This window comes from Mytilus edulis, chromosome 6, assembly GCF_963676685.1.
Source record: "Mytilus edulis chromosome 6, xbMytEdul2.2, whole genome shotgun sequence".
Lineage (NCBI taxonomy): Eukaryota > Metazoa > Mollusca > Bivalvia > Mytilida > Mytilidae > Mytilus > Mytilus edulis.
Genome location: NC_092349.1, coordinates 12,930,075 through 13,074,253, shown reverse-complemented (window position 1 = coordinate 13,074,253; position 144,179 = coordinate 12,930,075). Strand labels below are relative to the sequence as shown.

Sequence of the window (144,179 nt, the reverse complement as noted above, 5' to 3'; positions counted from 1 at the left end):
CGATTTGAAATCCCTTGAGGCCCGTGTAGTAATACGATATGTAGTAATCACACATTCAGCAGAAGACGGGTTCGCAAAAAAAAAGAATCTCGAATGGTCAACAATAATACATCGCTCAAGGTGAATAATTATTTATTTTAACATAACAACTAATTTCAACAGTAAAAACAAATAACAAAACATTGTTCAATTTGAGACAGGAGTGTACGAGTTGTCCTACGCTTCAAACTCGACATTCACTAAAAATGCATGCTGAAATTGACATGGTTGTTTTTGTTACACAATCATACACATTCAAGTTTTGAAATCGGTAGTTGTCATCGTAGAAAACTCAAAAGACTGCTGTTCATGTGTGTATGTTATCAGAAAATTGGTGTGATTCTTATTGATCTAAAGAAATGTTTGAAAACAAACAGAACGTATAAAAGTAATCGTTAATTCGCAATTGATACGTCATTGGAATGCGACTCCAATACACATTCTGAGGTCACGTAGGTTCATACAATACTCAGTCCGGCAGTGGGCGGAGCTTTTAAGCGATATCTGTATAGTATACAGATACAGCATAGCGATATCTGTAGGGCTGTATCTGTATAGTAGAACACCCAATTGCAGGATAAATTATAATATATATTACTAGTATAATACACAATTCAATCATTCAAATATACAAATGGTAATAAATGGCAATATTTGATAAAGTTTTGTTAAACATGTTAAAGGAAAACAAATTATTTGACTTGCATATAATTTTCAAGTAAATGATTATAACAATGTTTCTTGAATAATTCCACATTACGACATTTTTTTTATTTCGAGTGGTAAATTATTCCATACTTTGGTTGCAGAATAATGAAAAGATTTTTTATAAAAATTTGTCACGATTTCGTCTTGGAACAAAAAGATCATTATTAGAGACCGATCGTAAGTTGTGGTGTTGCAAATCATCTCATCAATATTTAGCATTGCTAAGTAATCAAGTGTTTTATACATTACAATTGATTGTTGGTATTTTATTCTTTTGGTAAAAGATAGCCATTTTAAAGATGAAAACATGAAATTAGATGGAATAGAAATATCGCATTCCAGTATAATGCTTGCTACTCTTTTTTTGAAGTTTTATGATTCTATCTGAATCTTTTTGTAATAAATTTACCCAAACTGAACTACAATAGTTTATATATATATGACGCCCGACAAGCAAAAACGACCCTTATGGCAAACATTATGAGTTATCAGATTTTTTATTAATTAAACAGAAAATACTTATGCCAACCCAATGTAAAAAGTTTGAAAACGATCGGTGAAAAATTAGTTGAGAAATTTCAATTTTGGTAACACATGGAATGTGTTCTAACGTAAAATTCAACGTAACGTTGGAATCATACACTTTGACGTCGATTTAAGTTTGCAAATTGCAGCAATTTACTACTTTACTCTTCTCCTGGTACTTGACAAAATGTAGCCTGATATTCGTTCCTAACATATGGACGATTTTTTTAATATAGATGTTCCTACCTAACATGTGCAATTCTGGCTGCAGGAATAACTACAGGACGAGCCAACTTATCGAACTATTATAAAGGACGATGAAGAGTATCTATTTCTTTTTATTTTGTTCATTTTTTTTTGTAAAATTAATTTCTGATTTATCATGAGCAACGATGAAATAATGGTACTTTCTGATACCATAGAATAGGTTTAATCAAAACAGATAAAATTAGTTTCTAATCTCTCCATTTTCTAAGTAGTTTCATCGTTCTCTTGCTTACAATGTTAACCGACTTATCTTATTGATGATGATTTTTGGAAGAATTCTGCCACATGCGATACAGGTTTGATCGTCAATATTTTTTTTAGCTTGACAAAATCTACCAAACGTTTAGTATGACCAAAGGCTTATTTTTCTAATATCGTCCAGTTACATGTAGACACTCCGAAAGGATGGTCGTATACCTTAGCTAACCAAATATATTACCTTTGCCTACACACTCAATGGAATCGGCTGTAATTAATTTAATTGTTTCATACTTTTCATATCGGGGTCTTTTATAGCCGACGATACGGTATGTTTTATTTCCATGTTGAAGGCCTATAACTACGACCTGGGACTAGTATACTAGTATAAGAGTCCCATCTACGACACACATCAGAATATATAGATGCAAATATTATGTGCGGACAGCAAGGCGACCAGACATTTGTCCATTCTGTTCAGTGGACATATCTAGTCTATAGATGCTCCGTGTTGAAGACCGAACTTTGACCTATAAGGGTTTACTTTTTTAAATTATGACATGGATGGTGAGTTTTTTCATTGGCACTCATACTCATCTTCTTATATCTACATCCAGTTCCATTTGTCTGAAATGCTGATACATATGTGTCAAAACCCGACTATTTTTATTCACAAGAAGATAACACAATCTGAGGTTCAGAGTCATGTCTGTTGTGAGCTCGAGGTACTGTTTGTGGTAAACCATGCAGACTAGCATAATTTTTCAAATATTGTACCAATGAAAATGTATTTTTTGGACGTCTATTAAAATTTTGATATTTTCTTGGTATTTCTTTTACTGTTGATGTGTTTAATCAAAGATTTTAAACGGGACTCTCGAATACTATAGGTAACAGAAATGTATCTCGACAAACTTACCTGTCGTCAAAAGTTTATGTAAAATTTTGTTCGCTTTCGCTCTCCGTATCTAGAACGGGATTTATCTACGCCGTTTTATTTTAATTTACCCAATAAATACATATCTTTGCCTTCTTTGAATAGTTCATTTCTACATGTATTATCTTCAATGTTATCGTTAAATGAGAACTGCAGCTGCGAGTGCAATTTCATCCGTTTCAGATATATTTCTTGCAATAAATATATACGCATGTTAATGTTTACAAAACAAACTAAAATGCACGTTAAACTAAAAGTGATTTAAACGAAAAATAACATTTGAAAACTTTATTAAATAACATTAAAAATATATCTCAAGTGCAAAATTTCAATCTGTCCGTGTTCGTAATGAATATCAACTATTTTTATGTATTACTATAATTATAATAAGTTTCGCCTGGATACCCCTTATCAGAGAAATTTGATTCGAAGTGAACTTGAAAATTTCAATATTATGCAAAAGTAAAATAGATTCTTTTTTAACATCTAAATTATGACATTTCAAGATTGAAAAAAATATGAAGGACAACAAGTTTATTTGATGTGATCTAATTATATGTTTTTTTCAGCTTGTACTGCCTCCATTAGTCCTTGCCTCATGTTTACAGATCATTGCAATATGTCCAGCATCATCTTTTTTGAAAATTAACGCAACATTGCAAAATTGCATTTGTCTCTGTTTCTGATTTTACATGGCGTTTAAAAATACCATTGAAAGTTTATTATCGGATTGTTAACCTTATCTATCCGTGAATTTAGAGATTTACACGACGGCTGATACAGTCAGTGACTCCTGATCATCAATTTAAAAAATGTCGTCTCGTCGTTGTATAACCTTTCGTACTAGAGTTGCATATTTATTTCAATCAAGTTAACAACTCAATTTAAGTCAAACAATATCCCGCATCTCATTTTATTCACAATCAAAGAAAATTAATGCAACGAAATTGAACTGTGACCATTAAATAGTATACATATATTTGACAACATTGTAACAATGATTAACCAGCTTAAACAATCTCGTGTATGCATCCAAAATTGTTAATCATTTTTCGAATTAGCTCAAGCCTCTAGCGATTTTTATTTTATAATGATCAATGATGATTTTTCTTCCTTTCTTTGTTGTTTTGTTTCTTCATGGCCTACCACACAGACCATTTAAGAAAAAAAGATTAAAAGATTTGTTTTCGAATGGATGCAGAACACCTATATTTTGTTTACTTTTAGAAAATGTGAAACCAGAATTAAGATAAAACTTGTCCTGAATAAAATTGAGAAAGGTAATGCAGAATCTGTCAAAAAGACAACATCCTGGCCAAAGAACCGAATTTTAGGTTTATTATAGTTTTTGTGCCGTATGAGCCGAGTTAATTCCATCCCCTTTCCACTTAGAAGATGAGTGGCCGGGATCTCTAAAGCCGATTTTGGCGATTTTTGTAGGAGATTTAAGTAAACTTCTAAAGCATTTATAAAACAAGTGAAAGATTGATTTACTGCTTACTGATGATACCCCCGCCGAAATATTTCGGTAAACAGGAAGTTGTTGAGTGAAGAATCTGAAAACGCATCGCACGATATAACTGAATTATATAAACCCTGAAACCAAATTTCAGAAATCCTTGTAATGTAGTTCCTAAGAGATATGCGACGAATATATTCATGGGACGAACGGACGGACTGACGGATGGATTGACTAACGGACAGACAGAGGTTAAACAGTATACCCCCACTTTTTTTTAAAGTGAGTGATATAATTATGAACTGATATTTGTTTCATACTAACAGTTTTAAACGCATTGCAAATTGTTATGCCCCACCTACGATAGTAGAGGGCATTATGGTTTCTTGTCTGTGGGTCCGTTCGTTCGTCGTACCGTTCGTTCGTCCGTTCGTTCGTCCCAGTTCAGGTTAAAGTTTTTGGTCAAGGTAGTTTTTGATGAAGTTGAAGTCCAATCAACTTGAAACTTAGTACACATGTTCCTTAAAGCGTGGCCAAATAAAAGACGAAAAATTTCAGACAGACTTTCTTCTCTTTCGTACTTAATTTCTTGTAAGCAAACTCTCTCGTGTGATTAACCATGCAAGATTTTCCGCATTTGGCATGCATAATGTTGCGCCAAATGTTAAATTATTTTCTTAGGTTATTCATACAATAACTTGCCGTATTAAAAGTATAAAAGAAATCCAGCTGCTGAAAAAAACTTTTAGAAAATATTTAAGTGGTTTTTTTTTTACACAACATTGGTATTGTTCATATATTGTAGAAGGTTAATACGTGTATCATCACATATCGTGGTACTATGTCATAATGAGACATGGTGATGTGTGGGATTTTATTATTTTGTTTATAAATCATTCCTCTCAAGACAATAAGAATATACAGCGTATGTCAAAACAAGCATTTGAAAAGTTTGAATAGAAATTTATCACAAAATTAAATTTTAAATCGTAAATACGGCATTATTTTACAGAAGTATTTATATGTAATATAAGAATATACTATTCAGTTCGCATGGATAACGCTATGTTTAGAAAAAATATCTCAATTTCAACGTGCAATTTAACGGTTTGTTCTACGTTACATTCTAGCGTTGACTACCGATAACGACGTCAAATGCGATAAGGGTGGTTTTTGTCGAACTCCGGAACAGCAGTTACGTCCTCTTTACTACGCTACGTTCACTTTAAAGTTCGGCAAAAACCACCCTTATCGCATTTGACGTCGTTTGGGTTTCTTAAATGGAAATTCTCAATACATGTTTCGTTGACGGTAATACATAATTCTGATAGTTGTGTAAGTTTTTGTTTTGAACCCAATTTCATACACTTAGTTTTTTTGTGCAATTGATTTTCATACTGTTATACTTACACCAAGATTGTATATAGCATTGAAATCATTTTGCAATATGCTGTTTATTTTTTTTAATGTTTTTATCATGAAAATGCAATATTGAATCATCAGCATAAAAATCCATGTTGGATTGTTTAACATGAAGTGGTAAATCATTATTCTAATGCAATTATTTTGTAACAATTGTTTTGATTGGATTACAGCAAGCGTAAAATTCTCTATCTCCTTGTCTGTAACTAAGGAAGCCGACATTTTGAATTTCGGAATGTATTGACATGTTATTTCTATAATAATAAACAAAAAACTCACTTGTTGCGCCTAAAAATCTTCTTTTTATCAAATTTTATTACATTTTTAAGCGACACAGAAGCCAGAAAAAGCCCGGTGTTTATGTTTGACGGCGGAAGCATACCTATGACGTCATGTAGTGTAGGGACCAAAGAAGATAACATCTTTTCGCGGAATTTTCTTTAATGAAGATTTTACACTGAAATTATGATTGAAATTTAATTATGAACTTGTTTTGCATTAGAATAGAGATAACTGTATTGTATTTGAAGCTTTTCGGACGTCCATCGGTAGTTTTACTGTCGCAAATACCCGTTTACCTGTCTCCGCTCCGCGTCGCCAGGTAAACTAAATTTGCGACAGTAAAACTACCGATGGACGTCCTTAAAGCTTCAAATACAATACAGTTATCTCTTAAATATATTAAAAATAATAGCGGACCTAAAATAGAACCTTGAGGCACTCCATACTTTACAAACGATTTATCAGATTTAATGTTAGCGTATTGGACTTCTTGTTGTCTTTCACATCACTGAGACTATGCCCTTTTATCCTGGGTTGGGACCCCCTATTTAAAATGGCTGGATCCGCCCCTGGGTGACACCTATTTAACGGCCTAGCCAAGATCAGATGTGCATTTCATATTGGGTCTATGTTATAGGCTTGTAAAGACAAGAAGATAAACTTTACATAAGTAATACATCTTTGAACTGAAGAAGAGAATGTAGGGTTTCACAATGAATATCAAATATCGTGTATAGGTGTTACCGTTTTGAAAAAAACCACTAAAATACACGCTGAAAATGTGCAAAATTTCACGTTATGTTGTTTCATTTAAAATTTCGCTGTTTTTATCAATTGATAGTTAATAAGTGAACTTAATTTGAACTACATTATTGGTTCACTGTTATAGACAATTTATTCATCTTTCTTTTACTGGTTGTTGCAACAAAAAATCTTCAGTAGTTACAAAGTTATGATAAAAAGTTGAATACTATATAGATGCGCTTGTTATGAAATTTTGTACTTTTGTTTTTAGCTTGCTCAGTGTTGTGATAAAAGAGAAAAATAAATCAAATTTATGCTATTATGAGTTTTGTTTTCTCTTCTAGTACATACATTATAAGAAAATACCTCATTTATCAAAATTGCAGTACCCTAGCTGGAGATTTATGCCATCAAAGTTGGATATACAAATAAAGTGAAAATATGTCTTGTCCGTAGACATGCATTCCCTAGTAAACTGGAAGCATAATTACATTAATGTTGCATTGCTAAATTCCTGTTCTTTTGTAGATATGAAAACACTACTAACATTTTTTTCTACCATCTATTAATAGAGGAAAAAATTCAAAAATATGTCAGAATGTCTTGTCCGTAGACATGTCTTTTTATCAACATTGCTTGGCTTTATGGGTTTTCATTAGTCCTATGTGTTGTTTAAACTTAGAAATATCTTATTTTTAATAAATAAAATGGTGCGGTCGTGGCCAAATCAGGTCGTAGTAGAAGCGTAGTGAGAGCGCACTAAGATCGTAGTAAGATCGCAAAGGTCGCTGTACCATCGTAGTGAGAGCGTAGCGAAATCGTGATTCTATTCGGAAAAACTGCGCTACGATCTCATTGCGACGTTATTACGACCTCACTACGATCATCACGTTCTCACCGCGACCAAACTACGCTTCCACTACGACTATACCACGCTGTTCACGTCCATAGTACGATTCTAGCACGCTCTTGCCGTCCTCATCACGCTCTTCTTACGACCTGACTACGTTCATACTACGACCATCATTCTCATTGTAATTTTCACATAAAATATATAAAAAAGCTCCCTAGATTTTGTTTGTCTAAATGTAATAAACCATTTGCTCTAACGGCTCAACCATGCTTCTATTTTTTATATAGATTAGACCGTTAGTTTTTTCGTTTAAATGTGTTTCCACTAGTAATATTTTGGGCCCTTTATAGCGTTCTGTTCGGTGTAAGCCAAGGTCCATATCGTCATTTGAGCTTTATGGACCAGCAATTTAGGTTGGATTGGTCGGTCCGACCTCTCTGCTTGATCAGGAATCGTTACTTTGCTCCCTCCGCCTCTACACCAACCCCTACCACCACGCCCACGTGTTCTAGTAGATTTTGGTGGCATGACTGTATTGTTTCCGAGAAATCTACATATTAATCAGAAATAGAAGGAATGGAACTGTATTGATATGGAACACGATGTTGACGTTATTGCTGAGAACATAGTAAGATCGCAGTATGAACGTATTATAATCGTGGTAAGAACGTGCTATAATCGCAGTAAGATCGTGTTGCAATCGGATAACTCGTGGTATGGTCGTAGTGAGAACGTGAAGAGCGTAGAAAGCTCTTGATAAGCGTGGTGAGGTCGCAGAATAAGCGCGGTGTGAACGTGGTCTAATCGTGGCGGGATCGTTGTAGAAGCGTAATGGGAACGTAGTAGCATCGTGAAAGCAACCAAAATTTACATTTTCACGCCGCTCATACCGCGACCTCACCACGATCTAAATTTATTTTAGATCGCGGTGAGCGTGGTGCGATCGTGGTCTAGTGGGACTGGGGCTTTAAAGATTAACTAAATCAAATGAAGAAAAAGTATTTCTCTCTCTCTAACTTTATCTTTTGCATTTCAGTATTAACAGCAGATGAGGAAGTGTCTACGGACAAGACACTTGTACATAACAAGTATTAAATTCAATTATTTGTCTGCTATGGAACTTAAATCTTATTTATAGGTGATGAAAGTTATCTATTCAAATAAACGTATTTACACTTTTGGTATTTACATGTAGCTGAATCATGCCTCCGAATGACCTTAGATCTACTCCGAATGACCTTTTGACGTCAAGCAACAATCACTTTTAAATTGTGACGTCAAATAATTTAAATTATGATGTAAAAGTTTACGGGAACCTGTGTGATTTTACGTAATGGCGGACAAATTTGCATAAAAGTGTAAATACGTCTATTAAAACTCAGTATTTTCAACATAAATATAGTCACAATTAATTCGAACAGATTTTTTTTTTAACTGAAATTGTCTTGTCCGTAGACATTACCACAATATATTTGTATCCAATTTCCTTGAGTTCAGCCTAATTTGATAGGTAAAATGTATCATGTTATTTTTTCAAGAGAACACATTCAACTATGTCAAAATTGAGTTTTAATAATAGTTTGATTGTTTTAAACAGTCAGATATATGGATTTCAGTTAAAGGAATGTGTCTTCATTTTGGCTTAATCAATAAATTATTGAGATATGTAAAGAATTATGGATACATTTTTATATTTTCCAAAATTTAAAAAACAAAGCTTAAAATTTAATTGGTAACTGTTAATCTTAACCTCAACAATCATCTTTGAAAGCATTTAATTGAATATCAATAAAATGTCTTGTCCGTAGACATTATCAAAATATATTTGTTTCCATTTTCCTCGAAGTTAAGCATCATTTGATAGATAAACCTGATAAAATGTATGTTTTTTTTCTCAAGAGAACACTTTCAGCTATATCAAAATTAGGTTTTAATAATGCATTTCATTAAATATGAATACAATGTCTTGTCCGTAGACAAAACATATAAATTGTATTGCTAAGTTTGATTGTTTATTGTAAGAATATGCATCAAGTTATTTTAATGTTCTATACACCAAAAGAAAGGGTTTTTTTTAAGTTTTGTTATTTATAGATAAGTTTAGATACAGTTTTATCAGATAAGATTAATGATCAAAGAAAGCTACAGTTGTTTGAAATAACTGTGAGTTAAATATGTTCTTGTCATTTTTTTTAATTAAAATGTTTGATATTCGAAAATTCTAAACATATTTTGTTGTCTTTGTCATTGACCAAAAATCTGACACTGGTGACCATGTCTTGTAGGCAACCATTAAAGAAAATTATACAGTTTTTAAACACCATTTATTTAATAAAAATATTAAATATTTCTTCCAAAAACTGCATGTAATTATATAAATACTTCCAGTGTTAGCCTAACGATGACAATTTTTCATAATTTAAACCATTTTTGAACCAAAATATCAAAAGAGTTTTTCCCTGAGGTGATACTCATTTTTGACTTCATGTGAAACACAAAATGCACATCTGATTGTGGCTAGGCCGAAAGTATATCAACTTCTGTTTTCTTTTACTTATCCGGATTCTTCAAGTTAACCGAGACCGATTTCTTTGATAAAAATTTGATATCTTTGTTAACTTCCTGTTTTGAAAATCCAACACAAATTCATCATTCTAAAACCTGGTTTCCACAATTAACTTAATATTGTGAGTTTACAAACCCTACGCCAAAGTAGCTATGGAAAGGATATCTTTTGGGTGCTACTGAGTTGGAGTATCCTGAGTAACCCCCATACAAAACTCTTTATAACGTATCAGTCGAACGGCAAAAATCTCAAATGTTGTTTCAGTAAACTTAATCATATATATATATATATATATATATATATAATACTGGTGAAAACAATATAGATAAATGTTTAAAAAAAAAACCAGGAAAAATATAGCTACATAGAGGGGGTGCTCCCACTCACAAGAACCCAACGGGTATCCTGCCTACAAATACAGATCTATGATCCAGATTCCTGTTAGAAAAAGGTGCATGAAGCCGAACAGCTTGAACTTAAAGAGTGGTATCAGGTCTATTTGCACCAAATAAACTTGAGCACCCTACATGTTCTCCCAAGAAGTCTGTTTGCACCCTACACGTTTGCGCCCAATTTTGTTTAACTTTCAGTTGAATTATTAGACATAATATACATGTAATACATGTAGTATAATTAAAACTGTTTTTTTTTTAAGTAATATTTAATTTCAAAGCGAAAATATTAACTCAACTATTGCATCAAACTAATTACTCATTGCATTTTCCTATATTTTTAATTTGTATATACAAATTGAATGTATATATATATATATCATGTATATATCTAGTCCAAATAATTATGACGTCTTGAAAGGCTATTATAATTTTTTTCTTTGACGCCTTACTTCAGCCTTTCAAGACGTCATAATTGTTTGGACTAGTATATATCAATATATGTCTTGTTGTACATGTTGTTAGTGTCTTCTGTGACATAATTTTCAATTTGTCACTAACATGACTAAATGGCATAAATGGTAGAAGTAGAAGTCATTTCTGGTTGGAATTCAATCACGTGAGTACCATAAGCAGAATTGTCACAAAAGGTATACATTTTTGTAACTACTTTTTGTAATCTTTTGTAATGGAAGGACATGTTGTGCCCTATATCATGTATATCATGTATATAGTTATAAAAAATACAATGACATTTGAAGGAAATGTTGTGCCCTATATCATGTATATCATGTATATAGTTATAAAAAATACTATGACATAAAAACACATTATTGTTAAAAATCTCATTCCTCATTTCCTTCTTGTTTATGTGATTTTGAAAAAGTACATTTAAAAAAAGATAATTTAGATTTATTTTTCTGATTTCAGTTATGTAAACTACACAATCATTGCCTGTACAGAATTTGAACATCTTTAAAAGATTACTCAGCTTAGTCTCAGTGATGTGAAGTATTTAACAATGACAAGCCAGATGTATGGTTTGGTATAGATACATGTAGCTGCCAGTCAGCCTAACAACTGAAACAACAGAGATGTAAATCCTTAAATGCAAGACTTATGTGAATGAAGGTTATTGGAGGTTTATAGTACAATGTAGTACTAGTACTTTATTTTATTTAGTCAAATGCTAACACATGAAGCCAGTCAAGATTTCAGCCTGTTAAAATTCAATGTCAATTTAGCTACCTCATTTTAAATATTATATGTGCCATATGGACTTAGCATAATCTTCTCAAAGAGTAGACATTCTAATATACATACTGGTCTTTTATTTTTGTAGTTTTATAAAGCTTTTAATATGAATGTGAGGCCCATTGTGTTTATTGTTGTCGTTGTATGCTGTACGGTTGCAGGATGGATTATTGGACACCATACACTTATTCGAGTGAATAATGAAAATGGTCAATCCGAAAATGGACAAGTGACGGAAAAGACCAGCTCTGTTGAACAAAAGAAAATGTTGAAACAGGGAGATAACTCTATACAAAATCAAACATCTACCATAATGGGAGGTAACTTAAATGAAAATCAAATATCTACTTTAAAGGGAGGTAACTTAAATCAAAATCAACAGATCTCTGTAAAACAAAATAAAAAATCTTCTGGAAATAATGGAAATTCCTTGATGAACACTGTTGTAAATAATGATAAGATTATTAACAGTATTAAAAACAGTGAGGGAAGAAAAACAAATAAAAAGCCTTTTTTTATATCAGCTGTAAAAGCTAAAATGCAGCCTAATGCCAAAAACATTCAACAAGCAATAAGAAAAGCTAAGCCTGTTGTCACAGATGTAAATGTAAACAATGGTTTAAAAGTGTACTCTCATAATGGAAATGATTGGACTCCTGATAATGGCATTTGTCAAACAAAAGATCACTTCATAAAAGCTTCATTGATAAATTCCTGGGGTAATACACCAATTTATATTCATAGTCCACTTGATGACAAATGGGTCAGTGGGGACCTGATGAAAAGTGGACATTGGGAAGGAGAATTAGTGAATCTAGTGTCGCGACTTCTCCAACAAGATAATGATTTACAGTTTGTAGACTTGGGAGCTAACATTGGAGTGTTTGCGTTGTCTATAGCAAAACTGGGAAGGAGTGTGATAGCAGTTGAACCATTGTCGATTAATTTACAGAGATTATGTAAGTCTGTGGAATCTGGTGTTTCATCGGATGGCAAGCCATTTTCTGATAAAATCACTATTATACACAATGCTTTATCAGATACTCGTGAAAAAGTTGAGCTTGGTAAAGATTTTCAAAATGTAGGCGGAACATACGTCTTGAAAGATAGTAATGAGAGAAAAGTTCAGGGTAGTACAATTACTGGAAAATACAAAGATGTTGTTATGACAGCCAAATTGGATGACATCCTTCAACTTCCAAATTTCGATTTTAAAAAAGTAATTCTAAAAATTGACGTTGAAGGATATGAAACAAAAGTTTTTAATGGTGGAAACAAATTTTTCGATACTGTAGATGTTAAAGCTGTTCTTATGGAATGGCGCTGGCACGAAGGAGCTCAAGATTTACAACAGCTGTTGGATTTCTTTTTGAAACGGAATTATAAAGCATACAATCCCAAAGCTAATCCACTAATTCAACTTAAACCAGAAAATGCTCAGAGATGGCCAGGAGATGTTTTGTGGAAAAAGTAAATTGTACGATGGGGAGGCATGTTGTATTTTGATGGCATTATTTGTGTGCAGCATATATATATACTGAAATCTTATTAATTCATCTAGCTTGTTTTGTTCATTGTTCAACATTCTAGTCGTAAATGCACACTTACTCTTAAACTGACAAGTTTATTCTAATGAAGGGAATTTCAAAAAGCCTTGACAATTTATATACATTCCAGTTCCAAATGAAAGCTTCAAAGCCTATTGATTTTTTTGGACTATTCAGTTTTGAAAAAGAGAAATTCAGTAAAAAAGTTTAATTTAATATGGGGTAGGGATATATTCTCCATGTAGCTTATATTATATGACATTTTTTTTCCTAATCTTATTTATTTTCCAAAATTCCAAATACTACCATGACTACTGCAGCAGTTTTATTTTATTTTTATAAAAACATGCTGTAACTTTTTCTTTCTCTCTACAATTTAATCATAATTACTTTATATAATATTTTCAACTTTCCTATGCAAAATACCTTTCCAGAAGAGAGACAACTCTTGCACTTAAAAGACATAGAGGACATGTAGGAGGCAAGATTTGCCAATAATGAAGATAGAAAATGATTTATTATAGAAATATAAGAGTTTTACCTTGCAATGACTGTATTTCAGGTTAAAAAAAACCAAAGTACACCAAACATTGCCAAATCATTTCAACAATTTTAAAGCTATTACTTTCCTTAAAATATGTCATTGTGTATTGGCATTGTTCATTTTTTTATGTATTAAATAATTGTTGTTCATTGCTGTTGATCAACATCATTAGATGACAATTTGTTTACACACAAAAAGTATTGATGTTTGGAAAGAGAGCATACATCTTTATATTAGACATGTTAGAAGAATTAGCATGGTTGATCATGATTAGGAAGTTATTTATTTTCTATGTTGATTTTTAACATGCAGTTTACACAAATTTACTTATTGAAATAATTCTGTAAGCTCAGGTTGTATGTATTATTTTTGAAATAATGTTAAATTTAATGTTAAATGATGTACAAATGTACTGTTTTTGTTTAGTACATTCTTGGATATTTATTTTGTACACTTGACATGTTTGATTGATGAGTTGTTTTTTGCTACTAGTCTAGATTTTGTACTGTTGATTCAGCACAAATATGAATTGAATTTTAAGACTTCTATTATTTTCAATTTTGATTTTTGTCCTCAAGTGCCCTTTGTCTACATTATGTACATGTTCATTTGTATGAATTGGAAGTAGTTGTATTAATTATTGTCTGTTTATATTGAAAAGTATTAACTTTTGCAATACTGTTTTATGCTAAGCTTGTGTCTGGCCAAAGTTTTCTGGATGTGCTTATATTTTCATTTAACATGTTTAACAAGATAATGTTTAAGGTATACATGTAACCCACTGTACACCAAATTGCTGTACTTGTACATGTAAAAAAAGCTTTAAAAATTTTGTACTTAAAATTATTTTGACATAACTCTCTTTTGCTATACATGTACATACATACATGAAATTCATACATTGACATATATATGTCTAGCTTTTACCTATTATTCAAGAATTACGTCATTTTCATATACAAAATCAAATCAAATATATATTTTATTGATATACAATCAAAAGTCCTTCCTATTTGGAATGCCAACATATTCTGTGTTGTTCAGATAATAAGACCCTCAAAATGTTGAAGTTTTTAAGTTGGATTTTATTAGCGTCATAACTAATTCAAAATAGAGGGCATGGCTCCCAACAGTCATTTTAGTGCATACACCTGCTCTTATAGTTCTTTTGTAAGCGATAAATTTGTCCTTGTAAAATATGTCCGGGCGGACCCAAATTCCTAGTATAAAATGTCCATGGTTACAAATTTTACTAGTAAATATAGTCTGATGTTAGTAAATTTTGTCCCCAGACTAATTTACCTAGGAATATAGGTCCATGTCATTAATAATCCTAGGTAAAAATGTCCATGTTGATAAAATGTAAGTAACCAGACTAACTTTCCTAGGAAATCATGTCCGTGTTATTAATATTAATAGGGCAAAATGTTCATGATTTTTATAATTTTAATTAAGGTTTAAAACTTAATTTTAACCAAACTAACTTTTTCCAGTACCTTTCATGTTTGATTTTGTTAAAGAGTTATGTAATAATATATGAAAAAAATACGTACCCAGACAAATTTTCCTAGGAAATCATGTCCATGATTTTTATAATTTTAATTAAGGTTTAAAACTTATTTTTAACCAAACTAACTTTTTCCAGTACCTTTCATGTTTGATTTTGTTAAAGAGTTATGTAATATTATATGAAAAAAATATGTACCCAGACAAATTTTCCTAGGAAATCATGTCCATGATTTTATAATTTTAATTAAGGTTTAAAACTTATTTTTAACCAAACTAACTTTTTCCAGTACCTTTCATGTTTGATTTTGTTAAAGAGTTATGTAATATTATATGAAAAAAATATGTACCCAGACAAATTTTCCTAGGAAATCATGTCCATGTTATAATTATTCCTAGATAAAAACATCCATATCATTTAATTTCAAAGGTTTATTTACATAAATGGTTTTAATATTGTTTTAGAGTTATGTATTAATATTTTTTAAAGTTATATCCCCAGACTAATTTTCCTAGGAAATCATGTTAATGTCATTATTATTCCTCGATAAAGACACCCATAATAATTATGTTTAAAGGTTAATTAACATGGCTTGTCTTGTTTTAATATTGTTTTAGAATTGTGTATTGATATTATGAAGAAAAAAAAATTTCCCCAGACTAATATTTCTAGGAAATCATGTCCATGTTCTTATTATTCCTAGGTAGAAACGTCCATGTTTGTTATTTTTAAGTGTTGTTTTGATATTGTTATAGAGTTATGTATTTAGATTTAAAATAAAATATTTCCTAAGACTAATTTTCCTAGGAAATTTGGTCCACTTTCTTTATGTTAATTGGAAATTATTATCAAAACTTTCAATTCTTAACTAAGATGGGGTTGTTTATTCAATATTTTCATCATAACATTGTTTCTAGCAGAGATTTTTGTTTTTAAGATAATCAATATTTAAATCACCAGTCATGATTCTATTATAGTTTTATATAGAACTGAAGCTCACTTAGTACCCTTCACATTGCATGATAATGAACTCATACAAGAAAATTTCAAAAATTATGTGAACTCTTTTAACAAGTTCAATATAAATAATACACTTGTTTCAAAGTAAATCATTCAACAAAATGGAACAAGATGAATTCGACGACATCTTTCTGTACCTCAAAGAGAACAAGTACGTTGATGGTAAAAATGATAGTGAAAAACGGATTTTAAGAAGAAAAACAAAGAACTTTTTGTTAGGAAGCCATGACAATTTATATTACACCAAAGACAGTAGAAAGAAGCAAGTTGTTACCAAAGAAAGATTAAAATCTGTATTGAGATTATGCCATGTAGATTGTGGTTCACACTTAGGACGTGACAAAACATACCATAAAGTGAAAGAAAGGTAAGAATAAATAATATGTATCAGTATATTTTACGATTACAGCTAATTTCCTAATGCATGTAGAACAAAACTTTGGTTACCTTGCTTGCTTTGTATATTGTACAATCATTATGATAACACCCAATGAAATTCAAATATGATATATACAGGTTAAATTATGCCTATATGAGTCAATCTTATTTACAAAGCTTGTATAAACAATTATATTAACAAAGCAAGCAAGCCAACCAAAGTTTTACATTGCAAGCATTAGGAAATCAGCTGTAATTGAATAGAAAATAATTATTGTACATCTTGCAAAATATGTTGTCTGCCAAAATATTCAATTAGACTTATTAACGTTATTGATGCAGCAATCAAACAACATTTTTCAAAATCAAAATCACATTATTATCTTGAATACAACGCTAGAGCCAACAAATAGAATCTATGGATAGATAAATAGATAATCAATATTAAAATAACCACGATCACGTCCTCATTTTGTTGATTCACTAACGAATTTATATGACCTTCATCCTAGTTGGTCTCTCGTCCAGAACATGCATGCAATATTTGCCACTGGACATTAAGCAACCAACAATCAATCATTTATAGTTGATCTCTATTACAAGACGTTCATAGTTTATTCGTTATCAATTTGTTGTTATTATGGATACAAGTATATGCATGAAATATTTGCCACTGGATAATATGCATCCAATACCTCACTATATTATAGTTATTCATCTTGTTCATAATGAAAGTTTTATTTACTATAAATGGTATAATTTTTGTAGGTATTTCTGGAATACAATAACTAAGGATGTCGGAGATTATTTAAAGTGCTGTGAGGAGTGTCAAAGGAACAACAAGAAAACAAAGACATCTGTCTCAGAAATGACACCAGTACCAGTACCAGAAAGAGTTTGGGAGAAAATAGGAATTGACCTTATTGGGCCGTTTCTCAACTCTAAGAAAAAACCATTATCAGCCAATGGTTATCGGTAAGTTATTATTAATATTTAAAAATTGTGTATTTATCGTAAAATGTTGTGTATAAAAAAACTTAAGGTCTGATTACGTACGCATTTGAACCCAACTGGTTGCTAAATTTGAATTATTATGGGACTATCTCATTTTCATTATTGATTAACCCGTCCAAAAAAAAAATCACACTCATGTTTTTCTATGGTACATATTGACTCTTTAAGACACAAAATAAACGTAGAAAAATAAATTATTATTTTGGAATTAAACCTCTACATGTGACTATGGTCCAATATCTTGAATATTATAAATACATTGATAGATTCAATATCTATAATTATAAAACAATGTTCAAAAAAATTAACGGTACCAATTTTCTTGCACCAGATGCGCATTTCGACAATACATGTTAACAATATAAATAAGTTTCATTTATTATACGTTGGACCTCAATAAGGACCAATTTTAGAAAGGTGCACAAAATACCTAATCTAACTACATTGTTAAATTAAGGATGTACTTAGGAGACCTAAGGTTAAATTAAGTAAATCAGGAATTCAAAATTGATACTTTAAGCTGGAAGATCATTAGTTATAGATCAAAATAAGCTAAATAATATTTATAGGTCATGAAGCACCTTTTCGAGATAAAAATTTATGAAATATGGCGGGATTGGGCTGACTTGAACTTTTACCTTATATTTGAATTGGTATTATTAATTTGAGTCTTAAATCAAATATAGAAAATAAATAATTTGCTTAAATTTTGTCAGATGACCTTTTATGAGATATAAAGTTTTATGTTAAAAGATAAATAGGTGTAATGGGAAAACCATTTTGCCTTGTATCGTATGGAAAACCACTGAGGACATTTGCCACTTATTCCAAAACCTCTCCGCCAAAGTACATAAAATTAAGAATGGAAATGGGGATTGTGTCAAAGAGACAACAACCCAACCGTAAAAAAAAACAACAGCAGAAGGTCACCAACAGGTCTTCAATGTAGCGAGAAATTCCCGCACCCGGAGGCGTCCTTCAGCTGGCCCCTAAACAAATATATACCAGTTAAGTGATAATGAACGCCATACTAATTTCCAAATTGTACACAAGAAACTAAAATTAAAATAATACAAGACTAACAAAGGCCAGAGGCTCTTGACTTGGGACAGGCGCAAAAATGCGGCGGGGTTAAACATGTTTGTGAGATCTCAACCCTCCCCCTATACCTCTGGCCAATGTAGAAAAGTAAACGCATAACAATACGCACATTAAAATTCAGTTCAAGAGAAGTCCTAGTACATACATTAGTACATGAAAGAAATTCAAGAACATAAGACTTTAAAGTGTACTCTTTGAAATTGATCACAAAATAAATAATTTATAATCCTTGTAAAAGACTTTCTCGTTTCGCAAACGGTTTGAAACGTAATTATTCTTTAGAATTAAATCAGAAGTTTGGTTGTCTTTGATGTTCATATTGTTATTACTGAATTATTCTTCCTCTTTTTCTTCTTTTTTTGTCGTTTTAAAGACGAACATGAAGAAAGGCTCTCCCAAACCTTCTTAGATTTACTTTGGGTTTCAGAAAATATTAAACTGTAATGTGTTTGGGAGCTATTAATCTTTCCTTTGTGTATTGGGGTTTACTTTCATGTATTTTGAGGGGACTCAAGAAGGTAGGGGTTTTCTATAGAAAAATATAGATTTTTTTTTAAAGTTCAAGAGACTCCCCATCCCCTTCTTTTTACAAATTTTTAAACGCTAGGGATACCCAACCGCAACCATATACATATTAATGCATTGGTCAATTAAACAAATAAAAAGAAATATAGGGGAAGTCCCGGAGGGTCAACATCGTCTCCTCCTGACAAAATATGAATTCTTTATTAAACAATCAAATCCCCATTAAGTTTTCTGGTATTTGCGTCCGTTCGATCGTCCGTTTGTTTGTCCCTTTTCTGGTGCAATTTTTTGGTCGAGGTAGTTATTGATGATGTTGAAGTCCAATCAAGTTGAAACTAAAATACATGTTACCTATCTTATGATCTTTCTTATTTTGATTCCAAATTAGAGATTTTACCCAATTGTCACGGTCCAAAGAACATAGATAATAATATTGCGGATGGGGCATCCTTGTACTGTGAGAGGCATTATTGTTAGTATTTTTCTCTTTTAAATTCCATTACATTTTTCATTGTGCATGGGGCCTATTATAGCTTACTATGCGATATGGCCTTTTTCTCATTGTTAAGGGCCGTAAGGAGACCTATAGTTGTTAATTTCTGTGATATTTTGGTCTCTTGTAGAGTTGTATTATTGGCAATCATACTGCATCTTTTTTATTTTTGCACGATGTTCGACCAACATGGGAATGACGAACTATGAGTGCTTGATTCGGTAGACTTAAAATAATTTCTTGTTTTTGATGCAACATTACCTGTGGCTAAGTATAGCTATATACTTTATATACTTAAACATATAAGTTTCCTTCAAATATGTTTTTATTGATTTTTTCTTACTTTTGTAGGTATGTATTAACCTGTGTAGACTATACATCAAAATGGCCTGAAGCTTTCCCTATATATTCAAAATCCACAGCTGAAGTTGGAAGCAAGTTATATAGTACAATTTGCAGGTTTGGGGTCATGAGAGAAATTGTATCTGACCAAGGTGGAGAATTTAATAGCAAATTAATAACATATATTTGTGATACACTAAAAATTAAGCACATTACCACCTCTCCGTACCACCCACAAGCTAACGGAATGGTGGAAAAGTTTAACCAGACCTTGAAGGGAATGATTAACAAGACAATTTTAGATAACTCCCAAGATTGGGATCAACATATTGAAAAATGTCTGTTTAATTACAGAACATCCTACCATCATTCAACCAAATTCACACCATTTTACGTCATGTATTTAAGACAGGCAGTACTGCCTAATGAGACATTAGATAATTATGTGGAAAATGTAGATGAAACTGTAGAAAATAGTGCTGAGAATATTATATCAAATCTGGAAGTTGTTCGTCAAGAGGTCGGTGAAAAATTAAAACAAAATGTAGATAAAGCTCAAAAAAGGCAGAAGGAGGCATATGACAGACGGCATAATGTTGACACTAAATCATATGAAATTGGTCAATATGTTCTGCTGAAAAATTTTCGTAGGAAAGCTGGTATGGCTACTATAGAACAGAGAAAATATATTGGTCCATACAAAATAATACAGTACAATGGCAAAGGGAATTTTGTTCTTTGGAACAATGAACAGTCCAAGACAGTCGGTCCTCACAACCAGAAGAATTTTAAACTGTGGATAAGTAATCCAGAAAGCGAAAATAATGATAACAACGGTGATGATGAACAGGATAACCAGACTGGTGATGACCAGACTGGTAACAGTACAGAACAGGATGAGGAGGATGTGGATTGTGAAGATGCCGGAGGGGAGGATAAAGATGACAGTGTGTTTCTAACCCAGAACAAATTCATGGAGGAAAATGATGAAACAACAGATGATAATGCAGTTGCAAGTAATTTTAATTTGTCACAATCCAGTATAAATTCAGAATCCGTAGCTGAACGTCAAGTAGAAAGGAAATCACGAAAAGAAAGGAAAAGAAAAAGACGTGATTCCAGTATTTATGAATACCGATAAAACATCTACATGTATTTTCTGACTTCAAATAAACATATATATGTATATAAATTTGCAGCTGATAATTAAAATGCATTTTGTTAAAAGTTGTATTTTTTCATAGTCAATCTGTTGCACTGTATTTATCCATTTATCCGGTAAAAAGTGTTCATTTTCTTTTGCTTCCAGAATGTAATTTGCTCACAGACATTTTTTTCTAGGTAAACAAGTCCATGATCATAATTTTACTAGAAAAACATGTATTAGGACAAATTTTCCTAGGAAAATAAATGCCAGACTTATTTTACTAGCTATGGACTTATTTTCCTAGGAGAATTTGTCCTAGGACTTATTTTCCTAGTAAAATTATGGCCATGGACTTGATTACCTAGGGAAAAATGTCTGGCGGACTAATTTTCCTACCGGACCAAATTTACTGTTACACTTTCGGATGCATTTTTGTTTCTGAAAGAAATAAAAAGTACTATTGAAGTCTAATAACCCCAAGATTTTCACTTGTGAACACTTAGTTTTGAAGTTTTAAGTGTGATGGTGTTATTATTGAATTTGCATCTATCATGTCTATTTTATACTTAATTATTATTAATCAATTATATTTTACTTTAAATACATGTATTAAATACATTTTACTCTAATTAAATATTTTGGTTTTAGGTAATATAATATACCAGTATTATTTATTTTTTACATCTATTTTCTCTTTATCATATACTCCATGACAAATTAGTGAAAATACTCAGTTGATCATCAGGATCATGAAATACAGAAACAACTGTTGACACTATAATCATGATAATAAGTTTGTACATAAAATAGTCAAGATTTGTTCACAGCTTTGTATTAGGTGAAATGAATTGGTGTATGTATTTGGTGCATTTTATTTTTATGCAGTTAAGCTGCATTATGCGAGCACCCTAGATTTGTGTTCTACCCAATAAATGCTGAAATACTTGCCATTGTTATTATCTAGCTTGCTACTATGTTATATATGACTAATTGAACTATTTTTTAATACTTTTTATTCTGGATTACAAAAAATATGACCAGAAAAACCTTAAATGCTCGTCGATTTATCCAAAAGTTTTGAAGTTACACATAGGAAGTAGTGCTTATTAAGAATTCTTGTGTAGTTCATTATGACTTGTGCTTTTGGCCAAGATGTCAAAGAACAATTGTATGAAATATTTAATCGCCGAAAATCTCTTAAAACAAGTAGTTTAGATTTCCCAAATGGCAAAAGTCGTAGGAATATTGTTTGTCATCAATACGTAGTACAACTACGTCAGTAGTCTATTATATAATAAGTTCAACTGTACATGCTGTTGGCGGCAATTTCAAATTAGAAAAAGAAATTTTCGTATCTTTTCAATTTGGAGGCAGGTACGTGTGCAAATTAGCGGTGGTCCGAGGTCCGCGACCTTCCACTTTTGCAAGCGGAATTTCAACTAGGATAGTTGGTTTCTAGCTACGCCCGACGTAGTCACCTTCCACTTGAAAGAAAATAAGAATTAAGGTTCATCATAAGGAATTGAAAAATATGGCCGTGTTTACACCTCAAAAATTACTATGAGTACAGACAAACTGGTACATCCAGGAAAGTTTTAAGGCATGGCAGGAACTAGATATATAAAAGTTATATGAAGTCTACGTTTCAGAAAATTAAAAACTTACCTGGATTTTGATGTCCATTTTTTTCCAGTTTGCAGAAGATAGCAAAATAAACAAACACCCGAGTTTCATTTGATACGGTCCACTCAGTTACACAGTTTAAACCTGTTAAATCACCTATTGTTTACAGGTGTCTATTGTCCATTTAAATCAATACTACTCACAACATTGATTATATGAGGGGAGCTTCTCAATCGTTTTCACGACTTAGTTAATTTTTGCACCTTCTGCAGGAACGAAAAAAAATGGATAGCAAAATCTAGAAAAGTTTATAATTTTCTGAAACATAAAATGCATTTAAAATTTATATATCTAGTTCCTGCCATCCCTTAAAACTGTTGCAGGTGTATAGGTTAGTCTGTACTCAGAGTAAAATTTGGGGTGTAAATACGGCCATTTTAGCCAAAAGGTTATGATGAACCTTAACTTTGCTAACCTTTTCACCATGTTCACCAAAGTCTCCAATTGAACGAGCTAAAAACTTATTTTATCATTATTATTCATGACAGCGATGTTCATTTTGTTCAACAGCTAGCTTTATACAGAAAATCGCCGACAAATATTGTATAAATTCGAGTAAAATCGTATCTGATTGACAAAAACAACATTGTAAACACATAACAATGGCGGCCGTGAAGACAAAATTTTACAATATCGGATCCGATTCCGGAAGCGGATAAGGGTAATTCCGGGTTTGGCGATCAATTACAAAATTAATCCAAACAGGTGAAAAAATACATCTATGCATGGCAAATCAATATAAACACCAGAATTGTAAACCAAAAGATATATGTAAAGGAAAGAAAAAGCAGAAAAATATTTAATACAGAAACTCAAATTCTTTTTGACAAATTTTAATTTAAAAATCCAATACAACGTGACAGCTGGGAATAGTGTATATCTAAGAATATACATGTTCATGGTCACAGTCTAAATTTTCTTTATCAGTGATAAATGATGATAATGCATGTGAGATGCTTTTAAAGTGTAAACATATTACTGCAATTTCGAAGGGTTATTTTTTTATCTCAATTTTGAAGGGTCAATTAAAGTAGCTGAAAGTTTCTTTCTTTCTTCTTCTTCTTCCGTTAAGGAGTTGACCTCATATTTGAGTGATTTACTAACTCCGCTCGGTAAAACAGGAGGCTTCTCCATTGATTAAAAGTAAATATTAACAAGATAATTAAAACTATATACACTGTACAATTTGGCAGGCTGATGTCTAGTTAGGCTGCATCTGGGTCCAGGGCACACTGGATAATCTGGCCCTGAACTCCTCGAGTGTTGGTGCAGCTGCTACTGTGTCTGGCAGAAGGTTCCAGTCTCTTATAGAGCGTGGGAAGAAGGAGTTGTTGTATACTTCCTTAGTAGCTCTTATCTGTCTAAGTCTATGCATGGCCACCCCTTGTTCTGTTGTCCCCAGATGTGTAGTAGATAGCTGGTTGTATCTCCACTAGTTGGTTCTGTATCTTGTAGCATAGGACGAGTCGTTGTTTAATTCGTCTATACTGTAGTGGATCCCACTGGAGTTGGTCTAATAGTCCAGTGACGCATTCTGGGGAAGTGTCTGTGTACTGGTTGTAAACAAATCGTGCTGCTTTACGCTGTACCCTGTCGATGTCTTTGATGAAGGTGGTTTGATGGGGGTCCCATACCGTGGCAGCGTACTCAATCGATGGTCTGATGAGTGCACAATAGGCTGTGTTTTTTACAGATGGTTTGCATCGGCCCAGGTTTCTGCGGAGAAAACCGAGGGTCCTGGTTGCTTTTCCTGTGGTGTTATTAATGTGCTTATTCCACTGTAGGTCTTGACTAATGGTAACTCCAAGGTACTTTCCGCTATCAACAACTTCTAGTTGGTGTCCATGCAGGGTGTATGTTGTTTGCAGGGTGTTGCGCTTGTTAGATAGCCTCATGACTGTGCACTTTTCTGGATGGAAACACATCTGCCACTTGTGTTCCCACTCTTCCAGAGCAGTGAGGTCTCTCTGTAGAGTTGCAGCATCATCAGGATTTCTAATTTTCCTGTACACCAGGCTATCGTCCGCAAACAACCTTACATCTGAAGATGTACAATCTGGCATGTCATTGATATATGTCAGGAATAGTAGAGGACCTAAGACTGTCCCTTGTGGAACTCCTGATATTACATCTTTATTTACTATATTATATATACCTGAATGTAAGTAAATCATAAGATATATAGGTGGCATCCTTTGGGCCACTCTACCCCCTCCTGTTTAATAACTTGGAAACGGTCGAGCTCCCCACCCTTAAACCATATGAGGGGCAGATCAAGGATTTTAGGTTAGGAGGGGCGCAAACTTAAATTTTCTCCGAGCAGAGTGAGGCTAATAAAAATATGAGGTAAAATTATTCTTTATTAAGAATATTCTTTTGAATAAATGAGAACAACTCATGCTTTGCAAATATAAGGGGGGGTGCACGCCCACCACCCCCGCCCCCTTCCGCCTGAATCAGCCCCTGCATATATTCAAGTATAGGACAATATAATAAATAAAATGAAATATAGGGGGAGTCCCTGGAGTTACCTCACCCCCTCCTGTTTGAGAACTTGGAAACGGTCGAGATCCACACCCCTTAACCATATATATTCATGTTTGTGACAATATGAAAAATCAATGAAATATAGGAAGAGTCGCTGGGGGTCACCCCTACCCTCCTGTTTTGGAATTTAGAAATGGTCGAGATCCCCACCCCTAAACCATATATTTATGTATGGGACAATATAACAAATCAGATGAAAAATAGGGGGAGTCCCTTGGGTCACCCCACCCCTTCCTGTTTGAGAATTTGAAACCCGTTGAGATCCCCACCCCTTTACCATATGCATGTACGGGACAATATAATAATTCAAATGAAAGATAGGGGAGTCCCTTGGGTCACTGTACACCCTAGGGCTCCTGTTTGAGAACTTGGAAATGGTCAAGATCCTCACCCCTAAACCATATATACTCATGTATGGGACAATATAACAAATCAAAAATGAAATATAGGGGAAGTCCCTGTGGTCACCCCAACCCTCCTGTTTGAGAACTTGGAAACGGTCGAGATCCTCACACCAAAACAATATATATTCATATATGGGCCAATATAACTAATCAAATGAAATATAGGGGGAGTCCTTGGGGTCACCCTAACCCTCCTATTTGAGAACTTGGAAACCAATGAGATCCCCACCCTTAAACCATATATATTTATGTATGGGACAATATAACAAATAAAATGAAATGTAGGGGAAGTCCTTAGGGTCACCCTACCCCCAGTGGGGGATCCAGAAACTTTCATAAGTGGGGGCCCACTGACTTACCTAAGAGGGGGCTAGCTCCAGATACGCTTCAGTGATTCCCTATATAAGCAACCAATTTTTTTTCCCCAAAAAAAAGGGGGGCGCCCCACCTAAATCCTCTGCCTACCGTATCTGTTTGAGAACTTGAAAACCGTTGAGATCACCACCCCTAAATTATATATATATTCATATGTATGGGACAAAATAACAAATCATTTACATTTACTATTGGCAAGTCAGTCAGACCTCACCTTTGATCCCTGTTGTAGTGAACATTTGTCTGATTTGTGTCTCATAACTTTTGTACTATAGAACACAAATTCAGTTTTCTTTCCAGGGAAACCAGTCCATTCATACTATTACATGTTCATACTAAGTCAACTTGAACTTCTAGCATTCAAATAAAACCAAGGTTAACTACCAAGTAGAACAACTGCAATCATTGGGAACTTGTACCACTGCAGACTCACCATAAAAAATATACATTGCTATATGCATTGCTTTTGAAACCTTGATAACATATAAATTATTCATCTAAATAAATAAATCATTAGATAAACATAAATGTACTATATATGAATGTTTAATGTTGAGGCAACTTTGCCACAGTTTTCATAATTACGGTTGCCTTGGTTTTTGGTTAACTGCCTTCAGCGCTTACAGCGCTTTGATTAGAATAAAACAAATGCATAACATGCCATGATTCATGTTTAATTTTGCCATAGGTAAGTCTTATATTTTCTTGATTTTCCAACTTGATACCCTTTGCTTAGCTGCTCCCTTTTGTGGGTGTGGGGTTGTTTTACCTAGATTTGGCCTACCTATGGTAAGATCTTCAATGAACCACAGGTTTTCATGTTTTTTTAGAATATTCTGTAATGGTGATGTTTTATTGAATAAATTTAAACATTATGTGTTGTAATTGAGAAAAATAAAACTAGAGGAATTGTGAAAACACTCCCAAAAAGGTTCACAAGTCTCTTCCATGCTTTTGTGATGTTGAAAATCGAAGAAAAATATTGAGATTAAAAACAAAATGAGGTGTGCAATGGCTATATATAAAGTGAAGATTTCTGAAATAAAATGTCTAACTGATCATGACTGTAAACAACCTGCAAAATGAAGAAAATGAAATAAAACTAGTATCTCAATTGTTTGTAAAACAATTGAAAGGTCTTTCCTGTAAAAGTGATGTTTTTGTATTGTACTTTGTATGACCTTTCGTTTGATATACGACAAGCATACCTTCTGAAACTTTTCGCTTTTTACACTTAATGACCTCATCCGCCTACATTTTTGAGATCGGAATTATGATATATGGAACAGAGTAGATGAGCTTTCATTTGATATGCGACAACACCATGTTCTAGAAAGTTTGATTTTTGCACTTAATAACCCTATCCAAGTAATTTTTGGAGGTCGGGGATTTGATATTTCAAATGTACACATCATGACCTTTCATTTGATATACAACAACCCTACCTTAAAAGAACATTTATTTTTTGCACTCAACGACCCCATCCAACCTAGTTTTGGGAGACGTCAATTTGAAATTTGAAATGTACGCTTTATGTTCTTTCATTTGATATGCGACAACCTTACCATCTGAGAAATTTGCATGTTTGCACTAAATGACCCCACCCGTCCCCCTGGGATGAAAAGGGGGTTTAAAATTTTCATTTTTAAGTAGAGTTTGTTAAGACCTTCAATTTGATATATCAGATGACCCCATTTGACAAAGTGCAAATAATGATGCAATATCAACTATATAAATAGAAGTTATGAAACTTACAAAGTCAATGCAAAACTTGAAAATTTCAAATTGATTTTTTTTGGTGTTTTTTTCAATGGAATGTTTTTGGTATTTAGTCAAACGTATAACTATGTTAACCTCTTCAATTTCTAAAACATTTTAAGTGGTAAGCTCTTGATGATTCAGAAATACATGCCTCTGCTCGCAAAACTTCAAACTGCATTATCTCTAAAACGACAATAGATATCTCAAATCTGTTAAATGATAAATGATCTACAGTTGAAGGACAACATTATAGAAAAAGAATTTGGACAATTTCAAAGTTCACCAAGGTCACAATTAATCATCAAATATATGATGCAATACAAAACTTGAGAACCGGAAGTCGTAGAGACATGGGACTATCACCATTCAACTCAGGACCAATTGACCTTTCAAATATCACAAGGTCAAAGTCATAGTATAATGTGAAGGTCAAGGTGAAATTTCATCATGACCTGACATTGACCTCAAATTGAAGGTCTTGAACTACTGATCATCTTTGCAGTTTATAATAGGTTGATATCTGTTACCTTTAAAAAGATATACACACAATACTATACTTTTAAGAATCATCCCGTCGTAACTTTTGAACAGACAGTCGAACTCTTTTGAGCTCAGTGTATAAAATGTAGAGCTCGTCGAGAGGAACATTTTATACGCTGTAAGTATGCAGCAAACTCTTATCGTTTTCTTAATATGCAAGCTTGAAATTGCAGCGTAATTTTTTTTTGCACTCGGTGACCTTTGACCTTGGGTGCAAATTAAAGGTCACATGAACTTAAGATTATTGGTGTAGGTCCCAAGTCTTTACGACTTCCGGTTCTCGAGATACAATTTTTCAAAAATTGTGTATATTTTTTCAAGGGAAATAACTCCTTATAAGGGTTAACAACAAAATGATTGTATATGTTTATTATCATTGCCATCTGGTCTTGTACATGTTGCCGTTTTCAAATCGATTCTATCTTGAAAACTTTTTGAGAAAAATGTAAAAGAAAGAAATTGCTTCAAGGGGACGTAACTCTCATAGGGAATGATGAAATCCTTAGCAGCCTCATATGAGAACACATCATGATGAGTTCTAACTTTTGTCCAAATAAGGTCATGATATCTTCAAAAACAACCAGGGGGGGTCATGTCGAAAAAAACCATTAAAAGGGAGATAACTTCTAAAGGGGATGATGAAATCGTACACAGCCTCATCTGGTAATACTTCATGATGAGGTCTACCGATGGTCCATATTTGGTCTTGATAACTCCAATATAAACGAGGGGAGGCCATGTCAAACAAATGCTGGATGAAAAAAACAAAAAAAAACTAGTATCTCAATTGTTTGTAAAACAATTGAAAGGTCTTTCCTGTAAAAGTGATGTTTTCGTAATGTACTTTGTATGACCTTTCGTTTTATATACGACAAGCATACCTTCTGAAACTTTTCGCTTTTAACACTTAATGAACTCATCCGCCTACATTTTTGAGATCGGAATTATGATATATGTAACATAGAGTAGATGAGCTTTCATTTGATATGCAACAACGCCATGTTCTAGAATGTTTGATTTTTGCACTTAATAACCCTATCTTACTAATTTTTGGAGGTCGACAATTTGATATTTCAAATGTACACATCATGACCTTTCATTTGATATACAACAACCCTATCTTAAAAGAACATTCATTTTTTGCACTCAATAACCCCATCCAACCCATTTTTGGGAGACGTCAATTTGAAATTTGAAATGTACGCTTTATGTTCTTTCATTTGATATGCGACAACCTTACCATCTGAGAAATTTGAATGTTTGCACTAAATGACCCCACCCGTCCCCCTGGGATGAAAAGGGGGTTTAAAATTTTCATTTTTAAGTAGAGTTTATTAAGACCTTCAATTTGATATATCAGATGACCCCATTTGACAAAGTGCAAATAATGATGCAATACCAACTATATAAATAGAAGTTATGAAACTTACAAAGTCAATGTAAAACTTGAAAATTTCAAATGGAAGTTTTGGCGTTATTTTCCATGGAATGTTTTTGGTATTTGGGCAAACATATAACTATATTAACTTCTTCAATTTCTAAAACATTTTAAGTGGTAAGCTCTTGTTGATTCAGAAATACATGCCTCCGCTCGCAAAACTTCAAACTGCATTATCTCTAAAACGACAATAGATATCTCAAATCTGTTAAATGATAAATGATCTACAGTTGAAGGACAACATTATAGAAAAAGAATTGGGACAATTTTAAAGTTCACCAAGGTCACAATTAATCATCAAATATATGATGCAATACTAAACTTAAGAACCGGAAGTCGTAGAGACATGAGACTAGCACCATTCAACTATCACAAGGTCAAGGTCATTGTATACTGGGAAGGTCAAGGTGAAATTTCATCATGACCTGACATTGACCTCAAATTGAAAGTCTTGAATTACTGATCATCTTTGCACTTTATAGTAGGTTGATATCTGTTACATTTAAAAAGATATACACACAATACTATACTTTTAAGAATTATCCCGTTGTAACTTTTGAACAGACGGTCGGACATTTTTGGGCTTATTATATAAAATGTAGAGTTCATCGAGAAGAACATTTTATACGCTGTATGTATGCAGCAAAGTCTTATCGTTTTCCTAATATGTAAGCTTGAAATTGCAGCGTAATTTTGTTTTGCACTCGGTGACCTTTGACCTTGGGTGCATATTAAAGGTCATATGAATTTAAGATTATTGGTGAAGGTTACAAGTCTCTATGACTTCCGGTTCTCGAATATAAATTTTAAAAAAAATATTTTTAATTTTTAAAGGGAAATAACTCCTTATAAGGGTTAATAACAAATTAATTGTTTATGTTTATAAACATTGCCATCTGTTCTAATACATGCTGTCATTTTCAATTAAATTCTATCTCTAATACTTTTTGAAAAAAATGCAAATAAAAGAAATTGCTTCAAGGGGATATAACTCTCAAAGTAGATGATGATATCCTATGCAGCCTCATATGGTAATACATCATGATGAGATCTACCTATTGTCCAAATAAAGTCATGATATCTTTTAACACATTTTGGGGGGACCATGTTGAAAAAAATCAATAAAAGGGAGATAACTTCTTTAGGGGAAGGTGAAATCCTACAAAAGTTCATCTGGTAAAAGTTCATGTTGAGGTCTATCGATGGTTTAATTTTGGTATTGATAACTCCAATAGAAGCGGTAGGAGGGCGAGCCAAACAAATGCTGGAAGAAAAAAAAGAAAAAAAAACATTAGAAAAACAATAAGGTCTTTCCTCGCGGAGAGGAAAGACCTTAATAAGGAGATGTGATATGATTGTCGATGAAAAATCAAATGATGAGAAGGAAGGCAATTGTTTATTAATATTTTGATAGGATATATCATTTGAACCCTTTTTTTGTCTGTCCTGCAATGGAAGTTGCAGAAAGGGAGTAATCATGGTCATAGGGATTGCTTTTCTGGGAAGGGCGTCAACAGTGTTGTCTAGTTTAACTTTTCTGCTGATTTAGATGTTTGTTTGATGATAGATCATTGATAGTTATTACTATCAGTACATGCCAGTTTGATGACTATTTTGAGGCCTTGCCCACTAAGACATGGTCCAGTGACTTTGAATTAATTGGCAATTTTCAATGTTAAGTTTTCTGCTTAATTTGGTTTTATAGGATTTATTTCAACGATATTTTGTATGAAGTTGCATTACTGTCATTACTTATCAGTTTGACCACTATTAAAGGCCCTAGCTACTCCCTAGGACATGGCCCAGTGATTTGGAATCAATCAGCAATTTTCGGTGTTAAGTTTTTAGTCGAGCCTGCGACTTTTGTGCAGAAAGCTCGGCATAGGGATAGTGAATTACTAAATCTTTACTAATATTTAAAAGGTGGAAGACCTGGATGCTTAATACTTTGTATAAAGATGCCTTATGTTACGAAGTTTCTGTCTGTCACATCTCCATTGTCCATGACCTTATTTTCATGGGTCAGCAACTAATTGAAAAAAAAGTTAAAATTTTTAGTAGTGTTTTTTTTTCTTCTGTCTTATTATGAGTAATATGATAACTATACTTGGTATGTGCGTGCCTTGCAAGGTCCTCATAACTGTCGTTCAGTTTTCACTTGACCTCGACCTCATTTCATTGATCAGTGAACAAGGTTAAGTTTTGGTGGTCAAGTCCATATCAAAGATACTATGAGAAATAGGTCTACTTTACTTGGTGTATAAAAGGATTGTAAGGTGTGCATGCCCAACTGGCAGGTGTCATCCGACCTTGACCTCATTTTCATTTGTCAGTGGTCAAAGGTAAGTTTTGAATTTTGGTCATTTTTTTTAACACTTTATGCAATAGGTCAACTACATTTGGTGTATGACAATATGGCATGATGAACATGTCAGTCTCGCAGGTTTTACTTGACCTTGACCTCATTTTCAAGGTTCATTCCTCAGTGTAAAAGTTTTTGTGTTTTTGTCTGCTTTCTTAACCTATAAGGAATAGGTAAAATATATTTGATGGATTAAATGATTGAAAAGTACATGTATTTCTCTTTTGGTTTATCTGACATTGACCTCATTTTCTTTAATCATGTTAAGGTAGTACAATACAAAGATATTCTACCTCCAATTCTCCAGCTTTAAAATGCTGTAACTTTCTTTATAATGATTGGAAATTTATAAAAGTGGTATTTACGGATAGTTAACAGATAACTCTTTCAAATTAATGCAATGTTTTTGTATTATACAACAATTATGTAATCAATTAAAATGTTAACAGTGTCTACAAAATTTTACAAGTTTCCACTATCAATTGAAATTAGCTTATTCATGGATATCCCGAGAGGTTGATGTTATTATATGTTGTTTCTAGAGTCAGTATCTACAAAAGTGTGTTTAAGATTTCGGATAGAATGTATAGATCAAATTTTCACCTAATTAAACATCTACTTTTTATGTTGTAAGGATGTTTACTAATTACTGATTTATTAGAGAATGGAATACGATACTGATAATTTGAGACACTCTTTTGTAGCTCCTGCTGTGTTGATTAAGATTTCGTTAGAATTTCCTGTATAGTTATAAGAGATGATAGAGCTTAATTCATTCAAGTGATCTGACCAAGATTTAACTTCCTAAGTGATGTTAATTTCTGTATGTTAAATGGCCGCTTTAGCGAAAATGAATTTACATGTATTTCTACAACAGGAAAATCAGTAGTAGACTACATGTGTGTTCCATACGAGGAATTAGACTATGTTAGTGACTTCAAAATTTTACCAATGACAAGTATAATAAATGGTACCGCTCACATTCCTGAAAGCATTCCGGATCATTCTCTGCTATATTGTGATTTTAAAACTTCATTGAACTTGAATATAGAGACAAATGCCAACAAAGTGTCTCCTAAATTTAACGTTAAATCAATGCCTCATGATTTTCTATCGACCGCGGAAATAAGACATGATGTTACGCAAACTATAGCTAGAATAGAAAATTATATCATAGCAGAAAATGACATTCAGCACGCTTACGATGAATTTGAATCTTTGATTAAAACTGAAATGAAAGACAAACTCTCCACGCATAAAAGCCATGTAGGCACCAAACGTAGGAAATATAAGCCCTATTGGAATGAGGAATTAGGGAGCCTTTGGAAAAAAGTATGTGAAACGGAAAAAATATGGCTGCGTTTTACTGGTCATAGCAGCAAAAAGCGAACATTAAAGGAAGATTACTGTCATAACCGAAAAACATTTGATAGACTGATTAGAAAGTATAAGCGACAGTATCAATTACAACAACAGCAAACGCTAGAAGACAAATTAAGTAACATGAATCAAAAAGATTTTTGGAAGTCGATCGGAAAAATCGGAATTGCGAACGAAAGAAAACGAGCGATTCCATTAGCGGTGGTCGATAATTGCGGGAATGTGACAAATGACAAAAGTAATGTTTTAAACATATGGAAGAATGACTTTGAAACTTTATTCAAACGTAACGAAGGTATAAATGATCATTTAGACACAACAATATGTAATACGGAAATAGATGTGTCAGCTTTAAACGAAGCAATTTCTAGAGAGGAAGTCGTAAAAGCCGTTATTCATGCTAAACTTCGTAAAGCAGCAGGAATAGATGATATTCCTGCCGAGGTCCTGAAAAATGAAGCAGCAATTGATTTACTTTTTAAAATTATAAGCGGATGCTTCAACCTAGGAAAGGTACCTTCTCAATGGAATAGTGGAATTATCAATCCGATACTTAAGCCAGGAGCAGATGATGATAGACAACCTTTGAACTATCGTGGAATAACTCTGATTTCCGTTCCGTGCAAAATATATTGCTACATATTGAATCAACGTTTAAGTGTTTGGCTTGATCAAAATGACATTGTTTGCGATGAGCAGAATGGTTTTAGAGGTGGTCGCAGCTGTGAGGAACATATACATTCGCTTCACTCCGTATTAAATGACCGAAAAATATCAAGGAAATCATCTTATGTGTGTTTCGTTGACATGCGGAAGGCGTTCGACACCGTTGAACATTATTTATTGTGGTACAAGCTACAGAGGGCTGGTGTACGAGGAAAATACTTAACCGCCGTTCAATCACTTTATAACGATTTAAGATGTACTGTTCGTGTTAATGACAACCTAACCCCGTGGTTCGAAGTAGAGGCTGGTGTGAAACAGGGCTGTATTTTGTCGCCCACACTTTTTTCTGTGTACATAAACGATTTGACTGAACGTATAAACTCTCTAAACTGTGGCGTGAATATAGATGACTTCAAATTGAGTATTCTCTTGTACGCAGACGATATCGCATTGATAGCACCAGATGAGAACAGTTTACAAAGTATGCTAAACGTGGTGACAGATTGGTGTTCAGAGTGGAAATTGTGTATCAACATTAATAAGACTAAGATTGTTCATTTTCGACCACAATCCTGTAGTAAATCAAACTTTATATTCCAATGTTCTGATAAAGTAATCGATTATAGTGACAGTTACAAGTATCTTGGAGTTTGGTTTGATGAACATTTGACTTTTTTTAAAAACGCAAAAGAATTGTCAAAGGCTGCTAGTCGTGCGTTAGGATCGTTATTTGCAAAAGTAGTAGAGACGGGAGGTATGACGCATAAAGTATATACCAAACTATACTCCTCTACAGTAGAACCGATATTGATGTACGGAAGCGGTATTTGGGGCACAAAGGAGTTCAGTTGTATCACTGCCGTCCAAAATAGAGCTTGTAAATACTTTCTTTCTGTCGGAAAGCATACATCAAATATTGCGACAAGAGGTGATATGGGATGGACATCGTGTTGGACTAAACAACGCATTAACTTTTGTCGACTTCTGTGCAGACTTTCACGTACTAATGAAACTAGAAAATCATATAAAATCTTCAAGTGGATTTCACGTCGAAAAAAAGGATGGACTTTCGAAGTTGAAAAGACCATTAATCGGTTGTATGTTAAAGATACGGTTAATGACTTATCTATATCAACAAAATGTGCCATGCGATTGGTTAGTGATAAACTTGTCGACCTTGACAATACAGAATGGTACACAGATCTTTTTAATGACAAATACAACACGCGAAATGGGAACAAACTTCGGACATTTCGTATGTACAAAAACTCTGTGAACACTGAAACATACGTTAAATTAAACATTTCTAGAATGGAGAGACGAACTATGGCCCTCTTCCGCTCAGGCTCTCTTCCTCTCGCAATTGAAGTAGGGAGATACTCCAGGCCGCCTATTCCTACAGAGGAACGATTATGTGTATTGTGTGATGCTAGAGCAATTGAAGATGAAAAACATTTCCTACTGGAATGTCCTTTGTATAGTGACCTAAGATATGACTTATTTTACGAATGTTGTAAACACATTACGAATTTTGACAATCTGAACATTAATGACAAATTTTTAAGTATTATGAATGGCACTGAAATCCAGCATTATTTTTGTAAAAGTCTACACAAATTTTTTATCCGTAGAAAATTATTTTTATAATGATTCAACGTCTTTTTTTTTTTTCTTTTTTTTTATGCCTAATTTAGACAAATTAAAGGGTTTTATTTATTTTATAAGTTTATATTCTATAAATAGTTAAATTTTTATTTTATTTATTAGACAATGTGATTCATGAACTGATATTCAATTATATATGGAAATCTTTGAGAATTTTTATCATTTTTGTGACATAAGTATATGTTTTATATAAAACTAATTATTAGAGTTTTAAGCTGAGGATTATTTATTTGGGGAAAAAAATGTATATTATTTTTAATATTTTATTTTTACGCTATTTTAATTTGTAAATATGTATTTGGTATAACAGTGTCTCGTAAGTCAGTTTTTGGCTGGATATTGGTTGTTTTATTATGGATGTATATTGTGTATGAATTATTTTATTGCAATCAATATGTGACACTTTAATAAACAAATTATTTATTTATTTATTTATTTATTATTTAACCATTAATTGCATAATAATTGATTATATAATTGTTGCATAACAAAAATATTGCATTCATTTAAAAGATTAATCATTTATCTATCCTGTACATACCTCTTTTATTAATTGATATGCCGTCTTAAGAAAGTAACCGCATTTTAAAGGTTGGAGTTTGGAAGTGTATGTGATAGTTGTAGTAAAGCTTTATATTGAGGACTGTCAACATACTATCAATGATTGGAAAAGAAGGCGAGACATAACACCGTCTGCTTAAGCCCTGCTCACTAGATTATTGTTTATTTCATATTGGTTGAGAATCAGATTCTCTTATTGGATTAAAAGGGGTCACATGACATTCATTATTTTTCAGTAATAAATTCCATCGGTCATTAACAGAAAAAAACGGACCAGAAAACCGGTCGTTAACGAACTTTTACATGAAAATGACCGGTGGGACGTGGTTTCCGTCTGATAATGACCGTTTGGGCGTGGTTTTCGTCTGATAATGACCGATGGGCGTGATTTCTCTGTTAATGACCGATGGGGTGTGGTTTCTCTGTTTAGAGAGATGTTCCTTTTATAAAACATGCTCCTGTTTTTATACGACCGCAAAAATTGAAAAAAAATTTGGTCGTATATTGGTATCACGTTGGCGTCATCGTCTGCGTTGTCGTCGTCGTCCGAATACTTTTAGTTTTCGCACTAACTTAAGTAAAGGTGAATAGAAATCTATGAAATTTTAACACAAGGTTTATGACCACAAAAGGAAGGTTGGGATTGATTTTGGGAGTTTTGGTCCCAATATTTTAGGAATTTGGGGCCAAAAAGGGCCCAAATAAGCATTTTCTTGGTTTTCGCACTATAACTTTAGTTTAAGTAAATAGAAATCTATGAAATTTTGACACAAGGTTTATGACCACAAAAGGAAGGCTGGGATTGATTTTGGGAATTCTGGTTCAAACAGTTTAGGAATAAGGGGCCAAAAAAGGGCCCAAATAAGCATTATTCTTGGTTTTCGCACAATAACTTTAGTATAAGTAAATAGAAATCAATGACATTTAAACACAAGGTTTATGACCACAAAAGGAAGGTTGGGATTGATTTTTGGAGTAGAGGTCCCAACAGTTTAGGAATTAGGGGCCAAGAAGGGGCCCAAGTAAGCATTATTCTTTGTTTTCGCACCATAACTTTAGTATAAGTAAATAGAAATCTATGAAATTTTTTTAACACAAGGTTTATGACCACTAAAGGAAGGTTGGGTTTGATTTTGGGAGTTTTGGTCCCAACAGTTTAGGAATAAGGGGCCCAAAGGGTCCAAAATTGAACTTTGTTTGATTTCATCAAAAATTGAATAATTGGGGTTCTTTGATATGCCGAATCTAAGTGTGTATGTAGATTCTTAATTTTTGGTCCCGTTTTCAAATTGGTCTACATTAAGGTCCAAAGGGTCCAAAATTAAACTTAGTATGATTTTAACAAAAATTGAATCCTTGGGGTTCTTTGATATGCTGAATCTAAAAATGTACTTAGATTTTTGATTATTGGCCCAGTTTTCAAGTTGGTCCAAATCGGGGTACAAAATTAAACTTTGTTTGATTTCATCAAAAATAGAATAATTGGAGTTCTTTGATATGCCAAATCTAACTGTGTATGTAGATTCTTAATTTTTAGTCCCGTTTTCAAATTGGTCAAAAAAGTTTGATTTTAACAAAAATTGAATTCTTGGGCTTTTTTGATATGCTGAATCTAAACATGTACTTAGATTTTTGATTATGGGCCCAGTTTTCAAGTTGGTTCAAATCAGGATCCAAAATTATTATATTAAGTATTGTGCAATAGCAAGAATTTTTCAATTGCACAGTATTCAGCAATAGAAAGAAATCTTCAATTGCACAGTATTGTGCAATAGCAAGAAATTTTCAATTGCACAGTATTGCGCAATAGCAAGAAATCTTCAATTGCACAGTATTGTGCAATAGCAAATATTTTCAATTGCACAGTATTGTGCAATAGCAAGAAATCTTCAATTGCACAGTATTGTGCAATAGCAAATATTTTCAATTGCACAGTATTGTGCAATAGCAAGAAATTTCTAATTGCACAATATTGTGCAATAGCAAGAAATTTTCAATTGATTGGAGTTATCTTTCTTTGTCCAGAATAGTAGTTGAATCATTGTTTTATACAGTATACAATGTATATTCACTTTTACTACCAACTGATAAATTAAAACAATCTTTACCATTCAGTGATAACAAGCACCTTTTGTTACATTTTGATATTTTATGATGTATTTAAATGAGTAGTTATTGTTGCAAACTCCATTAGAAATTTGAATTGAGATCAGTTTTGGAAAAAGGGAAAGGGGGATGTGAAAAAAAAATGGGGGGGGGGGGTTAAATTTTTCTCATTTCAGATTTCATAAATAAAAAGTCATTTCAGATTTCATAAATAAAAAGAAAATTTCTTAAACCATTTTTTTGAGAGGATTAATATTCAACAGCATAGTGAATTGCTCAAAGGCAAAACAAATATTTTAAGTTCATTAGACCATATGCATTCTGTGTCCGAAACCTATGCTGTGTCAACTATTTAATCACAATCCAAATTTAGAGCTGAATCCAGCTTGAATGTTTTGTCCATACTTGCCCCAACCGTTCAGGGTTCAACCTCTGCAGTCGTATAAAGCTGCGCCCTGCGGAGCATCTGGTTAATATTATATTTAAGTTGTTGAATTGTTTATTATATGTTTTCGTTAATTATAAAATTAAAGATAACTTCGGCTCAGTCATTATCACTATCTTAGTCAATACCACTGTCCTTTGGGCAGTCCATGTATCACGATAATGACCAGTTTTTCAAGAACTATTATATAAATAGTGACTGAATTGATAAGCAACGTTGCTGTCCATCAGATTGGGTTGTATTTATGAATAGTATGTCGATAGGCGAGACATATCTCTGTGTCAACAGTTTATTTCAAATATTTAAAGGTTTAATTGCATTAAAAAGAAGAAATACTAAAAAGAAATGATAGCAAGCTCTTTTTATACGACCGCAAAAATTTAAAAACATTTGGTCGTATATTGGTATTACGTCGTCGTCGGCGTCGTCCGAAGACGGATTTTTTCCGGATAACAACTTTTGAATAAGTAACAAGAAACCAATTAAATTTGAACGCAATGTTTATAACCACATAGGGAAGCTTGGGATTGATTTTGGGGGTTATGGTTATAAAGGTTTAGGAATAAGGGACCAAAACAGCATTTATCTAGTTTCAGGACAAAAAGTTGTGTATCAGTTTTTCAATTGATCTTAAATTGTACCACAATGTTTAATACCCTAAGATGAAGGTTTGGGATTTATTTTAAGGGGTTATTGGGCAAATAGTCTAGGAATTAAGGGCCAAAAAGGGGACAAAACAAGCATTTTTCTACTTTCAAGACATTAACTTGTGTGTAACTGTATGGATCTCCCTGACATTGTACCACAAGTTTCCATATAACACAGGGAAGGCTGGGATTCAGGTTGGGGTTAATTTTCCCGAATATGTAGAAATAAGGGACCAAAAAGAAGCATTTTTCTAGTTTACAGTCAATAACTAGTGTTTTAAAAGTGCATGGATCTCAATTAATTTTTACAAGAAGGTTCAATACCACTAAAGGCAATCTCTCACTCGCAGCGACCAAGCATTAAAAAATGAGTGAGTGAGAGATTTCATTTATATTAGATTGCACTAAAGGAAGGTTAGGAGAAGTTTTGGGGTTGTTGTCATAATAGTTTAGGAATTAGGGGCCGAAAAGGGGGCCCAAAATAATATTTTTTGTAGTTTTCAAACAATAACTTATGTTTAAGTGTATGAATCTCTCTGAAATTAAACCACAAGTTTTCATACCATGAAGGGATGGTTAGTTTTGACTTCAGGGGGTTATGGTTCAAAATGTTTCAGAATTAGGGGCAAACAAGGGGAAAAACTAGGTATTTCTGGTCAATGGACAATTAAGACAATTTAAAAGCAGGGTAAGGGAGGTAATTCTAAAACATTTAACATACAATGTTGGGTATGTTAGGATTTACCTCCCTTACACTACTTGTATATTATGATAAAGAAATGTCAGGTTTTGGACTAATTGCAAAAAAAGAGGGATAGTAGTTGTTTTCAATTTTTTGAAAAGTTAAAAGAAGAATTCTTTAATTGCACAATATTGCTCAATAGATTTGTAAAGATCTTGACATTTGTTTTGTGTCAGAAACTCATATTATGTCAAAATTTGATCGCAATCCAAATTCAGAGCTATATCAAGCTTGAATGTTCTGTCCATACTTGTTCCAACTGTTCGGGGTTCGAGTTCTGCGGTCGTATAAAGCTGCGCTCTGCGGAGCACCTGGTTCCATTTGATATTGGTATTTTATTTGAGTCAGAAACAAATTAGAAAATACAGAAGGAGCCCCTCAATAGTCTTTTTTAAAATAATAGTATAATATACATTTCCATAGCAATATTTGACCATATTTTTATGGAAAAAAAATCTGAGAATACCAAACGACAGCCTCGAAAAGAAAACTTGGTCAAATTATACATTTGAATTGAAAGTCAACGTGTGTGTATGTGATAGATCTATTTCGATTTTTTCCATACACATGTTTGGCAAATAAAAGATCCAATTCAATCAGTCATTCAAATACCATCTTTAAAGGTAATATCAATAGACATAATATTCTCCGTCATTTAAAAAAACAATGTTTACCTGAATCACCTGGCTACCTGAAGTAAACACAATGACTGGATAGCAGATATTTATGGAAACAGACCAAATTTTTACAAAATGATCTGAATTGACTTTTGTTATCAAATAGAAAGGTATGTCTCTTTAAAGTTGTTATTTTGGTAATATGAAAACTCACTGAATCATTGTATTGGCCAGTTACTGAGTAATTTGCACAGAAAAGACGATTTTTATGTAGCAAAAAAAAAATGCATTTTCCCATGCAGAAAAATATATCTTTTGACGTGTTTTAAACAAAATTATAAAGTAAAATAAATTATATTCATTTATTCCTTCACATGATGCTAAACATGACAGATTGACACCTCTTATTAAATATACTTGACCAAAATATTTATGCAGGCTATCTTTTATGAAGAAAAAATGGCATTTTAGAAAAAATATGAACGTCATGGCGAACCGGTTATATATCGTTCTTTATAATAATTTAATGAAGTTAATGTATCAAGTATTAGAGCAGAATATTTTCATCGTCTTTTTCAAGATGACCTAGCCCAAATGACCAACTGAGCTTGTCTTGGTGTCCGTCGTTATCTTGACAAAAATGTTCCCCTCTGAAACTTCATGGGCAAAAACGTCATTGGGGTATTTTGTTTTAAACAATGTGGCAGACGACCCCGCCTACCAAACAAGATGGCCGACATGTCTAAAAGTAGAACATATGGCAGTGGCAGATCCAGAGGGGGAAGTATCCAGATCATCCAGAGTGGGAGGCCGTAGCGGAGGGGGAATTATGTTTTATCCTTGTCCGTCTGTACGTACCAAAGTCGGTTTCCGTTCTCTAACTTTAGTTTGTCTCAACCATATATTATGAAACTCATACACAATGCTTATTATCACATAATACAGATCAAGTTCGAATTTTGGAGGCATAACTATAACTGTTTTAGAGAAATGCCCCTTTACGAAGGGGAACAAATGCTGAATTTTTCGTTTCCGTCGTCTAACTTTAGTCTCGACTTTAGTCTCAACCAAATTTTATAAAACTTATGCACAATGCTTATTACCACATAATACAGATCAGGTTTGAAATTGGATGGCGTCACTTTTACTATTCTTTAGTTATGCCCTTTTATAATCATAAAAATGCTGAGTTCTTTGTTTCTGTTCTCCACAAATATTTGTATTAATTTTTGTTTATGTTCCAATCATGGCATCTAAAACCTATACCGTATTGACTCTGTCTACAATGATAATTACATAAGTTATTTTTTGTGTTCATTTAGATTATGGCATCTAGTAATCCAATACCATGTGGACCTTGTCAAGAAATAAAAAGGAAGACTAAAGCTGACATCTGGTGTTATAACTGTGACGAAGGGTTATGCTTGAAATGTTCTGGTCTTCACAAAAAATCAAAAGGAAAACGTCATCATAAGACAATCAACATAAAAAATTATAAACCATCAATCCATCCAACTGAATGTGGTAAGCATCAACTACAGCTGAAATTGTACTGTCCTGATCATTTAATGCCATGTTGCGATAAATGTATTTCGACTAGTCATTTAAGATGTACAGGAATTGAGAGCTTAACTAGTGTTGTGGAGAAAACAAAGTTTGAAAAATCGAAAAAATCGGTAGAGAAAGTAATCACAAATGTCTTACATTTTATAGATGAAATGGTAACTAACAAATCAAAAAATATACAAACTGGAAAACAAGAATGTGAAGGCATAAAACAATCAATCCTTAAGATTAGAGAGAAAATTAATAAACACCTCGATCAACTCGAGACAAATTTATGCCTAGAAATAGATACAATTTGGGTTCAGCAAAAAACAAAAGCTTTAGATTTTATAACGGAATTTGAACGACAAAAGAAAGAGTTAAAAACAATGTCAGAAAACTTAGATACTGTCATAGCACATGACTCGAATCTCCAATCATTTCTAGGTGTACATAAGATTGAACAACGAGTACACGAATGTCAACGATATGTTGAGGATTTGGATAAAGATGATAAATCAAAAGATTTTATGATCAAAATGAAACAAAATGGTGAAATTGAAAAGTTACTAAGCAATTTAGAATCTGTCAAATCCTTAGGTGAAATAATAGTTGAGAAGACAGAAGTACCGATAACCAGAGAAACAACTGTCAGCAAAGATGCACAAGTGCATTCACGAGAAAAATGCAACATACACAACATGACAATGAATATAGAGGCAGAGGAAGAGCTCGGCTTTGGCACTAATGTAAGTGACATGATTTGTCTGATGGATGGAAGAGTTCTAATAATAGGAATTTTTAGTTCCAATTATATTCTGACTTCGGATCGAAAACATTTTAAAGAGTTACCTATATCTGAAAGCTCATTTGCTGTTACACAGATCAATCAGGATACTATTGCAATAACTTGTGCTGATGAGAAAGCCATTAAGATCTTCAATATGGAGATTGAAAAAGTTACCAAAGTTATCACTTTGATCACATTTGGCTACGGTATATCATTCTCTAACAATTCTCTGGCTGTAGCTTTGGATAATAATGAAATCCATATTATAGACTTGGAAGGCAATACCATAAAATCAATAAAAGTTCAGAGCGAAATCTTTCACCTTGTTTACTGCAATGACAGAGTTGTTTATAGTGACAGTCAAGACAAGGCCGTATACTGTTTCAATGTATCAGGTAAACAGATCTGGCAATATAAACAGGATTTATTAGGACCGCATGGACTTTGCACAGATTCTTATGGTAACGTGATTGTAGCAGACTATGAGTCTAATAGAATAATAGTAATATCAAGAGATGGACAGGATAGCAAAGTACTGTTTAAATCTGACGAAAGACTGACCTTTCCCCAGCAGCATATTTGTTTCAAACATAATGAATCTTCAGGTTTTGTTTGTGACGCAGGTGCTAGATACTCGACAAAATTTAATTTATCTTATGAATGAAGTAAACACTGAGTAATCTCAATATATATATTTCTGTAATAGACATATATCACTGAACTAGTACATATTTTTGCCTAGGGGCCAGGTGAAGCACGCCTCCGGATGCAGGATTTTCTCGCTGTATTGAAGACCCATTGATGTGCTACGGCTGTGTTCTTCTCTTTGGTCGGGTTGTTGTCTCATTGAGACATTTCTCATTTCAATTCTCAATTTTATATACACATATATACATAAAATTGGAAACATGGTGACATCACTTTAATTATTGCGAGCCAGAATGAGAATCTCACCGATTAATTACTTGAGAAATCAGACACGATCGAATAACAACCAAATTGAATGATAATTTACCTTACATGAAATTAACAAATTCAGAAAATTGTTGCGTTTGTTACTTGTTTATTTTAATCAATGACATCAATGATACTACTTATTTTAGGTTAACGGACCGAAAGTCACTGGACGTATAATAATGTCACAAATTTGATAAGACAATAAATAAAAGGTAAAAATTCACATTTAATTTGATGACAATTTTTTGAATATATAAGAGAACGATGTAATATATAGGGGGTTGAATCCGCGTTTCCGGAAATACTGTTCAGTCCGTATATGATTTTGTTATATACACGTATGTAATCGTAATCACAGGTACTGTATCTTTTCTGTTTTGCAAGCGCCATTAAAGGATGTAATTTTATGAGTTCCTAATATTTTGCCTCTAGTATCCCCACACAGGATTATTACATGGCGGAGGACCCTAAATATAATTTCAAAGGACTTTATTTGTGTAAAACTGAACTGAAACCATGTGAACTGACATTTTTTTCCCATAATTTTCACTGAAGTGGGAAAACCACGTGGGTGGTCAAATTTTTTTTCTGTGCCCGATATACTTAAAATAGAAGTTTTTCATTGACAATATGTTTGTATGTGTGTCCGAATTATTAGAAATAACATTTTCATTTAATGACAATGATTCAAATGATACAGAGAACGACACAGGAAAAATTTTGATGAATAACAATTCAAACAATGCGACAGACGAACAAACAAAAAAGTGAAAAGGGAAAAGTATTCAGTCCCTAATCCGGAAATCAACCCGATTAAAAAAGAAACCAGCTCGGTTTGAAGATGAAAGTTTCACCGATCCAGGAGACAAAACTGTTTCGAGTGATGATAATCGTTTTTACAAAGTTAAACGAAATCAATACTTGCCAGGAAAATTATGGACGGATCAATGAGTTATTTAGTTTATTTCATTGGAGAACCGGCTCAAAATCCCCGTTGGCTAAAGGAGACCGATTTTGACAAGAAAACCCGTGATTTGATAAAACGCCGACTACCTCCACAAATTCTATGAGTCGTTTTGTGTCCGTGAGGTTTTATTACCTCATGATACACCGTTTTTTAATGTTTTATTCAGTGTTTAATTTTATGGAATGCTCATATTGTACATATTAAACGAATTTTGTTGTAAAATTCAAGACAATTGCCAATTTGAACAATTTATACTTTAATGCTTGACGAGGATTTTTATTTCGAACCTTTTTGTCCTTGAGTTTTATCTCATGACAAGTTACCCGGATGTTTACAGTGATGCTTTTCTGGACCTTTTTGTCCGTGAGATTTATTTCATGACAATTTATTAATCTCTGTACAGCGATGCTTTTCTGGACCTTTTTGTCCGTGAGATTTATCTCATGACAATTAATTAATCTCTGTACAGCGATGCTTTTCTGGAACTTTTTGTCCGTGAGATTTATCTCGTGACAATTTATTAATCTGTGTACAGCGATGCTTTTCTTGAACTTATTGTCCGTGAGATTTGTCTCATGCCAATGCCCTATGATGATGGTACAACGACTTTTTCTGGCAAACTTTTCATGTTTTTGTCCGTGAGATTTATCGGACAATCCGTTACTATGATGTCAGATGAAATCCAGTACAGAGCGGAGCCCAATTCCAATGTTATTCAATGAAAACTTTTTTTATTTTTTAAATATACGGACATTAGTTTGTTTGCATATATAATATACATGTACATGGAAACTGCTTATTAACTGCTAAAGATTTTTTTATTTTGCATATGTTGATATTACTTATCTTTTTAAAATACTTGAACAATTCGTATTATGTATGTTTGCTTGATTTTTTCTATTATTCTGATGAAAATAATGAACGATTGTTGATATTGCGTATACATGACATTATACTAAACACTTGTGCATTTTTATACATGTAGATTTTTTATTTCAATTTCATTTACATAAGTATTAAGTTTGAATTAACTAGTCATTAATATTTGATTTATTTAATTTTGTAACATAATAGCAGAAAGTTGGTACTGCGTTTTCAGATTTGTAATTCAATAATTATTTTCTATGAAGAATGCTGAATTTTGTATGTTTATATTGAACATCGATCTTTACTATTTTTGAAATATGTTGATGAGATCGTATGAATATGGTTCATTTTGTATTTAGTGGATTTTTAAGGAAACATGATATAGTGATATACAGTTTCATTAGCGAGCAAATTAAGGAAAATGTAGAGAGAATGGGGTTTTTTTTGGTTGTTTTTTTTTTGCATGGTATAAAGACGGAAATCTGTAGTTAACGTCCTTTTGGAACTTTTATGAGGAGTGTATTATCTAGGATCTATGTTAGTGATATCGAGATAATTTCAAAAATAAACCCCGTGAATTATATCTTTCTGATGTGTTTTATCTGTTAGCAATTTTATATTTTTTATGAGAGTGTGTGTGCGTAAATGGGTTTGGTACCATGATTCTGTAAGAGATAGTTAATATATTTTTTTGAAACTTGCAACTTATGAAATGTGATCATTATAGGACATTTCCACAATATTGTAAGAGTTAGGGGCTCTGTTGAATTTATTACTCAATGATACATGTATCACGAAACAATTTCGGATCTGTAAAAATATATTTAACTACTAGCTATAACTTTCAAAAGTTGAGATTTCGCAACGTCAGATAATTGTAATTTTGCATGCTGTGTTTTGAGATGGTATATGAGTTGGTGCATATATATTGTAAGCTGGTGCATATATATTGTAAAGCGAATTCAACCCTTAGAAAAATTTACATTTTTCTTTTGTCGGGGGGGGGGGTTAATATATAGGGGTTTGAATCCGCGTTTCCGGAAATACTGTTCAGTCCGTATACGATTTTGTTATATACATGTATGTAATCGTAATCACAGGTACTGTCTCTTTTTTGTTTTGCAAGCGCCATTAAAGGATGCAATTTTATGAGTTCCTAATATTTTGCCTAGCGTATCCCAACACAGGATTATTACAACGATTTTGAAATATTTCATTTTATTACATATTTTTAAGTTTAGGAAATGGTTCATAAGCCTTGATAAAAGAAAATTTATTAGATTTTAATCATTCTTAGGATATGTTTCTTGGTACCATAAAGCCATGTATGTATGTATCACTTTGACATCTTGTTCTCATAATTATTTGATCATCAGTTATATGTATTGAATTACAAAGCTGTTTCGTATAAGATAGTTCAAGACAAAAACATTTCATTTTAAAAATAAGTGGTTTGTTTTGTTAAAAAAAAAAAGAATCTCAAAAGTAAATTCATTGTCTTTTTGTCTTGATATTTTTTTTTTTGGTCTGTGACGTTTTCTCTGTCTTTTTGTCTGTGAATTTTTGTATCGTGAGTTGCTGTCTATTTAAGAAATGACTGTAATATTTTTCTTTCTACGTGCTAGGATATCTTTGTTATTTGGGTGTCTCATTGACATATATGCCACATCTTCTTTTATACGTAGCATATCTTTTCTTTTCAATGTGTCGTCAAAAATATTTGAATATACACAATTCGAGTCATGAGCTCACCTATAAATGTGGACGTTTATAAAACAAACAAAAAAAACAAAAAAGCATGTATTCATTTCATTTTTGAAAAGAATGATAACGTAAATTCATAAACAATAAAGGGGTTATAATTATTCTGCTTAAATTAAAATAGAGTATGAGGAAATGTGTCTGTTAATGTGGAAAAACATTATAAAAAAATGATTACAATAAAATTGAAAATGGAAATGAGGGGGGGAGGGGGGAGTCGGAAATGGGGAAGTGTTAAAAAGACAACAACCCGACCACACAGCATATAGCAGCCGAAGGCCACCAACGAGTCTTCAACGCAACTAGAAATTCACTTGATATAATCCAGAACCGACGAACTTCATTTAATTAAAATATAGACCTCCGATTTCGTTATACTACATATGAGTAGTATAACGAAACATGTCTATATTTTAATTAGACTACACAAAATTTTGATTTTTCCCCCAACAATTACAAAATATAACTAGAGGCTCTAAAGAGCCTGTGTCGCTCACCTTGGTCAATGTGCATGTTAAACAAAGGACACAGATGGATTCATGACAAACTCGTGTTTTGGTAATAATGATGTGTTTGTAGATCTTACTTTACTGAACATTCTTGCTGCTTGCATTTTTTTCTATCTATAATGAACTTGGCCTAGTAGTAACAGTGAAAAATATATTGTAAAAATTTATAAAAATTTACAAAATTTATGAAAATTGTTAAAATTGACTATAAATGTTATTAACTCCTTAAAGGGTCGATTTAGACATGTTGACTTATTTTTAGGTCTTACTTTGCTGTACATTATTGCTGTATACAATTTATCTCTATCTATAATAACATTCAAGATAATAACCAAAAGCTGCAAATTTTCTTAAAATTACCAATTCAGGGGCAGCAACCCAACAATAGATTTCCTGATTGGTCTGAATTTTTCAGGACAAATAGATCTTGACCTACTGAACAATTTTATCCTGTCAGATTTCAGAGATATGAGCCAAAAACCGCATTTTACCCTATGTACTATGTTTACCGATGTTCACCATGTTGGTTCATGGGTGGGGTCATCGGACACATTTTTTAAACCAGATCTAGATATCCTAATGATGGTTGCGGACAAGTTTGGTTAAATTTGTCTTAGCAGTTTCAGATGAGAAGATTTTTGTAAGATTACAAAAACTAACGAAAAATTGTTATAAATTGATAAAAAAGGCCAATAACTCCTTAAGGGATCAAATGACCATTTTTGTCATTCGACTTATTTTTAGATCTTACTTTGCTGCACAGTATTGATGTCTATAGTTTATCTCTATCTATAATAATATTCAAGATAATAACCAAAAACGGCAAAATTTCCGTCAATTCAGAAGAAAGAAACCCAACAACAGGTTGTCCGTTTCATCTGAAAATTTCAGAGCTGATAGAACTTGACCTGATAAACAATTTTACCCCATGTCAGATTTACTCTCAATGCTTTGGTTTCAGAGTTATAATCCAAAAACTGCATTGTACCCCTATGTTCTATTTTTAGCAATGCCGACCATCTTGGTTGGTGGGCGGGGCCGGGGTCATCGGACAAATGTTTCAAACTAGATACTCTAATAATGTTTGTGACCAAGTATGGTTAAACTTGGCCCAGTTTTTAATGAGAAGATTTTTGTAAAAGTTAACAGACGACAACGGACGACGGACGCCAAGTGATTAGAAATGCTCACTTGGCCCTTTGGGCCAGGTGAGCTAAAAAGGATATGGTAAAAGTAAAGTCCGAAACATCCCATGAAAAAATCTTTTTAGTAGGGGACAAAATGTACAAGGACAAGTTAAACTGGAGCAAATACAAATATAAAAAACTAGAACACACCCGTGATATCGCGGGTCCGTGACTGAATTAAAGTATATAACTATGCGTATGCCTTATTTTAGTATTGGTATTGTCATCTGATAAAGTCATGCCGATTATAGTAAGATGCACAGTTTTCTCTGCTTTCAAAATCTTTCTGTTTGAACCCGTCGACTTGGAACCTATCAATTATTGTTAATATTTAATAATTTGGAAAACAAAAGGGCCTGGAATGGAGTATTTTGTACTCAACAGTATACAGCAAAATTCTAAATACACCGTTTGGTGGTGCGGCTGTCGGATGCGGAACATACAGATAAGGTAATAGGTAATAGGTGAAAAATACTATTGGTATCGGTGTCGGACTCGATCCGGAACTTCTTAATTATTGGCAATTTTAATTATGTGGAAAACAAATGGGCCTAGAGTGGTGTAATTTTTAATCAACACCATTGTACTATGTTAGTTATATATAAAGTTGAATTCTTTGATTCATCGTTAATTTTTACGTGATGACGGCTGACAATTTGGACCTCGTTATTTTAGTATTATAGATAGGTAAGTTAATGACCAATATAAATCAGTAAAGACTAGTGTACTAGTATAGTAAACATGTCTGGCTTCTAATATGACATCTTGTTTTTGTATAAAGTTGATTTGATAAAAAGTGAAATCACAAAAATACTTGGTGAACTCCGAGGAAAATGCAAAAAGATGTATCCCTTTTCAAATGGCAAAATCAAAAACTCAAACACATCAATCGAAGGGATAACACTTCATACAGGCATACTCTTATGTAGAATTTGGTTGGTTAAACCTGGTTATATAAAGCAAGCTAAACCTCTCACTAGTATGACAGTCGCATAAAATTTCATGACTTCGCATAATCATTTTTCCATCCTTTACGTTTTTTAAAAAAGGGGGGTTATGATTGCCAATGAGACAACTATTCATCAAAGGTTATCTTCATTATGAACGCTCAAATACAAAATTTTAAATGCCGGATGGATAAATACCGAACTACATCACTGAAGAGATACCCAACATAATAATGTGATTAATGTGAATTAAGCAAAATCAATATAACAGTTTGACGACCAACGGTTTAACTGCATGTACATGTAGATTTAAATATTCAAGTTGGTTACGTGACACTGAAAGGTAAGAGTTACCATTTTTTTTAAATGGATTTACCTCGTGTTTTTTTTTAGTGTTTTTTGGGGTTTTTTTTGTAACCACGTTCTAACTTATTTCTACATGAACATAAAGCAAACCGCCTAACGTATTCAGATCCTCAGAAATTAAGTTAAATGATTCTTTACATGTTTATATTAAATGCTAAAATGACGCACGAAGTGAAATCTTTTTCGGAAAGTTTGCATAAATTCATGGAAAAAAAAATTATTATTATATACTATTAGGTTTTATCATAAAAAGAGATATATCGTAATGATATAACTTTTTTTTAATTGAAAACTGTAACATAAGTGTTTGTGTAAAAGGAACTATTGTCGCTTACAAATAGCACTGCCTGGCTTAGATGAAATACTTGAATTTATCAAGGATGGTGCTGCTATATAACAAACAAACTGCCACAACAATCATTTATCAATCAATTGTTACTGGAGTTGTTCCAAATAGTATGAAATATCAGAGCCATAATTATACACATAGGTTTCTGGAAATATGCAAACTTTTATTTAAAAACAATAGTGCTCTTGATTTTTGTACTTACTAGAAAACACCTGCATGCGGATCCGTGACTAAAATAAAGTACCCAGTGGCACGCCTTAGTTTAAGCTTGGTCCTGGTTTTCTTGTTACCACCGAAAAAATCAAGTGACAAAGATTGAATTTTGTACTACTAAAATCCATGCATTATGACAAAGTTCAAGAGCTTCAAAAGGGTGGATATTCTCTGAGGGGATATTACATCTATATTATTTATGGATTATCGTTGAGATGACCAATGATAATCTGTTTATCGCTATTTTACCTATAAGCAATGATAAGCGGCCGACGTTGTCAATTTCATCATGTATTTTTGTAAATGTCGGCTGATATCATTTCTGTATAGGAATTTACGCCAATACAATTATTTGATTTGATTTGATTTGTTCATGTCAATTTCATTAGCAACGCCACGTTTCTAGCGATAATTTTCCATCTCAAGCGAGTAGCATGATATGAAAAATTATCACAATAAAAGATCAAAGGAAAAATGCACAAAATAGCGATAATAGATTTTATTAATACAAACAGCGGTACAGCTGTATACATATCATCTAATTTGAACAATGTCATTATTGTCTTTATTACTGCGTATTTTACAATAATAGTAAAACAGCTTTTTTGTGTTGTTTTTTGTTTTGGATGTACTGTTTTTTTGTCATGGATAGAAACCCCATTTATATAAATCCTTTAATTTTCTACACAGAAGAAAATACTTGGTTGTTTCCCTTTGAATACAAACAAACGTACAGGAAGAAAAATGTCAACAACACAGAAACGAGTTGGAATACTGACCGAGTTTAATTATGAAGATTTAGAGGTAAACGTGACAGAATTGTTTTCATATAAAAATTTCAAATGATGGAACGTACAAAGCAAAACAGTGTTATACACTGAATCGGCTTACATCCCATATATCTGACCGACAGAGTTCAAGATTTAGGTCGTTCGTATGTCAAAGTAGTTACTCTAAATTCAGTGGCGGATCCAGGGGGGGGGGGGGGGGGGGTCCGGGGGTTGAAACCCCCTTTTTTCGACGATCAATGCATTTGAATGGGAGCATATAGTTGTTTTACTCTGGGTTGGGAACCCCCCTTTTTAAAATGGCTTGATCCGCCACTGAAATTTGCCCCAGAACTGCATTTACCGTTTTGACAATCATGCAGTTCTGTGCTTGAACATAGACGTACCCGAGTTCCCTTGTTTATAATTTTCTGTTTCTACATAATAATTCATTTACAAATGTGGTCATTCTACCCTATTTTTTTAAGCTCAATCTGGTCACAGGACATATCATGTCTAACATGTTTATATTTGATGTGTTCAGCCTTTATCAAGCAATGATATTCATTTTGTAGATCCTCCTGGACACCCTCCCCAACCAGAAAATCGAATAGGCTAATCTATATTGATTGTGTCCATTGTTCTCTTCATGGTCTCTATTTTTATGTTTTAGCCCTCACTTATTCGATATTATATCAATATATTTATTTTGTCCATGGAACTCTATTTTTAGCTCACCTGCCCCGACGTCGTCGGCGTTAACTTTTTACATTTTGAACTTCTTCTACATGTTCTAGACTAGAGAACCACTGAATGGAATGAAACCAAACATGGCATGAATGATCCTTATATAAAGGTGCTGACCAAGTGTTGTTACTTTGTAGCCGATCCATCATCCAAAATGGCCGCCAGCGGGGGACTTAGTTTAACAAAGAACCCTATGGGAAATGCATACAAATGACTTCTTTTAGAAAATCACTGAATGGAATGAAACAAAACATGGTGTGAATGTTCCTTATTAGGTGTTGACCAAAATTTAATGTTGTTACTTTGTAGCCGATCCATCATCCAAGATGGCCGCCAGCAGGGGGACTTAGTTTAACTTAGGACCCTATGGGAAATGCATGCAAATGACTTCTTTTAGAGAACAACTGAATGGAATGAAACCAAACATGGCATGAGTGTTCCTTATGACATGCTGACCAAGTGTAGTTACTTTGCAGCCGATTCATCATCCCAGATGTCTGTCAGCTGGGGACTTAGTTTAACATAGGACCCAAGGGAAATACATACAAATGTTTTCTTTTAGAGAACCACTGAATGGAATGAAGTCAAACATTGCATGAATGTTCCTTATGACATGCTGACCAAGTGTAGTTACTTTGTAGCCGATCCATCATCCAAGATGGCGGCCAGTAGGGGACTTGGTTTAACATAGGACCCTATGGGAAATACATACAAATGTCTTCTTTTGGAGAGCCACTTAATTGAATGAAACCAAACATAGCATAAATGTTCCTTTTTTAATGTTTTGTTACTTTGTAGCCAAATTTTATCTTTTTTTATAGGATTTCAAAAAACCCAAGTAGAATCAGGTGATCGATACAGGCTCTTGAGAGCCTCTAGTTATGATATCCCTGTGAACTCATTCAATATTCTTTTTTTTTCTAGTCCAAACAAAAAAGTGTGTGTTTTCTGTACCCCTATCTACCCTAGTGTTTATCCCCTATCCTAAAGTTTTTGACCATTTTTGATTCAGCACTGAAATGACATAGACTCATTGTAAAAAATGAAGAGAAAAAAATCCCTACCTCGATGACCTACCTACTCTAATTTTTTCCAGCATGTAACAGTAAACGCACATACATTTTTTGTTTGAACCACTTATTTTCTTTTCTGTACACTTCATTCAGACCCCATGCATACACTTGATGTTCTACATTTAATAGTCAATCGTCTATGCTTGCTTGTTTGTTTCTATCTTTAGTTATGGTACCCCTACTACAGATTGAAAGAAGAGGGACATGCGACATTTACAATTGGACCTGAAAAAGGAAAGACTTACAACTCTAAACATGGCTACCCTTGTAAAGCAGAACAGGGCATTGATGATGTCAAACATGAGGTAAAAATTACTTTCAAATAATATACGCTTTATCTATGGCAGTGTGGATCCAGGGGGGAAAGATGTGGCCTGAAGGGTACAAATTCGTTTGATTTCAAAGTTAAATCATCCTTTTCACGATATATATGTTTAAATATGAAACCGAAAAAACAAACTGCTTCTTGAAAAGTTGTTCTGCTTCTGTGGTATACATTCAATTATATTAAATCTAGGAAATACGCCCCTTTCGAAAAAACTGTTTCCGCCTCTGTTTGATATATTAACAATAACAGTCAGTAGGATTGATGTTCCATACGTTCTCTTTTTTCAGTGATACCTAGTCCTCCATACCCCCCTTAATTAAATAGCTTTTTCAAAACATACCAAGATGGTTAGACAATTTGTGAAATACATGCCAATGAACATGCAAAATTACCAAAAGTGCTAGAAGTGAAATTGTTGACCAGTATATCCAACCGAACACAATTGTAGATCTTTTAAATTCTTTGGTGGACTGTCGAAAAGTTATGATGTTTCGCTTCGGTGCTCTCGCGATAGTGATAGTGTCTTCAGTGTGAGTCCGGAATATCTTTGTCTGTTCGATGACTCAAATCGGAACTTGAAAATCGGTAGTCGATGCCTGCTTCTCTACTTCACTCGTTGCATTTCGGAGTAAGTACTCGTATATTGCATATCGATCTTTCCGAATGTTTTATTCCGTCTGCGTCGGGTTTTTTTAGCATGCAAAAGATGCAAATCTGATCAAAATCGAATCGCGAACGGCTGAATCGGGACATTTCCTGAACAATACTAGTATTGCGTCCGTCTTCCGTGATGAAATAAATGATTTATAAATTTAGAAAAAAAAAAAATAGTATGAAATTCCAGCCACAATTCACTGGATCTTAAATTTTGGCAAATTTTAAGTAAGAATTGTCATATCAGGGACCACAATAAAAATCCTGAATGTGTCACTGAGGCCAATCTGAATAAAATTCAGGTTTTTAGGAACTCCCGTGCTCGTCAAAGCATATGATAATAACGAAATCAGAAATCTATATTTTAATAAGGTTTGACAATGAAAGTATTATATTGGCGTCACTTTTCTATGGTTTAACTTTAATTATTGTAATTCCTGAAAGGCAAAAGGGCCCTGTAATTAGGAAGTAAAGAATATGAATTTGAATTTGAATTATAAGGTTTAAATATTAGCAGGAAAGTCGTAAATGATTCCGTTGAGCACAAATTTTATTTATTTAATTTCTAAACTTTGCTTTCACTTTTTTCTCTTTTGAAAAAAAATAGATATCTAGTTTTACTTAACTTGTTAATTCAATAATTGATTAAACTGAATATGACCCCATTCAAGCAACAAAGATAAGAGCATTAATCGTCAAAAAGGAGGGAGCCTCAGGTTCAAACCCCGGAACACCGATGTTTATGTTAACCTGACTTAACCACGTCCATCTGATGAGTTAAGCCTTTTTCAACTGATTTTTATAGTTCGTTTTTATGTTGTACTGTTATACCACTGTCCCAGGTTAGGGGAGGGTTGAGATCCCGCAAACATGTTTAACACCGCCACATTAGGTATGTATGAGCCTGTCTCAAGTCAGGAGCCTGTAATTCAGTGGTTGTCGTTTGTTTATGTGGTACATATTTATTTTTCGTTCATTTCTTTATATAAATAGGGCCGTTTACTTAGTTCTCTCGTTTGAATTGTTTTACATTGTAATAGCTGGCTATGCGGTATGGCCTTTACTCATTGTTGAAGGCCGTACGGTGACATATAGTTAATAATTTCTGTGTCATTTTGGTCTCTTGTGGAGAGTTGTAACATTGGCAACCATACCACGTCTTCTTTTTATATTAAAATTTATAAAAAGACATTTTTTTTATTTTTTTTTTATTTTATTCTGTATCCTGTTTTTATAAATACACAGTTGTTTATTGATCAACATTATCGCAATGGTATGACAAGAGTGCATTTGAACTGCACATACACTACTAGCACATGTTGTACATGTAGTTTATGTGCATCTTAGCATTGCTAATAAGATATCTGCTACGATATGCGTTATTTTAAAACTTAGATTAATTAAAGAGTGCATTTGGGATTAATGATCATATCTTTTTAAAAATTCGATCACTTCTTAGTAATTGTCAACCGTTTGATGTAAACGGGATTGAATGCGGATCTCTTTTGCGATTTAACTAAACTGTTACATGTGTAATACCGTAACAGCTGATATTATAACCTAATGATTTAAATAATTAAAGCAAATATTTAAAAATTTGTATTTGGTTAAACTTATAAAAATATGTTAAATCGTATAAACATTTTGGAAGGAATATCCAATGTTACGTATTTTACTGTTCGAATTGCATTTTTTTTGTTTTTTCTACATTGGCTATTGGTATAGGAAGAGGGTGAAAATCTCACAAAACTTGTCTAATCCCGCTGCTTTAGTATGCCTGTCCGAAGTCAGTAATAAATGGCTTTTGTTAGTCTTGTAAGGTTTTATTATTTTTTTTTATTTTTTTTCATTTATATGTTTCGGTGTTTAGTGTGACGTCCATTCTGCTGTACTATAAAACTAAGAAGATGTGACATGATTGCCAGTGTCTCAACTCTACAAGAGACGAAATGGCTCAGAATTTAACATCTATATGTCACCGTTTGACCTTCAACAGTGAGTAAAACCCATGCCGCATAGTCAACTTTAAGAGGACTAGAAATGACAAATGTTAAATTTGTGTTTAACGGCCAGAAGAAGTCAGCGAAATTTTCTCGCTCTGTTCAAGACCAATCATTAGCCTTGGGCTGTTTTCAGCTCTTTGATCGAGTTGTTGTATCTTTGACACATTCCCCGTTTCCATTCTCAACTTTTACTTTTTAGATGCCTTCTGCATTTATTATTTTTCAGATGTTTTTTGTCTCAGAATTTCTTTTGTACTTCTGATTAGGTTGAAAAGAAGTCTCAGTGAGTTAGTGGTCTAAGTATTCAAACTACTTACATGTAATCCTTTGTCTGTCAGCAACGGAATCCTGCACGGGGCAGGTGCACTCATGTCTAATCTTATTAAATGACTAGGAAAGTCAGTTTTCCCACCGAAGGTCACTGGTTCTTGATTCGGACTCCGTCTCCCTCAATCAATAAAAACCGCAACAAAATAGCAGAATAGTGCTGAAGGTGACTCTAAAGCAAATAATCAATCAATCAATATTAGGTTGAATGGGAGAGTTTGTGTAGCTCTCATGTATAAAGACATCAATATAGGCTTTTAAAGAAGAGCAGCGTAAAAACTTATAAAATAGTATGATTGCTGTGTTTGCCTTCTGAATATAAACCTTTGAAAAGCTTGCGTTATAAGGGTATTTCTTATATTACTATTTATTTGGCAAGTTTCCCTCTACTCCCTTATGTACACATACTATTAGCTCTATCAGAGATTGGCCCCAGTAGTATGGAAACGAAAAGTATGCAAGGACAAATTCAGTTAATAATTTATAATAATTAAAAAAACATTTAAAAGACACTTACCACTGTTGCATGTTCTATGTTGCCATTTTTGACAGCCATTACATTGCAAAGCTTCTTGTCTAGGGCGCACAACTGTCCAGTCAGGATTCTACTTTGTCTAAACTATCTCCCCATTACGCCAGATAATTTTTACAATCGTAGAAATGGAAGCCAATGTAGGGATGACACGCTGCCAATTTTGCTGTTTAAAACCGATAAATTTATCCGCATAGCATATTTACGATCCTTATATGTCAGTTGTATTTTTATGAGTTTTATTAAATGATGATTATTCTTTTTGTAATGCATATTTTATATACAAATTATAATTTTTCATAATAAATTTATTTTTAAAAACGAGGTGCCGGATTGTCTTGGTCCCGAAATGTTCGGATACCGAAATGTCCAAATGGGTGCCGAAATGTCTTCGGACTTGGGTGCCGATTTGTCTGGGTGCCGATATACCTTGTTTTCTGAAGTGTCTGTTTAAGTTTTTGTCTTCACAATAACACACCATTGATATAAGAGCTTAATTACTAACTGTAACTGTATATTTCAGGACCTTGACGCACTCATAATTCCAGGAGGATTTGCTCCTGATTATTGGAGGAGGGACAAGCGTTTTCTCGATTTAGTGCGCAATGTTTATGAGTCGGGTAAGTGATGATTACTTCTATTTTCATGTATACTAGGTTGGTCTTACGATGCTATTCGGACAGAAGGGGCTTCAATAGTGTTGTTTCAATTTGGTTTATTTATTTTATATTGAATTTGTACGTAATTCATAAAGGGTAATAAACTCAAGTATATATGTACGACATTTTTGTAAACACTTTTTATCTTAAATTTCAACTTAAATTTCAACTCCGAAACGTTTTTGTTGGCGTACATTTACCATTTTGAATTTCATCATATCGGCACCTGATTTCACTCCCGGTTTTTAGTGGAGTTCGTGTTGTTTCTTATTTGTTATTTATAACTGTTGATGTAAATGGTTTTTTGAGTCTTTGTTTACTGTTTGGTTTTGATGGTTATTGTCCTTTACGTTGCGAATTATTTTATTCTTTAAAACCGCTCGCAGATGACAGCTAAAAATATCGAGTTCATTTCCTTCCACTATCAGTATCACTAGTATAGCGGACGTGTATCACGTCTATCACGTATCTTTATTTCAATGCAATGACAAAGTACAATATTAAATTTCTTTGTAACTAATAGTCGATTAACATTCATATACAATTTCTTTGTAACTAAAACGCAGGTTTGACAAATAGTCGATTAACATTCATATATATATATTAAGCTTTTTCATTTTGACTAATAGAAACGTAATATTTTATTACGTAATACTAATTTTCAGCGGGATCAAATAAACAAAGCAATGATTTTTATGGCAGGTTCACTTCTGAAAGATACGAGAATCTGCACGATTCCATGGTGTGTTTTTGACAAAAACACAACATGAAATCGTGCAAAAACTTTTTGTTGTTATTGTATATACACTAGTATTAAAAGGTTTTCTCTGGAACATGCGATAACTGTACATGTAATATAAAAAGATTTTATGAAACATGTATGGCTACAGAATTGATACATGTGTGTCGCCTGAGCTGGACACTATAAGGCGTAAAAAAATAATCACATATACCATCAATATATAACAGACTAGTTCGCCTGTGTAAAATATAAGTGTAAATCAAAGTGACGGTAGTTTACCAATGATCAAATCCCGTAATCCCATAATCCGATTAAAATGTGACACACTAAGGTGACGAACAAAAAAAATCGCATAAACCCCAAAAGGCTGGATACGTGGACCGGGTTTGCCTCTCGAGTTAGGATTGCATCGCCCGTCTTGTTTACGCCTTGTTTCCGCTCAGTCAAACTATCACAATTGGGAAATCAGACACAATTCGTTTATTTTAATATAAGACGACTAGACTGGTATCGAAGAACTAAGACCGCGAAAAAATGTCGCTTGTAAGTTGTGACTCCCAAATATCTTTTCGGTCAACCAATTTGTGATGGTAAAGTACATTGAAATGTATGAAGTGTGGACATCCTCCGCATAACTCTATTCGGGCAGTTTTTGTGTAGGAGCACACCGATGCTAATGAAATTGACTTTAAATAAAATTTGAAAACAACAAATCAGATGTTTTACTTTCAATAGTATCTTTAATCACAAGTTAACTAGGATAAATGGCATGTACGCTCTCATTGAAATTATGGTTATTTAGTGACAGGAAATCATCATTGCATTTGAACGTGAAACCAAATAACTTCACATGTTGCTTTTTTCTTTGAATTCGTATTAATTCTGCTTTATATGTATATAAAACAAGTCGCACAGTTGTGGTGCACAACTTGTACCATTGGAATACTGAAAGATCGAACCACGCCACACCTATGCAATCGATCAAAAAGTTGTGGCAACACCGTTGCTCGTTTTTCATTCAGCTGAAACAAAGAATGTGTATCAACGTTTCTTTTTTTTTCGGTGTTAAATGAGGCAATGTAGTCTTTCAATTGAGCATGGAGAATATTAGTGTAAAGCGTAAAAAAAAATTATATCAAACTATTTGAAAAAGCCCAATACGCCATCCTTCTTGTGTGTAAATTACATTAGATAAACTGCTTGATAAATGGATTAAGTATTTACAATTAACTTGGAAACTCAATATTTACCCCCACAACACTTACCAACGAGAGTATCCTGGATAATCGTATGGCTGTTTAATGTTTCATTTGAGAATTTCAAACACAGATAAAGAACTGGATATTTCACTATACGGATATTTCAACTATTTAAGTGTCCTTACAAACAACATTATATGACCGGGCTCTCCAAGTGATGTACTAAACCTCTTTCTGAATTATAAACATCAATTTTTTTAGCAATCAAAGCCGGACTTTAAAGTTATTGTGAAACAACATATTCTAGATGTGGTGTGAAACAAATCTGGATACTAGAAAAATTCCCATTATCTTTTAGAGTGCAAACAAATGCAAATGAGGGTCGGTTGAAATAACTTAACGAAAACAGAGATAATTTCTCCTTCCCAATTCATGCAATTATTAACTTCTCAAATTGCTATGCATGTCTATTTCTGCACTATTCAAGTAGCGCCTGCATACTGAGTACTAGTATATTTGTCTCCCAGTTGAGACGATTTTCCAGTGAATGTGTTTCCTATCATGATTTCCTTTATACAGGATGGCTGCTCACAAGATAGCTTTAAAATCAAGAGGTCCAAGTGGTGAAGTTGAAATTAATAATTCGTAAATTTTATAGACGCCATCTCCGTCGATCCAGTTGGTTGATCATTATAGAAAACAACCAAACCTTTTAGATGATAACCTGTTTTACAAGTCACCTCCCGCTTTTCCCGCTGTAGTTAAACCTTTGCATTTTGAACCTCAAATCAAAGGTCACATCTCTTGTAAGGTCAGTTTCCTCGGTCCGAATGAGTATTGGTTCTGCTAATTATTGAAAGCTGTATACGCTGATCAATAATTGCTAACTTAAACGTCTCATGGTATTTGGTGGGGAGTGCTTTCCCATTGGCAATCATACAACATCTTCTAATTTTAATACTTAATAATATGTTTCTGTGCATACTCAAGTGACAGCATGGAGCCTCGGTCACAGAGTGGTCTACCTAATCAATCAATGAATAAATCAAGTGACAGCGTAAGTTAAACGATGTAAGTCAGATTCAAATAAATTATTTTATTTAGTTTATGACAAATTCTGCTCTAAGTTGAAGGAATGAAAGTTGTCTGAAACATTTTTTTTTCTATTATAAACATCTTATGTCTCATGATAATTTAAAAATATGATAAAAATCAAAAAGAAATAATTATTTTGAGGACTTAAATTACAATAACAATACTATAGACATATACTGTTTAAACGGTGGTACGAAACATTTGTCATTTTGTTGGCACTATTCTAACGTGAGCTAAAATACTTTATTTTCATCAGATTATGGCATTGAAAAAAGGAGTTGTCGGGGAGGAGGCAAACAGAATAGAAAATTAACGTAAGGTCCAACGATGTATGCATTTTTTTGAATTACACAATTATGAAAATAACCATTTATGAAATTCGTGCGTTCGAATAAATGGAGGCAACAGCAGTATACCGCTGTTCAAAAGTCATTTTGTTCTAGATTTTCCTTCATTACGAATACTTAGAACCCAAACATGTGAAGAACTGGGATGTTTAAATACGTTGAAACGTAATGAACTTTTTTTTCCAAAGTGACATAAGAAATATAGCCAAATTACTCTCAAGGTCAACCTTGCATATAAACTCATCATTGATACCAGGACTAAATTTTGTATATACGCCAGATGCGCGTATACGTGATATGGATAAGCCTTTGAAATGGATTAGATTGAATGATGGCCATTATTGAGTTTGATTTCAATTTATTAACTGCGGTGTCTGTAAAGATCTAGTAACAAATGCACGAACTAATGTATTTTGATATTACCATTGATCCGGTCTAATGAATAATTAATAAATATTCGTTATATTTACATAATGAAAATGGTAATTGGGACAAAACGTCTAATATTTCAAAAATGTATAAAGTTGCGTCGCAAGTTTTACATTTTCAGTGGGATTTGAAAAAAATATTTGCAGAATGTTTTACGATATCTCACTGCTTATTTGTTTATCATATAACAAATTCTGCTACAAGTGACACAGAATTACTATTGACTGTTACAATTTTTAATATACAGGTAACGTCCAATGATAGTTCGAAATATAAAAAAATCACAGGAAAAAACTTATTTGAGGACATACATTTAACACAAAACACCATATAAATTCATACCGTTTAAATGGTGGTACGATACTTAAGTTACAAATCAGATTTTACATTTGTTCATAAATATTATGGTTTGTGTGTTATCGTTCCAACCCGTACCACACAGTTGAAGCTCTTAAAAAAATATTAAATGAGGACACATCCAAACAACATTAGCACTAAAAATTGTAAATCATGAACACAATGGCAATATTGCATACTCACAATATAACAGAATCAATTACAGGGCAATTCTGGCGCTGATATTTACATTATTATCATATGAATGATCCAAATTATAAATGCAGACGACATTGGATTATAACCCAGTAATGTAAAGTTTGGTAAAGAATTGATGTAAGAATTAGCTTTTGCTTTAAATTGTTTGAATATTTCGAAAAACATAAAAAAAGATATGGTTTTTAAGTCAAGTATTATTTTTGGCAAAATATTTTTTCAGTAATCGAAACAGATTATAATTATGACTTTTATACTTAAAGTAAGCGCTTATATCTTGTATATTATTAAAAATTGTAAACATAAACAAACTGAAATGACTGTAGAAAAGGATAATGTTAAGGTACAATAGGTGTTAAGGTAATGAAAAGAAGGACGCGGTAATGGAGAATGATTCATTCTCTTTGATAGAAAATTTTACGAATACACCTTATATTGTACTTAAAAATAGTTCTTTGAGTTTCACAAAAAGGATGTGATACATGTAACACATCATCAGAGCGTCTGGACAGTAGACAGGATACATGTCTAGTATGTTAAAATATCAGCTTCACAAATTTACTGGATTAGAGTCAATAATTTAGTTTCGGATTATTTAAAAGTGGAGGGTTATTTACAAAAATTACATATACAACTCAGTATGTATATGACCTATTATTGTACCTTTGTCGATTAAATGACAGTATGCATTACGTATAATTGAAAATGAATATGGTTTACCTATAACTTTTCAAATGGCGTAGTTAAATGAACATATTTACAAAAAATGAAATGTTTTATGATTGTTGAAATTCACAGTTTTTATAGAAAGACCCGGTTTTCCGTTTATCAACTACTAGTACTAACTACATTATTTGTCAACAAGAGCACCAATACATTTTCTTTTTCGAGTCACTGTCTGATAATTTCGTTGACATTGTTGGTACCATAAGTAATGAAGGATGTCTTTTAAGTGTTTGTAGTATATTGTCCGATAATAAGTCAAAAACTTCTCGAACATTAATGTCTTCTTCAGAGCTCACTTCGATATACGGAAGTCCGACGTGTTCCGCAAATGCTTCCGCCTTTTCTTTACCAACTTCCCGTCTCTTTGCATGACACCGGGTTCCTACGAGAATTGTAGAGATTTTTTCTGGATTCGTTGTGTATTGTCTCAAATCTGTCAGCCTTTAAAAAAACAGATCTTCAATTCAGATTTATTTCATAGATTCAATTAAAGATCATTTTCATAAAACCGTCTTTTGATTCCGGAACTAATATTATCGACAGGTTACCCATTTGTGGAAGGACATCATTGTACTTTGTCAAATAAGAGCAACGTAAAGAAGTAAAATATATCTTTAAATCGGTTCAAATTAACTGTTTTGTGTTTTCTATATATGACCAAATCCTCAGAAAACAGTAATTTTCCTAAATTCCACCAATAAGATATTTTATTTTCCTTCTTTTGGTGGATGTTACTTTAGAAATTCCAAGGATGTCTTACCGCAGATTATAGGTAACCTGTCGAACAATTAAAGAATCAGGAGTCAAAAGTCGGCAACATGAAAATATTCTATAAAACATATTTTCTCAATTATATAGAAACAAGATTACAACACTTTAACTCGTGTATTGCAATATTTCGTCACTCTCAACAGTTAAATTTTAATTATTCAAAAAGCTCGGCAAGCCTCACCCTGAGAATATTAAAATTTAACTGTCTCAAGAGGAGAAATATCGTATCACACTTGTTCCAGTGGTCGACGAATTTTTATTTCGAACTGTGTGTTGAATTACTTTCTTATTGCAACAATACCAATAAAATTGAGAATGGAAATGGGGAATGTGTCAAAGAGACAACAACCCGCCCAAATAAAAAACAACAGCAGAGGGTCACCAACAGGTCTTCAATGTAGCGAGAAATTCCCGCACCCGGAGGCGTCCTTCAGCCTTGAGTTATACTTGAGTTATACTTAGGAATGTGTTATTGTTTAATATGCAGTTAAATTTAACACTATGTTTCCCCTTCTTTTTAGTTGTTCGCTTTTTTTTGTCGTTTTTGATGGTGACCAATGTGCTGCCTGTTTTGTTTGTAAATTTAAGCAAAATTTATAAAAATCTATTGAAAGCTGATTATGTGTAATGATGCTATAATATAATAGAAAGTAACTTTAATCTACAGCTTTACTTACCAAGATGTAACATTTTCAAATGTGTGGTGCTTCGTCAGATCAAACATTATAAGACATCCATGAGCCCCACGGTAGTATGATGCAGTTAATGACCTGTACCTTTCCTGGCCTGAAATGTGAACAATGTAAACTCATGAGTGATTTTCAAATCAGTTGCATTCATTCTACTGTCTCTTAGTGTGGTTATTGACTGATGCCTCGTAATCTGTTTATTTATTTTTTTATTTATTTTCTCGTTTAATGTTGTTTAGCTTTTTTTCGAAATTAGGGCTGCTGTGTCGCCTTTTATGTCCTCAAACTTTTAAAAGAGGTGAACTTTTTCAATATTATATAATTTTTAACATAGTTATGTTAATGTTTGTTAACCCTTTTGATGTATTGCATTGATGATATTATCTGTTTCCTCGAAGTTATGGCTTCCAATTGTTGTTTTCTTATCTTTAAACTTTTAAAGGTAGAAATATTTATTCAAAATAATTTGCTTATTTGATTAACTGCTGTACAGTGTGTTCCATAAAAAATCATGTTCTTGAAAAACATATGTTCTTGAAAAACATATGTTCTTCAACTTTTAAATTTTGAAATATTACAGTTTCACAAAGACCAACATATTGTTTGAAATCCTAAACACATATATGTATACAAGGTTCCTTTATTATGCATACATATACAAAAGCATGCAAATTGTATAATTCACAAGTGCAATATTTTGATTGTTCTACATTCACGGAAAACTAAAGATTGGGCAACACTTTCCTTAATCCAAATTCTGGGATAATCGCATGCAGACCGGAAGGTAAAAAGCAGTTCCTGTTCTACTTGTTAGAACATGACCTCCTGCTTACACGTCGGTTTATTAACTTCTTAGCAGTGGCATAGCATGGCAGTTATTACAAATTGAATTTAGAACACTAGACACTAGTGTAGCAGAAATCACCATCTTGAATACACTTTCGAATTGAATTAACGTAGATAACAATACAAATACAATATACTTTATATTTCAAAGTTTAATTTAGAAATCTTATAATATCATATATAAATATCGTTAATTATAATCAAAGACGATTTTATGTAAATCATCATTAAAAGTTGTAAAAAAAATCTAAATATTACCTCCCGTATCAAATATGTGCATTTGAATTTTACATTCCTGTTTATTTATTTCCTTTTTGCAACAGTTGTTTAGCTTTGGTAATTTAGTAGTACCATGCGAGATTCCATGGCACAAACTAGAAACAAACGATGTCTTTCCGACTGCAATGTCACCAAGTACTAATATTTTAGCATAATATGTTGGCTTTAATTCAACTGGTTTTAAATTTGTAATGAATAAAATAGGCGGCATGTCTAGCAAAATGTCACTTAGGTTTAATAGTATTGTTTTGAACAAAAAGGAAATATGAAACCTTCTAAATAAAATGGCACTTATCACAAATATAGTCTATGCGAATCAGATTGTATTGACGCAATTAACAAATTCACAAGATGAGAAATTAATTACTCCTCTTCGCTGATATTTTTTTTCGAAGCAGTATAGTTGTAGTTGCAATATAAAGTTCCATCAAGATTACACATTTGTCTAGAATTCGCAATATCAAATGTTGTATTCAATTTATTAGTACTAAGCGCTAATAGTCTCTTTTCAGTTTATCAATTATCAAATATCTGACTAGATGTTACCGGTAAATAGCCATATTAAAATGAACAGCAATCGAGATTCGTATTGAATTTACATGTACATGCATGTAGTATAATTTCAAAAGTCCCAATCAAAATAAAATAACCCGTAAGTAACGTGCAAACACATGTGGAGTTTAGTTACATCTGGTTTTATGCAAATATGAACTGTTACTCTGTTTATATGCAGCTGTCCCTTTTCAACGATTAAATCATGTTCGCTGTATGGGTAACAGTCGATTTATAATCATGTTTCATACGGTGGTCAGTGCCCAATGACCATGATCAAAGTTCAGTCAATAACTGAACATTGATTAGTAATGTCAATAACATCAAATGTCACGTACACCATTTCCTTTTGTCTCAAGTAGTAATATACAATATACATGTTTAATTGCTAATTATATCAGTTTATAATAAGAAAATATTAAATTTCAAAATATTTATGCTTTCTATGTCTTATTCTGAAACAGCTGTGTTACAACCATAATTTTAAAAAATCTAGAAAAAGGATGCCTTAATACATTTAAATTATCATTCGTTTGATACCATACCAATAAGGGTCACAACTCACGCCCATGTGACCTCGGAATGTAAAACTATTATTTGTATATTCATTCTTTACTGATAAATATTGTATAACCTTTTATTTTCAGTGTTTATTTTTCATCTCTTGTTTTGCTGGATTCTTTAAACAACAAAACTTTTTACACTTGCTGTAAGATTCAATGTAATAATTTTCGTTTTTCGTTTAAAATGCCCTTGTTAGATATACAAAAAATATTACCTTCAAGTTCACGAAAACCCAAAGCTAAGATTTTTAACAATAAGCTTAAAAGCATTATAAAAAAATATTTAGCTTGAAATGCAATGAGTATTAAGATTTCTGTTCTTTGGATGGTAACACTAAGTATTGCACGACTACTTTTATTTTTTAAAACGTGAATCATTTCACTGAATTGTTTTTCTCTACAACATATTTCCTTCGTACACAATGTCATTGATAGCAATGTCCAAGGACACACACACGCCATGAAATATTCTGATAAGAATTAGGGTGTAACATGATTCACTTTTTATACCTACAATGTAGCCTAAGAAGTTTTCATTACAAATTTTATTTATTACACTTATATTAGTTGTAACTTAATCATATGGAACCATAAGCAACCCCAAAAATCAATTCGTCTTTGCCCCAGATGACTTTTATAATGTTAATATCATTGAAAAAGCTCCAAATTATATCCCTTTGATGAGAAAATGCAATTATTTTGCATTATAACTGAGATATTTTTTTAACTCATCGGTGACCTATATTTTTTTCCCCAAATAAGCTGTCCTTAAACTAAATAAAGACAACAGTAATATACCGCTGTTCGAAATTCATAAATCGATTGAGAAAAAAACAAATCCGGGTTACAAACTAAAACTGAGGGAAACACATCGACTATGAAAACGACACAACAGAAACACAACATTAAAATGTAACATACAGTGAAACGAACTATAATATAACAAGGGCTATTTTCCTGACTTGGTACAGGACATTTTAATAAAAAAAAAAAAAAAATATTTTAAAATTTGTGCGATTTCTGTAATTTATTCTTTTTAGCTCACCTGGCCCACAGGGCCAAGTGAGCTTTTCCCATCACTTGGCGTCCGTCGTCCGTCGTCGTCCTGCGTCCGTCGTCGTCCTGCGTCGTTAACTTTTACAAAAATATTCTCCTCTGAAACTACTCGGCCAAATTAAACCAAACTTGGCCACAATCATCATTGGGGTATCTAGTTTTAAAAATGTATCCGGTGACCCGTCCAACTAACCAAGATGACCGCCACGTCTAAAATTAGAACATAGGGGTAAAATGCAGTTTTTGGCTTATTACTCAAAAACCAAAGCATTTAGAGCAAATCTGACAGGGGGTAAAATTGTATATTAGGTCAAGATCTATCTGCCCTGAAATTTTCAGATGAATCGGACAACCTGTTGTTGGGTTGCTGCCCCTGAATTGGTAATATTAAGGAAATTTTGCTGTTTTTGGTTATTATCTTGAACATTATTATAGATAGAGATAAACTGTAAACAGCAATAATGTTCAGCAAAGTAAGATTTACAAATAAGTCAACATGACCGAAATGGTCAGTTGACCCCTTTAGGAGTTATTGCCCTTTATAGTCAATTTTTAACCCATATGTTTCGTAAATCTTAGTAATCTTTTACAAAAATCTTCTTCTCTGAAACTACTCTGCCAAATTAAACCAAACTTGGCCACAATCATCATTGGGGTATTTAGTTAAAAAATTGTGTCCGGTGACACGACCAACTAACCAAGATGGCCGCCACGTCTAAAAATAGAACATAGGGGTAAAATGCAGTTTTTGGCTTATTACTCAAAAACCAAAGCATTTAGAGCAAATATGACATTGTATGAAATTGTTTATCAGGTCAAGATCTATCTGCCCTGAAATTTTCAGATGAATCGGACAACCTGTTGTTGGGTTGCTGCCCCTGAACTGGTAATTTTAAGGAAATTTTACTGTTTTTGGTTATTATCTTGAATATTATTATAGATAGAGATAAACTGTTAGCAGCAATAATGTTCAGCAAAGTAAGATTTACAAATAAGTCAACATGACCAAAATGGTCAGTTGACCCCTTTAGGAGTTATTGCCCTTTATAGTCAATTTTTAACCATTTTTCGTAAATCTTAGTAATCTTTTACCAAAATCTTCTCCTCTGAAACCACTTGGCTAAATTAATCCAAACTTGGCCACAATCATCTTTGGGGTATTTAGTTTTACAAATGTGTCCGGTGACTTTGCCTATCAACCAAGATGGCCGCCAAGGCTAAAAATAGAACATAGGGGTAAAATGCAGTTTTTGGGTTATAACTCAAAAACAAAAGCATTTAGAGCAAATCTGACAGGTATAATTGTTTATCAGGTCAAGATCTATCTGCCCTGAAACATTCAGATGAATCGGACATACCGTTGTTGGTTGCTGCCCCTTAATTGGTAATTTTAAGGAAATTTTGCTGTTTTTGGTTATTATCTTGAACATTATTATAGATAGAGATAAACTGTTAAAGCAATAAGGTTCAGCAAAGTTAGATTTACAAATAAGTCAACTTGACCGAAATGGTCAGTTGACCCCTTTAGGAGTTATTGCCCTTTATAGTCAATTTTTAACCCATATGTTTCGTAAATCTTAGTAATCTTTTACAAAAATCTTCTCCTCTGAAACTACTGAACCAAATTAAACCAAACTTGGCCACAATCATCTTTGGGGTATCTCGTTTTAAAAATATGTCCGGTGACCCGGCCATCCAGCCAAGATGGCCGCCATGGCTAAAAATAGAACAATAGGGTAAAATGCAGTTTTTGGCTTATAACTCAAAAACCAAAGCATTTAGAGCAAATCTGACATGGTAAATTTGTTTATCAGGTCAAAATTTATCTGCCCTGAAATTTTCAGATGAATCAGACAACCCGTTGTTGGGTTGCTGCCCCTAAATTGATAATTTTAAGGAAATTGTACTGTTTTGGGTTATTATCTTGAATATTATTATTGATAGAGATAAACTTTAAACAGCAATAATGTACAGCAAAGTAAGATTTACAAATAAGTCAACATGACTGAAATGGTCAATTGACCCCCTAAGGAGTTATTGTCCTTTATAGTCAATTTTAAACAATTTTTATAAAATTTGTAAATTTTTACTAACATTTTCCACTGAAACTACTGGGCAAAGTTCATTATAGATAGAGATAACTGTAAGTAGCAAGAATGTTCAGTAAAGTAAGACGTACAAGCACATCACCATCACCAAAACACAATTTTGTCATGAATCCATCTGCTTCCTTTGTTTAATATTCACATAGACCAAGGTGAGCGACACAGGCTCTTTAGAGTCTCTAGTTTTATTCCGATATAACTTTTTTTTTCTCCTATTAGTTCAACAGAAAAAAGTACCTTAACAAAAATGCATGCTTCTTTCGAAGACAGATTGTGAGCTTAAATGAACGGTGACCCCATATTTTTGTTTCTTTTATTATAATTATGTATAGGATAAAGTTTATTTATAGAAAAAAATAGCGAAATCCTATATTAGAGAGAGAAAAAAATGATTTATACCTGCGAGCCTCCTTTAATATAAAGGATAGAAAATAATGGCAATAGTTAATAAATAATAAAGACATATTGTCTAAAAAAAACAAAGAATGAAGATTCTCTTGTTAGACATTAAACCAAAATAATAGATAATCATATTAAACGGTAACAATTCAGATGCGCAGTTTGGCAGTATTGCACGGACCATGATATTTGAAACAAAACTTTATAATGGTTAAAGACCTCATAAATCTTACTGAAGTATTGTTTCACTTTCGTAAAAATAGATTCAAACACATAAGAGTCGATAGAAAAAAGTTAAGAGTTGATAAAATATCAAGGATACCGAACTACAAGATAATTTCAAAATGGAAATTATCTAATCAAATGGAAAAATTAAGACCTAAAACACATCAAGCGAGTGGAAAACAATTGTCAAATCGAAAGTGGAGTTTTATTAAAATTTGATTTTCCGAAATTGAAAGTTTAATTGCAACAAGTTCATTACGGGCGTCGAAGGCTTGTGACAATTCCATGCATATTGGCATTGCATACTCTTCTATGTAGCCTTTACTTATAGTATTAATATTTTGTCATTAGAATATATTAACGTCAAACTAGGAATAATTATTTCTGTATCGCCTGCTATAAAAATCATTATTTTATACAATGGAACATAAGACAATTTGATAGTACATTCCTGGTTTGAAGTTCTATTTTACAACTTTAAATGTTCTGATAGCTTTTGCGTCTTCTTATATAATGTTACCAGCAATTTGTTTTCATGATGGCCGGTGAACTTTTGATGTTCAATTTTTTATATGCAATTTTTGTGCAAACTGTATCTTTTCTAACCCTATGTTTTTATATAGTACAAGGTTGTTGATAAATGACAACGGTCAAGGATACTATAAAACGTCACACAATATTCATAGAAGTTATGCATATGATTCACTTTTAATAATCTATTCTTTGATGTTCAGATAAGATAGTATGTATCTCTAAACATTTAATCTCTTGTTGCAACATATTTAAAATTATTTAGAATATATTTAGAAATAAGGAAAATTTTATGTGATATCAAGGGTTATTTTGTTTATAACAATTGCCATGGAATACCGACAAATTGTGTATGAAATAGACGTAATGCGTACATCAAGGCAACAGTAATTTACCAATGTTGAAATCTCATAAATATAAATACTAAATAAATATATATAGCAAAATTAAATTGTTAGCTGTAACAAAACCATAAGAATCTGTTTTTTTTTAAATTATTATTCTGTAAAACATTAACTTCAAATTTGTTAACGATTTAAACACTTTCTTTGTATTTAATAAATAGATTATTGATTTTAAAAATTCTTTGGATATACATCTAGTTTGTGTCCTAGCACATGATGAACTAATTTGAGCCCTAACACGTGATTTCTTTTTAACTGTGTTATGATCTTTAATTATGATCAATTACTAGAGAAAATTAGGTCCTTGAACTAACGAAAAATTGTGTTACGGAACGGATATAATTCGATTTGAAAGTATATTGTACATTAAAATATTAAATCTGTATTGCAAAATTCTTTTTAAATAGCTATAATATGTATTATGGTATGTTGTTTTTGTTAATTGATAAGTTTCTTCACCATGGGATTTACAAATCAATTTAGAGTTGAAGTAGAATGTTATTCTTTATACCAGAAGATTGTTTTACATAGATTAATTTTCTGAATTATTGCCTCATTTACACGTTCATTCAATTCGAATTGATTTCGAATCGAATGCGAATCGAATTCGCTAATCACGTTCACACACTCTATATTTTTAATTCGAATTGATTCGAATTGGCTAATTCGCATAAGCCAATTCGCATTACAAATACGTTTTTGTTAATACGAATTAAAAGTTAACTTCGTTCGGACAGTTAAGCGAATTTGACGCGCATTGCATTTCGAATTAGATTTTACGTTGGAACGTAAAACGTTTCGAATGCGAATTAAACTAATTCTACTTAGTTAATGCGAATCGAATTCAGAATACGTGTGAACGCAGCATTACTGTAGAAAGAATTATAAATTATCGGTCAAAGGACCGGTTTTAAAATATTATGAATATTATTATGATATCATCGTTTAAAAATGTTTGGTTTACATAGATACATTTTCTGTATTAACTGCTGAACGAATTATAAAGGATCGGTCAAAGGACCAGTTTTAGAATCTTATTGTATCATCGAAATGTCAATTAAAATTGTTTAGAATTTCAATCTGATACCTTGAATGGGTGTTCTTTTGGACGTTCACTCTCGGCATTTGTATTAGATTTTTGAAATTCAAATATTTTGACCTCGTGCATTACTGATGTGACATAAATTGTTGAAATGCACACCTGGTGCATAAAGATTGATACCGTGTTTGATATCACAATACACGAGGTTATTAAGCAGACGGAAAAATGTTCTACTTGTATTTTGATGCAAATGATGTAAAACACATTAAGCGCTACATCGAAATGATCTCAAACGGGGGAAAGCCTTTTCTGTTAATGTCGTGGTGCACTTTGTACTTTCTGTCTATTGTCGTTCATTCGTCACAAGACTTTTACTTTGAAAATTCTGCATTGTATATACCGTTTAGAAATACAAAATGATTAAAACGTTAGCTTGTTTGTGCATATTTTCTTTTTTTATATTTTAGTCTCGATTATGCATCGGGAAGATTATTTCCGAAGAAAAATAGTAACTTAGTTACCGAACTTTAAATTAAAAGGTGGCGTCCATACAACATGAAACGTCTCATGTTAGAAAAACGAAAAGAAAGCAACTGTTGGGAACAGACATGTTCCGAAATAAAGGCAGGTTAAACTTTGATTATACCTTTGAACACTGGTATATAACTGTTACTTTTTATCGGATAGCTTGGTAATACCCTGACTTGTAAGACACGTGTGTCATGACATGCGCTACAGTAACAGTGTGATACGTTTTCTTTTAAATATAAATACAAGGACAAAGTTTGACTGAACATACATTTAGCTACAATTGCATGGGAACAGAACGACAGTGTATAATTTGTGTAGTTGTGTTCGTCCTTCTTATGTTTTGTCAAACAATTATGTTGGGTGTTTTCTTTAATAAAACATGATATTTATCATTTGTATGAGTGTAAGACTATCAATAGTTATCAAAGGTACCAGGATATAATTTAGTACACCAGATGCGCGTTTCGTCTACATAAGACGCTCATATCAAAATATTTATAAAGCCAAACAAATACAAAGTGGAAGAGCATTGAGGATCCAAAATACTAAAAAGTTGTGCCTAATACGGCTAAGGTAATCTATGTCTGGGATAAGAAAAACCTTAGGTTTTCGAAAAATTCAAACTTTTGTGAACAGGAAATTTATAAAAATTACCACTTTATTGATATATATTCATGTCAACACCGAAGTATTGACTACTGGGCTGGTGATAACCTCGGGGACGAAATGTCCACACACAGTGGCATTAACCCAGTGGTGTAAAAAGTTATCAAAGGTACCAGGATTATAATTTAGTACGCCAGACGCGCGTTTCGTCTACATAAGACTCATCAGTGACGCTCATATCAAAATATTTATAAAGCCAAACAAGTACAAAGTTGAAGAGCATTGAGGATCCAAAATTCTTAAAAGTTGTGCCAAATACGGCTATGGTAATCTATGTCTGGGATAAGAAAATCGTTAGATTTTCGAAAAATTCTAATTTTTGTAAACAAGAAATTTATAAAAATGACCACATTATTGATATTCATGTCAACACCAAAGTATTGACTACTGGGCTGGTTATACCCTCGAGGACGAAACGTCCACCAGCAGTGACATCGACTCAGTGGTGTAAATAGTTATCAAAGGTACCAGGATTATAATTTAGTACGCTAGACGCGCGTTTCGTCTACATAAGACTCATAAGTGACGCTCATATCAAAATATTTATAAAGCCAAACAAGTACAAAGTTGAAGAGCATTGAGGATCCAAAGTTCTAAAAAGTTGTGCCAAATACGGCTAAGGTAATCTATGCCAGGGATAGGAAAATCCTTAGGTTTTCGAAAAATTTAAACTTTTGTAAACAGAAAATTTATAAAAATGACCGCATTATTGATATTCATGTCAACACCGAATTGTTGACTACTGGGCTGGTGATACCCTCGGGGACGAAACGTCCACCAGCAGTGGCATTAACTCAGTGGTGTACATAGTTATCAAAGGTACCAGGATTATAATTTAGTACGCTAGACGCGTGTTTCGTCTACATAAGACTCATAAGTGACGCTCATATCAAAATATTTATAAAGCCAAACAAGTACAAAGTTGAAGAGCATTGAGCATCCAAAGTTCTAAAAGGTTGTGCCAAATACGGCTAAGGTAATCTATGCCTGGGATAAGAAAACCCTTAGGTTTTCGAAAAATTCAAACTTTTGTAAACAGAAAATTTATAAAAATGACCACATTATTGATATTCATGTAAACGCCGAAGTGTATCAACACCGGATTCTAAAAGGTAAAATTGGATTGAACAAAACGTTACCCACTCGACCATTTTAAAATTCTGATGGTGTTTTTCTGTGCTGATGCCGAAATAGCTATGGCATAACAAAACGTGGATACGTGTATTTTCGAAAAATGTTAAATGATATTTCAATTTGATTAGATCATGATGATCATGATATCCAAACTTTGCATACTGATCTGGCAACGCTTAATTCAACAGTTTGTTTCGAAATATATTGGTCAACGAATGAAATGTCTGACTGCATTTTATGTTGAAGTTGTATACATATCGATACCACGAAATCAGATCAAAGTTGGCGAAAAAGTGTCAATGCTACATTTAGTATTGACCAGGCTGGCGGTAAATACCAGATAATGGCTTGACAATACTATTAAATACTGGTCAAAACTGGCCGATACTGTTCAGTAAAACTTATCTTTATAGAACATTATCATAAAGATCGGTTATCACCTGGTCAAATATTGTATAAATGGACAGATATTGTGTAAATGGACAGATATTGTGTAAATGGACAGATATAGCCATAGTACAGAATAGGCATATATAAGCACATTTAGATCAAACTTAAAACTATAGTGATATATCGTGCATTTCTGTGTTTCCTGTTTATATTTTCGGTCTGCAGCACGATGAGAACTCAAAAGGGACAGAATTGAAATCACTTACTCATTGTTCTGGGATAGAAAATTACAATTATGTAAATGTCAAAAGGGGAAATTTTTAAGGTAATGTCTTATTCTCAGATAAATTCACTGTATAATTTATGGAATGTAGTTTTTTTTTTGCATGTTGTTTGGAAAAGCTATTTTTATTTGGTTTTTTTTACTTGACTTTACCTTTTTGTAACTTTTGAATTTCCGCTGGTTTTCTCACTGTGTAAATTGCCAGATATGTATTTGTTATATTTCAATCAACAGGTAGTGGTAGCTAGTTTGTGTTAGTGAACTCAACTAAAATATGTAAAACATAGTAGAGTTTTACTGATATGATAACACTTAAATACTGGTACTTTCGGATCTTACCTGCAGTATCCCATATATCCATTTTTATATTGTTATCAGTTCTCCGAAATTCTGTCTTCACTCTACCAGTACGCTGTCCTTTTAGCACGGAATCATGTTCGGGTCCTACTAAAGCCTTAATAAGTGAGGTTTTTCCAACATTCAAGTCTCCAGTTATAACTACTTTAACGTGGTAACTTGGATTGTTTTGCCTTGCATTTTTCTTTGATTTGCCTGCGGATGCTTTAACAGTCTTCACGTCACTACGATTGACGTCACATGGTTTGGTCTCGGTCTTTACGTTATTTAAAGATTCATTAATTGCTAAATTGTTTCTTGAATCGATGTCTTGATTCATTTTGAAATGTTACGACTTCACTATGTGTTGCAGTAACCTCATTGTACAATACTATTTTTAAAGAAAAATAGAACGCATTAGAAAAGTCCATAAATGTTTATTTTAAGGAAGCGGGGAAGTCTATCACGTGCGTTTTACAGCATCAGCTAAAAATATATCTTTATCTGCATTATATGCTCAACGTTTGTTATTGATAACATTTTAACCCACTTTCATTGATCTGATTTTGCGTCTGATTTCACGTGATGTCGATTGACACAGACTATATCTGTTTCTATCTATTATGACTGGCTGTTTTCAATTTTCATGTCGTTCGATGAAAAAGATGCTTCCTCAAACGGGTAACGATATATCCTTTTTTGTATTTGATATATTAATATTGAACGCAATAAAGCAAAAAATATGACTCGTTTGTCGTAATAGAACAGCTTTTTTATTAGCTCCGATAATATCCTACTGGTTATACTAAGGAACAAAGATAGTTGATTGGTTTTTATTCAGTATCCATACAGCTGCTTATTCTTGAATGCAACATGCGATTTCCCTATTGTTTATTTAAAGATACTAAAACCATCACCAAAAAACAACGGCAGCAAACCTTTCAAATCCCGAACAGCTCATTTGTTTTACTAAATGTGAGAATCTGTATTGGGTAGTTCTAGGATAACAATCACATTATTCGGCTACGGTTTCTTTTTAATTGATAACATTTCAGAATGCACTATCTATTTCGTGACTTCTATTTAAACAAGCTTTTCACTAATGCATTGAACATATGCTGGGTTAATTAATCGAAATCGTCGAAGCAAAAGAAGTAAATATGACTTGCCTCAGTCCGGTGAACAAATCCAAATTTGAAAAATATATATAACACTTTTTAGGTGTTTTTTTCCTACGATGTTTCTGAATTATAGAAAAATAATCCACCTATATTAATATCTCACATGTGTATACTACATTATAGTACATGTAGTTGTAATTATAGATAAGAATAATAGGTAAAAGGAAAACTTCCTTTAGTGGCGGCAATAAAACAAATCAATCTGTTGATAATTTGACGGATCACGTGTGTATCTTTTTATATGTATCGATTTCTTTTAACAACTACAATGTTAGGATTCATCACATGGTATACCTGGGAATTTTAAATAGTATTGTTATCGTATCGGGGTGTAAGGTAATAGATAACCAATGATCAAGGTCAGATATGTTTTGATTAGGTACATTCGTATCCTATCATTTAAACTGAAGCACTTATAGGCTATTTTAAGATTAATTTGGAATTGCGTTCCTTTTCCTGGACACGTTAAAACAATAAGTAGAATTTGTTAGGATGATTACATCTGAATTCATAATTAGTATTTATAATTTTTTTCTTGTTTTAAATGAGTAAAATTGTAATTTTATCAAAATAGCCAGATGTTGTATCACTTTCAGAAGATGTTTTTTAGTTATGGATTTGGACTGTTTCGTATGGCAATATATGGATCGCTGTACTGTCATGTCGTTTTCTATTTAAATTGCCACAATATAATGCTGGTAAATGAAAACAAACTTCTAAGTTAGTATTGGATAAACCTTGAGAACGTTTTACACTAAAAACGGACCGTTTGTTAACAAAACAAAAAAATCAAAGATACCAGGCTCAGAATTTGATGCGTCGTCCAGCGATTCTACATAATACCAAAATGAATCAGTGGCGCTCGATTCAAAGTAGTTTGAAGGTCAAATCAAATAGAAATCTACGAAAAATAATTTATGTTTCTGTAGACAAGTTATCATGGTTATACGTTATAACCATGTTCAAATTGTTCGACTGCGGAAAAAGTCCGACCCTACGCTAGCAATCAATTTAAAACGGCTCTCTTAAATTCCTCGACATTTAGTATTCTTACTCCATTCGCAATACTGAATTGCCTGAAAAGAACAGGACCGAGGCGATGGCATGCGAAAGGAACAGACACTTTTTCTTCAAATCTTATAACAAAATCTTTACAATGTTGTGTTCAAGGATGACCATGTTACATCGAGCTTCAACAAAATGACTGTTTCATTACAATAGCCATCTTCTTGTAGGAAGTAGACTAAATGAATTATATATATATGTGTATTAGTAACTGCCTGATATTCCTTTAAAAATCGTTTTCTTAGTACAGAATATGATGGTAATAGTGAACGGATGACCTTAATACATTTACAGAGTGCGCAATATTTTCATGTGTATTTGTCTTATTCAAAAAGTTTAATTGTAATTTCCTATGAAAAGGTACGCAATCAAAGGTTTTAACATTCAACATTTTTCTTAGATTAAATAGCTGAATTAGCGAAATGGTTCTTCAAAATTGCGTATTAACCGTCTGATAAAATTCCAGATAATGTATCCCCGCCAATGTAAGGACAGAGTTGATATAGCCTCTGTCTTTATATCGGATTGATACATCGGTAAACTATTGCAGCCACTCATTGTCTGATCCCGGGGAAAGAAGGGGGCCCGGGGCTTGGAACCCCCTTTTTTTGGCCGATCAATGCATTTGAATGGGGACATATAGTTGGAACCCCCCCCTTTTTTGTCCTTGGTTTGGAACATCCCCTTTTTAAAATGGCTGGATCCGCCCCTGTCACTTCTTTATCATGTTTATATCTGAGGCTAATCGTTCTACTTAGTGCTTCACTGAAAGGAATGCTATAAAAGGGTGAAGCTTTGTCACGAACATCATGTGACAGATAATCGAATAGGTGTGCAAAACGTCATTTCTTTTAGAGTCACACTTCTATACATTTTACGAAATTTCATTTCTTTTGGAGTCACGCTTTCATTCCTTTGACGAAATTTTAGTGTTAATCATAGATCCCTACATTGTCACGTCGCACTTTTAAGTTTAAAAAACAAATAAACAAGAAAGCTTGTTTATAATCAAAGGTATCCACATGTCCCAGTTTACAACTTAACATGTAATTTAAACACCTACACATGTGGACTGAAGAAACTTCATATGCAATCCGGTGTTGAAAAGTTAATTTTGATTGAACATGGGTCGCTTCAACTAGTTATAGCTTACATTGTACCTTGCCCAAAAGTCTGTACACACTTTTATCATTTAGTATCCGTCGTTATTGTTTTAAAAACAGTTTCGTTTCCCCTCTGAAACAATTTGCCAATTGGATCCTATTTTTGCCTGTGTTCACTTAACAGTATAGTCCGTCGACATAACCAAATCATCATTGCAAAAAGGCTAATAATAGCACACCAGGGTAAAACATGGCTAATTGTCTTATATCCCTCTCCTTATGGGCTTGATTTAACATTTCTTTCCCGACCGATATGGATCCATGCAGATTTTTTTTATATCCTTCGCAACCCATTTTTAACCCCTCAGCACGAGTTTTACTAGCGGATGGAAGAAGTTCATGTGTTTAGCTGTTAGACGCGTTGAAAAGAATATATTCTTTGCAGACTTTAACATGAAGATTGATTTGAAGGATTCCTGCACATGTCCTTTTATATGTTGCAGGAAGTCGATACGTTCTCACAAGATATACCGATCTTAATATATACTGCATTAGTTTTCCTTATAGGTTATAGGTAAGCCGACTGCAGACATCTGTCATGGGGCTTGGATTTTGTATGAAACTAGTTTTACATATATTTTGTAGGTAAGCCTACAGCAGCAATCTGTCATGGGGCTTGGATGTTTGTATCTGCCAAGATAATCAAAGGAAAGAAAGCCACGTGTTTTATAGCGTGTAAGGATGACGTAGAAAATGCTGGGTAAGTTTAAATTAATTTTAAATAATAACAATTTTACACAGGTTTGTTTACGTGATCAGAATGTAAATCAGTAAAGTTTTACGCTTTGTTTCTCATAAATGAAGTTTGATGAAAATGCGATTAGACGACAACAACATACAGTACTCTAAAGATGCACGTTTTTGTCCAAATAACCATTAATCTCTATCAATTTGCTTTTAAGCCGTCAAGGTAGTTATGTTCATATGTTATACTTGCAAACGTGGAATCCTTTTGAAACTGTGTGTAATCACTTTATGAGTTTGACTGTACCTCTGGTATCTTTCGTCCCTCTTTTATGAAATACCCATCCATAGAGGTTTTGGAAACCTTTTAATTTTAAGGAAAACACCTACTTTCGTATCCAATGTCAAATACTAGTACATTGTTATAATGATAAGCAAAAATGTAGTTTCTTAAGACAGGTTGTCTTTAAAATTAACAGGTTCAATTTATGTGAAGTGTACTATAGAGGGATTTGAAATTAGTAGTCTTTTAACACAGTTTTTTTTCTAAATGCAGGTGGTCTCTTAAGCAGTTTTGACAGTACTTAGATCTTATGCTGTCCATGTATGTTTTTACAGCTAGAAGGGAGTCCAGAGGAGTGCATATAGATTTAATATAATAATATGTATTCCTTGTCTTTGTAGAGCATTATATGAAGATTCGCCAGTGGTGGTTGATGGCAATATGATTACATCACGTGTTCCTCAAGACCTACCGCAATTTATGTCTGCTATCATAGCTCAGCTTAAATAATCATTCACGGGGATAAATCTCAGTTGAAATTGGACCGACGAATTTAATTAAGACGTTTTCTGATTGATTCGGAAAATGCATTAACTCGGTTGTTATATTGTATACCATATAAACTTGTAATTGAATGTAACAAATACAAGTTATGTCAATTTCAGAATAAATAATTATTATGTTTAAATCCGTTTCTGTTATTAACAATGAAAGAACGCAACTTTAGAAGTCTCACGTACTGCAGATAAAATTTTAACTGGGTGTTCTCAAAAGTATAAATCTATTAGACCAGTTCACTTGTATAAGTGTACAATTATTGTTATATTTCAATTTTGTTAATGTTTTTATGCCCCACCTACTATAGTAGAGAATCATTATGTTTTCTGGTCTGTGCATCCTTCCGTCTGTACGTCCGTCTGTTTGTCCGTCCTTTCGTTCGTTCGTCCGTTCGTCTGTCTGTCCGTCCGTCCCACTTCAGGTTAAAGTTTTTGGTCAAGATAGTGTTTGATGAAGCTGAAGTCCAATCAACTTGAAACTTAGTACACATGTTCTTTATGATATGATCTTTCTTATTTTAAAACAAAATTAGACTTTTGGCCCCATTTGCATGGTCCACTGAACATAGAAATTAAAAGTGTGAGTTTCAGGTTAAAGTTTTTGGTCAAGATAGTGTTTGATGAAGCTGAAGTCCAATCAACTTGAAACTTAGTACACATGTTCTTTATGATATGATCTTTCTTATTTTAAAACAAAATTAGACTTTTGGTCCCATTTGCATGGTCCACTGAACATAGAAATTAAAAGTGTGAGTTTCAGGTTAAAGTTTTTGGTCAAGGTAGTTTTTGATGAAGCTGAAGTCCAAATAACTTCAAACTTAGTATACATGTTCCTTATGATATGATTTTTATTTTATTTTTTATTTTAAACCAAATTAGACTTTTGACACCATTTTCATGGTCCACTGAACATAGAAATTAAGAGTGTGAGTTTCAGGTTAAAGTTTTTGGTCAAGGTAGTTATTGATGAATTTAAGTCTAATCAACTTGAAACCTAGTACACATGTTCCCTGTTGGTTGATCTTTTTACTTTAAAGGCCAAATTAGATTTTTTACCCAATTTCACGGTCCATTGAACATGGAAAATGATAATGCGAGTGGGGCATCCGTGTACTTTGGACACATTCTTGTTTTTAATTTTATTTGGAAAGTTAATGCAAACAAAAATTATCATTAGTTCGATCGTCCTTGTGCTTTCAGACTTTAGATTTAACAATCATGTATTTCCAAATAGTTGTAAAAATATGAGTTTTGCAGGAAACGAGCCATGCAGAGAGAAACACAAAGTTGGTTGTCTTTGGGAAAACATGAAATAGTTGCCAATGGACGTTAAGAAAAAAAATATTATAATAGATCACAAAATTGGTTGTTTAATTTCATGTGTATATTCATCGGAACTTTTTTTTATGACAGAGTAGTGAAATATAAAAGTAAATCATCCTTTTTCCTATACAATGGCTTCAAACCTGTGGAGTTTTGTTTTACTCTGTATGAGAACTTCTATTTTGCATTATTCCCTTTGGTGCACCTAGTTTGCTTTTTCATAAATATCATTTACCTTCAAAGATGAACTATTCAAGGCGTTTCACAATTTATTTATTTCATGGAACAACGCATTTTTAAATTAAATCTGGGGTTATAAATAACTTGTCCCATGTTTTAACGATCACATGGTCTATTGATTTGTAATATCATTGTGTCAATATGTAAATACTTTCGATATTGTAACGCCCATCACTAAGTAATATTGAGCCTTTTAAGTTTAAGTGCAGTTAAGCTTCTTCTCCTATCTTTACCTGTATTTTTTAAAAGTCAAGAATTCGGTGTATTTTGACATTGACATTGTAACTAATACGTTTTTTGTGGTCCAATAAAAATATTTAAAAACAGAAATCTATTATTTATGAGTCACATAACAACCTTGATTTAAAACGTCCTCATTGAAAACCAAACTGCGTTTTAAATTGAAATATTTTTAAAACTGATTATATCGTGAGGCTTTCGATGTGTATCCTTTATCAGCATGACAGTGTTCCAGAAAATGACTTGTAATCATCAAAACAGAAACAGTGTATATATAGGCCCTCGCCAAACTTAATAAGATAAAGCCAATCTAACAAAAGAATTACTTCAGATTAATAAATATTTGCCCGTAACATGCATAAGTGTCAAGTAATCCCTATATAGATATAGGAAGATGTGGTATGAAGGTCAATGAGACAACTCTCCATCCAAGTCACAATTTATAAAAGTAAACCATTATCGGTCAAGGTACGGTCTTCAACACGGAGCCTAGGCTCACAACGAACCGCAAGCTATAAAGGACCCACAAATTACTAGAGTAAAACCAACAGTCTAAACTACGTTACATCCCATCAATCAAAGGATGTCATGTGTCAACTTCAATTAGACAGTTACCCAACAACTCCGGAAGATACCATAAATATAGTATAACGTATGTCGGCGAAAAAGTTTAAACTGACCACGCCGTACCAAAATTCAACCAGGTGCTCCGCAGGGCGCAGCTTTATACGACCGCAGAGGTCGAACCCTGAACAGTTGGGGCAAGTATGGACAAAACATTCAAGCGTGATACAGCTCTGAATTTGGATTGTGATCAAATTTTTGACATTACATGGGTTTTTTTTAACACAAAACAAATGTCAAGATTTTACAAATCAATTAAAGATTTCTTCTTCAAACTTATTTAAATCTAAAATTAAATAGTTGACACAGCATAGGTTTCTGACACAAAATGAATGTGGTCTAATGAACTTTTTTTGCCTTTGAGCAATTCACTATGCTGTTGAATATTAATCCTCTAAAAAAAATGTTTGAAGAAATTTTCTTTTTATTTATGAAATCTGAAATGAGAAAAATTTAACCCTCCCCCCCCCCCCCCCCCCATTTTTTTTTCACATCCCCGTTTCCCTTTTTCCAAAACTGATATCAATTCAAATTTCTAATGGAGTTTGCAACAATAACTACTCTTTTAAATACATCATAAAATATTAAAATGTAAAATAAAGTGCTTGTTATCACTGAATGGTAAAGATTGGTTGGTAGTAAAAGTGAATATACATTGTTTATTGTATAAAACAATAAAAAAAAACTTCATCAGCAACATTTAATATTGGCAAATTTCCAATGAAGTTATTTACATAAAGTTATTGGCAAATAAAAATAGAAAATGACATCATAGTCATGTCTGGCAAATGTCCAACATACATTATCTAAAAACATTTTAGATAAGATAAGGAAAAAAAGCTTCATCAGCAACATTTTATATTGGCAAATTTCCAATGAAGTTATTTACATAAAGTTATTTGAAAATAAAAATAGAAAATGACATCATAGTCATGTCTGGCAAATTTCCAACATATATTATCAACTACTATTCTATACAAAGAAAGATAACTCCAATTGAAAATTAATTGCTATTGCACAATATTGTGCAATTAGATATTTCTTGCTATTGTGCAATACTGTGCCATTGAAAATTTCTTGCTATTGCACAATACTTGATATGGAATCCTGATTTGGACCAACTTGAAAACTGGGCCCATAATCAAAAATCAAAGTACATGTTTAGATAAAGCATATCAAATAAGCCCAAGTATGTAATTTTTGTTAAAATCAAACTTAGTTTAATTTTGGACCCTTTGGACCTTAATGTAGACCAATTTGAAAACGGGACCAAAAATTAAGAATATACATACATAGTTAGATTCGGCATATCAAAGAACCCCAATTATTCAATTTTTGATGAAATCACACAAAGTTCAATTTTGGACCCTTTGGGCCCCTTATTCCTAAACTGTTGGGACCAAAACTCCCAAAATCAAACCCAACCTTCCTTTTATGGTCATAAACCTTGTGTTTAAATTTCATAGATTTCTATTTACTTATACTAAAGTTATGGTGCGAAAACCAAGAATAATGCTTATTTGGGCCCTTTTTTGGCCCTTAATTCCTAAACTGTTGGAACCAAAACTCCCAAAATCAATCCCAACCGTCCTTTTGTGGTCATAAACCTTGTGTCAAAATTTCATAGATTTCTATTCACTTAAACTAAAGTTATAGTGCGAAAACCAAGAAAATGATTATTTGGGCCCTTTTTGGCCCCTAATTCCTAAAATATTGGGACCAAAACTCCCAAAATCAATCCCAACCTTCCTTTTGTGGTTTTAAACCTTGTGTTAAAATTTCATAGATTTCTATTCACTTAAACTAAAGTTAGAGTGCGAAAACTAAAAGTATTCGGACGACGACGACGACGACGACGACGCAGACGACGACGACGACGCAGACGACGACGACGACGCAGACGACGACGCCAACGTGATAGCAATATACGACCAAAAAATTAAAATTTTTGCGGTCGTATAAAAAACGAAATGGCAAACATACAAAGCAATAATAAAAAAAAAGACTAAGCGAAACGAACCCACAAAAACTGATCCCAGGTGCTTCGGAGTGGCTAGCAGACCCCACTCTACCTGAATCCAACAACACAATTAATTCTTAGTCGGCGTTCCGCTCTAACAATGAATGAAATCAAAATAATCGCACTTGCCCTTCTCGATGGGAGAGATCCGTTTGCGCAAAAAATGCGTCCTTTTGCGCCACAACTTTTTTTCTCCAATGTTACGTTTGCGCCACCTGTTTTAAAATTACATGGTATCATTTCCGCCAAAAATAAAACATACGATTGTGCCAATAAGAAGAAAAATGACTTCCCTCCACCTTTTTCTGACTTGAAACCGGCAGTTTAGACGGCAAATGTTTCTTTTTCTGAAACTTCTTTCTTCTTACTGTTGCTGCTTGGGTGTTTCCTAATTTAATGTATGAAGTAGCTTGCTTGTAACTTCACTTTATTGTCCAAAAAGACAACTATTAAAGGATGAAATGCATAAAACAGTTCATTATAATTCCCCGTGGAATGTTCCTGCTCCATTACTATTTACGTGTTGCGGTAGATAGAGATACGGATGGTGGGAGCAAAGTACTGTGTCATCAACGTATGTGGCTAAAACATAATCAGCAAAAGCTTATACTTTCTTCTCTTTTGGCATATATCTTTTATCAAATATTCAGCAAAGCAATACGTTTTCTTCTCTCTCTGTACATGCAACTGTCAACTGCATTTCAAGTCATTTCTCTCCAGATGCTTATCTTCACGGTGAAATATCTCCGATCATATGATACTTTTTAAGCCAAAAATAGAAAGAATAAATATTAATCATTAATATTTATGATAGATATAAGTACAGGTAAATTGGCGCAAATGAGTTCCAATTATTGGCGCAAATGATACATTTGGAAAACAAAATTTGGCGCAAATGATACCCCTGAAAAACAGTAATTGGCGCAAAAAGACTGCTGCCTTCTCGATAATAATTTAATTAAGTGTGGTGTAATAAGCGTTCGACAACATCAGACATTGGACAAGGTCACGGTTTTCTCAAGAATATTGTATGTTCACCTAATCTACCCATAGCCACTGTGCACTGGCTGCTTTTAGTCTAGAAGCACGACTTATTTCAAACTTGAAATTGTTTCTGAACTAGCTTCCATTTGACGTAAGTAGTGCTACTCTAAGGTTGCATCGTGCAAATTTATAAACCAAGCTATTATTTCCAACTGATTTTTATCTTGCTTGGAATGAAAAGTCGCTGAATGAAGACACACGGGGGTTACTATCAAGCAGTGTCGTTAAATATTTGCAATATTAAAGACTTGTATCCAGAAAGTATAAGACCTGGATGCTTCATAATTGTATACAGATGCCTTATCTTACGAAGTTTTGCATCTGTCATTTGTCCATTGTCCATTGTCATTGACCTTGACCTCATTTTCTTGATTCAGTGACTGCTTGACATAATTTCTAGGTATTTTTGTGATGAGTATTATCATAACCTTATTTGGTATATGGGATCAATGCAAAGTCTACATGTATGTCAGACAAGGCTCACTAGATCTCCTTGACCTCACTTCATGGATCAGTGATCAAGATTAAGCTTTCACATTCAAGTTCGTAACTCAGATAATATATGAAAATTAGACAAAACTAGAGGCTCTAAAGAGCCTGTGTCGCTCACCTTGGTCTATGTGAATATGAAACAAAGGACACAGATGGATTCATGACAAAATTGTGTTTTGGTGATGGTGATGTGTTTGTACATCTTACTTTACTGAACATTCTTGCTGCTTACAATTATTTCTATCTATAATGAACTTGGCCCAGTAGTTTCAGTGGAAAATGTTAGTAAAAATTAACAAATTTTATGAAAATTGTTAAAAATTGACTATAAAGGACAATAACTCCTTAGGGGGTCTATTGACCATTTTGGTCATGTTGACTTATTTTTATGTATAACTTTGCTGTACATTATTGCTGTTTACAGTTTATCTCTATCTATAATAATATTCAAGATAATAATAAAAAACAGCAAAATTTCTCTAAAATTACCAATTCAGAGGCAGCAACCTAACAATGGGTTGTCCGATCCATCTGAAAATTCCAGAGCAGATAGATCTTGACCTGATAAACAATTTTACATCATGTCAGATTTGATCTAAATGCTTTCGTTTTTGAGTTATAAGCCAAAAACTACATTTTACCCCTATGTTCTATTTTTAGCCATATCAGCCATCTTGGTTGGATGGCCGGGTCATCAGACACATTTTTTAAACTAGATACCCCAAAGATGATTGTGGCCAAGTTTGGATTAATTTGGCCCAGTAGTTTCAGAGAAGAAGATTCTTGTAAAAGATTGCTAAGATTTACGAAAAATTGTTAAAAATTGACTATAAAGGGCAATAACTCCTAAAGGGGTCAACTGACCATTTTGGTCTTGGTGACTTATTTGTAAATCTTACTTTGCTGAATATTATTGCTGTTTACAGTTTATCTCTATCTATAATAATATTCAAGATAATAACAAAAAACAGCAAAATTTCCCTAAAATCACCTATTCAGGGACAGCAACCCAACAACGGGTTGTCCGATTCATCTGAAAATTTCAGAGCAGATAGATCTTGACCTGATAAACAATTTTACGTCAGTATCCGATTTGCTCTAAATGCTTTGGTTTTTGAGTTATAAGCCAAAAACTGCATTTTACCCCTATGTTCTATTTTTAGCCATGGCACCCATCTTGGTTGGATGGCCGGGTCATCGGACACATTTTTTAAACTAGATACCCCAAAGATGCTTTTGGCCAAGTTTGGATTAATTTGGCCCAGTAGTTTCAGAGGAGATTTTTGTAAAAGATAACTAAGATTTACGAAAAATGGTTAAAAATTGACTATAAAGAGCAATAACTCCTAAAGGGGTCAACTGACCATTTTGGTCATGTGACTTATTTGTAAATCTTACTTTGCTGAACCATATTGCTGTTTACAGTTTATCTCTATCTATAATAATCTTCAAGATAATAACTAACCAGATGCTCCGCAGGGCGTAGCTTTATACGACCGCAGAGGTTGAACCCTGAACGGTTAGGGCAAGTATGGACACAACATTCAAGCTGGATTCAGCTCTAAAGGACAAGGTACACTAAGGGCCGTATTTGGCCCCCTATTTTGTCAAAAAATCATGTTAATCTTATAAATGAACTGAGCATCATAAAATATCTTAATATATTTGTTCTTCATTACCACATGCCTAATTTGTCTTCTAGCATGGCAGAAACCTGATTTTGGGTTGGCTAAAGTGTGTTGATAACGTCAAAAGATAGAAAAATGTCCATTTGTGGACTGCAATCCTTCGTTTTTAAAGGCCTCCGCCAACGTGAGCCACAGTAATAATTAGTGATAAAGATGGCATACAAACGGGGTTTTACGATTATGAAAAGAAATTATTGGCTCACGTAGGCGGAGGTGCTCAAAAATTAAAAACATATCTCGTGAAAAAAACAACAATTTGTGTCAAAATAGTAGAATCGGATCGAAATCGGAGAAAGAGCTGAAAATATCCGCATTTGGCTGTTACGGCAGGAAACCCTCAACTAAAGCAAGAATACTTCGATAGGTGTTCTAGGTTTACAGTTGTAGGATTTTGCCATCATTCAGTTTCAAACTGTATTTTTTTATCTGTATATGAAGGTGGAGTATGTTTTATCGATTTAAATCAACACCTTATATAGTGAAAACATATGCACTCGGCACACACGATAAATAGAGGTTTCCAGATTTGCTACGTATCAGGTACGGTTGGTACGTAAAACAACCGTTGGTGTTGTTTGGGAGGTTTCATTTAATGCATGAGATTATTGTATGTATCATGATGAAAATAAAGAAACAAAATTGCATATCAGTGATAAAAACCTTAATCTTTTATTTTATTACGATTTCTCTGCTTCTAGAAAACCTTGCACGTGATTGTATACGATAAAATTTATTTTGTGCACAAGAGAATGAATCAAACAGTCCTTACTGGAACTGAGTTGCCTCGACCTTTATATTCTAAAAAAAGATTTGCGTTTCTGTATGGCTATGTTTTTGTTTTCTGTATATATTAAGAAAAGGATTAGAATAAAGAATGTTTTCTAAAACTCAAATATAAATTGGAATAATTAGAAATTACTTATTAATAATATCTTACTTGTACCTTACTGGTGTCGTTAATGACTACATAGACGGATCCAGGGGGAGGGGGCTTGGGGCCCGCTCCCCCTTTTCGTGGCAAAAATTTGGCTGATTATATAGGGAATCACTGAAGCACGGATGGAGCGCCCCCCTTTTATGAAAAGTTCTGGATGCGTCACTAAACTAGTACACGTGCTTATGGCAAAAATGAGTTCAAAATTGTGTTGATTTCTCATTAAAATAATTTTTTATTAATTAAGCTATCTTTTCGCGATCATTGGAGCAACATTTTTTCATAAAACGCAACACACATTGTAAAACCATCGATCTATCTTTTTCTTTATATTTTGTCACTGAACTTTTTAATAAAATTGTTGATTATATTAATTACTTAAAAAATAAATATAAATTTTATGACACTAACCAAAACCATTTTTTGAGTCGAAATATTCATCATCACGATGTTACTTCATCGTGTTCGCTTATTATTATTATGTCACTAGATATTGTTATTACATTAATATTTGTAAATATTGTCGTGAGTAAAATTGTGTATTGCACGTGCCTGGGAGTAGTAAAATATAATCTACGAGGGGTAATGTTAAACCAATATCCATCCATTAATCCTTTTGTCGTACAGCATTGCCAAAAAAACTTCATACAACATAGCGTATTTTGTTCACTGATAACGGCAATAATTTGACGCTATATTTACACTTCGTTTAATGCAATATGAATATGTCTTTCTAACACTTCGTAATGTTGTACGGAAAATACTATGATGCTATATAATGTCTTTTGCACCACTTACACGATTTATGGACTCAAAATTAAGGATCATTTTCATCGGTTGGTAAATGTTTCTATGTAATTTGTTCAGGTTTATATGAACTAGTATCATGAATACGATACTTCTTAAAATAGTTAACTCCAGTTTTTCTGAGTTTTCTCTCTCGGCTTACTGCGAAAAAGAGATATGAACAGTTGTGTTAATAAAAAGGGCATGTTTCTAAAATTTATAGAGCATATTGATTTTATGAGGTTTTTTTTTAAAGAAAAACTTTAAGCCCGACGGTAAAGATAATTGTCCAAAAAGGAAGGATGTCAAGTAAATACGATATCAGCCATATCTCTATGCATATTATTGTTCAAATTGAAGATGTAAACGACCTTGTATTTCTTAAAATTTCTTTCCGGACGTCTGAATTTTTTTTTATCTTTATTTAATTCTTCAACATATATATACAACAGATATATAGAGAATAATACATGGCAAAATCCGTATCATATGTCGTATCATCCCGAGACATCAATATCAGCCCAAGGGCCTTAAGGCCCGAGGGATGATATTGGTCGAGGGTGATACGGCATGTGTTACGGATTTTGCCATGTATTATACACTTTATCATATATTTCAACAGACGATTATTATATTATATGAACTGTTTTCTGATCCATAGCACTGGGTTACCTTCAGTTCTACTTTTGTCCTGTTTCAAAGGCCTTAAAAGAACTGCTCAATTACTTATCCGAAGCACCTGGGTTACCTTACAATTTGCGTGCTGTTGTTTTAAAAATATTTTGTTTATTATTGTATTAATTTGTGTGTTTTGTATTTTTCATAGTTGCATTTAGTGTGCCCAAAAATATGAATACTTGACGTTCGTGACGTCACATACAATATGAAAACTCGACGTTCATGACGTCACATACCAAACAATGACGTCATTCAAAAAATTTAGAGGAAAATTTTTCTTAAGCAAAAAAAAAACCAAAACTGACTTTATGTAAAAAAAAAAAAAAAAAAAAAAGTAGGGGTGTGATAAAGGGTAGGGGTGTGATAAAGGGTATGCGATAAAGGGTAGGGGTGTGATAAAGGGTATGCGATAAAGGGTGCGCATCAAAGTTGCGCGATATGGATTAAACAGCAGGCTATTTATCACATATGCAAAACTACTGTATTTTCTACTAAACATATGATAAATTACATATAACACAAAATTATCACAAGGCAATGTTATTTAAAAGTATAATGACATACATAATCAGTACAATAATTAGATATCAAACGTTTGACACCTTCGGTTTTTCTGTAACAGAGTATTAATTTTTAGAAAGTATGCCTCCCTCGACTTTTTTTTAATCTTCATTCAATATTCATTGACAAGGCTTTTAGACCTCACGCGTACAGACTGAACATGGATTTGGTTTTATATTAGTTTTGTCATTTTTCTTTTGTTATTAAGGTCAATTTATTTTGTTCAAATTCATTTTATTTGATCATGTTTTCTAAAAACTTACCAAAAGAAATACAAAACTTTAACATTTTACAATGATACATAAAGATATTACAAACAAAATTTATAAAGTTTTAAATTTGTTTTGTAATTTAGCTTCTTTTTATCTATGTAGTTTCACGGGGAAATAACTCTTAACTATAAACCTTTCGTACCACCGGTTACTTGCAACGGTTGCTTGAAAGCATAATCGAGTGGACACACTATTGTTTCCTACGAATACAAGAAGAAACCACATGAAATTAGTCCCAAATTACAGCTAAAAATTCTCAAAACAGTTCTGCATATGATTCCTAAAACATGTGTTGATATAAAGTGTATGCATCAATAATTTTCAAAAGTTTAATGACGGCTCCCACTTCGTACTACGGTTGGTACGGTAGCAAATCTGGAAACCTCTAATAGGCGTTTTGCAAGTGTCCCGTCATAAAAATTATAAAGCGAAAAAAGTTTAAATATTTTTTTCCCTGTTTTGGGTTCTTTGGAATAATGTGTAAATTCGAAACAAGATACCTTGGGTCGAGTTACGACTTTGCAAAAGACCACCGTCGAAAAGAACGAGTTATTTCTGTTTAATATTAACGTGAATCTTTTTTTGTTTCGAGTACACATCGTCTCATATAAAGGAATTTAAATTGCGAGGCAGTCCTGGGGAGGTAGTTAGCCCAAGTCCCAGATTTCTTTTTTCATTTCTATCATGACTTTACAGTATGCCTATAAATACATACATTTACCACATTTGAGACATTGTGGCAACGTAGTGTAGTGGTATCGCGTCGGCTTTTGACTGCCGCGATTTACGTTCGAATCCCACACAAAGCATACTTTTGTCCAAGACGTTTTCTTCAAATAATATTTCAAAATACTTCAACGAGATAGAATGGCTGGAGTATTTGTTTTGATTATAACAGCTATCAATTTAGTTGGTTGTCAATACACATTCTTTTTTAGTATTTTTCAATGGGATGTTTAGGGACATTCTTCACGGTTCTAGTCTCACTTACAGTGTTTCTATATATGCCACTGATTGAAGTACCTATCTATATACATCATGTAGTTTCAAACGCACATGAATTTTTAAGGGTGCAGCTTTTGTCAATGGATAGCAGACAGATGTCCTTACAAATAATTTTTGTATTTTAAAAGTTGAAATGATTAATAATAATGACATGATAAAAAGGTATAAAAGTAATCATGGCCAATCTGATCATTATGATATGTAACGTTTATATAATATATATATATTACTCGCAAACTCTTTTTCAATTTATAACTTTACATCTAACCCTGTCTTTTAACAAATATGAAATTGGCATCCTGAAAATGTAAACCATGGGTGCAACATAATGCAATACATGGACTGTCTTGTGTCTGTTCTCAGTAAAGGTTATAGTGATTTTGTTGTCTATCATTAATTCCGGGGGTTCTCTAAAATGCTGCATTTAACTGTGTTTTTATGTTTTTGGATTCAAGGTCCCGTGTTTGAATTGGTCTAAACGTGAGGTCTAAAGGTCCAAAATTAAACTTTGTTTAATTTTATCAAACATTAACATTGATGCCAAATATATCCGTGAATATATTTTTGTCTATCTTGGGCCCGCTTTCATATCGGTCTACAGTACAATGAGGCCTAAATGGTCCAAAATTATTTTTTATTGGTTTTACGAAAATAAAATTCTTGCGGTTCTTTTGATGAGCTGAATCTGTATGTGTATTAAGATATTTGATTTTGGAACTGGTTTTCAAATTGGTACAAATCAGGGTTCAAATTAAATTCTTCAACAAAAAAGTGAATACACGGGATACTTGATCTGTATGTTACCGGTTCGTGTTGCTTATTCTTTAGTTGTATATGTTGTGTCATGTGTACTTTTGCTTGTCTGTTTGTCTTTTTTATTTTTAGCCTTGTCGTTGTCAGTTTTTTTCAATTTATGAGTTTGACAGCAGTGATATTCCTAGTATTTAGGGGAAAGAGCTCAGGGCCCATGCAATTGAGAATAAAGTTCGTGAAATGTTGGAGTGTGGGGAAATATTTTAGTTTATTTATACCGGTGGCACACAGCACCAGCCGTTTGCAACTTTGAAGTGGGGTTTGGGGACTAGGTCCTCAAGAAAATTTTGGAAAATTATGTGCAAAACTCTGCATTCTGAAAAGGAATAAGTTATTATAATTGCGTAAATTGTGAACAAAATTCTAGAAATTTGCAAACAAAATACCACACTACGACACCAACAAAATCTTGCAACGATGTCTTTATGAAAGGATATACAACTGGTGATTTTAGAGCTGAAAATTGAGAAAAAAGAGCATATTTCTCTTTTGGACAGGGGCCCATAATCGGACCCTAGACTGTCCCTCAAGTATCTTTCGTCCCTTTTTTATGAAGTCTGATTTTAATGTAAATACTATAGGGCAAATATAAAAAAAAAAGAAGATGTGGTATGATTGCCAATGAGACAACTATCCAAAAAAGACCAAAATGACACAGACATTAACAACTATAGGTCACCGTACGGCCGTCAACAATGAGTAAAGCCCATACCGCATAGTGAGCTATAAAGGGGCCCGATAAGACAATGTAAAACAATTAAAAGGTTAATCATTATGTTTATGATGTCATGAGTAGGTCTGCATGAAGGTCGTTATAATTTCAAATTGAATAAACACTTTTTTCGTATGTCATGTTTATTTATTTATTTATTTATTTGCTATTTTTTTTTGGGGGGGGGGAGGTGGGTTGTTTGTTGAAAGTGAACACCAAGCTATTGTCATCAATTGTCGGACAGAGATTAATCTAAAACAGCACATTTAATTAGACGACAAAATACTATTAGAAAAATACAACATCAACGTAAATCATAAATGAAAAAGGTTGTTGCTATGCATTTATTACGGTTGCTAGGTAGTTTCCTAGCGAAAATAAACAAGCCAAACAAATTGTAAGATTTATACAATTGTCCTAAAAGTACCTAGCAATAGAAACATAGCTTTGGTTAACATATTATTGTTTACATAAGCCATGAACATATACCAAAGTCTACTGTTGCTTAATATACATTACTGTTGCTAAGGGCCATACTGGTTGTTAAGGTGTTGATAAATACTTGTTCAATTAATATAGATAAGCAAAACATTACTGCTTTAAATTTCCATATATATATTTTACAATTATACATTTTGATTCATATACATGATATAGAAAATACGTTTTTTTTTTGTAAGATAACGTTTAAAATAGCATATTATTGGCAGGTTTCAAATCTGTTGCTAGGCAACAAAAAAATGGGAATCACCAAAAAAAAAATGCCATTTTTTAAAGCTTCTATACTTAGTCTATTAAAAATTGTAAAATTTAATGTCTTTCAAGAGGGGGCCAATAATGGCCCTTATTGTACCTTGTCCTTTGGATTGTGATTAAATAGTTGACACAGCATAGGTTTCTGACACAGAATGAATGTGTTCTAATGAACTTAAAATTTTTGTTTCTCTTAGAGCAATTCACTATGCTGTTGAATATTAATCCTCTCAAAAAAATGTTTGAAGAAATTTTCTTTTTTATTTATGAAATTTCAAATGAGAAAAATTGAACCCAATTTTTTTAATCACATCCCCCTTTCCCTTATTCCAAAACTAATTTCAATTAAAATTTCTAATGGAGTTTGCAACAATAACTACTCATTTAAATACATCATAAAATATTAAGATGTAAAAAAACTGCTTGTTATCACTGAATGGTAAAGATTATTTTAATTTATCAGTTGGTAGTAAAAAGTGAATATACATTGTATATTGTATATAACAAAGATTTAAGTTGATTCTGGACAAAGAAAGATAACTCCAATTAAAAAAAAATCTTGCTATTGCACAATATTTTGCAATTAGATATTTCTTGCTTACTATTCTGGACAAAGAAAGATAACTCTAATTAAAAAAAAATTTGATATTTCACAATATTGTGCAATTAGATATTTCTTGCCATTGCGCAATACTGTGCAATTGAAAAGACTTGCTATTGCACAATACTTAATATAATAATTTTAGATCCTGATTTGGACCAACTTGAAAACTGGGCCCATAATAAAAAATCTAAGTACATTTTTGGATTCAGCATATCAAAGAACTTCAAGATTTCAATTTTTGTTAAAATCAGACTAAGTTTAATTTTGGACCCTTTGGACTTTAGTGTAGACCAATTTGAAAACAGGACCAAAAATGAAGAATCTACATACACAGTTAGATTTGGTATATCAAAGAACCCCATTTATTCAATTTTTGATGAAATCAAACAAATTTTAATTTTGGACCCCGATTTGGACCAACTTGAAAACTGGGCCAATAATCAAGAATCTAAGTACATTTTTAGATTCAGCATATCAAAGAACCTAACTGATTCATTTTTTGTCAAAATCAAACTAAGTTTAATTTTGGACCCTTTGGACCTTAATGTAGACCAATTTGAAAACGGGACCAAAAGTTAAGAATCTACATACACAGTCATGACAGTTAGATTCAGCATATCAAAGAACCCCAATTATTCAATTTTGATGAAATCAAACAAAAGTTTAATTTTGGACCCTTTGGGCCCCTTATTATGTTGGGACCAAAACTCCCAAAATCAAACCCAACCTTTCTTTTATGGTCATAAACCTTGTGTTTAAATTTCATAGATTTCTATTTACTTATACTAACGTTATGGTGCGAAAACCAAGAAAAATGCTTATTTGGGTCCCTTTTTGGCCCCTAATTCCTAAACTGTTGGGACCTAAACTCCCAAAATCAATACCAACCTTCCTTTTGTAGTCATTAACATTGTGTTTAAATTTCATTGATTTCTATTTACTTAAACTAATGTTATTGTGCGAAAACCAAGAATAATGCTTATTTGGGCCCTTTTTTGGCCCCTAATTCCTAAACTGTTGAGACCAAAACTCCCAAAATCAATCCCAACCGTTCTTTTGTGGTCATAAACCTTGTGTCAAAATTTCATAGATTTCTATTAACTTAAACTAAAGTTATAGTGCGAAAACCAAGAAAATGCTTATTTGGGCCCTTTTTGGCCCCTAATTCCTAAAATATTGGGACCAAAACTCCCAAAATCAATACCAACCTTCCTTTTGTGGTCATAAACCTTGTGTTAAAATTTCATAGATTTCCATTCACTTTTACTAAAGTTAGAGTGCGAAAACTAAAAGTATTCGGACGCCGGACGACGACGACGACGACGACGACGACGACGACGACGACGCAGACGCCAACGTGATAGCAATATACGACGAAAATTTTTTCAAAATTTGCGGTCGTATAAAAACAGCAAAATTTCCCTTAAATTACCAATTCAGGGGCAGCAACCCAACAACGGGTTGTCCAATTCAACTGAAAATTTCAGGGCAGATAGATCTTGACCTGATAAAGAATTTTACCCCTGTCAGATTTGCTCTAAATGCTTTGGTTTTTGAGTTATAAGCCAAAAACTGCATTTTACCCCTATGGTCTATTTTTAGCCATGGCGGCCATCTTGGTTGATAAGCGGGGTCACCGGACACATTTTTTTTAAAATTAGATACCTCAATGATGATTGTGGCCAAGTTTGGTTAAATTTGGCCCAGTAGTTTCGGAGAAGATTTTGTAAAAGTTAACGACGGACGGCGACGGACGACGACGGACGCCAAGTGATGAGAAAAGCTCACTTGGCCCTTTGGGCCAGCTGAGCTAAAAAGTAATCATCAACGAGTTGATTTTTTACTGTTTTTGAAGAAAAAAGATAAGCAATCGGTCAACAATATGTGGGTATGGAATGGCCGGAATGCGTACAAAGTCATGTCCAGCTGACCTCGAAAATATTTTCATGGTTCATTGGTCTATGATGTGACTTTATGGTTAAGTCTTTTTTTCAGATACTGTAAGCAGCATGTCAGCTATATTTGGACAACAGTGTATGGTATAGTTATAAGATGTAGATGGTCGTCTGGAAGCATTGATCTTAAATAAAACCTTTACTGATGTTTATTTGACAATATTAAGTTTTTGTGAATATGGCCTATTTCGCAGATATTATAGGCAACATGGCCACGTGCAATATATTTGGTTGTAAGGTGTACATAAATGTCTGACAGAGTTTATCTAGCCTTGACTTTAATAATTATTGATCAATGTTCATTTGTTTATGATTAGGTCTATTTCTTGAGAGCTATTCACAATAGGCTAACTTTATTTGGGTGTATGATAATTGTAAGGTGCACATATAACAGTGTTGTGTCACCATTGTATCAGGTAAGGGGTGTTTGTTTTATGGTTTACCCTGACACATTCTATTTGTGCCTGTCCCACGTCAGGAGCCTGTAATTCAGTGGTTATTGTTTGTTGCTGTGTAACATATTTGGTTTTTTTTTCAATCAAAAAACAAATATGTTCGTTTTCTCATTTGAATTGTTTAACATTTGTTAATTTCAGCTCTTTTAAAGATACTATGCAGTACGGGATTTGCTCATTGTTGAAGGATGTTTACAGACATATAGTTGTTAATTTATGTTTCATTTGGTCATTTGTGGAGAGTTATCTCATTGACAATCATACCACATCTTGTTATTTTAATGTCTGTCTTGCCTCTAAAACTTATCTAGCCTCCACCTAATTCCCATGGATGATGGATGTAAAGTTTATGCCATGCTTAGCTTGTAGTAAATCAAACATTAATGTTACAGACTTTCAACATAAGTTCAATCACAAGCAGTTAAAAAGGCTAAACATATCAACAGGTGCAGTCTTGTTACTGTTGTACTGACCAGAACATCAGTGTCCAAAGTAAGATGATGGATCGAGCACTAACAATCATGTTTAACCCCACAACCTGTCTTCATTGGAAGGTCAGGGGCCTGTATTTAAGTAACTATCTGTATTTGTTTTTTCTCTTATTGTTTTCACATCAGTAATTATGTGTTTTTTTCCTTCAAATTGTTTCATATTTTGTCATGTTGTGCCATTTATAGGTGACTATACTGTAAGAGCTTTTCAAGATTATAAGAAATACCCGAAATCAACATCTCCCTTAAAAATTGAACATTATAGAAATGGGAAAAGGGGAGTGTCATTCCAAATTTCTGGAAAAATAAAACGCTAAATCACAAATTCAATAAAACAATAAAACATTCTATCACAAATCCCATAACATGAAATCACTAATTTCCATCAGTTTAAAACTCATTTACAAAAATAAGAAAGACCCAATCCTGACATCTCGATAAAGGCCATTGTTCAAAGGTATCACATCAGTAACCAGATGCTCCGCAGGGCACAGCTTTATACGACCGCAGAGGTTGAACCCTGAACGGTTGGGGCAAGTATGGACACAACATTCAAGCTGGATTCAGCTCTAAATTTGGATTGTGATTAAATAGTTGACACAGCATAGGTTTCTGACACAGAATGAATGTGGTCTAATGAACTTAAAATACTTTTTTTTCCTTTGAGCAATTCACTATGCTGTTGAATATTAATCCTCTCAAAAAAATGTTTGAAGAAATTTTCTTTTTATTTATGAAATCTGAAATGAGAAAAATTTAACCCAAACCCCCCCCCCCCCCCATTTTTTTTTCACATCCCCCTTTCCCTTTTTCCAAAACTGATCTCAATTCAAATTTCTATGGAGTTTGCAACAATAACTACTCATTTAAATACATCATAAAATATTAAAATGTAACAAAAGGTGCTTGTTATCACTGAATGGTAAAGATTGTTTTAATTTATCAGTTGGTAGTAAAAGTGAATATACATTGTATATTGTATAAAACAATGATTTAAGTTGATTCAACTACTATTCTGGACAAAGAAAGATAACTCCAATCAAATGAAAATTTCTTGCTATTGCACAATATTGTGCAATTAGATATTTCTTGCTATTGCGCAATACTGTGCAATTGAAAATATTTGCTATTGCACAATACTGTGCAATTGAAGATTTCTTGCTATTGCGCAATACTGTGCAATTGAAAATTTCTTGCTATTGCACAATACTGTGCAATTGAAGATTTCTTGCTATTGCTGAATACTGTGCAATTGAAAATTTCTTGCTATTGCACAATACTTAATATAATAATTTTGGATCCTGATTTGAACCAACTTGAAAACTGGGCCCATAATCAAAAATCTAAGTACATGTTTAGATTCAGCATATCAAAAAAGCTCAAGAATTCAATTTTTGTTAAAATCAAACTTAGTTTAATTTTGGACCCTTTGGACTTTAATGTAGACCAATTTGAAAACGGGACTAAAAATTAAGAATCTACATACACAGTAAGATTTGGCATATCAAAGAACCCCAATTATTCAATTTTTGATGAAATCAAACAAAGTTTAATTTGGACCCGATTTGGACCAACTTGAAAACTGGGCCAATAATCAAAAATCTAAGTACATTTTTAGATTCAGCATATCAAAGAACCCCAAGGATTCAATTTTTGTCAAAATCAAACTAAGTTTAATTTTGGACCCTTTGGACCTTAATGTAGACCAATTTGAAAACGGGACCAAAAATTAAGAATCTACATACACAGTTAGATTCGGCATATCAAAGAACCCCAATTATTCAATTTTTTATGAAATCAAATTAAGTTCAATTTTGGACCCTTTGGGCCCCTTATTCCTAAACCAAAACTCCCAAAATCAAACCCAACCTTCCTTTAGTGGTCATAAACCTTGTGTTTAAATTTCATATATTTCTATTTACTAAAACTAAAGTTATGGTGCGAAAACCAAGAATAATGCTTACTTGGGCCCCTTTTTGGCCCCTAATTCCTAAACTGTTCAGACCTCAACTCCCAAAATCAATACCAACCTTCCTTTTGTGGTCATAAACCTTGTGTTTAAATTTCATTGATTTCTATTTACTTAAACTAAAGTTATTGTGCGAAAACCAAGAATAATGCTTATTTGGGCCCTTTTTTGGCCCCTAATTCCTAAACTGTTAGAACCAAAACTCCCAAAATCAATCCCAACCTTCCTTTTGTGGTCATAAACCTTGTGTCAAAATTTCATAGATTTCTATTTACTTAAACTTAAGTTATTGTTCGAAAACCAAGAAAATGCTTAATTGGGCCCTTTTTGACCCCTAATTCCTAAAATGTTGGGATCAAAACTCCCAAAATCAATTCCAACCTTCCTTTTTGTGGTCATAAACCTTGTGTTAAAATTTCATACATTTCTATTCACTTTTACTAAAGTTAGAGTGCGAAAACTAAAAGTATTCGGACGAAGACGACGACGACGCAGACGACAACGCCAACGTGATAGCAATATACGACGAAAAATTAAAATTTTTGCGGTCGTATAAAAATGTTTAAGGCATGTTTTAATCCCTCTAAGTTGAGATTTTCAAGGGTTGCTTAAAAAAATTATTACTTATAAAAACATGACAGTGAATGTTTATAGAAGCTTAAGACATGTACGAGCTAGGAAATTATGAGAACTTGAAAAGAAAATTTAAATCTGACAATTTCAGTGTTAATATTATTTACATCTTCAATTATATAAATTATCACTGTCTGCATGATAGTCATGCTAACTACCAATACCAATGTCTAATAAAATAATTTAATAAAAAAATATATCACATCTATCATCTCTATATATAATTCTGTCATATATGGTCCAAAATTTCACTACATTTAGTGTTTATTTTAATGTCAGCCAGTTTATCTGCCCTTGTTGGTCCTATACTAACAATGGCTATGGGTTTCTTCTGTTCGTGAGCAGCATTTACAAATCTGTATCCTGAGTAAACCTTTAAAACAGAAAAGAAAGTCATTGAAATATAACACTGACAGAAGAAAGATAAATATTTTAGGAAACAAATTTATCTACCAACTCTGGTATAAATATACATAGCATATATACTGTAAATTCAGAAATTTTTGAGTGCATTTTTATTGTAATTTTGTCATTTTTGACTACAATACGATATTAATAAAACGGAAAATGGAAAATGTTTGCATTATCATGATTATTGAGAAAAATACTATTTAATACATATAAAAAATACAAGTTTAAATTATTGCGAGTATAACCTGTCCTGTATTTCATGTTTTTAACAATAATATATTATCAGAATTTACAGTAAGCACATATATCATGTATATAAAACATGTTTAAGGTACAATATTGTAATTTCCAGTATAATATTAAGCATGATTAGACACCACTTCTCAGGTACATCATGTATACATGTATATATATCATTTTCCCATACATTTGCAATAGTTATATGATGCTATGATTTTTTATTGTTTATAATACCTTTTCAATGTATTTATTTTTTTATCTTTTCCTAGTACATGTGTATGAAAATTGGCAATTCCATATAACAAAAGCAAACACTACAAAATAGATAATGAGTATACTTATTATGAAATTATCTCTATCCACAAGGCCATAAATTATACCTAGTCATCATGTTGTTAACCTTGACCAAACTCAAACTTGAATTGTTAAGTTCAACAACCTGTCATATCATTTTTGAAAATTTGAAGAAAATCAAAATCCTGACAAAATGCACATGTTTCATTGTGTTTGTTATACATGTTACATATTATATATGTTGCTTTCCCTTTATAAATTACTGTGCACCCTTAATTATACCCCAAGACACCAAATTTCTTACCTCCAGTGATGATCCAAGAACAAGAAGGCTATCTGACTCTTTGACCTTATCAAATACAAAATCTACTCTAGGCCTTGGTACATTGTCTCCAAAGAATACAATCTCTGGTTTTAATACTCCACCACACTTCTGACAAGATGGAACCTGAAATAAGTTAAATATAAAATAGAGAGTATGGAGGTTTTTCTTTCTTACAATTTCTGCATATTTTAAAAAAATCATTTCTTGGACGCGAGGGTACAAAAATTTCAGAAAAAAATTAATCATTTTTTTTTTCCTTACACATTTTATTTATTACTTTATTTGTTGTTACTTTATCATATGGTACAAACATTATCCAAATAAAAACAATTCATTGTGGCCCCAGATGACTTCAAAATGTATATATCATTGAAAAAGCTCCAAATTAGCTCCTTTTGGTGCAAAAATGCCATTTTTTTTGGGCATTAAAATTGAAATATCTTTTTAAATGCATCGGTGACCTATATTTTTTTAATTATTTTCAAATAAGCTGTACTTTTGTAAAATTTGAGTAATTTCTATAATTTACATGATTAAGTTTTTTTTTTTATTTATTTATACCCGTGGGCCCCCTTAAAATATAAGAATTATGCATGACATGACATTGTATCTTTTTTGTGTCAAAAAATTGCATTATGATAATGAGATTGATTTAATGGTGTTTAAAACTGCATCTATCCCTTGCAGGATTCATATTCACAACTTCAATGTTTGACAGGCTAGTCGATATCATGGATATAGAATTTGAAGTTTGACTACTTAGACCATTTAGCCACCGAGGCCCATAATTGTGATCATGGTAATATATAGTGAAATGACACAATCATAACAATGAAATGCACATGCAGTGATACCATAAAAAACATACTGTGGATTCATTATTATTCGTTGGATACCAATTTTCATGGATTTCGTGGGAACAGTTGAACCACGAAATTAAATGTTCAACGAATGACAAATTTTCTGATGGCTTGTATGCAGACTTCGGCAAAACCACGAAATCAAATATCCACGAACATGTAAGTTGTCCTCAATCCACGAAAATTGGTACCCACGAAAATAAATGAATCCACAGTAGTCTAAAACCAATAACCAAGTACAGGTACATATCTATAGAGATAAAAACCATGCCCCTCTCCTTCCCCAAATGTGTCACTGGTCAGTTCTAAACCCAATACATGTACAGATTCTGATGTACCTACATTAAATCCATTTATCTGTTCTTGACTAAGTTGTACATCTCCATCAGGTGCCATGTCTACAGATTGTGAATACCACATAGGATTATCTCCCTTTATCATATCCTGAAGTTCTGGTCTAGATATCATTTGTTTACAGTCTAAACATTCTACTCTGTGAGCACTTCCATGTAGTTCTGTCAGATTTTTACTTCCTGCTTTGTAATGTAGAGCATCAACGTTTTGAGTAACCAACCAATGAAGACTATCCTCTCTTTCCCAATCACTCAAAATCTTGTGTGTCTTGTTAGGCAATACAGATGAAAACATTGGCCACCCTACAAAATTTCTAGCCCAGTATCTTTGCCGTATATCTGCTTTCTTTACAAAGTCTTGATACTGGACTGGTCTATTTGAGCTTCTGGCGTATAGTCCCACACCTTCAGATCTATAATCAGGAATACCACTTTCTGTTGATATCCCAGCACCTGTTATAACTAACAGTCTTTTAGAATTATGAATAAATTCCTTAAATTTATCTATGTCGTCTTCATTTGCAGGTGAATGTGGTGGCACAAAATGAGGACGTGAAGAGTGAGCTGTTCCTAATACTGATAATAGACGGAAGTGTTTTACCAGTGGCTTGTACTTTTTGATTGAATTCATGTCTATACTTTAAACATTTATAGAGGGCTAAACCCTAGATTTGGAATTTAAATCTATGACAGCTCTTTGAATCTGCACACACATTGTACATGTATGAAAAGAAAGTGATAATATTCTACATGTATGTAAATATTCCAATATCATGAATATGTTGTTCTACAGATCCAGAAATTCTCCAGGGGTATAATAAAAAGTTGAACATGTGTATAACTTGACTCTTGAGCTGTATTTGTTCTTCATCTTCTCTTTGTTATTCTTATTGCAGGCTTATGCATGTTATACTTCTAAGTTTGCCAAAAGTATTTTTACATCTTCTTATGTTTGACTGAAAAAAGAAAAGTTAAACAAAAAGATTAGTAAAACATGTTAAAATAAGAAATCTTGGTTTACAACATGGGATCCTTCTGTTTATTAAGAAATAATTCCTTCATGTCATGCTCTATGCTCATTTTAACATGGGTAGGCATTATATTTGTCGATATTTTACACTGAGCGTTAGCGAGGTGCAAAATGTGGTCAAATATAATGCCTACCCATGTTAAAATGAGCATAGATCGTGACACGAAGGAATTATTTCGATTCTAATAGGACAAATACAGTATTTTTATAGATGGAAGCGTACAAAAATACCGTAAAAATGTTTGGCTTTTCCTGTTTCCTCCCCGAGGAGTCTGTGCATTACATTTCATATTTGATAAGTTTAAAAACTACGAGCAGGGAAAATATATGTTGTTTTATAAAGATATATAATAAAAGTTTATGCTAGCTGCTTAAATGTATATATTTTAAAGGATAACGATGGAAATAACGTTAGTATACACAGTAAGTTCGTGCGCATGTAGTCAAACATATTTTGTGCTCATTAGAACATGGCTTTGTTTACAAACCGTAATAAGGATGTCATATTAGAATTTATAATAACTAACAAAGCACTAATTCAACATATTAGTAATCTATGATATCATGGGAGGAAGCAGGACAAATTGCCCCACACTACATCACCCCACTTTTTCACCAACTAGCCTCATTTTTAAATAAACTTATCACAGAGATATGTCTCACCTTTTTTTGTAATTTTGATTATAATGCAAATGTTGAAATCAAAATAGCAATACTTTAACATCTTACACAAGTTATGCAAATATTCAAAGTCAATGAACCATGACTGAGTTACATGGCTAAACAATCCCCATGTAAATGAGATGTGCCAATGCTAATACAACTGCATACCAAATATCACTGACTTATTATAAGTCATTCCCAAACCTAAATACAAACATTAACTTGTAAACTATGTAAAAGTTTCAAAGTCAATAACCATGAAGAGTGGGTGGGGCTATATAATTTCCATGGAAACAATATTTGCAGATGCCAATAAATTTGCATACCAAATATCACTGACTAAGCAATTAGCAGTTCATCTTAAACTGATCTAATCACAAACTAATACATGTAAACTAAGATAAGTTTCAGTCATTAGACTGTAACTGAGGGGCGAGGCCAAATATTCTCCATGGAAATGAGATGTGCCAATGCTTAAACAACTGAATACAAATAAACATTGGCCTACCACTAATGGTTCCCCTTGAACATGTTGAACTGACCTAATCACAAACTTATACATTGATAACCTAGAAAAAATTTCTAAGTCAACAGACAATGACTAAGGGGGCAGAGCCAAATTATCTCCATGGAAATGAGATATAGCAATGCTTATACAACTGCATACCAAATAAAATTGACCTACCAGTTGTGGTTCCCCATAAACTGACCTATAATCACAAACTAATACATGTAAAATAAGCAAAAGTTTCAAAGTCAATAGACCATGACTGAGTGGGCAGGGCCAAATAATCTCCATGGAAATGAGATGTGCCAATGCTTATACAACTGCATACCAAATATGACTGACCTATCACTTGAGGTTCACCATAAACTAGACCTAATCACAAACTAATACATTGTTCATGCCCTCACCGACGACGGAAACATTATAAATTTATACCTATGTCTCGCTTTTTGACTTCGTCAAGGCAAGACAAAAAATCGCCCCAGCTGTTAGTTTTCTCCTGCCAACTTGGTCTAAGTATGGTTTTAAACACAGAGCATTGTCTCCCACCGAACAGTAAGTTATAAAGGGCCCCCAAGATCATGAAGATGACTAGTGTAAAACCATTTAAGGTTCATCATAACAGATCAACAAATATGGCTGATTTTTTAACTCAAAAATTACTCTGTTTGCAGACTTACCTGTGCAGTTTGAAAAGTTTTAGCGCCTAGCATGCACTAGAAAAGTTAAATGTATTTTGCATATCAGAAAGATGAAATCTTTTTTGAATTTTATTGGGCATTTTTTTTCCTTCTATGCTCCCTCTCAGGTAAGAACTGGTTTGTCTTGTTTTTTACATCTTCTGCCATGTCTGCAGGAATGAAAAAAATGCAAATCAAAATCCAAAAACAATTTTATCTTTTTGGAGCACAAAAAGCATTTAACTTTCATATATCTAGTGGATGCCAGGCCTTAAACCTTTTCAAACTTCACAGGTAAGTATGGACACAGTCATGACAGTAGTTTTAGAAGTGAAAATATGGCCATATTTGTCCATTTGTTATGATGGACTTTAAACATGTTAAATGGGATAGTTAACAATGTTCATCTTAGGTTTTCATAGGTATTGATTTTGTTTATGAGTGGGACAGGAACATACTCCATCAACATAGATATACAAGGGGATTACATCTCTTGCATCAAGCATTGCCATGTGTGTGTAACGGTTTATTTCTTCCTCTGTGATATTTTATCCTTGGGATAATTTGTCACAGTAATTTTTTTTCCAGACATGGTATTTCACAGGTAATTTTTTTCCAGAGAAGTGAAAATCTATCTGTGTTATGTGGATAGTATGTACCGGTATAAATTTGCCGTACCATATTTCACAGAACCTTGTGAAATAGAATCCCATTAACTACTATGCAAGTTACTCGCAATCAATATATATACCTGACCATAATTATAAATGTTTCACAAAGGTAGAACAAATTTGCATAATTCATCAATCAAAGGGAGGTAATTATGAGCAATTTATATTTTAAAGATATCAATTTATATTTTAAAGATATTAATTAAGGAATGACTGTAATATTTTTTCTGTCTATGAAGAAATAACATAAAAAATTTGGTGCACACTGAATAACGCGCGTGGCGGGTTATTTAACAGTTTGCACCACATTTTTTTTGTTATTTCAAATAAACAGAAAAAATATTAGTCATTTCTTATAATTTAATTCTAAATTCCATTTTAAACCGTAGAAAACAATGAAAAAACGTTGATGACGTCACGGTTACATGACTAAATTATGTCTATGGGCTCATAACAAAATAACGTCAGCCAATCAGAAGACGTGTTACATCCAAAATTAAATTATTGTAATATATTCCTGAATCTATTTCATGTTCTTGGTGAAATTTTTCCTTGAACATGTTGAATCTTATTTTTAATATATTCATTTATATAAAAAGATGACTTGCAACATGATTTAATGAGACAGATAACATTTCACACATAAATACTATCCAGCTGTTGAAATTGCTTTTGTTCCCATATACAGTATATTGTTATGCTATGATTTATCTGATAATCAACATGATCAACAACTACATCTTTTTTGTAGTTTGACGTTACTATTAAAATTCATCAGGATATCTATTTTTCACAAGTTGACAGACTTTATTTCTGAGGGATTTTTACCCTTTTTGTAAATGGAGTAAGTACCCAATCTTTTTTCAATAGGATTCTTCCCTTTTTCATAAGTTGGGCGAGTTGGTAAACGAAAGTGGGGCGACTTTTCAGATAGTGGGGCGAGTTGGTAAACGAAAGTGGGGCGACTTTTCAGATAGTGGGGCGAGTTGGTGGCAAAGTGGGGCGATTAAGTGTGAGCGATTTGATAGTAGGGCGATTTTGACCTAGGATGGTTTTCTGTGTGTGTCTGATAGTGTTGCTTAAAATTGTAACAATCGATCAAAGCTTCACCTAAGAAATTTTGCAATATTTGTGATTACGCAATAATAAACGGAAATGTATTTCGCTGTCTTAAACTCCGAAACGTACATGGACTCTCGAATACGACAAAACACAATCTTTTTGCTGAAACGTCCAGTAAAGTCATAAATAATAAGAAGGACATTTAAAAATCAACACGAAAAAAAATACTTTAATTTATTTTTTTTCATTAAAAGGGTATTTATAAAAGTTTTAAAACGGATGAAAACCGAGTTTTGCTATCCGTTTCCGAATCTGCATGAATTATAACCCTTTTATAAGGGTCTCACTAATTAGCGACAACAAGCGTCAAGAAGCGACAACAAGCGTCAACAAGCGACAACAAGTGACAACAAGAATTATTTTAGCGACAACAAGCGACAAGAAAACATATTTTTTTTATTAGATATAAAGAAATTTGTATTTAATGTTTTTTTTTAAATATACGAGCAGATATGTCTAATTAAAATGTTTTATTATATAGATAGACGAAGAAAGGAAACATTTGTGAGGAAGAAATAGTGAACACCTGTTGAAAACTCAAGATTGTCATTAATTTCCTTTCATCTTCAATCAATATGCATAAACATGATACATATCGTTTAATGAGACAATAAGCAAATAAAAAGATGAAAACATTCACATTTCAATTTTCTTTTCCTCTTGTTTGATTTCAGTTCTTTGTATTTCACAATTTGTGTCAATATATTCAGGACAATGATGCAAAAATAATTCATTTTGCGAGCTTAATATATATATTGCACGAAAAGAGTTTTAAAAAAAAACAAATTATAAGATAAATAATATGTTCTAAAACACAAGGAAAAGTGTTCTCATAACAGTTAACACAATAATTAAACGTAATACTGGCTGTTAGATGATAAAATATTATGTAAATAATGTTTCATTTTTTTCTATCAATTATAACTTTCTTGTCGCTAAAATTATTTTCTTTTGCATATTCTTTTAATATTTATTGCAATAATTAATTTTAATTAAAAAAATATGTTTTCTTGTCGCTAAATAGTTTCTTGTCGCTTGTTGTCGCTAAAATAATACTTGTTGTCGCTTCTTGTCGCTTGTTGACGCTTGTTGTCGCTAAAATTCTTGTTGTCGCTAATTAGTGAGACCGTTTTATAATTTCCGGTATGTATGTGGTGGCAGAATAATCCCCAATTAATGTCTACTAGCATCATTGACTTTTCAGACTGCTTTGAAGGGGCATTTTTCGTCTTACTATTCATCCAAAAATACTTATGCAATAGTTTTGACAATGAAAAGTTAAATCATAGCAGACATGCCAGAGGCAATATGAGCAATATTGATGAGGCTCTGATCAATGAGGTTCATGACCCATGTAAAACGTTTAGAGTGGGGTGCTCATTTTCGCCATATCTTTCTATGATTTCTACAGTTTATTTTCAGGTCTATATATATGTTTTTGAAATATACTGATATTTTTATATGAAGATAAATTCAAATGCAAAATATTCTTAAGCTTGAAAACGTGTTTGTTTGAAAATAATCATCTGAAAAGTTTGATTAAAGGGTGTTTGAAATTGCCTGATGTTTTGTCTATGATGGACACATATTCGCCGTTTTTATACATCTATTTAAACCAAAAAAACTGAAGCTTTAAACAATATTTTTCAAATCAATTTCATTATAGATGAATAGCAGACATTTTTCAAAGGTGTACAGAACTGAAATTTAGGGCAATCAGTCAAAGAATTACCAAGAAATACTTCTTGGAAATTGTGTTTTTCATTCAGGAAATTGGCCGCAAATTGTTGTCCGGTTTTTGGTCCTTTGCAGTAAGTGCCGCAATTTCGTCGTATTTTAAAAAATAATCATATTTGTTATAAAAATCTAATTTGCCGGTACATTTTTTCCATTTCAGCTATCATTTGAAGTTTTTACACCTAAAAATCATAAAATGGCGAAAATGTGTCCCCGGCAAATATGTGCGCCCCACTCTATACATTTTTTTTGTATGTTATAGAACATAATCTCAAGGACTATTAGTACTTTCAATAGCAGTTTCTAAGCTTTCATGTAGATACAACCCAAAGGTTATCAGGCATAATTTGTTCCGACCTATTAAAGTCGAGCCAACCCAATATTTTAAGTCATTTGGACCTAGTCTAAATAAATCATTTGTTATTATGGCATCCAGTCGTTCCAGCCCCAAACCTATTCTGCCAATAGTCGATCGATCCGGCCCATGTCCATCAGGCCCACATCATGCACATTAATCCGGCCCCATTATTTAATAATGAATAATGTACAAATGATGTACATGTATATTGTCTTATATATTTATCAAATATGTCACCTAATCATCCATTGAATGTTGATATAAAAGAGGGGCGAAAGATACCAGAGGGACAGTCAAACTTATAGATCTAAAATAAACTGACAACGCCATGGCTAAAAATGAAAAAAAACAGACAAATGATAGAACACATGACACAACACTGAAAACTAAAGACTAAGCAACAGGAACCCCACCAAAAAACTGGGGTTGATCTCAGGTGCTCTGGAAGGGTACGCAGATCATGCTCCACATGTGGCATCCATCGTGTTGCTCATGTTATTATTTACTCAAGGTAAATAGTCTATTTCAGTAGGTCACATTCATGAAAAGGGAAAGGGATTGCAGTTACAATGCAAGGAACATATTTGATATCATCTGTGAAACAGTTATTCCATAACAGTCAACCAACTTGTGATGGTGTCTGTAAAATTTACAAAGGGATGATTTCAACTTCACTGTTTGGAACTCTTGGTTTAATAGCTTCCCTGTGAGCAGCAACACTCTAACAAGGTATTCATGATAGGAAACACAAGCTGGGAAATACCGTATCAATTGGGAGTTATATCCTCTGTATGCAGGCACTGCTGGAATGTTGCTATTAAGAAATGGAAAGTTCACTGAATTGGGAAGCTGAAATCAATTCTTTTGTTGTATAGTTTTGTTTCAACTGACCCTCATTGTCAATTTCTAGATGTATGTCAAGACATGGGGCCGACTTAACTGTATCTGTTGTATCCTTTAATCTCTAGTTCAATGGGATAGATGCCTTCAACATAGTCAACAAATTTTGAATCATTTAGTGAGAGAACATCATCTATATACATGATATAGCAGAAATGTAAAGTTAAAGGATATTGCTAACTTCTCATCTTTCTTTATAAGAAGTTCCTTTATAAAGTATGCCTCATAATAAAAAAGAAACATGTCGGCAAGAAGAGGGACGCAATTGGTTCCCATTGGAATGCAGACAGTCTGTTGAAAAACAGGTCCTCCAAATGTAACAAATATGTTGTCAATCAAGAAATCAAGCATCTTGATATGTCAGTTTCAGAGAAATTTTTGTTTGAATCAGAGTGATCCTTTACAAAGTAGGATTTATTCCTCCATAAGACAAGATACTTGTATCTATGTTGGCCATTCTTTTTTATGAAACAAAGCAATATCAACTCTTTTAATTTGTCCTTTATTTGGAATTGGGAATACTTATGTAAAGTGTAGAAAAGTCAAATGTTTTAATACTATTGCAAGATGAACAGATGAAAGAGTCTTAGATTGTTTGTAAAAGATCTTTGGAATTTTAAGTATCCACATCTGATCCACGCCACCTATAGAATAGGGAGTTTCACAATAAATTGCTAATAAAATAGATGTTAATAATTTAGAAAGAGGTTTCGTGGAGCACTAAGAAATTATTCGTTTTTTTTTTATCATTTGATTCACTTTGAGGCCAGATGTGCCAGAACGACTTCAGACAGATCTACTGATTAAAAACTCCAATCTCCCTATTTCTTTTATATTTTGTTGAATGATGACATTTCTTGTCTGGACCTTCCAGCATGTCCAACTTCATCATTCTTTCATCATGTTCACAAAACATGATAAAAAAAAAAGAAACATATAAACACACTTTGAATTTCACCATTATCATGACTATCATACTATAGAAAATTAACACATCTAAATTCCAATAAAGATTTAGATATCAAAAACAATCTTTTTTTCTCTTTTTACTGACTTATATACACATGGAAAAAAGTATTGCAACACCTTGATTTTTTAAAACTTGAAAAATCAGCCTCTTTTTTTGGATGAAATATAATAAAATATTTGTATAATATTATTGAAACATAGTTTATGATAACATTGGCATTTAAGCGAACAAAAAACGTTACAAAAAAAATTAATTTTTATAACCACAATTTTAATAACAAAATGAAGTGTTTTTTGTACACAAAAATGTATTTCACAACTTTTACTGTAGTCGAACTTTAAAATGTCAGACATTTCAAAATTAATCTTTAGATGACTGTTCACATCATGGGTGATCGTTATACGCCAAAGAATTAGTACTTTGTGCGCAGCCTCCATTCAAACGGATAACCGCATCATAACGTCTTCTGATTCCTGCCATAAATCGACTAATTTGTTGCTAAGGTAGCAGCAACCTTTTCTGATGAAGGGCATTGTTTATTTCATGGTGTCTTTGAACAGGGGTGTCCTTTCGCGCACTTTCCGCCCAATAGTGTCCCGTATATGCTCGATATGGTTCAAATACGGGCTACGATCAGGCCAAGGAAGATGATTCTAAATGTATTGGAACAATGGCTCTTCCTTCACGATGCTAATTTTTAACTTTGGCGAGCTCTGCACTACATTGGATACGGAAAACTGTGTGTCTGTTTGTAAGCAAAGGTCTCCGAAATGGTCTTATCGCACGATAACCAGTAGAGATGAGTCAATCTCGAACAGTTCTTGTTAAAAAGCTCCTATATACCCACCGCTCTCTTTTTAGGATTGTTTTGTATGCAATGGGGTTCTGACCAACCTTCATTATGCTTGATTTCCCCTAGCAAATGGTATAGGGGGTCTTCTTTATCTCGGAAGGTCTTTAACATCGTTTATTGCCTGATTTTATTCTCAAAAATACTTATAGTGGAATGGTGATGACCAACAATACATGCAGTTGTTACAACGACATTCCTGCTTCTCTCATGCTGATAATCTGACATCTTGCTGCAGTTAAGAGTTGTCGAGAAGCCATTACAAGGTGTCAATCACATAACTTTAAAAACTTGGTTATTTAAAGTGTTGAAAACAATGAGGATAAAAACATCTGTTTTGCTGTTTACGGGTACAGTAGCTGCATGTGCAGATAAGAACTTATTGAGTCGATATTTATTGATTAAACTCAGGTGACACTTAAATAATGTTTAACTAATTCTATTTTACCAAATTATATCACAAAAAAATAAAGAGTGTTTTTTTAATTTCAATTTCAATTTGGTGTTGCAATACTTTTTTCCATGTGTATAGATACATGGATAAGAAGATGTGGTATAAGTTGAATGAGACAACTTTCCATTCAAGTCACAATTTGTAAAAGTAAATTGTATGTATCACTATGATTGCAAGTAGGTATTCATAATCATATCACCACACCACTGTTCAAACACAATCGCTTGCAATTTAACATCAATACTCATCTCCAATCACCTTTAACATGTTTAACATGTTTCAATTTTTTAAGGATTTTTTTTTAACAAAGCTTAATTTCAGTGTGTAAGTCAAAAAATGAATAGAATGTTAGAAAAGAATGATAAATTGATAAGTGACGTTTAAATTTTATGTAATTTGATTTATTTCATATGGCATGTGTAACAATGTTGTTTGCCTGGGGTTGGTTGTCTTTTTTGGATATTTTTGACCATGTTTCATGTATGTCATTCCTTGTGCATGTTGTGTTGACCCAAATCCTTGCATGGGAGGGTAACGCTATAGCAGTTTAACTACTAAGTTGGATTTATTATTATTTTATAGACCAACACTTCACTGATTTATTCAATTTTCCCAGTCTTTGTTTATTCACAGTTATTATCAAAAATAATTTTATGATGTTCTTTTTCAGGTTAAATTAAATGCTATCTACCAGATTATTTTCGACACTTAGATCAGTTAAAGTAATGGAGTTGAAAGAAGTTGTAAAAAAGTTGAATCAGTTTGCCCCAACTTCACTGGCAGAGAAATGGGACAATGTTGGACTATTAATAGAGCCATCATCACCACTACAAGTACACCTTAATATATATTTATTTACAAATAAATCTTACAAAGATGAGAGATTGAACATATTTTAATAAAATTGATTTTGTACTATAGCTTAGCCCTTGTACAAACATGAATTTAGAAAATAGAAAATTGTGAAGATCACTTTTTAAAAGTATATGGTGTAAATAAATTTGAGTAATTTAAAACCACAAATAAAGGGCCTTCAAGATAAAAAAAAATTACAGATCTATTAGGATTTTTTTCATCATTTTGATTCCTAATGCTAAAACAACTGATAGAAAACAAAGAATAACCATTGTGTTTTTAAAAGACCAATATACAGCTGTCCTTACATGATTGTTAAGTTAAATAAACATACAAGCAAAGACACCACAACAATCACAAAATATGTCAGATAGAGATAGTGCTGTACATGTATGCAAATGAATATAAATGCATCTGTTAACCTAATTTTACATGAATAAGTGAAAATATGGCTGTCTTTAGGAAGTCAATGTTGATTAAAGATATCCATAAAATACATTGAATGGAGAATCTATCCAACTAATACATGTATAAGATTACTTCTAAAGTACTCATGATTTCCTAAAAAGAAATTCTTTCTTTAACATGTTTAATGTCACTATTTCAGTTTAATTTGTTATATTTTCCAGGTTAAGAAAATCATGCTGACTAATGATTTAACCCCTCCTGTAATGGAGGAAGCTGTTGCCAAGGGAACCAATCTAATCATTTCATATCATCCACCAATATTTTCTGGAATGAAATGTGTCACTCAGAAATCATGGAAGGAGAGAATTGTGACAACATGTTTGGAAAATAGAATAGGAGTTTTCTCCCCTCATACAAGCTACGATTGTGTACAAGATGGAGTAAATGATTGGTTAATAAAAGCATTTGGTAATGTATGATATGTAAATGATTGATGTCAATTTAAGTTTGTCGTGTTATTATTGCAAAGTTTTTCTAGATAGGAAGTTTTTATTTTTGTACATGTATGACCCACAAGAATATTAATTTTAGTTTTGTTGAATCCACTGTTGCATAAGAGATTATTTAAAATGATCACTTTTCAAGGTTAGATAACTTGAGGAAGAGGTACCCATCAGAGGCTAAATACATGAATAAAAATTAAATCATTAAATATTCCTGTTTGACACTTTCAAAAACAGCCTTACAAACAAAGTCAAAGTCGAACTAATAACACATGGTCCAGATAGTCTAAACTTCGTCTATATAAAAATATTTGTTGGTTAAACCTGTTTAATTTTATGTGCACACAAAGTCTAGTTGACAGTTCTAGGTCTTCATTCGGAAAATACAAATCTATTGTATTTATGTGTATTTCAGATGTTGTTGATGTCAGACCTATACAGAATGCAATGGAACTTCACAGTAACATGTCAAATAGTATAAGTTGTTGTGTACCAAGAACACAGTGTGACCAGTTACAGGAAGAGTTATCTGGCATTCCTCATATTAGGTTACCTCCCCTTTCTGCGTAAGTTGTGTTGTACCAAAAACTCAGTGTGACCAGTTACAGGAAGAGTTATCTGGCATTCCTCATATTAGGTTACCTCCCCTTTCTGCGTAAGTTGTGTTGTACCATTCAGTTGCAGCAAGAATTATCTGACATTCCTCATTTTAAGTTACCTCCCATTTCTGTGGAAGTTTTTTTTTATTGAAGACAGGTGTTATGCATAAATGAAAAGTAATAGGTTGGATGGAACCAGCAGTAAAATTTTCAACAACTGAATTTAAAAAAGTAAAATATTTTGGCCACAGGGACCTGTCAGAGGTGTGTCCCTAGATTGTTCTACATTATGCTTTAGTTATATTGTTAAGTGGTATAAAAACAAGATTTTTTAAGAAAAATAGTTTATTATTCATTCAAAGTGTGTCTATGAGCTATAAGTCTTGAGTTATCTCCCATCCCACCTGAGTTATCTCCCATTCCACCCAAACTTTTTATTTCCTTTATGTAAGAATTGTCTCATTGCAATCATAACATCGTCTATACTTTTACCAGATCTGTCAGAAAATTTGAGAGACCTTCAAATCAATAAGCCATTGCTGCAAAAAAACTTCTGAAAGTTCATCTAAAGTGGATGCTTGAATGTACTTTGTTTTCTATTTTGTATTCTAGTGTACTGTATAGCATGTCCTAATAAACACTTTTTAATAGGAATCATGGAAGAAGTATTTATTGTTGAACCACTTTTTTGACCCATGTAATTGAAATTGAAAATAAAAGATCATCATAATATCATTCAAATGATTAAATAAATGAGTTTTTCTCTATACTTGATATCTGTTAAGACAAACCATTCCTGATCTATTATTGATACCCATACTAAGACGGAAAATGACTTTCATACAGACTTTGAATGGTCCTGTACTTTTGCTACCAACTGTTGAATAAAGTATTTTCATCTGACAATATCAATTTTGTACTTAAGGGGGTTCGCGGGTCTAAATCATTTATATAGGATTTCTCTATATTTTTCTATAAATGAACTTTATCTTATAGTTAATAGAAAAATAAAATAAAAAAGTGGGGTAACCGTTCATTTGCGCTCACAATCTGCCTTCAAAAGAAGCATACATTTTTGTAAAGGTGGGTTTTTTCTGTTGAAGTAATAGGAGAAATAAAGGTAATATCGAAATAAAAAAAAGAAATTTATTACAGAAATCGCTAAAATTTTACAATAATTTAGTTTAAGTACAGCTCATATGGAAATTATATTAAAAAAGATAGGTCACCGATGAGTTGAAAAAGATATTTCAATTTTAGAGCCAAAAAATGGCATTTTTCCACCAAAGGGAGATAATTTGGAACTTTTTCAATGATGTTTAAATTTTGAAAGTCTTCTGGGGCCAACACGAATTGATTGTTTTGAATGATTTTTGTACCATATGATAAAGTAACAACTACAAAAGGAAATAAATAAAATTTGTAATGAAAAACAAATGTTTGATTTTTTTCTGAAATTTTTATACCCTCGAGCCTCCTTAAACATGTAAATTAATGTGGTTGTAATATTATGTTTATTAATACATGTAATGGTCACATACCACCATTTTAGTTACCTACTATCTTGAAATGACTGTATGTGTTGCTCTCCACCTATTGCAGTTAATTAAAATATCTGACCAAATTGCAATTTGTTTTATCAACCCAAATTATTATTATGAATGTTGCAAATTATATCGAATCAATGCCTTATAAATTCTTTCACAGAAAACCAGATTTTACAGAAATTTTATATTAATTTTACAGTGAAACAGATGACCTAATGGTAACAGTTGGTTGTTCAAGTAACAATGTTAGTAAAGTGGTTAATGTAATGAACAAGTATACAGCACAGTTCATAGAGGTTAAACAGATGTCAAAGGTCAGTTCATAGAGGTTAAATAGATGTCAAAGGTCAGTTCATATCAAACCTTTGAATTGCTTGAAATTTTTCAGGGTGAAATTGCAAAGTTCTGCAAACACATGTAAGATTAGTTTTTGATTACTTTTGGTGTTGAAGGTTTACTCTAAATGTGGTACTTTTGTGGATGATTCACACAGAAATATTTCAGTTATATTTAATATGTAGGAGGGTCCTAATGAGGGTACCTTTATGATAAATAATGATAAAAATTCTTGCCAAATGAAGTTAAGGTAATTTTTGGTACATAATGATAAAATGTACACTTACTCATTGTTACTTTTAGATGATAAAAAAAATTAACTGATTTTGACGATAACATTAATTATTTGAGAATCTTTCAAATCACAATTAGGATATTTTGAGGAATCACAGTAAAAGTTTAACTTATTTGATGCTAACAGGAGCTGAAAATGACTGATTGACGCCTGACGGTAAAGGGCATTCCTACCCTCATGTAGTAGTTAATCATTAAAAAAACTTATTAAAGACTCCAGGATTATGAATTTGTATGCCAGACATGTTTTTTAAATACAAAAGACCCATCAGTGATGCTGGCTTCAAAAAAAGTTATAAAACTAACAAAAGCACAAAGTGAAAGATCTAACCATTAAGGACAAAACAAAATCCAAACTATTTGACAGATAAATAAATTTGAGTTATTATAGGATTAAACGCCTTTTTAAAGGAATATATTGGTGTGTAAACTCGACCAATTCACTCACAAACAAATAAATCGGACTTTTACGATATGTTTGTGAGTGACTTGGTCCAGTTTATACACCTCTAAATTCCTTTAAAAAGGCGTTTAACCCTTATAACTCTTTAAATTTGGAGATATGGAATATATTTTTCCACACTTATTACCTCTATAACACGTACATTGTATATTTATGTCATCGAATAAACCTGGCGCATGCATATGTTTGTTTGTTAACACAAACATGTGTACTCAATGAGATTTGCTATCTGATAAAAAGTAAACTGCAAAAAATTCTTATTATCATTCAAACAAATGTTTTTGTGTATTATTTTATTTACCGATTAACGTGCAGTGAAAATGAATTTTGTTTACATCGGTGTCATTATCGTGGCCATCTTGTTTACATAGGTTACGAAAAGAAGTTCGGTCAACGTCCTCTATCGAAAAAAAATAACCAACGTCAAGATCAACTACCAGAAGTCTTCTAGACCAATCATATCAACGTATTCCCTAATATGCAAATCATATAAGAATAATAACCTCACATCAGAAGCAACCGCTGGGCTTGAAAGTGAATCACTGAACATGAGGGAAGTTATTTTGATAGTATGACAACTACGGCTGTAGTGAACAAAGCTTCCTAAGCAATATTATAAAAGGTTGATTCCATTTATTAGAAATAAAGATTCACAAGGCTTCTTGAGTCAACATAATAAATATTATATAATACTTCAATGTCAGTGATATTGATATTGGAAACAATACACATTATTCTTTTGATTGTAAATTATCACAGGTACCTAAACCTGGTTATGGTATGGGAAGAATAGGGAAACTAAAGAACAAATTAACAGTAGATGAAGCAATACAGAAAGTCAAGTCACATCTACAACTAGATTCTATAAGGATAGCTAAATCTCCAGGTATGATATAGCTGACTGATACAAACTTCATCAATAAAACATTGGTCTATACACTTTAGGCCACGGTTTTTGAATTTGTTGGTTTACAGATTTTCCCCATGAAAAAGTCGGGTTGGTCAGTCGGGAAAAAAATTTTTAAAAAATATCTTTTTAGACAGAAAAATATGCAAAATAAATATATTTTTCACCTTGCTAGCATTATGTTTATTATGCTATTTTGTCATCATTCCTTAAATTTTAGTTCGATGAAATATTATTGCTCAGCTGTCATAAACATCCCATGACATTGTCTAATAATTTCCCGGAAAAAGGGGGTGCACGGACAAAGACGAAATTAAATCGTCATTACACAATTAAGAAAAACAGATTAGCTTAGCCCTGAATCAATTTCAGAAAACTTGTTGAATAATTATCTTCAAGCAAGGAAACTGATAAAGAAAAAAAATGTAAAGAAGTTGTATGAACAAGTGTTAAAAACGTATTAGACTCGTCCACTTGAAAAACGAGAATGTCGGGTGAATCTGTTGTCATGCATTCACGTTTTTAGCTCACCTGGCCGAAAGGCCAAGTGAGCTTTTCTCATCACTTGGCGTCCGGCGTCCGGCGTCGTCGTCGTCCTTCATTAACTTTTACAAAAATCTTCTCCTCTGAAACTACTGGGCCAAGTTTAACCAAACTTGGCTACAATCATCATTGGGGTATCTAGTTTAAAAAATGTGTCCGGTGCCCCGCCCAACCAACCAAGATGGCCACCATGGCTAAAAATAGAACATAGGGGTAAAATGCAGTTTTTGGCTTATAACTCAAAAACCAAAGCATTTAGAGCAAATCTGACATGAGGTAATATCGTTCATCAGGTCAAGATCTATCTGCCCTGAAATTTTCAGATGAATCGGACATTTCGTTGTTGGGTTGCTGCCCCTGAAATGGTAATTTTAAGGAAATTTTGCTGTTTTTGGTTATTATCTTGAATATTATTATAGATAGAGATAAACTGTAAACAGCAATAATGTTCAGCAAAGTAGGATCTACAAATAAGTCAACATGACCAAAATGGTCAGTTGACCACTTTAGGAGTTATTGCCCTTTATAGTCAATTTTTAACCATTTTTCGTAAATCTTAGTAATCTTTTAGAAAAATCTTCTCCTCTGAAACTACTGGGCCAAATTTAACCAAACTTGGCAATAATCATCATTAGGGTATGTTGTTTAAAAAATGTGTCTGGTGCGCAGCCCAAACAACCAAGATGGCTGCCATGGCTAAAAATAGAACATAGGGGTAAAATGCAGTTTTTGGCTCATTACTCAAAAACCAAAGCATTTAGAGCAAATCTGACAGTTGTAAATTTGTTCATCAGGTCAAGATCTACCTGCCCTGAAATTTTCAGATGAATCGGACATTCCGTTGTTGGGTTGCTGCCCCTGAATTGGTAATTTTGAGGAAATTTTGCCGTTTTTGGTTATAATCTTGAATATTATTATAGATAGAGATAAACTGTAAACAGCAATAATGTTCATTAAAGTAAGATTTACAAATAAGTCAACATGACCGAAATGGTCAGTTGACCCCTTTAGGAGTTATTGCCCTTTATAGTCAATTTTTAACCATTTTTCGTAAATCTTAGTTATCTTTTACAAAAATCTTCTCCTCTGAAACTACGGGGCCAAATTAATTCAAACTTGGCCACAATTATCTTTGAGATACCTTGTTGGAAAAATGTGTCTGATGACCTGGCCATCCAGCCAAGATGGCCACCACGGCTAAAAATAGAACATAGGGGTAAAATGTAGTTTTTTGCTTATAACTCTGAAACCAAATCATTTAGAGCAAATCTGACAAGGAGTTAAATTGTTAATCAAGTCAATATATATCTGCCCTGAAATATTCAAATGAATTGGACAACCGGATGGTGGGTTGCTGCCCTCCAATTGGTAATTTTTAAAGAAATTTTGCTGTTTTTGGTTATTATCTTGAATACTATTATAGATAGCGATAAACTGTAAGCAGCGATAATGTTCATCAAAGTAAGATCCACAAATAAGTCAACATGACCTAAATGGTCAATTGACCCCTTAAGGAGTTATTGCCCTTTATAGTCAATTTTTAACAATTTTCATTAATTTGGTAAATTTATGTAAATTTTTACCAAATATTTTTCTCTGTTACTAATGGGCAAAGTTCATTATAGATATAATTGTAAGAAGCAAGAACGTTCAGTAAAGTAAGAACTTCAAACACATCACCATCACCAAAATACAATTTTGTCATGAATCCATTTGTGTCCTTTGTTTAATATGCACATAGACCAAGGTGAGTGACACAGGCTCTTTAGAGCCTCTAGTTAACAATTTTCTTAAAATTTGAAGATTTTCAATAACATTTTCCACAGAAAGTACTGTTATAGATAGAGATAATTGTAAGCAGCAAGAATGTTTAGTAAAGTAAGATCTACAAACACGTCACCATCACCAAAACACAATTTTATCATGAATCCATCTGTGTCCATTGTTTAATATTCACATAAACCAAGGTGAGCGACACAGGCTCTTTAGAGCCTCTAGTTTATCCAAATGACAATATTTTTTTTATTATCTATGAAACAAGAAAATTCCAAATGATTTGTTAATATTCAGTACTTTAACTTGATGTCTTCCACCTGTCCACATTTGGACAAGTCTATTTATATGAGATGATGCATCTTACGGACTGATGAAAAATAAGGGAAACGAACTTATTGTGTAATTGGTTTTTAAACACAGGTTTTAGTTCCGCAAAATTATTTGCTCAAAGGACATTTCAAGGTCAGTTATAATTGATTTGTCTATTTTTAGAAATGTAAACTGGAAGTTTTATTTTTTCACATCAGAAAGTGTTATCAATTTTTATAGTGATTATTGCATTTCATTTCATAACAAAGGATATTTTAATTATTTTTTCAGGGATAATGCATTTGTTAGGGTTGGCGGGAATAAAAAAGCACAAAAAGTCAATTTTATTTTTATTCTGGAAATCGGCAAAATCGGGTAGGCGGATCCGTAAACCAACAAATTAAAAAATCCTGGCCTTATTACTTTCATGTAAAAAATTTTCAGAATCAAATTTCAAACTTAAAAACTGGTATAAGCCCATCTTTAAGTTGAAAGTTACTATGATTTTGTTTGAAAACATATCTCACTAACAAATTTTGTAAAATTGTTTTTGCCAATATAGCTAATTAGTCCCCTACCGACGAAGTTGAAGGGGACTTAAGGTTTGCACTTAGTCCGTCTGTTTGTATGTCCATCCGTCAGTCAGGCAAATTAGCTTTCCACACTTTTTTTCTTTGTTCTTAAAGATATTGATTTGATATTTGTTATATGGTTTTATCATAACAAGTTATAGATCAAGTTTGTATTTTGTTCCATTCTGATAAGACCAGAATTATGGTCCATAAAAAAAATCCATATCTAATGTTAGAGTACTATGTTAAACCATTTTTCTATACAAAGAGAGATAACTCATTTTTTTAAAGAAATTCTTTAGTAAATTGTTTGAAACATTTGTGCCAGTTTGTGTGTTTGTTATTTTGTATTAACTAATTTTCTGAATGCTATATATATAAAAAAAATATTATTAAGTGATATTGATTGATAATTGATATATAGTTTTATTATGACATTTTTAAAAGCTCTTCAGAGCTTATGTTTGTAATTGCTTTCTTATACCGACTCTTAATAAAGCTTTGTCTTTATTATGTCTTTTATATGTCTTATGACAAGTTCCAGATCAAGTTCAAATTTTTGTTTTGGTCTGATAATTTTCTGCATGTTATGGTCCTTGGACTTGAAAAATTCACTCATATAATCAGTTATTCACACTGTTTTTAGTCATGCTTAAATAAAATGACTTGATATTTACTTTTTGTTTACACCATGACAAGTTATAGAACAAGTTAGCATTTTGTTCCAGTATAATGTAATTTTTCCCCGGTAGGTGACTATGTATTGCCATGCAATACTCTCAGAATGCTTGTCTGTATTACTAATGGAATATAAACTTAGTTTTAATGATCCCCATTTTTAATAATCATTGATGACGATAACAGTAACTGTAAATTGTGCCAATGATATCTAGATATAGAAATTTTGACAAAACACTTTGAAGTTTGGTTGTACCTGTAGAAAACTTATTTCAAACGGGATAGCACATCCTCATTTTTACGGAAATTTTGTTAACCGTGCATGGAAATTTAGAAATGATCCATGTAAACTTGTCGCTCCTTTAAATAAACTTATTCCAAAAGGTTACCTATTCAACACTGTAATAAGATCATTGAATATTGTTTTTATTGGTTTAAATATTGATTTTGTTATCAGTAAATTAAAAGGTAACTAAATATTACTAGTATGTTATATACATATACACATTCATGGATCTACAATCTGTTGACACCTGTAACTTGGCATGCACAAGGTCATGTTTTTCTCTGACTGTTTATGACGTCTTTACACTAAATCCATTGGATGTTGGATGTGTTAGGATTGATAGTTTAGTCTTAGATGCATGATTTTTTTATTATTTGGTTAGTGGCTTTGAACTAGCTGTCAGATAATGGTCCTCAGATAACTGCCAGTACTCTCAGATCTGTTCATTGTGTCTTTTTGTGTCTGGAATCGGGATGTATAAGTACCCGGCCATGTCCACTTGTATTTTTGTCCATCTAATGAGTTGAGCCTTTTTCAACTGATTTTTATAGTTCGTTCATATGTTGTACTGTTATACCACTGTCCCAGGTTAGGGGGAGGGTTGGGATCGCGCTAACATGTTTAATCCCGCCACATTATTTATGTATGTACCTGTCCCAAGTCAGGAGCCTGTAGTTCAGTGGTTGTCGTTTGTTTATGTGTTACATATTTGTTTTTCGTTCAATTTTTATACGATCGCAAAATTTGAAAATTTTTTCGTCGTATATTGCTATCACGTTGGCGTCGTCGTCGTCGTTGTCGTCGTCGTCCGAATACTTTTAGTTTTCGCACTCTAACTTTAGTAAAAGTGAATGGAAATCTATGAAATTTTAACACAAGGTTTATGACCACAAAAGGAAGGTTGGTATTGATTTTGGGAGTTTTGGTCCCAACATTTTAGGAATTAGGGGCCAAAAAGGGCCCAAATAAGCATTTTCTTGGTTTTCACACTATAACTTTAGTTTAAGTTAATAGAAATCTATGAAATTTTGACACAAGGTTTATGACCACAAAAGAACGGTTGGGATTGATTTTGGGAGTTTTGGTTTCAACAGGTTAGGAATTAGGGGCCAAAAAAGGGCCCAAATAAGCATTATTCTTGGTTTTCGCACAATAACTTTAGTTTAAGTAAATAGAAATCTATGAAATTTAAACACAAGGTTTATGACCATAAAAGGAAGGTTGGTATTGATTTTGGGAGTTTTCAGGTCCCAACAGAATAAGGGGGCCAAAGGGTCCAAAATTAAACTTTGTTTGATTTCATCAAAATTGAATAATTGGGGTTCTTTGATATGCCGAATCTAACTGTCATGACTGTGTATGTAGATTCTTAACTTTTGGTCCCGTTTTCAAATTGGTCTACATTAAGGTCCAAAGGGTCCAAAATTAAACTTAGTTTGATTTTGACAAAAAATGAATCAGTTTGGTTCTTTGATATGCTGAATCTAAAAATGTACTTAGATTCTTGATTTAATATTGGCCCAGTTTTCAAGTTGGTCCAAATCGGGGTCCAAAATTAAACTTTGTTTGATTTCATCAAAAATTGAATAAATGGGGTTCTTTGATATACCAAATCTAACTGTGTATGTAGATTCTTCATTTTTGGTCCTGTTTTCAAATTGGTCTACACTAAAGTCCAAAGGGTCCAAAATTAAACTTAGTCTGATTTTAACAAAAATTGAAATCTTGGGGTTCTTTGATATGCTGAATCCAAAAATGTACTTAGATTTTTTATTATGGGCCCAGTTTTCAAGTTGGTCCAAATCAGGATCTAAAATTATTATATTAAGTATTGTGCAATAGCAAGTCTTTTCAATTGCACAGTATTGCGCAATGGCAAGAAATATCTAATTGCACAATATTGTGAAATAGCAATTTTTTTTTTAATTAGAGTTATCTGTCTTTGTCCAGAATAGTAAGCAAGAAATATCTAATTGCAAAATATTGTGCAATAGCAAGATTTTTTTTTAATTGGAGTTATCTTTCTTTGTCCAGAATCAACTTAAATCTTTGTTATATACAATATACAATGTATATTCACTTTTTACTACCAACTGATAAATTAAAATAATCTTTACCATTCAGTGATAACAAGCAGTTTTTTTTACATCTTAATATTTTATGATGTGTTTAAATGAGTAGTTATTGTTGCAAACTCCATTAGAAATTTTAATTGAGATTAGTTTTGGAATAAGGGAAAGGGGGATGTGATTAAAAAAATTGGGTTCAATTTTTCTCATTTGAAATTTCATAAATAAAAAAGAAAATTTCTTCAAACATTTTTTTGAGAGGATTAATATTCAACAGCATAGTGAATTGCTCTAAGAGAAAACAAAAATTTTAAGTTCATTAAAACACATTCATTCTGTGTCAGAAACCTATGCTGTGTCAACTATTTAATCACAATCCAAATTTAGAGCTGAATCCAGCTTGAATGTTGTGTCCATACTTGCCCCAACCGTTCAGGGTTCAACCTCTGCGGTCGTATAAAGCTACGCCCTGCGGAGCATCTGGTTTATATATTAAATAAGACTGTTAGTTTTCTCGTTTGAATTGTTTTACATTGTCTTATCGGAACCTTTTATAGCTGACTATACGGTATGGGCTTTGCTCATTGTTGAAGGCCGTACGGTGACCTATAGTTGTTAATGTCTGTGTCATTTTGGTCTCTTGTGGACAGTTGTCTCATTGGCAATCATACCACATCTTCTTTTTTATATAACTACTTGCTTAAAGTTTGTGAAATACAATAGTTTTTGTTCTTTTCACAAGTTACTTCTATTGACATAGATTCTGATATTATATACCCTTCAACACAAATTTGTACAGTTTTATATCAAAAATATTTCATTGTGACCAATTTTTACATTTTTTGTGACAATGATGTAATTTCTATTTTATTACAGAATTTTTATTCTGCATTCTAATAGATCTGTAAATATATACATCTGAAACTGCCTCAAAATGAGAGTTTGATTTGAGTAAAGAACATTTTGTATTTTCCATTTGGAAAGTTTTTCAAATGAAAATAACATAATATACATGTATAATATCACATTTTATCCGTGCAAAATAAAGAACTGATTTCCAATTTATTTTTGATTGCAGATTCAAACACTTTAGAGACTGTGGCAGTTTGTGGAGGGTCAGGAGGAAGCTTGTTAAAAGATGTACGTGCATCATTATATTTGACAGGTGAAATGTCCCATCACGACGTACTCCATGCTGTATACAGTGGGTCAAATGTGATATTGTGTGACCATAGCAACTCTGAACGAGGATTTTTAAAACATTTGAAAATGAGTCTAGAACCCCAGCTTCCTGGAGTAGACATATTTGTATCTGCTGTTGACAAAGATCCATTAGAAATTGTTTGATTTACAATAAATTATTACTTAATGTATGCTTTGTATATAAGATCAAGTATGAATTTTTTAGTTCCCTTTTTTCCCTTTTTTCCCTTTTTAGATGAATATGGCTTCTATGTGTATGTCCCTGTTTGTTTATATTCCTTTAAGTGTTTTTAAGCTCATGCATTCTTGGTTTCCAAAGTTTTGTGTTTTTAGCATTCCTGTTGAAGATAAATCCCATATAAGCATTTGGACCCAAAAAATTGAATCAAATAATATATTCATTCTTTGAAATTTAAAAAAAAAAGTCAATTCAGAAACCACTTAAACCTTTGAAATTATACAAACAGTGGGCATGATTCTAGAAAACTGAATATGCTGGTATTTACTTTTGCAAAAATTTTCTGCTCTAAAACTTCTGTTATCAAACATCGCCATTAGGTTGAAAAAAAGTTATTGGACGACCTTCCTTTTCAACCAAGATGGTGGACATGGTTTTAAAATAGTAGATAGGGGTAAAACGCAAGTTTTTTGTTTATTATTTTGAAAACCCCTACATGTATTTTAAAATAGAAACAATCTGAAAGGGATAAAAATGGTCAGAATCCTGAGCTCTATCAGTGGTTTTCTTAAGGCACTCCATGTTCCTCCACACATCAAAGCTAACTGCCATGAATTACCACAATAGTGCTGAAAATTGTTTTAAACACCAATCTATCAATAAATAAGAGCCTCTAGTTTATGTAAACATACTTTTGACCTAATCAGCTATAGTTCAAGGTTCATTAAGGTGGTACCCAACACTTTCATTAAAATTAATCTGGCTCGTTTAATTTTCATATAAAAATTTCAAATTATTTACTTTGACCCTTCAACAAAAATATAAAAATTTAAAAAATTTTGAACCAACCGTTTTGTCAGAAAAATTGCACTGGTTATATAGCAGTTTGACAAACATCAATTTTGATCATTGAGAAGCTTAATATTCCTTTTACAACACAACGTAATTAAAACGTTTAGCTGACTTTACAGAGTTATCTCCCTTTAGTGTTAGGTACCACCTTAAATAAAAGAATGTTAGGTTTTTTTCGTTTGATCTTTTTCCTCAGCACTATAAACAAATATCAATTACATTTGGTGTATGTAATGATTGTAAGTTGTACATGCCTGCCTGGCATTGGTTTCAAATTGCCATTAATCTTATTTTTATGGTTCATTGGTCAACAATAAGTTTCTGTGATTATGTCAGTTCACCAGTTACTATATCTGTGCATCAGGTCAACTTTAGTATGGAATGAATTGAAGGTGTATATGGCCATCTTGCAGGTTTCATATTACCTTGACCTCATTGTTCAGGGTTAAGACTTGTGATTTTTTTTTTTCTTTCTCATTTACTTAAAGCAATATAACCACTATATTTGAGTGAATGGAATGATTTCAGGTTGTACATGTCTGTCTGGTATAGTTCATCTGACCTCAGTCTTCACGCTTAGTGGCAGCCCAGGCATGTAAAATTGTTATCGGGCCTGTAAAAATCATATTTACAGGCCAACAGAATCTAACTAAAATTTTTCAAAAACTGAGCTCTGGGCCTGTAGATTTAACAGTTCATCGTGAAGACTGTGACCTTGACCTCATTTCCATGGATCAATAATAATGTTAGGTTTATGTGAGTAATACTTTTAGTAAAACCTTCATATTATAGACTTTTAATATAAATTCAATCATAAGTAAAGCAGACAAGACCATTTAGGGGTTTCACTGGTGTTGATAACAAACAGGTTATTTTTTTAAAAATAAGCCCAACTCTAATGATTGATTCAGGTCTAAATAAAAAGAGTAAAGAAGACTATCTAAGATCTGCCATCGTAAAATATTGCTACAAATAACCATAATTGAGAATCCCTTGATTACATTTTTGCAAAGCATCAATATCCAAAAGGATTTTTCTGCACTCTTTGGTACAGTTATTCCAACTGCTGTTTAAAACCTGAGACTACTATAACAAAAAAATAGTAGTCTCAGTTTGAACAAATACTTTTAAATCTTTTGAACTTGGTGCATTAGTCTTACATTCTTGGTTTTCAAGTTTTTTGGTTTGGTCTTTTTTTTTAGTTTGTCAATCTAGAAAAGTTTCTCACATGCAACATGTTATTAGTGTTATTTCTTTTTTTTAAGTAAAACGATCTGTTTGTATGAGGGTCTGGATGAGGTAGAGGTGGAGGGGGCTTCTTTCTTACTTTAAATGTTTCTCCTTTCTTGATGAATGTTGCCTTTTATACTCTATTTTTTGTATAAACTTGCATATATCTCTGTATTTTATAAACTATTCTTTTCGATATAGTATATCTCTCAATTTAATGTTTCGGGTCTTTTATGACATTTTATTTCTTTTGGTCCAAGGACACAGTTATCGTCCTTTGGTTTTGATTGTCTTACGAATATAGTCCCTGAACAGTGTATAGTGTGAACAGTGTATAACTTGCATTTTTTTTAAAACACTTTCCCAATTTATTGATATTTAATGCATGAAATATTAAGTAAGGGGAAGAAATTACATGTTAAACAATTTGGGTACTGAATCTTTATGGTAAGTAGTGATTTGGTCCAGTAAAAAAAGATTAAAAAATTAGCACGTCTCAAGCTGTCAAACTAAATATTTAGACCCCCTTAACACAGAATTGTCAATATTTTGAGTTGGAGCTGATAGAAACAGAGGCATATGTCTCTGGTAAAAATTTCTATAATTTTGATATTATTTGTCCCAAGAAGTAAACTACACTGTAAACATCTTTTTGAGATAGAGGAGGTGCGATTTTTTTTAATTTAAATTCATTGTCTAAAAGAACCTTTTGGGCCTTTAACAATGAGCAAAGCCCATACCGCATATTCAGCTATAAAAGGCCCCGAAATGACAATGTAAAACAATTCAAACGAGAAAACTAACAGCCTATATATATATGTACAAAAAATGAACGAAAAACAAATATGTAACACATAAATAAACGACAACCACTGAATTACAGGCTTCTGATTTAGGACATACACAAGAACATATACATGGTGAACAAAATAAATAAAATATCTTTAAACGATATGCCATACTATGTAAATAAACAGTTGAATCGCTTATAATGCTTCACACATTTAAATTATACTTTTATGCACAATTAATGGGATACAAAAAAACATATTCAGATAAGCTTTCATTATAGTTCCATATTTTGTAGACGATATGGTACACATAATTATTATAAACACCGGCACTTGTTTCTATCCACATGTATGTATGTGTGTATACATGTACGTATAGATCCTCTCGTTAGCGTTGACAAGCAAACTTTCGAAGACAATTACGATTCCTTCTGGTCCTACAATATTGACACAGCATGTCCACTGTAAAAGCTGTGGCTATTCTCGTAAATGTGGTCGGATCAAGAGAAGCTAAAAAAAGAATGAAAAACAAGGCTTTATGATTTTTGTCGAGCCTGCAACTTTTGTTGCAGAAAGCTCGACATAGGGATAGTGATCCGGCGGCGGCGGCGGCTACGGCGGCGGCGTTAGCTAACTTCTTAAAAGGTTTATATTTTAGAAGGTGAAAGACCTGGATGCTTCATACTTTGTATATAGATGCCTCATGTTACGAAGTTTCCGTCAGTCACATGTCCAATGTCCTTGACCTCATTTTCATGGTTCAGTGACCACTTGAAAAAAAAGTTCAGAATTTTTGTAATGTTGAATTCTCTCTTATTATAAGTAATAGGATAACTATATTTGGTATGTGCGTACCTTGCAAGGTCCTCATGCCCGTCAGACAGTTTTCACTTGACCTCGACCTCATTTCATGGATCAGTGAACAAGGTTAAGTTTTGGTGGTCAAGTCTATATCTCGGATACTATAAGCAATAGGGCTAGTATATTTGGTGTATGGAAGGACTGGAAGGTGTACATGTCCAACTGGCAGGTGTCATCTGACCTTGACCTCATTTTCATGGTTCAGTGGTTATAGTTAAGTTTTTGTGTTTTGGTCTGTTTTTCTCATACTTTATGCAATAGGTCTACTATATTTGTTGTATGGAATGATTGTAAGGTGTACATGTCTAGCGGGCAGATGTCATCTGACCTTGACCTCATTTTCATGGTTCAGTGGTCAAAGTTAAGTTTTTAAGTTTTGGTCTTTTTATGTAATTTTATATGCCAAAGGTCAGCTATATTTGGTGTATGGAAATATATTATGATCTATATGTCAGTCCCGCAGATTTATTTGACCATGACCTCAATTGCACGGTTCATTGCACAGTGTTAAGTTTTTGTGTTTTGGTCTATTTTTCTTAAACTATAATAAGTAATAGGTCAACTATATTTGTTGTATGGAAGCTTTGTTAGCTGTACATGTCTGCCTGGCATGGTTCATCTGACCTTGACCTCATTTTCATGGTTCATTGGTCTTTGTTTAGCTACTTGGTTAATGTTAAGTTTATGTGACAGTTGTAATAAAGCTTTATACTTAGGACTATCAACATAATATCAATGATTAGTAAAGAAGGCGAGACATTTCAGTGTGTGCACTCTTGTTATTGATTAGAAAACGGGATATACTTTTTACCAAAGTTCAAATGAAGAGGATATAAGCAAATATAAGAAATCGAACGACCTCCAACAATAAAAAAAATATCGTATACCGTATAGTCGGCTATAAAACGCCCTGACATGAAAAATATGAAACAATTCAATTTGAGAACATTGATGGTATAACTTTAACAATTTACGTATAAACAAATATGAAAGACATCAACCAACAACAACCCGGATCTGATTTAGGACATTATTATTTATTAAGCATGTTCCATGTCAGATTCTTTACCAGTATGTGCTAGTGTGTTATTTGTTAAATCGTGTACATTTTTAATATGCATCTTGCATCGTGAAAACATGACCATTCTAAAAAGAACAGTGGAGTAATGCAGGAACATATACGAGATATACTGTTTTCAGAGTAATGCAACTCTTGATTTTCATTTCACTCATTAAATTTCTAAAAGTTAATTTGTAATAAAACAAGAATGTTTCCATAGAACACGGATGCCCCATCCGCACTATCATTTACTTTGTTCAGTGACCGTGAAAATGGGATAAAAACTCTAATTTGGCATTAAAATTAGAAAGATCAATTATAAGGAACATGTGTGTTTACTAAGTACTTCAACTTCATTAAAAACCACCTCGACCAAAAACTGTACCCTGAAGTTGGACAGACGCACGGACGAACAAACGGACGCATAGACCAGAAAACATTCCGTCCATAAATGCGGCATATAAAAACTGCAATTTGCGTTTTCAAAAATTCTACTATATTTCAGCATCACTAACACGTGACAGTTACAAAAAAATGTATTAAGATACTAAAACCGGGTACAAATGTTTGAACATGTATTAATTCCATTTGATTGTTCCATAAACAACTTGTTAGAGACACGCATACACTACGAATGCCTGGCGCCCCCTTCCACAATAATTAAAAGTATAGAAGAAAAAGGGGGGATGTTATACATAACGCATCGAGTTTTATATAAAATTACAATTTTAATTGAATAAATACGAATAATAGAGTATGAAAGAGGGATAATCAAACTCATAGATCGAAAATAAACTGACAACGTCAGCTAAAAGAGAAAGACAAACAGACAAATAATAGTACACAAGACACAACATAATAAACAAAAAACTAAGTAACACAAACCCCGCCGTATGATGTAATATTTCAAATTCACTTACAACGTAATATGCGCCGAGCTCGTCTAGAGGGTATTTCGCCTTTTGCGCCTGTAAAGGCAGGGAAAGAAATGTGAACTGTATTTCAAAGCAGAAAATGAATCTGAATTCCTTTTGTTTAAAGTAAAAGTATCTTATTTTGCAAAGCGAAACATTAATGTTTTTCTAGTGAAATATAAATTTCAAGTTTGTCTTTTAATACACTACTGATACAAATAGAGAAGCGAAATAGAATTTTACAAGGCTGAGTCAATGAATGGCAATATATGTATTCTAAGTTAATGTATGATCAACTTCGGTAAGTGATTAGTAATCAACTTAAAGGATGTCCAATGCAGTTTATTAGATGAAAGCTTTTCTATGACGCATGGACGTTTTTTTTTGTCCTTTTCTCTTGATAACTTTAGTTCAAATGAACACCAATTTTACACGATATTAAAAATCGGCGAGAAATCCTTGAAAAATTCTTAAACTACTTATTATAATAAATAACCCTGTTTGGAAAATAAAGAAATCCTTACACTTTTGTCTCTTACTTTTTATTTTATAAAAACCTTCTTTCTCACTTCAAATATTTTTGAAATCAAAATATTACGACGGGTGATGTATAAAACCGTCTGAAATACCGGGAGACTTCCATTGTGTTAGTGAAATTTAAGGAAGTTGACAAAACAATAATCAATCTAAAACTAGAACCAAATAACAATAAATTTCCAGCGATTAGTACAATGATCTTATTGAGAGAAGAGTATCTCATTTGATGTATCATCCCATTGCGTTCCCAACTGAACACCTCCCTCTCCATGCGATCCCATTGCTTTCCAAACTAAACACCTCCCTCTCCCCGATGACATTCCGTTCCAAACTGAACATCACCCTCTCCCCGATCACATAGCGTTCCCATCTGAGCACCTCCCTCTCCCCGATCACATAGCGTTTCCAACTGAATACATCTCTTATCCCGATCACATCGCGTTCCTCACTGAATACCGCCCTTTTCCCGATCACATTGCGTTCCCAACTGAATACCTCCCTTTTCCCGATCACATTGCAATCCCAACTGAACACCACCCTCTCTCCGATCACAGTGCGTTCCCAACTGAACACCTCCCTCTCTCCGATAACATTGCGTTCCAAACTGAACACCTCCCTCACCCCGACTACATTGCGTTCCCAATTGAACACCTCCCTCTCCCCGACTACATTACGATCCCAACTGAACACCTGCCTTTCTCTGATCACTTTGCGTTCCAAACTGAACACTTCCCTCTCTCCGATCACATTGCGTTCCCAACTGAACACCTCCCTCTCCCCGACCACAAACCCTTAAATTAGTTTGCCAAAAACATCACATTAATAAGATAACTTTACGTACTAAGTACTGAACAGAACACTGCCCGACACGTCTGCTGTTTTTTCTGGGCTCTGAACTTAGTACATGAACTGCATCTTCTACCACTCTTCAAGTTCTTTCTGGTCTTGTCAGCTGTGAAAATTTGAAAGAAGCTAGCTAGATATGCAATTAAAGATTGATAGTACGTTTGGTAGGTCCGATTCAATACAGGATATAGCAAAACATTTTTTTTCTGTCTATGAAGAAATAAAATCAAGAATTTTATGTGGTGCACACTGAATTACCCGCGTAGATGGTTATAAAAAAGTGTGCACCACATTTTTTGTGTTATTTAGAATAGTCAGAAAAAATATTACAGTCGTTCTTTATAATTATATTCTAAAGAGGAGTAAATAATGATAACTTAAACGTTGATGACGTCGCGGTCACATGACAAAATTGTGTCTATCATGAAGTCGTGTTACATCCAAAATTAAATTATTGTATCCAGCAACTACAAATCATTCTAAGCAGTCGATTTTAGTCAATCGATTTGAATCTAAATGGTTACTTTGCAAAATGTTACCATTTATATCACATCTTCATACATTTTCCTTCCTGAACTAGAATACACGCGATTGTCCTTAGCCGTATTTGGCACAACTTTTTGAAATTTTGGGTCCTCAATGCTCTTCAACTTTATACTTGTTCAGCTTTTTAACCATTTTGATCTGAGCGTCAGTGATGTCTGAGTCTATGTTGACGAAACGCGCGTCTTGCGTATCGAATTATAAGCCTGGGGCCGGTTTCACGAAGCTATTCTAAGACCTGTCCTAAGATATCTTAGAACCTTATGATCCTCTTGTGACTATCCTATGACATATCTAAGATCTCGTCTCGAAGCTGTCTTAGGATGATCTTAGCTAAGATATCCTAAACCTGTCGGAAGTTTTTAAAATTTTCAAATATAAACATTGATTTACGGAAAAAAGCATGTAAATGTAGAATATCTTTACCATAAACAACTGTATTTACAGTTAACGTATTAATTGATATAATTATATAAAAATTAACTACATGTATTATAAATAATTAACCAATATATATATATATATATGAAATGTTTAATACAAAAGTGAGAAAAAAGAATAAAATTATGACATTTTTTTCTTGGTACAAGTAAATTAAATTCATTTCCCACTGTATCGGTTATAAAAGGTTGAAGGATAAAATCGTGCATTCTTGATATCAATACATTGAAATTTCATTGTTGACAAATCATGATAATCCGTCAATCTATAAAGATTAAGTTATAAGCAGGAAAAGGAGAATAGATAATTATATAACATCAAGATGAATTGCAAAATTAATATAAAAAATGAGTGCAGTTTATATAAATATACTTATGATTATCCTAAGACCATCATAAGACACCTCTCGTGTAGTCCTAACTTTATGACAAACTTTAAGAGATGTCCTAATTTAGGACCACGTTGTGAAACCCACTTAGGACTAAGACATGTCTTTGTCCTAAGACAGCTTCGTGAAACTGGGACCTGGTATCTTTGATAACTATTGGATATTTAAATAACGAGTCTTAAAGTTTCGTTGTTTTTTTTTTTAAATACTTTACACGAATTCCATTCCCTTTTCCATTTTAAAATTCGGAAATCTGTATATATACTGGAGTTTAATTTTATGCATAATATAGTATTCAAAAAGTAAATGACTAAATAGCATTAATTTTGAGTGAAATTTTCTTATACAGTACTTTTCTTTTTTATCCTACAATAGGTTATTATTATTGTAGGGTTTACAGCACTTACTGAAAAATTTTACTATTATATTTTTGTTTGTGGTTAATTTGCAATTATTGTTTATTCGGTATCGAAATGCTACGAAAGCCTATTAGGGTCACACAAACAAATATATTTATCTTGTAATTACGAGATAAATATCTTGTAATTACAATGTACGAGAAAACTAAATGCAGATCCCATTCAAATAATTAATTTACATATTTTCTTCTAAAAACCTTACTGCTGCAAAATAACTTTAGACACAGCTGAAAGTTATCCCCTTCAAAGAATCGCCTGCAATCCCGACATCGTCTCCTATCAGTGCTGGTGTCTGTAAAATAATAATTAAACAACATGAACAACACTGAAAAAACGAATTAAAAAAAAATAAATTTATTCTACTGAAAATACAAATCAATCGAAATATAATTTCTAATTCATTTAAGGAATGATTCAGTGTAATATTTTTTCTGTCTATGAAGAAATATCATAAAAATGTGGTGCACACACCGCTGTATAGGTTGTGTATATTCCGAAGGCATACTGAATGTTTTACGGAGGGGACCAACCTATACACAAATGTATATTCCGAAGGCATACTGAATGTTTTACGGAGGGGACCAACCTATACAGCGGTGTGCACCATATTTTTATAAATATATTTGTTTGTGTGACCCTAATAGACTCTTGTGGTTTTGTACTCGAAATTCAATTTTGTACAGACAAAAGTGAGTTTTGTTCAACAAAAATGAGTTCAGTTTAACAAAATTTGTAGTATACTACAAATTTAAATTTTGTCATACAAAATTATTTCAGTAGACAAAAGTTACTTTTGTCATGACAAAATTCATTTTTGTATCACAGACTTGACTTTTGTTACCTAATTTGAAAATTGGGCGACAAAAGTCAATTTTGTATGCAAATTAGTTTAGTTTGGATTCTGTGAACTAATTTGCATACAAAATCGACTTTTGTGAGACAAAATTGAATTTTGTTGTCACAAAATTGAAGTTCTCATAAAACAAGTCTGTATCACATAGTTTTGTAAGACAAAAATGATTTTGTTATGACAGAATTGAATTTTGTATACACAAAATTGATTTTGATTACAAAAAGTGCAAGTCCCATTCGGCGCCCCGGAAATCGACGGGAAATCCTTGACACAATCTTACTACTTAACCTTGTTTATGAAATTAATTGATTAGAGAAAGAGAAGATAAAAATAAAATCTCCTTCTTAACATTTTTAACAATGCATTTCATTTATACAAAAAACTTCTCATTGAATTCAAATATTTCTATGTATCCAATAATGTTTTCTTGGATCCGCCTTTTTTTTTTAAATATAAAATGTTTTTTGAAAAAGAAAACACTATTTAATTTCAAATGCGTGTATGCCTCCAGGATGCTAAAACGCGTCTAAATATACAATCGATTGTTTACTTGAATAGATTGTAATCAAGTTCCCTCGTTATCTATTTAATAGACAGCAGTATTTTTATGCTCTGTGTAAACGTGTTGTACTACACCTTTTTTCCAACTCAAAGTCTTATCATGGTGATCATATATCTTTACTGCTTACTCCATTTTTGGTAATATCGTTTTGACGTGACTCAGTACTTATGCATCCCACCAATGTGTTGTTGTGCTGTTGTCACGTTTAATCTAAACCTGTTATATTTGTTTGTTTTGTTCACACTCTATCTATCTATGGTCAGATTAAGTTTTATCTTTTTGCTATAATAAGGTTGGACAAGCGTGTAAACGTGCCTCATATATAAACCAACTATACACTATTGTAAATATTTAATAGAATCAATATTTTGGTAACACAAGGTTGGCTGCTGTTCTCCTGTGTTTGACATTTGTACCTGTCGTGTCTGTTGGTTTGTTCAAACATCGTTGGCAATGTAATGAATTTTTATCCGACTGTCATACAAGTGAGAGATTTAGCTAGTTATAAACCAGGTTTATTCCGCCATTTTCCACAAAAGTAAATGCATGCACCAAGTCAGAATTATCACAGTGGTTTTCCATTTGTTTAATTGATATATTTGGGCTTATGAATTTGTCATTTGATAATGGACTTCCCGATTTGAATTTTCCATGGAGTTCGGTATTTTTGATTAGTTTTCTTTTTTCTCGTACACACATTACTATTTTGAGAACAATAAGGATACCTAAACTATTTAGACATCTGTGAAATGCTTTTTTGAAATGGACTGATACACGAGAGCTAAACACTCATTTGACTTACTCGGATGGCTTAAATGGTTGCATTGAGATTATCGACATATTTGCATTGAGATTATCGTCATTTAAACCAGACGGGAAAGCATATTGTACATACACAGCTACTTTTGCATAGGTACTATTTCTGTACTGAAAATCTGTAGTATTGGAAATTTACTTTTAATATTTAGTACAATTTCTCTACTTTAGAATTATTGTAATATTTAGGTACTTGTATTTTCCAGTACTTGATTTGTACTTAAAATATTGGTACAAAAAAAAAATACAAAAATGATCACAGTATTCCATGTTTGAACATCATAACTTTAAGAGAATTGAAATGGACAAACTTTCAAAATGCTAAAAATGTAACTGTGCAACCAAAAATCTGTAGTACTTAAATTTCAAGTCCAAATCAAGTACTGTAAAATACAGGTACCTAAATATTACAATAATTCTTAAGTAACAAAATAGTACTGAATATTAAAAGTAGATTTCCAGTACTACATATTTTCGGTACAGAAATAGTACCTATGCAAAAGTAGTCCTCTTCCTATCTGACAAAAATCGTCATTAGTGAATTACGACCAAAATTTGCCTTGTATGAAGATTTACCAAAAACCTTTTACATATGTCTTCCATTAGTTGCCGATCTAATAAAAACATCTCTGCCAGAGGCATTTGGAACACTTATTAGCTAATCAAAAAGATTTTCTCTATTTGCTTTTCTAAAGTTGTAAAAACTTGAATGCGAATTTGAAACTTCAGCGGAATGAAGAAAACAAAGCCATACGATCACAAAGTTAAATCTATCAAAACTTAATTTCTCTGCAGCAATATAGAAGTAAACATGTGTTATGCGAGTGTTTCAAGGTTCACAGAATTCGAAACTTAACTTGTACCTGGTCTTCTTACCTTGGTTAGCTCTATTTCTTTTTCTGTTCCCTTGCGAGATACATGTTGGAATAAAAACCAATAAACAAATGAGAACAAATATTTGCATCCTGCGTCCACAATATTTTTGTTGTTATAGTGTGTAAACTAAAAGTTGTTTTACACAAGTCTAAGACAGATAAAATTGACTATGATAGATTGTTAAGTGTGAACAAGAGTTCATGTTTTGTCAATATAATATAATAATGTATTATTCATTGTTTTGTAACTGTCAATCGTATAATAAAAATATTTAGATATGTATGTATTTGAACGTACAAATTGGTACAAAAATATATATTTTAAAAGAAAGACTGATTACTCCCAAAAATTAAATAAATCAGAGACGTTGTATTTCCGTCACAGCGACATGCAACCAATAGATGCCATTGGAAAAGACGATACGAACTAAAAGGTCAAATTAAAAGTGCGTAACATAACATTTTAAAAAGTTCACTCGTTTTGATATTAGTCAGGCTCTAACGTCAAACGGTCTCTTAAAAATGCATTCGAAAAGAACATATTATATTGTTAGTTTTTGATTTTGATTATGAAAAACAAGTTTGACATAACAGATTTGTTTCAATTGATGAGGCGCAATGCATCATGATTGTTTTGAAATTCTTTGCTAAAAATAAAGATATTAGAATAATAAGAATGCATGGTAGTACTTAATGTGAACTGTCTCAACTTATAACTATGTATATGTATTGTCTGTTCTATAGTACATTTTCCAATTGTCAAACTTTTTTCCTATTTTAGTTTGACAGTTTTTAGTTTTTGTTCAAGAAACGTCACTTAATTATAAGGGTCTGAATTGGGGTCAGAACCCTGCAATAATTCTTCATTTTTTATATTTTGTCAATTTTTCTTTTCTTAACGTAAGATTGTAAAAGAAATCCTTATGATATTCAATATTTTTATTTTCCAATCAGAGGCCCTCAAGGAGTAATATACATTTAATACTAAGTTGGTTGGTTTTCTGAAATAAAATCACTTAATTTCAAAGTAATTTTTGTATCTTTCATAGTCATTAATCATATCAATTTTTTAAGACAGTACACGCTTGAAAAGATCAACATTCTTGGTTAAAATATTGAAGATAAACATTTCTTTGCTGATTAAAAGAAGAGCATTAAGAACAATGTAAAAAGTAAAATCACCAAAATACTGAACTTAATCCATAATCCATAATCACATGGCAAAATCAAATACAAAACGAAAAGAAATGAATTTCGTCCTCAGCATCACCACACCAGAAAAACACCTGTCACACATTATTTCTTCATAAGGCACATTAAGATTAATATATATAGCCCAGTTTCAACTTTTAACTTGTGATTACTTATTCTAAACTTTGTATAGTTTTATCTTTTATCGAAGTTTTATGTACATTTTTTCCTATACTGTGATACTTTGTACATTATTTAATTATTGCCGGTATACCTGTTGTGCTCAATGCCCTCAATCTATTTGACCATGCCATCTTTATCAATCGGTTAGAATACTCTTATGATATAACTGACTCAGTGGTATCATGGGTGAGATCCTATCTTGATAGTCAAACTCAACATGTTGTAATTTTGGCACCTTGCTTTTATTGTATTTTAGCAAAACCGATCAGTGAAATATGTCGGCGACACAACCTTATCTATCATGGGTATGATGACACTCAAGTATACCTTGTTATCAAACCACTCGATAATTATAACAGCATATCTACACATCTTGAGACTTGGTTAGCTGACATTAGTAAATGGATGTGCTTAAACATGCCGAAACTGAACCAAGACAAAACGGAACTGATATCATTTACATCTGTCATTTGATGTAACATTTGTTAGAATTACATCGTCGGTCAAAAATCGTAAAATCTGTCGCTCAAACACATCAAACAAATGGATAATTACAACTGTCATATTTCTGACTTGGTAAAGACATTTTCATATGTAGAAAATGGTGGATTAAACCTGGTTTTATAGCTAGCTAAACCCTTATTTTTATGACATTCAAATTAAATTCCATTATGTTGACAACGATTTGTGAACAAAACAAACAGACATAATAGGTAATATGCCAAAAATAGAGGTACAGCAGTCAACATTGGTTTTATTTTAATCATTGTAAAAACAAAAACAAAAAAATAGTGCAGCACAGAAACACAAAACTACAGTCACAGCACGTCAGCTTAAACTTCGGTACTGGCATGAAAATACGGATTTTTTGTGTTATTAAAATTTGCTGTTACAAAATATTAGAAATTATTTTAAATTAAGGAATGTATCTCCCTCATGCAAAGCTCTGATTCCTTTCACGGATTTGGCTATACTTTTTGGACCTTTTGGATTATAGCTCTTCATCTTTTATATAAGCTTTGGATTTCAAATATTTTGTCCACGAGCATCACTGAAGAGACATGTATTGTCGAAATGCGCATCTGGTGCAAGAAAATTGGTACCGTTAATTTTATTAAACGAATGACAGTTATACAAAAATTCTCTATAGCACAACAACAAAATGACGGGATGTTTATGTACCGAGATACAATAAGCTTAAGTTACAACGAGTACAGAATGCAGGAGCTATACTCGTTACACGTACCAAGAATTACTTTCATATCAAACTAGTACTTTTGTCATTTCATTAAATGTCGGTGTAGTAACAAAAACAATACAGCCTCACGCCTGTCTATCTTGGAGAACTTATTAGCGCCAATCAAAAATCAAGATCTCTTTGAAAGGAGAATGCAATGTGACTATAGCTAATACAACCACGTGTACGCACCAACATTTACGGAGAACACCGTTTCGACAAAGCTTCTGCGAGCCTCTGGAACAATATCAATAGACATTTAAGACATGAACACCTCATTAAACTCTCTAAAAAAAGACTCGCTGTTAGTGATAACATTACATTTAACTTCTTATACTGACAGTAACTTTTATTTTTTTTTATTTCTGTTGTAGTACATGCCTAATAAATGTTTTGTTTCCTTTTATATGTTTCAAATGTTATTAAAGGTACCAGAACTATAATTTAGTACCCCAGAATCGCGTTTCGTCTACTTGTACACTCATCAGTGACGCTCATATCAAAATATTTATAAAGCCAAACAAGTACGAAGTTGAAGAGTATTTGAGGATCCAAAATTCCAAAAAGTTGTACCAAATACGGCTTTAAATCACTCTTATTGTTTGAATGATTTTAATGTTCCATCGTAACTGCATTGATTCTTTTATGCTAAGCGCTTAGAAGTAACATTTTTACGTTGTGTTTCCGTTGTGTCGTTTGTTTTCTCCTATTTTTGAGTGTGAATTCACATTACTATAAGACGTGTCACGGTACTTTTCTATCCCAAATTCATGTATTTGGTTTTGATGTTATATTGGTTATTCTCATCGGATGTTGTTTAATGCTTAGTCCGTTGCTGTGTGTGTTACATTTTAATGTTGTGTCGTTTGTTACCCCGATTTTGTTTTTTGTCCATAGATTTATGAGTTTTGAACAGCGGTATACTACTGTTGCCTTTATTTAGAGTAATTTTAAGCAAAGGAAGCTATATTACAAATATTTGAGGTTTTATATCTGTTTTTTTTGTGTTGGCTTTTTTTTTAAATTAATGCATGTAGTATAATTGTAATCAAGATAGACTACTGCTTTGTTAGTGATATCAAACGTTTTATTCCTGGCAGATTCATCATTGGAACAATCATCTGTAAACATGTAACTATTACATGATGATAATGGATGGATGTTTAAGATCCGGCAAAGTAAATGGATTTAGGATTTTACTAGTACATGTAATACATAAAGAAAAGTCATGATATATACCATCGTAATTTTTTTTACGACAGACAAGTGTGCTGTAAACCAAATATTCATCGGTGACGCTCCAATAGCAAACGCTTACAACAAAGTTGAACAGCATTGAGGACCAACATTTCTAAAAATTATGCAAAATAGAGCTACCTTAAGGTAATAAAAGTTATCAAAGGTACCAGGATTTTAATTTAGTACGCCAGACGCGTAATAAAATTTACGGTACTAATTTTCTTGCACCAGATGCGCATTTCGACAATACATGTCTCTTCAGTGATGCTTGTGGCCAAAATTTTTGAAAAACTAAAGCTTAATGTAATCTTTTACCGTGGTAAAAAATCCTCAGTGTTTCGAATAATTTAATGAGTTTTATCAGTTAATTACAATTATAAACATATCAATTAAATTACATTAAACAACATATACAAGTGTTCACAACTAGGCTGGTGATAACCGCGAGGAGGAAGGCACCATCAGTTACCTATATATATCTGTGATATTATCCTCTGATAATTAAAATTCAAACCTTATTA

The 144,179-nt window shown here is 32.7% G+C and overlaps 7 protein-coding genes across 13 annotated transcripts; 4 read left to right on the top strand and 3 right to left on the bottom strand.

Annotated features, from left to right (window-relative positions):
• The first annotated feature begins 10,027 nt into the window (after positions 1-10,027).
• On the top strand, positions 10,028-14,907 carry LOC139527162 (uncharacterized). 2 transcript variants are annotated; one of them, XM_071322458.1, is made up of 3 exons: positions 10,028-10,121; positions 11,323-11,966; positions 12,006-14,907. In XM_071322458.1, the coding sequence occupies exons 2-3, from the start codon at positions 11,753-11,755 to the stop codon at positions 13,118-13,120; spliced, it is 1,329 nt and encodes a 442-aa protein (XP_071178559.1). In that variant the 5' UTR covers positions 10,028-10,121; positions 11,323-11,752; the 3' UTR covers positions 13,121-14,907. The 2 variants fall into 2 exon arrangements, with proteins under 2 accessions (XP_071178559.1, XP_071178558.1); XM_071322457.1 differs by having other exon boundaries at positions 10,042-10,121; positions 11,323-14,907.
• A 27,621-nt stretch (positions 14,908-42,528) lies between these two features.
• On the top strand, positions 42,529-44,202 carry LOC139526208 (uncharacterized). Its single transcript, XM_071321334.1, has one exon. It carries the CDS (start codon positions 42,529-42,531, stop codon positions 44,200-44,202), a length of 1,674 nt encoding a protein of 557 aa, XP_071177435.1.
• An 8,152-nt stretch (positions 44,203-52,354) lies between these two features.
• LOC139527160 (putative cysteine protease YraA) lies at positions 52,355-83,469 on the top strand. 2 transcript variants are annotated; one of them, XM_071322456.1, is made up of 6 exons: positions 52,355-52,465; positions 54,416-54,553; positions 58,616-58,712; positions 80,638-80,752; positions 81,421-82,167; positions 82,514-83,469. In XM_071322456.1, exons 1-5 carry the CDS (start codon positions 52,406-52,408, stop codon positions 81,527-81,529), a joined length of 519 nt encoding a protein of 172 aa, XP_071178557.1. In that variant the 5' UTR covers positions 52,355-52,405; the 3' UTR covers positions 81,530-82,167; positions 82,514-83,469. The 2 variants fall into 2 exon arrangements, with proteins under 2 accessions (XP_071178557.1, XP_071178556.1); XM_071322455.1 differs by having other exon boundaries at positions 82,337-83,469.
• Positions 62,709-78,074, bottom strand: LOC139527159 (ras-related protein Rab-2B-like). The gene is made up of 3 exons (XM_071322454.1): positions 76,647-78,074; positions 65,290-65,398; positions 62,709-64,282 (listed from the first exon to the last, which is right to left on the bottom strand). Exons 1-3 carry the CDS (start codon positions 76,981-76,983, stop codon positions 63,973-63,975), a joined length of 756 nt encoding a protein of 251 aa, XP_071178555.1. The 5' UTR covers positions 76,984-78,074; the 3' UTR covers positions 62,709-63,972.
• Positions 83,470-102,037: 18,568 nt separating the features above from the next.
• On the bottom strand, positions 102,038-109,085 carry LOC139527157 (NAD-dependent protein lipoamidase sirtuin-4, mitochondrial-like). Of its 3 annotated transcripts, XM_071322451.1 has the most exons (5): positions 108,887-109,036; positions 108,756-108,825; positions 104,341-105,307; positions 103,118-103,261; positions 102,038-102,241 (listed from the first exon to the last, which is right to left on the bottom strand). In XM_071322451.1, exons 3-5 carry the CDS (start codon positions 104,980-104,982, stop codon positions 102,098-102,100), a joined length of 930 nt encoding a protein of 309 aa, XP_071178552.1. In that variant the 5' UTR covers positions 104,983-105,307; positions 108,756-108,825; positions 108,887-109,036; the 3' UTR covers positions 102,038-102,097. The 3 variants fall into 3 exon arrangements, with proteins under 3 accessions (XP_071178552.1, XP_071178551.1, XP_071178550.1); XM_071322450.1 differs by lacking the exon at positions 108,756-108,825 and having other exon boundaries at positions 109,014-109,085; XM_071322449.1 differs by lacking the exon at positions 108,756-108,825 and having other exon boundaries at positions 108,947-109,059.
• On the top strand, positions 108,895-127,812 carry LOC139527156 (NIF3-like protein 1). 2 transcript variants are annotated; one of them, XM_071322447.1, is made up of 7 exons: positions 108,895-108,915; positions 114,965-115,127; positions 115,779-116,025; positions 116,476-116,626; positions 118,406-118,520; positions 120,059-120,185; positions 127,518-127,812. In XM_071322447.1, the coding sequence occupies exons 2-7, from the start codon at positions 114,975-114,977 to the stop codon at positions 127,784-127,786; spliced, it is 1,062 nt and encodes a 353-aa protein (XP_071178548.1). In that variant the 5' UTR covers positions 108,895-108,915; positions 114,965-114,974; the 3' UTR covers positions 127,787-127,812. The 2 variants fall into 2 exon arrangements, with proteins under 2 accessions (XP_071178548.1, XP_071178547.1); XM_071322446.1 differs by lacking the exon at positions 108,895-108,915 and adding an exon at positions 110,176-110,366.
• A 2,455-nt stretch (positions 127,813-130,267) lies between these two features.
• On the bottom strand, positions 130,268-140,007 carry LOC139527158 (uncharacterized). Of its 2 annotated transcripts, XM_071322452.1 has the most exons (5): positions 139,810-140,007; positions 136,905-136,994; positions 134,907-135,017; positions 133,535-133,582; positions 130,268-131,203 (listed from the first exon to the last, which is right to left on the bottom strand). In XM_071322452.1, exons 1-5 carry the CDS (start codon positions 139,895-139,897, stop codon positions 131,082-131,084), a joined length of 459 nt encoding a protein of 152 aa, XP_071178553.1. In that variant the 5' UTR covers positions 139,898-140,007; the 3' UTR covers positions 130,268-131,081. The 2 variants fall into 2 exon arrangements, with proteins under 2 accessions (XP_071178553.1, XP_071178554.1); XM_071322453.1 differs by lacking the exon at positions 133,535-133,582 and having other exon boundaries at positions 139,810-140,000.
• Between the last annotated feature and the right edge of the window lie 4,172 nt (positions 140,008-144,179).

What these genes read in the sequence shown, in the direction of transcription:
- LOC139527158 (XM_071322452.1), bottom strand. Translation starts at nt 139,897, where the DNA reads ATGCAAATATTTGTTCTCATTTGTTTATTGGTTTTTATTCCAACATGT. An exon ending in AAGAAATAGAGCTAACCAAG is followed by an intron (nt 136,995 to 139,809) that starts GTAAGAAGACCA and finishes ATTATTTTACAG; the next exon opens with ACACCAGCACTGATAGGAGA. An exon ending in AGTGTTCTGTTCAGTACTTA is followed by an intron (nt 133,583 to 134,906) that starts GTACGTAAAGTT and finishes CTGCCTTTACAG; the next exon opens with GCGCAAAAGGCGAAATACCC.
- LOC139527157 (XM_071322450.1), bottom strand. Translation starts at nt 104,982, where the DNA reads ATGAATTCAATCAAAAAGTACAAGCCACTGGTAAAACACTTCCGTCTA. An exon ending in AACAGATAAATGGATTTAAT is followed by an intron (nt 103,262 to 104,340) that starts GTAGGTACATCA and finishes AACTTATTTCAG; the next exon opens with GTTCCATCTTGTCAGAAGTG. An exon ending in TTCTTGGATCATCACTGGAG is followed by an intron (nt 102,242 to 103,117) that starts GTAAGAAATTTG and finishes TCTGTTTTAAAG; the next exon opens with GTTTACTCAGGATACAGATT.
- LOC139527156 (XM_071322447.1), top strand. Translation starts at nt 114,975, where the DNA reads ATGCTATCTACCAGATTATTTTCGACACTTAGATCAGTTAAAGTAATG. An exon ending in AGCCATCATCACCACTACAA is followed by an intron (nt 115,128 to 115,778) that starts GTACACCTTAAT and finishes TATATTTTCCAG; the next exon opens with GTTAAGAAAATCATGCTGAC. An exon ending in AAGGATAGCTAAATCTCCAG is followed by an intron (nt 120,186 to 127,517) that starts GTATGATATAGC and finishes TTTTGATTGCAG; the next exon opens with ATTCAAACACTTTAGAGACT.
- LOC139527160 (XM_071322456.1), top strand. Translation starts at nt 52,406, where the DNA reads ATGTCAACAACACAGAAACGAGTTGGAATACTGACCGAGTTTAATTAT. An exon ending in TTAATTATGAAGATTTAGAG is followed by an intron (nt 52,466 to 54,415) that starts GTAAACGTGACA and finishes TTCTATCTTTAG; the next exon opens with TTATGGTACCCCTACTACAG. An exon ending in TTGATGATGTCAAACATGAG is followed by an intron (nt 54,554 to 58,615) that starts GTAAAAATTACT and finishes TGTATATTTCAG; the next exon opens with GACCTTGACGCACTCATAAT.
- LOC139527162 (XM_071322457.1), top strand. Translation starts at nt 11,753, where the DNA reads ATGAATGTGAGGCCCATTGTGTTTATTGTTGTCGTTGTATGCTGTACG.
- LOC139527159 (XM_071322454.1), bottom strand. Translation starts at nt 76,983, where the DNA reads ATGAATCAAGACATCGATTCAAGAAACAATTTAGCAATTAATGAATCT. An exon ending in GGATATATGGGATACTGCAG is followed by an intron (nt 65,399 to 76,646) that starts GTAAGATCCGAA and finishes TTCACATTTCAG; the next exon opens with GCCAGGAAAGGTACAGGTCA. An exon ending in TTTGAAAATGTTACATCTTG is followed by an intron (nt 64,283 to 65,289) that starts GTAAGTAAAGCT and finishes GTTTTTTTAAAG; the next exon opens with GCTGACAGATTTGAGACAAT.
- LOC139526208 (XM_071321334.1), top strand. Translation starts at nt 42,529, where the DNA reads ATGGCATCTAGTAATCCAATACCATGTGGACCTTGTCAAGAAATAAAA.